Raw genomic sequence first — 144,179 nt, 5'->3', positions numbered from 1 at the left:
ATTTTACTTGTTCCAGTTGAAATCTTGGTTAATGCTTAATTTCGTGATTTGAAAAAGAAAAAAAAATCTAAAATCCACGAAAGTATTTCTTATGTTATAATCATACGTTCAAAACAGATTGCTTTTTAGGTTAGATTTAAAAGCAATAGCAAATATTGACAAAGTGTCAATTGACAAAGTGCATATATTGACAAAGAGTATTCGTTTTTGTCGCATGATAGCCAAAAGTGTTTTCAAAAAGAAATTACAAAACCACATAGACATTTACAAATGCAAAAAACTGTTTCTTTTTAACCTCCTTGCGAGGTAAAATTTCACTCTAAAGTAATTTTATATCGAAACAAAACAAACTGCTGTGTTCAAATTGGACATGAATGGTGATGTAATTGCTTGAAAATAGCGTTTTAGCTCTTAAACATACCCTATAGAACAAAAACAACAAACATATCAAGCAATGTCTCGCACCGTTTCTTGATAACAACGTAAACAATAATTTTTGCACCTCAAGTCACAGAAGTAGGCGAATGTGGAGCAAAGTGAAATAGTTACGATGACTGAGCTTTTTCAAAACGAACAAATGGGAATTTATTCAGTAAATTACCGCCCATTAGCAAGGGCTAAAGCAGAAATACATGAAGTACACCGCACCATACATGAAGTGGCTGAGCTGGCGGTGTATTTCATGCATTTCTGTTTTAGCCCTGGCTAATGGGCCAGTACTTTGCTGAATATACCATGCCTTGCCTTCAATCTTCGAGTTGAACTGAACCATTGTTTCGATCACTCGTCTGGTATGTGCTAATTCTATATTAGCTACCAGTTTGTTTGGCACTCTTGGCTTCCTTAAGAGGTTTTCCATCTCCAGCTCAGTCACTTTCCTATGCCGGGCTAATGAGTGCTAATAAGCACGAAACTGGAGTCCTCGGCTGGAAATGACTGAGCTGGCAGTGTATTTCATGTAAATTCGAATTTGTTTTGAAAATTACAATACATACAAAAAGAAAAATGTATTTTATAATAACACTTGCAGTGAAACATATTTTTTTCATTTTTGGACCTTAAATTTTTATTTTCAAAAAAGAGCGGAAATTTTTCATTTTTTTTTTGATGGGGCAAAGTGAAAAATGAAATATTATACCAACGAAATATTTTCTATTCAACTGTAAAAAATATTTTTGAACAAATAAACGAGTAAATAAAAGGATGAATGAGTAATGAAAAAATAATGAAACAATTAACTGACAAATAAATTAACTCATTAATGTAGGAGGAAAAATAAATGAGTGAAAAAAATAGTGAATGAATAAGAAAATCAGATAATGAAAGAATAAATCAGTGAATTTTCAATGAATTAAAGTGAATAAATTAGTTATTAATAGAATGCGCAAGTAATTTAGTAAATGGTTGAACGAGTGAACGAAATGAACAATTTCACTTTTCCCCATCCACTTCACCTCGCCTGCACTTGACTAATTGTGAAAAATATTTAAAATATAAATAAGCTTAATATTAACTAAATAAATACTGCACCAAATATTAGTAGGTCTCAATTTGTATTTAAAATGTTAATAACAAGAACTTTATCATTTGATAACAAAAAAAAATTATTTTTTACTTACAACAAAATACTACAATTTGATGAGTATCAATTTTCGAAAATTGCTTGTATTACCATATGCTTTGATCTTCATAAAGGTTTTTTTTTCCTGACTGGAATAGACTAAATGCTTTACTACATAGTTAAAATATTACCAGATAGGTGACGCCAGAAGCAGAGTAAATATTTCACCATTTCACTTCACCCTACTATTTCACTTTTCCCCCACATTCCTCTACTTCAGAATTCATTCATACAACGTCCTTTCATTTTCTGTTTCATAATTTGCTTATCAACGCTATTGTTTTGGGTTCAATTCTATCGTACGGTTCTACAAAACATGTCATGTAGGGGAATGTGGGGCAAGGTTAATATGACTGAGCTTTTTCAAAATGAACAAATCTGAAATTACTTTTGAAAATTACAGTACACAAAGAAAGAACATTATATTTTCTAATAAAACTCGCGTTGAAACAGTATTTTTTATTTTTGGCAGTAAATTTGAGTCTTCAAAAAAATGTGGAAATTTTTCACTTTTTTTTTATGGGGCAAAGTGAAAAATATAAGATTTTTCTAATGAAATATTTTCTATTCCATTATAAAACATATTTTTGATCAAATGAATCAGCAAATAAATTTTGAATGAATAAATGAAAAGATAATGAAGCAATGATCGAATAAGTAAATGAATAAATCAATTAATATATGGAGAAAAATAAATGAGGGAGTAAAAAAATGAATGAATAAGAAAATTAGTAATGAATGAATAAATAAGTGAATTACTAAATGAAGGAATGGTAAATGAATTAATTAATAAACGAAAACGTAAGTAATTTATTTTAAATGATTGGGTGAGTAAATGAAACAAACTATTTCACTTTGTCCCATATGTACTTGACTGATTGTACAATTTATTTAAATTACAAATAAGCTCAATATTAACTAAATTTTTACTGCATTGAATATTAGGAGGTCTCAATTTATATTTAAAATGTTAATAACAAGAACTTAATCACTTTAAAGTTACAAAAATAATTTTTGACTTACAACAAAATACTACAATGTGAGTATCATTTTTTTTTAAATTGCCTGTATTACCAAATGCTTTAATCTTCGGCGGTATTTTTTTCTGAATGAAGTAGACTACATATGGTATATAGTGAAAATAATAACAGATAGGTGAAGCTAAAAGCAGAGTAAATATTTCAATACTTCACTTTGTCCCATGTTCCTCTACTTAACAAAAGTAAAAACTTTGACATTTCGGTTAAGTATTAACTGGTAAATTCAATATCAACCAACTACATAATTGTCGCACAAGCTCCATTAAATTTTTTTAAAAGGAGACGAAAATGTTGTGAGATTCAGGAACTAAGGCAGAAAAATAATAAAAGTAATTGAATTTTCTAATTTATTTCAAAATACGCATTGAAGAAACTAAATCTTGTTTTGACTTTTAAGCAAATTAAAAAGTGTCCAAGCTACGAAGTTCTTAAATGCTTTTGAATAAAACTCTTCGATAAAGTTCAGCTACAAAGTATCTCTTCTTGAGTGCGTTAGCTGTCTACAAATTGCAGTTCCAAGTCGTTAAATTAAATGACCTAGGACAGAAGCCGCGTAATTAGTTGCTTTCAAAATGGAGATGCCTCCGAATCAAATCCTTTCCGAAAATGAGCTGGCAGTAGGCGCACGATGCCGAAATCATCAAATCCTTTGCCGAAGCAATTTCAAATCGAACGATTTCGGTCGAAATAAACAGGGAAAATTCCTCGCTTTTCGAATTAATTAACTTGCACTTCGAGAGGGGATCTTTCGGTTGAAATTAAATTTTAATTAGTGTTGATGTCGGTAATAAGACAGACCCACGTCGGGGAAACGCTTCATTTGCATTGATTTGCATTCTAAATTATGCGCCATTTTGTAGACGGCCGACAGTCGGAGTGAACATGTTTCTGGTGAAACTGAAAAACAACGGAGCTTCTCCATCATATTGCTATGCTTTTTTTAGCTCATTTGTCGTTCATTTAATCTTAATTAGATCCTAAAAACCACATTTTTTTTCAACTTTTTTTTCCTATTTGTATTTAATGCATTTGGAACGCATTCACTCACTTTATTTAATTGTTTGCAAGCAGCAATGTGTTGCCATTCGAAAATTAAGAAAAAACCATCTCGTGACGGAGGAAAAAAAAATGATTTAATTAAGTTGGAACAGGCACGCGGAGAAGAGGTTTTCTAATGAATTGCTTTCTACGGCAGAGCGTCGAATTCTGTTTTTGTGAATGAATTTTTTCTAGTTTTAGTCGCACTCAAGGGAAATTAAGCGGGGGAAAATATATTTGTTAACTTCACACTTCGTTAGTTGTTTTTTAAGCTTAAAGAAAATTGCTGTGGGTTTAACACTCCTCCTGCTCAACCCCATTTGTAAGAGTTATAATGCTTGTAAAAATTGTTTTAGCAATGGAAAGTTCGGAGTAAATAATTAAGCTTTAAATAACGAGAGAAAAAACGTGAGCCCCTCAGATATAATGTAGGATGTGCGTCTATTAAAAAAAGACATTTGGTGAAAAATAGTGCTTGCTATTTTGTACCCTTTTCATCCCCAATTAATGTTACGGTTTCTATCTAAAGGTATAATTTTGCGTGACACTGGACCCAAAGAAGTAACGTCATTCTTTCATTTCATTGTTTCTTGCAAGTTTGAACTTTTTTTTTCCTATTTTTTTCCTATATAAACAATAAGTTGCCGCCCTTAAGCCAGCGCTATGGGTTATAATACGAGAATAAACTAGCCAAATATTAACGAAGGTTTAGTTTTTTTAATCGTTTTGTGCTTGACCTAAAAGCCTCAACCGAAATGAATTTTACACTGACAGCTTTTATAAGCTCAAAAAAGTAACTCCAATCACAGCAATTCTAAATATTTTTTTTAATTTCTGAGCACAATTTTGTATCTGATTGAAATTTAGATAATTTTCATTACATTTATTAACATCAAATAGTGTTTTTCTTATTTTGACTGTCAATATTTTCCCTTTTTTAGCCTACTTTCCCAGTAAAAGTCAGAAAAAAAAGAAAAAAGCATGAAAGAAGGCTTAATGCATCTTAAAAATATCGCAAAAAACAAAAAAAAAGTCAAAAATAAATAAAATAATTGAATAAATATCGAAAAATTCAAAATTGGAAAGTAGGGTATTGAGATGGGGAAAAATGTCTGTCGGTCTGTCGGTCTGTCCCCCCCCCCTAATACCTTTTGAATGAATAGTCCGATTCGGAAAAACTTTTTTTTGTTCGAAAGATCTCGGCGAGGGCACCTCATTCCCATACTTTTTGATTTGAACTAATTTTTGTTCAATTTTGAACAGTTCAAAAAAACTTAACATTAGCGCCTACGGGGAAATTCTAGGCAATTCCGAACTGTGAGGCGAATTTGCTTCAAACAAACTTTGTAGGAAAAAGCGTTTGATGAAAAACTTGTATATAAAATATCTTTTTGATTGGAACAATTTTCCGTTCAATTTTGAACAGTTCAAATCCCTTAACATTAGCGCCTATGGGGAAACTGAAAATCAATGTAGATTCCGTACTTGAAGGCGGATTTACTTCAAACAAATTTTGTTGGAAATAGCTCTTGACGTTAAACTCCAGATTTCGACTCCGAGAATTTAGGGACACTTGACCCCGACTCCGACTCCTGTGCCCGACAATTAATCGGACTCCGACTCCCCGACTTCGACTCTGACTTCGTAGCTTTGGCAAAAATGTATACACGGAGGAAAAATGACAGACTCCGATTCTTAGATATTCGACTCCGACTCCTTTACCCCAAAATGAGATTGACTCCGACTCCGCAGCTATGGTTTTGACTGTGAAATAATTATTGTTGATTTGACTTGTTTTTATTTTTACGCTAAAGTTTTAATTTAGGTATACAGTTTTCGGCGAATAAACTCGAAGTCATTTATGTTTCTACATAAAGATATGCGCAGACGATTTTTTTTTTTTTTTTGATAATGAAAATTATTTCTTTAAGTTGACATTTTATTGTTTTAATTTATTTTGGTAAGTGCATTAATCCATTTAAAAAATTGTTTTTGGCAACAGGGGAAAAAGAAACGATTTTTTTTTTTTTTTGATATGATGAATTTATTTTAATGAGCTTATTAATTTTAATTATTATTTTTTCGTTTTGAAAGCTGTTAAAGATTTTTTTAATGGTAAAAAGTGTATTAGATGTTTTTTTTTAGATGAGTGAGGAATATTTTAGTCCTGGAAAACAGCTTAAAGTATTTTAAAAGTATGTTTAAAAAAAATTGCGATTTTAGCTGTTTTTGAGAATATTGATCAGGTACTAGAAAGTATGGTAGTATGGAAAGTATTGTAGTATGGGTATACGGGAAAGTAGGCTCGTCTAGTTCTAGACAGAACTTCTTGTCTAATCTTTGACATCATCCAATTTATGCAGATTGTAGACCAATAACATCAGCTAAATCAGCGATATTTTTGCAAATTTAAAAATAAGCGAGTTTGTTAAATCTTGTAACAATAAGTGCTTGATTAACCAAACAATAAAGTTTAGGTAATTAGAATTTTTATTTCATAACTCAACTAATAATTGATAGAAGTTTTTGCATCGCTAAAGTTATTTTCTAAATGGACTGAAGGAAACATGACGTCACCGCGGGTATTTACCGTAACTTTTGGTATGTTACAGACAAAATCCTGTTTTATCGTTCATTAACATGCGGTTTTGCGGCTTAAAAACTCTTCTTTCTATTAAAAAAAAAAAAAGCCTTGAAAGTTTCACACTTTGAAATGATGCAAATTAATGAGGAACGATTCATTTCGCACGAAATGCTTTCTTTTTAACCTCATTCACCTAAATTTCCGGTTGTGCTGCAGTGCTGTCAGTCTTGTGTCTGATGTCAAAAATACTAGTTGAGAGCTGGAAACCAAGCCACCAAGACTGATCTACTGGACTCTTGGAATTATGATCTGGGGAGCAATGTTTTGCATCAAAGGCAATAAAAAATTGCTTTAAGACATTGTCATCATTGTTCCATTAGTTTTAAAACCAAAATTTTACGTCAGACGAGTAATTCAATCAGCTGTTCTGCCATCATGATACGTTTCAGAGGTCATTCTCGCAGCAAGACAGACACTGCTCTACCACCCAATACTAAAGTATCTCCACTGTGATCTGCGCAGCAGTAAAGTAAGAAATAACAACGTCAAAAAGTAATCTGCAATTTGTGCTCTTTGACGTTGCACAGCAATGTTGAATCTCTAACGAAAGAAGTGCGGAGCACTGTAGTCATTATAGCTTATTTTACAAACTTGTTTGCTGGTAAATATTGAACATCATCCACTACCAGCATAGTTTCTTTCTGAATCTGACTTCTGGCTGACCAACTGCAACAGGCATATAACATCATCCACGAGATTATGATGACTATATTTTTATTTTGAGTAGAATCTACAAATTTATCTCAATTATGAGGGGTTATTCTGCAAATAAAAGGTATAGTTCAAATAAAATATAAAGAAGTAGAAAATTATATAAACTGTACAGTATATGTTAATTTATGAGAAGTTTTATAAAAGCATTCTAGAGTAAGGTAGTTTTGAGTGAATAAACTGCATTAAACAAAAACTTATCTTACACAAACCACTTGGCTATCCCAAATTTATTTGACGCTGCTTTGCTGCTTAGAATGTCTTTATGTTTTCCTTTTTTGTAAATAAATTTGTAAATAAATTTTGTGAGAGATTCCTCTTGAACACTCATGATACTTTTCATTTTAGATAATCTTTATTACTAATAATAAAGAGGAAAGTCTCTTTGTCTGGATGTCTGTGACGCTCATAGCGCCTAGACCGTTCGGCCGATTTTCATGAAATTTGGCACAAAGTTAGTTTGTAGCATGGAGTGTGCTCCTCAAAGCGCATTTTCGAAAATTCGATTTTATTCTTTTTTTATTTTAATTTTAAGAACATTTTCCGGAGCAAAATTATCATAAGATGGGCGAGTAAATTACGAAATTATCATGACATGGAATGGGAGAGCGAATGAACATTGGCAATTGGCGAGAAATTCTTTCGTCATTATTTGTCAGAACATTATTTGTAAATATGCAGGCGAACCGAATGACCTTTTAATTTTCAACTACGGGCAAAGCCGTGCGGGTACCACTAGTTTTACCAATAAGATACAAGTGAAATATACCAGACAGCCCGGTTATCAGCTCCTGAGACTGCAGTTTCGTTCTTATTAGAACTCCTCAGTCAGGAATAGTGAATAACCGAGATGGAGGTAGATGTCATCTCATTGAAGCTGAGGTGCCAACAAATTGGTAGATAAAGTGAATTTATCTCACCAGCGAGTCACCACTGCTTAATAAGATACAAATGTCTTAATAATTATGAAACTTATAATAACCAGTTACATAAAATGCTGATTATGTCCTAGTGATTTGATGTAATACCAGATTATGATCTAAGAATTTTAAACCACTCCACCTTATTCGTAAGATACGTCAATTTTGGACGCTCTTTTATCGAAACTATTTATTTTGCTCTCCAAGATAAGGCTTCATTTTTAAATGGCAAAATATCGAGTCGCTTTGAATAATGCATCATGGAAGTTCTGCTAAATGTTTCATACTTTATAGGAAAGATGACGTACACTTTCGTCTCAAGCGCGACGTTGCAGAGCACTATCCTTCTGGGAGCATTCCCGTACGACTACAGGGGAGATGTGTTTGTTCATTTAAGTCGCACCAAATGGTCCGCCATGTCGCTGCTAATGGCCATTGAGGCTATTTGGGGAGGGGGCAACCCTTTCTCCTGGAACGAAACAGTAACGTTCCGAAAATGGAATGCAAGGGCGGCTACAAACAGGGCATTTGCTCCCGGGCTATGTTTCTCGGAGAGCATTAGTTGGACGGTTATGGCAGGGGAATAGACATAAAGTGCCTTTCGAATTTCGTTCCAGCCCTTGAAATTTAAATCATTTTACTGGAGGAATACATTTCTTTACGAAATTTTTGCCAACTCAGGAATGTGGTTCTGTTAAACTTTTCACTTAAGGTTCTGAACTCACATTTATTATGTCATTAACGAAAAACATAATAATGACTATCTATTAAAAAAAAATACTTCACACAGTTCGTCTCTGATCGTTGCCGTCGCAACAGAAGGCCCTACCGCTGAAATATGACGTCACTCAATCGAGGCAACTGGACTGTGTTGGCGCTTAATATTGGCACGTTTTGATTAAACTTGTTATTGTTGAGGAAGAAGTTGATTTTATTGAACTGAGAGAAAGAGCAAGATTTATAATTGAAAATGAAGTATTATTATTATTATTATTATAGTTTCTAATGGCAAGATTTTAAGGCAACTACAGATACAAAAGAACAACTGGATTAAGGATATAAACAAGTGTACAAAGATACAAAACTATAAAGTAATAAAAAAGCAACTGTAAAAGTCTATGAATCGAAAAGGTCCTTGACCTCCCACTATCGGTCCGCAAGAGAGCGTTTGGAAAGAACAGGGCAAATGACGAGATGGTCAGCATCCATGATCCGTCCCAGATCAGAAAGACTGCAAGAAAATACTTAAAGTTTTCTATACATTTTAATATATGAATATTCATAATTATTTTTAGAGGAATGTTAGTCTATACAACAGATAAGTAGAAGTTAGGGGCAGATTTCCAGAGTTTTTTCAACTTAATTTTTTCTATGAAGGTTTTACAAAAGCGCAGTTTGTACTAGATTTTTGGATCTCAGTTTGTTTGGCTCGCCATTAAAATCTAATTCAGGTTGTCGACCCTAATGCATAACACTAAATCTAATGGTACAATGCACCTCTTTCGACCAACTAACAACCGTTCGGCGCAGCATAGCCTATTAAAGCTCTTACGCTAAAAAACCCAATTGAACCAACCATGACAAAAAATGACAAATTCCCGAAGACGTTAATTGTTAGCGTAGTTTAAAATTTTACCAAGTTTCTTGAAATGTGACCTTTCCCTTTTTTACAAATCAAACCTTCAAAAGCCATTCAGAGCCCCCCCCTCCCCCCCCAAAAAAAAAACTGTCAAGGCGCAGTTGAAATTTCGTCAAAAGCAAAATTGTCGTCGAAAGCCGAGAAAATATTCGGGAACATGAAATTGCGTCAAAAATCTCCATTTCAAAGTTTTTCAAAATGAGTATCGCAAGCTTGGTGGCTTTTAAATTATGCCAAAACACGCTCATTTATGCAAACTTAAAATTTATTTTACGGCTTCTTTTATTTAGTTGACCGATTGTTTTACATAAATAAATTTTTTAACATTGTTGGCTTCTAAAATCATGCCGAAAATCGTGGTTTAAGATACTAACGCAAGTTCAGCAAATTTGAAATCACGCAAAATATTTTGTTTGCAAAAATGCTTGGTTAAAATCAAAGTTTGTAACTTTTGAAACACACACACACACACACACAGACAGAGAGAGAAGGAAAGAAATGAAATCTATAAGCGGATTTCCCTAAAATGCTCGTTGTAAGTTTTTGGCGAGATTAAGTGTCGGCGAGACAAAACGTCAGATAAGTAGCAAACTTTCGAAAACTCTGCCATAATCATAAATTATATTTTTGGGTAGATAAAAGTTACAGTTTGTTAATGCATTGCTCTAAATGTTTCAAACATTTCATGTTCTTTCAACAGGCAATTCATGAACTTCATCTCATAGCAAAATTTTTGGATGCGGTGTTTGGAAAATGGAAGTTAGTTAGCTTCCTGACTTTCGAACCAATGGTTAAATTTAAAAATAAAGTGCATCTTTTACCAACAAGAAATAAATTTTCAATTAGACGAGCCTTGTCTGTGTGTAAATATTTTAATTCCGCTCTGAAAATCTGAAATGTATCGAGTAAATTTCAACCTGTAGTATTGTCAAAGCATTATACCGCTATGTTTCATAGTCAACTAATCCGGCAACTACCTGGATTCTCAGTTAGTGCTAAAGAAAAGCTACTTTCATGATTATAAAAGAATAGTATGCACCAAAAAAAGCACAACTTACCTTTTATGCCTTAAATGCAGTCCAAATCCTTCGGAAATAGCTTTCTTCGGCATATGCGAACGGACTTCATCATAAAATAAGCTGGAATATGCATCTTAGTGAAAAGAAAGTTGCCTCGATATCATGACGTACTCCTTAGCAAGCAATTCAGCTGTTAGGCTTTCTCTGTTGCAACGGTAACGCCCTGATAAGAGTAGTGCTGATGGCGGAACATGAAACGATGCCATTTGCTGAAATAGGGATGAGAAATGCTGATTCGCTTTTCCAATAAGGTTCTTGGCGATCCACCAATATAAAAGTTATCCTCTCAAGTGTAGATGAACTTGTGCAAGGTCAAGCGTCTTTGAAGGAGAGCCATACTATAGCGAGCATCTGAAGCTAGAACGGTCAACTTTTTTTCTGTTTATCACCTTAGCTGCTCTTAACAACTACTGCTGTCTCCATGTCCCAAAAGCTCTATCCAGATTTTCTCTTATAGTCATACCAAGACATTTTATGTGTATCAAAAGCGTATGTTCTGGTCTAGCTAAGCGAGGTGTGAAATCCAACTGAAATTCGGTTGCATAAAAGTAGTATTAGCGCGTTTTTTCCTTATTTTTTTCATTTCAGTCATTTCAAAAATGATAATAATTATTTTCGATAACGGAAGGAATTTCCGATTTCTTTGGATTCTGATTTGGAAAAACGATAATAATGTTTCTTGGTTTCTAAAACATTAACGTCGTTACTAATAAAAGAACATGAAAGATTTTTTTTTTTTCCATTTTATGTATATAATATAACATAAAATGAAAAAAATATCTACGCCCGCGAGATTCTTCTTAATTTGAGATGCGGCCCTTGTGTAAGAAAAAGGTTGGGCACCACTGATTTGGACCGTTACTTATCGTCCTAACCAATCAATGCCGGAATTAATTTGGTTAGCAACCGAATCCGATATCAAAACGTCTTTGAAGTCACAGTGACTTTTTGTCTTTTCCGTGGACATCAGCACAGATGGCGGTCTTCCCCTGACATGCACCGCGCACCGGAGCTTATCTCCATCTTCTGCGGCGCGCTTGGGTAGAACCATGCTCATTAGACCATCCCCGATAATGAAAGAAGCCTTCTTAGGATTACGAAAAAAAAACCCTAATAATTAGGAAGGGCGACTCCCAAATCTGTTGTAAAGGAAGTCCGCCACAGTAGTTTCTTCATTTTTTGACTTTACTCAGCTAAGGTTTGATGATAAGTAGCTTGTAGACGCTGCGGCCACTGTAAAATATGGGGACTTAACAAATAATGTTCCCCCGTGACTCACCTCTGATTCAATTACGGCATCAATAATTGTTTTGGACAAGAATTAATATTGATTAATTATAATTGAACTTGATTGGAGTGTGGTTTCTTTGATACACTGAGTAAGGGAAGGAGCAGGCTTGGATTTACGTCCAAGCTAAGCAAGCTATAGCTTAATGCCCCCGCTTTGTTAGGGGCCCCCAACTCCCGGAAATTAGCATGATTTGTTCCAAAAAAAAAAAACCTTGAAAAAATAAATTTAATTTTCTAGTTTTTGAAAACCTTGAAAATTTGGAAAAGTGTGGCTACAAACCACAAATGGGAGGGGGTAGGGAGAAGGAATGCTGATTGGAAAGTACAAATAAAATGCGTTAAATAATTTTAATTGTTCTCGAGTCCTTGAAAATACTAAGCAAAGTGGGTTCCCATTTTATTTCATATTAAGTGCATAGATTATGAATTGTTCAAATGGGCGGTATATTACTCTCTTGTTACATATTTTCTAAAACTGTACACCATTTATTTTAAGGCATTTTTTACTATTGATCATTTTATATTTAATTCGTTGTTGTATTTGCCTGAGGATTGGAGGGGTGATTAAAAATTAATTGTACCGAAAACCAATGTGAGCAAATAACAACAAAGCATTGTCTTTTCTCCCCCCGCCCCCGGAGCTCTTTCTCTCTGTCAATTGCTGTCATTGATTTGTCTAATAAAAAACAACTTTTACTGTGTGTTATCTCAATTTTCGAAAGAGTATAAACTTTAAAAAAGTTTTGTTTGCCTATTTTTGTCCTGATATTTTTGTACTTCCAACTACATTTTAACGGCTTCAAAATGCAGAATTTTATACCTATGCTTTAAAGTTTCTTCCGGGGAGAAACCCCCGGGCATCGGGGGAAAACATATTAAAACGCGATCAACAAAGGTAAAAAGTAATAGCTGCATGTATCAGAGGAAAAAGACAAACATAGTAAAGGGGGGGAAAATGAAAAATGTCTCTTACATCACCGAGAGAAACGTTGTTCAAAATACAAAAGGGGAGCCCTAACCTGAAATAGCTTAGGGCCCTGTTAAGTCTAAATCCGGCCCTGGGAAGGAGTGGGAGTTATTTAAAGAAAATAAAATGAGCATCCAACATTCATTTGAATTTTGACGTCTTGAATTCAGATTACGTTTTCCGTAATCACCAAAATGCGATAGGACCCTACTTGCTGAATTTCTTGTTTCTACAAACGGAATTGAATGTTAATGGCCAAGAAATTTGCACCCGTCATAATATGACTGCTGATTTTCTATCATATCCATAAAAAAAAAGAAATAGTGATTGGGATGCGATATTAAAGATAATGAACGATTTTTATGGCCAATATCCACCTGTACGTTTAAACATAAAGATGATTTACAGCGTATAACATTGTTTATTTTTATTTCTTATCAATCTTAAATGATGGAAATTTGGAAATTTTGTATTTAGATAAAGTTTTACTTTTTAAGTTCAACTAAGCTATTGTTTTTACTAAAAACGTATATTACACCTTCGCCCCCTCCCATTTTTTTGAAGTAAAATCAGTAAAATCTGCTTAAGCGAAGCCTTGAATGAACGCAAACGATTTGTAACCATGACAACGAAATTTTGTCCTCTTAATAAACATTAAAACAACGAGTTAGTAAGTTATTCTCGTCGTCATGGCAATCTGAAAAATCAGAGCAGCATCAACTTTGGTCAAGTGAGGAGAGTAAGCAGTTCGTCATTGCTCAAAAACCCCATGTAATATATTTCCAGAGCTGCGGAGTCGGAGTGGGACTGCGTTTGGGGCAAAGGAATCGGAAGCGGGAGTCGAATTCTTAAAAATTCCAAGAATCGGATTCGGTCCTTATCGCCCCCCCCCCCTCCCCGAGTCCGTAACTCTGCCAGTGCGGCGGAGTCTGAATCGAAGTCGTGCAGATGGAGTCAGACTGATTTTGGGAGGAAAAGAGTAGGAGTCGGCTATTTTCCCTCCGACTTCGAAGTCTTACTTTTTTCAAATAAAAACTTGTATGCCTGTAAATTGAAGATTTTGCAAAATTTGCTAGCAGTTTTGTTCTTTTATTCCTGGAAACACTTTCATCAGAAAATTATGTACAAAAAACTGAAATGTATGCACTCGAGGGGAAAGAAAAACTTATCGTTAAACATTCAGACTGAAGACTTAAAATACTCTCCAGTTCCTCTTGCTCTTTTTGTTAGCAAAAAGCCACGACGTTTATGTGTGCCTTATCTTCGGGCAAAAAAGGCAGAAACGCTGCCCAAATCGGCCCGTTGACTTCCACTACGGTTCTTGGTTCCGTTAATGCAATTTGCATGATGAAGTTCAGCTGAGAGAGGGCTCCTCTGGCATAAAAGAACACTGTTAAAAAAAACCTGAAAGTTCAGGTAGTTTTCTGACTGATTTTAACAGAATATTTCCGTAATGCTTCAAAACTTATTTTTTCCTTCCAAAAACAGAAATATCACGAAAGGAAGTAACGAAAACAGAATTTTTCCATTTCTAGGGTTGCCGCTGTGCTGTACTTTGTTAGTATCCTGATTAGCCTTCAAGTTATGATAAACATCGCTTTTTGATAGTGCTTATTAAATCGCACTGTTACATTTTTTAATTAAAAGCTTATTTAGAATAACAACTCAGGTGTCGAAGACAAAATTGATAGCTTGCTATTTCATGCCTGGAAAGTAATATACTCGTATGTCGAAATTGTTTTTACGCCTTTGGACTTTGTAAGTTTGGAAAAATGTTTGCGCCATTTTCAGACAGGCAGCTGTGTTTTGATCGCCCTGGTGATTTGATGTGAGTTTTACTGAGTCAGTATTAGAATATTATTGCGGTGTATTATTTTGCTCAATACTTCGAACAATTCTGTTCGTTAGTCATATTGTGTGTTCTAGCGGTGAGAATAGTTTTAGAATCTCGTGTTATCCATTTAAAATAAAGGCTATTGGATTACTTGTGTACAGACGCAATGGAGACACTTAAACTTAGCACCGCTGGTCACATGTAAGTATTGTAGAATATCTATGAACATGTTAATATACAAATGTATTTTTCTTGTTAATATGCATTTGATAGAATTCCGATGGTAGCTGATTTAGAATTTATAGAACTATTATAAAGTTACTGTTTTTGCTCTAACGCGGAAATCACCCGGGGGGGGGGGTATACATCATCTGAGCAAAAAATTCTTCACGTGTATGTCAATGATTCTGTTTTTAAACACAGTAAATTGGTATGCGGTACCCTCCATCAGGTATATTACTCCAAGATAAAGTCAACCGGTTTTTAATGGTATTTTATTTGACTCATTCTGCAAAAAAATATTCTATTTTTCATGTATGCTTTTCCATGCCATGCCAGAATATGTACGAGGAGATGTGGAAGAAAATATCGAGCAGTATCAGCATCAAAAATTGGTGTTATATTCAAATCCACTAATTTCCTTGCTGGTACTTTTCGATTATTTTTATTCATCTGAAGGTGCAAATTAGATGCTTGAAAGGTAAGTTATCAAGCAAAAATTTCACTTAAAATATATTTAAGTAATAAATAGAAATTAAAAAAATAATAGTTTTTGAATGGTTAACTATTTTTATAATATATATTATTTCAAACATAGGATAGAAAAACGAGAGTGAAATTTCAGTAAAATATGTAAAAATGAGAAACGAAAAAATAGCGCAACGAAAAATCAAGAACCGAAAGTTCTGTAAAGATACAGAAAATTTAAAAACGGAAAAATAGATGAACGAAAAATTTAAAAACGGAAAAATAGATCAACGGAAAGAAGAGAAATGGAATTTTCGTTAAATCACGGAAAATTTATAAATGGAAGAACAGAACTAAACGGAGAAATGAGAAATGGAACTTCTGTTAATTCACGGAAAATAATTTAACGGAAACGTAATATTTACGGCAACTTTGCTGCCGGTACTTTATCCGTTATTTTCAGGAAATTTTTTTAACAGTGAAGCGTTCGCTTTTGTTAGGTAAATAGGGAAAGGGACCGTAAAAACAAGTTGCTCCGCTTTTAAGCACTCCATCTGCATTGAACTGCGATTTGCATTCATCACATAACATAAGTAGCTTTCTCTTCTGGAACTCATAGTGGAAGACGAAAATCACTTTGTACGTGGAGCCGTATACTGAGCAACAAAAACGTATGAAAAAAACAGCTCAAGAAATGTTCTGTTTTTGAAAAAGCTTTGGCTTTAAGATTTAGTTTTTCGGTACTTTCATTGTTAAGCTCCCGTGACTCACTTGGTTTTGACGCACGGATAATGAATAACTTTAATTTTTGCTAAAACAAAATAGCACGCATAGAGAACAGCCCTAGGAACAACTTTCAATTAGTTTTGGTAAAAGTTTGGATTCTGGGTTTTTTTTAAATATTTTTTTATGGAGTTCCTTTACGGTTCTCCCAACACTTTGCTTTGGTCGGAGAGCTCTTTAAGAATCTATTTTGATCGCTGTTCATGCGAGAAAAGCGTAGTTGGGTGGTTGAGTACACTACATTAGTTGAATGAAATTAATATCAACAGTAAAACATTGAACAGATGGACAAAAGAAGGGCTTAGAAGGCTGCAAACAGTAGAACTCAGAATAAGTACATATAAAATAATTTCATATTTCTAAGTAAACAATCAGAAAAAGGGAGTACGTTTTGTCTCAATTCTGAGTCTGAGTCCTTTTTCTTGAGATTGTGAGAGTCTAATCATGCTCTTTTTAAAGAATGCCTTTTCTTGTGAGTTAATTCTCAAACAGAAACTTTTTGTCGTCCATTCAGAAATATTTCAAAAGAGTTAACGGTATTGAGATTTTATTTATATGTATAAGTTCCACTCACTCACGGATTGAGATAAAAACAGCAATACGAGAAACACTATATGTAAAGGGGTCGAGGACACAAAAATCGTCAAATTTTGTAATTTTTATTATTATTGTTATTATTATTTTAAAAACTACTCCGTTTTCTTCTGATTAAAAGAACGTTTGAATCTTTTTTCTATCTTAATTACAACGAGATATATAATTATTTTTGTTGCATGCATTTAATTAATATCGCATTTGAATTTAAAACTTTAAACGCGTTTTTCTCTATGATGCTATTTTCCTCGATTTCTTGCATTCAAACTCTTATGAGTAATGAACCGATAAAGATAAAGTTATGAAATTTGGATCATATCTTTTTCAAACAGTTTACTTTAATTTTTATTCGGTGAATTTGAAAAAAACGTTTACTGCAAAATATATATATATATATATATATATATATATATATATATATATATGTTTTTTAAAAAATAAAGTATCTTCGAATTTTTCGAAATTGTTCTTCAAATATTTTTTATTTTTTATTGAATTTATATTTTTAAAATCGCTGAATAAAAATAAAAGCTTAGATATTCGCGCATAATTGTTTGTAAAAAATTTGAAAGTTGACCAAGAATATTTTGAGCTATAGCAATTTAAAGCAATCCCATTCTATTTTTTTTTTTTTTTGAAAAAACAAATTAAATTCAAATAAATTTTTTTTTTTAATATTAATGTTATGATTTTGCTTATTAAATAGACGGTGAATCGGTGCAAAAAATTTCAAACTCAAAAGTATTCAATAAAAAAATTTTCAAAATGTGTCCCGGACCCCCTTAAAAAAAAAAAAAAACTGATGTTTTGAAGCGTTTATGTGTAAGCATTAAAGTGTAAGGAGTACCATATCTAACATACTGTCAATTAGGAACTAAATTACTAAATTCATACATTGTTTAGTAAGATTTAATCAGGACTGCTTCAGACAATCAGAGGTGGGTCACAGGAGATCACTGTGACCTTCCAAAAATTACCTTGTTCGGCTCATTTTGTCTGACGATTGGTCAAAAGTATCATCTTTAGGCAATATTTGGGGATCCATTCGGCAAATTGAGAGTTTCCGCTCTCCCTAAAATTTAACTTCGGGGCGCCCCTGCAGACAATCCTTAACCTTACCTGGTCTTAATAGTATCCAGTTTCATTCTTGGTAAAATTACTAAATATCCAGCAGGATGTCCTCGCATTCATTTCTTACATTCCTTGCCAGATTGTGTAACGGGTTTCCATTTACTTTAGCCTAGCATAGAAACAAGTAAAAGAAGGTTAGTTTCACCGTTAATTATTTCAGCCCAGGCCTCATTGCCGTGGTTCCCTGAGCTCCCTCCACCTGGGGCAGTGATCCAACCAGTTCGCAAGTTTCGCAATGCCAAACAACTCACTTACGGCATCTAGAGACTGCAGTTCCGCCGTGGTTTTGGGCTCATCAGTATAGAATAGCCGTAACCGAACTGCAGGCAAATAACCTTGAATAGAAGCTAAGTATAGCTTTACACTAATAGCTAAAAATATTTTACCACATGGTATGGCTCAGCCTCGATAAAGCGAAGTTAAAAGTAAGCTGTAAAACTACTCAACTTCTATATGAGGTTATTTGATTGCAGCTCGGCTATGGCTATTTCAGACTGATGAGTTCTAAAAAGTGGCGAAACTGGAAGCTCTAGATGCTGTGAGCAAGCCGTTAGGTATTTGCTTGAAATTCTGTCTTAGCTCTGGTTATGGGGCGATTAGTTTTGTAGCTTAGCCAGATGCTTTTTGACTTTTCATACGCTCTTCGCAAGAAAAATCATCCGCAAAATTTTTCTGAGCAAACTACATATGCATAAAACATACCTCAATAAAAATCATTCTTCGTAATGAGCCCCAAAATAGCACCTTTATTTTAAAAACTAGTCAAGTGCACAACTCAAAATTTTGAAAAAGCATTTTTAGCATTCTACTAATACTTATTCATAAAGATTGATGAAAACGACGTACATTAACGAATAGTTCTTTCAGTAAAACATGTTGTACGTAATCCCTATTAAACAATATAAGAAATAATATGATCCTTTTTCATTATTATTTTTTAGAAAATGTGACGTTTCCCTGGTTTCTGAAATAAATGATTCAAATAGTAGAGGAATGCGGGGCAAAGTAAAATAATTAAAATAAATAAGCTTTTTCAAAATGAACAAATTTGAATTTCGGTTTGAAAATTACAGAACTTGCATTGAAACATTGTTTTTTTATTTTTCTCAATAAATTTGCGCTTTCAAAAAAAAAAATCCCTTTTTTTATGGAGCAAAGTGAAAAATTAAATATTTTTCTAATGAAATATGCTCTATTCGATTTGAAAAACATTTTTGATGAAATGAATCACTAACTAAAAGGTTGAATGAATAAATGAAATGACAATGAAACGATAAATGAATAATTAAATTAATGAATAATTTAATACATGAAGAAAAATTAATGAGTGAGTAAACGAGTGAATGAGTAAGAAAAAAAGTGAATGAATGAATAAATATATGTGAATTACCAAATAAAAGAATGTGAATGATTTAATTACTAAATGAATGCGTCAGTGATTTCGTTAATGATTGAGTGAGTAAACGAAATAAACTATTTCACTTTGCCCCGTATGTAGGCGACTAATTATATAAAATAATATACAAATAAGATTAATGTTAACTAAATAAATACTACATCGATATTAGAAGGTTTCAATTCATGTATAAAATGTTAATAACAGAACTTTATCATTTTATAACAACAAAAGTAATTTTTGACTTACAACAAAACATTACAATATGAGTATCATTTTTTTGAAAATTGCCTACATCGTCATACGCTTTAATTTGCGGCGGTGTTTCTTTTTTTTTCCCCTGACTGGAATAGACTACATGTGCTACCACTATTACTTTGATAAAATATTATCAAATAGATGGAGCTAAAAGCAGAGAATATTTTACCACTTCACTTCTTAGTGAGTGAATGTTCACTCACGCTTTTTCACTTTATCCCACATTCCCCCACTTAGCTTTAACTTAAACTTTTGAAACGAATGGAAGCTGAAAATCGAAGTTCAAATTTCTTTGAGATTTGTAGACGTGAAGAAAAAAAGAAAATTATAATGCCTTGAGTATTTTTTTCGGACACACTTTTCACTTTTAAAAATTAAATTACATCAAGTTATACTATTATTCTAAGAAATATGAGTACATCCTTTTAAAAACTCTTATGAATTGATTTATATATATATATATATATATATATATATATATATATATATATATATATATATATATATATATATATATATATATATATATATATATATATATATATATATATATATATATATATATATATATATATATATATATATATATATATTGATGATATTTGCCTTGTGAACTTGCCCAGAAAATAATAATTAAATGACGAGGATAGACTCTGGGTTTAGTTACTTCTTTTGCTCATAGATGGCGATACATATAATTATGCTGCATAACAATATTTCAAAGCTTCTGCTTTCATTTTGCTTAAGCTTAACAGTAAATCAAAATCGAGCACTAGTTTTTTACTTCCTTTTACAAAAAAGGAAGTATTGTATTCGCGAAAAAAAATTTCACTCAAAAATCGGCCTTAATTTTCATTTTGCTCACCCCCGAATGAATGTTGAATTTTTTTTTTCGACTCGACCATACGTGGATAAGAGCCTAAGAACGTATAGACACGCGAAATATCCATTTTGATGGTTAACGAGTTAGTTACAACTCGTGACGTCTGTATGTACGCATGTATGTATGTGCGTATATGCGGATGTGCGTATGTATGTCGCATAACTCAAGAACGGTATGTCCTAGAAAGTAGAAATTTGGTACGTAGACTCCTAGTGGGGTCTAGTTGTGCACCTCCCCTTTTCGTTGTTTCTAAGGGGGTCTTTTGCCCCTTTTTGAAAGGAAATCAGTGTTAATTTCGATGTAAATTCAAGTAGTGTTACAATTTGGCGGACACTTGGCAATATATCGCCAGTCTTTTGAACGCCAAGTTTTGTCGCAAACTTGGCGATAAATTTGGCGATTTTTTTTTTTTTTAATTTGGTTTCAATTTGACCACTGTTGGTAATATTTAGAGAGTAAACTATTGAATCACATTAAAATTACCAATAATGGGAAAATGACATTAAATTGGAGTAAAAGGAAGTCATGTGAGGCACACATCAGCTTGTTTTTTTTTTTTTTTTTTTTTTAAATTCAGAAAGCAATAAATTAATCATAAAGCTCAATCACATTAATTTCCTAAATCAAAAACTGATTTTAAATATTGGTTTCCTGAGTGAAATGAAAACACTACATCCAGTATAAATATCCTATTGTAATTCAAATAACGTTTTGAATTTATATAATGTTTATTTTAAGCTAGTCTAAAAATGAGAGTGGATGATTAAAATATGATACTTAATTTGTTTTAAAAAAGTACTTTTCAATTCGTGTATATTTTCAATCTTTTCCCAATTCCATTCCTTAATTCGTAAAATTTTAGAATTTAGGTCGTCAGTTAAAAACGAAAGTGTAGTATAAAATTCCGAAAACAAAAGTGGAAAAAAATCCACTTCCTTTACTTTTAGCTAAATGCACAGCAACACAGCCTAATGTATAGGTATAGGTCAGTTTTTGACACTTCAATAAAAAGCTCTCTATTTTTTTAAAACAAAATTTAAAACACAATAGTAAACGAAGATGGATTATTAATTTTGATGACAGTAGTTTGAAAAACATTTTATCGTTAATTTTCTGCGTTGTAAAATTAGCTTTATTTTTTTCCTTCGAGCAATCACGATTGCTTATTGTTCTTATTTGACCGTTTTTGATGTCCGTGCCTTTTTTTCAGCTTGAACCAGGGGCCTCTGCAGCACCACCGCCTACCGTCCTCTGCAGGTGCGGCTCCGAGCACTGCCTCCTGGAATCCGTTTCTCCTGGTCGGTGGCGTCTATGTCTTACACAAACGCACGCACACACACACACACACACACGCTCGCTCATACACAAGCCTTTACACACATACACACACGTCTACGTGCATACACACAGGTCTACGCACACACACAAGCCTACACATGCATGCACTCGCTCCTACACACACACAACTATCTATACACACGTAACCGCCCAGAAGGAGGCGTAGACTTGGGGGGACAAGAGGCGTTTCTAGAAACAATAGCCCCCAATGAGCAAGGCCCTGTCGCAACTCGTGATTGCGAAAAACATAATTTGAATTCAAAATTTCAGAATTCGAATTAATTTTTATTTATTTATTTTGTCGCTGGTTTGCATGTCTCTTGTTTTCGCTCTAGTTAATGTTAATTTCTGTTTCTCTTTATCCCACTGACAGTTTCCGGCAAGCTAAATAATTACAGGCGTAGTTACGATCTGCGCTCCAACCTACATAAAACTCACTGCAAATCGCATGTTGAGGCAAGTTTAAATCAGCTGAAAAAGAAAAAAACACCAAACAGCACGCAAGAGTACAAATAAAGGGCGAATTTTTATCCTTTCCTGCTTTGATATGTGTTGATTGACTGATTGAATTGTTAGTCCTACTGAAAAATTTATTCATCACGGGAAATATGTCATACATTTATTTTTTTATAACACATTTCACATAGTTTTTAATACAAAAAGTTACAGTTGAAATTAGACAAAAACATAAATTGATTTTATACTAACGCTAAAGAAGAATGCAAAAAATTATGAATTGTGGAATCTATACCCTCCAACGCAACGCCCTGGGTCTCCGGGTGTTACTTCAATCTCTCTTTTGGGATTTTAACATTTCCTGTGTATTTGTTCGGAGGCAGTGCGTTTCGCTCGCAGTCCTCTGATGTATGTGAAGCTGTTCCGTTTTTTGTATTTGAATAGAGTTAATAATAATATGAAATGAAAATCTTGAATTCTTGTTTTCAAAAATTGCAAAAAAATCTCGTTTTTCAGTAAACCAAAGATGTGGATTTCAAAAAATGTACAACATTTTTCGAAAGATAGTAAAAAGTAACCTATACTATAACTGAATCAAAATGAGCAGCAGTTATTAGAAACAAGGTCATGTGATTTCTTTTTTTCTCTCTCCTGTTTAAGCAATCAAAATTGCTTATTGATTTTACTTTGCGATGGTTTGGCGTTACTTTTGTCCGCTTTGAGATTGTCGCCATTGCGACGTGACCAATGAAATTCCTGACAGTTAAATTATTAATGAAAAAAAAAACCTTTTTGTGCAAATATTATCGCTTGCTTTTTTCGTATGTTTTTTTTTACATACAGTTTTTATTTTCGTCATTTATCATTTATTTTATTATACTTTATTATTATGGTTTTTATCGGATAGGATATTTTTATACAGATTATTTTTCCTATATTAGGAAAATTATTTCTTTTAAACGCGTCTAAATTAATAATTTCATGTCCCAAAGATATTTAAATGAATATGAATGCATTTAGACTATGATTCTTCAGAAATAAATAAATACCTCTGTGAGGAAAAGTAAATGGTAATGAACAACGTTTTAGAGCGCACTAAATTAGCAGATTACTGCAATTTTGCAGTACAAAAGTAGCATTTTACTGATATTTACTATTACTGCAGTAATCTGCTAATTTTGTACATCAAAATTTTGTCGATTGCCATTTATGCTTCTCCATTTCATATTGTGCTTTAAAATAAATAAGTTTTTTTTCTTTCTTAAAAAATTAAAAATTAAAAAAATTAAAAATTTTTCAACTGCATCTCTTACTTAATATTACAGTTTGCAGATATTTCCTACTACATAGTTTATTTTTCAGTGATTTCTTCATGTAATATGATAAATCATTTAAAATATTCTTTTTAAATAGTGCTCTTTTGTATGATGTTTAAGAATGAATAAAAATTTGAAAAGATCGACCTGAAATTTGTGCAAAATGATAAAAACAGAGAAATTCTACAAAGAAAAGAAAGGCACTTTTAAAAAGAAAAACTGTGCTGCAACCCTTAACTGATAAAATTTCAGTTTGTCAGAAAGAGAAAGATGACATATTTATTTATTTTTTCATTCTTCAAGAACCAGAGCTTTTTTATGTCGGCCGGTGAAATTTTCATGACAATAAAACTATGCATGAAAAACTAAAAAGAATTTCAGTCTTAAAGACTGAAATTCTTTTTCACATTAATGAGACATTGAGTGGTAAAATGAGTAGGTCACATTAATGAGTGGTATAATTCAGTTTAAAGTTTTTAATTTTATCCAAGATCAAACTTGAAATTTCGTGATTTTAATGGTCGTATAAAATGAAAGAGGGATGAAATTTCGGGTTTCGCATTAAAAAAAATAAATAAATAAAATGACGAATCAGCTGGTTCGACGAAAACTGCAAGTGTTATATATTTAATTAGTTTTACTTTTATCAATGGCTTTTTCTTCCCCTGTTCTTCGTTTTAGTTCTGTTTGCATTTTGCCAATCTCTGCCATTTGATATAAATAAATAATTATATTTAAAACAAAGGCATGTTCTCTATTTAAGCAAAACAGACTTTAATATTTTGACTGTCTGATTTGCAGGCTGTACGTAATTAGAGTACGTAATGAGAGAAATCTACATTTCAACTCTAAGAATAAATTCTTTACCCTTATTAAAACGAATTTCAGCAAAATACGATAAATTTCGAAATTTTCCATTGTGAACGTAAAGAAGAGCTGAAAAAACGTAGTTGCATGTTTTTTATTTTCAAAAACAGTGGGCTGCGTCTTAAAATATTTTATCAGAGTGCTGGTATCAGCAATAAATTACACTTTCACCGACATCAAAAGTGCCGTCTATGTTTCTTTCAAGATACAGTTTATCTTTATGTGTCTGCGAGATAATGAAATTTGTGAAGAAATTTTTGCACAGTGTGAAATTCTGATGTTTATTCTTTATTGTATGTTTTCTATATATGTATACTTTTTTTAAATCTAATTCTAGGTATTTTTTTTCTCCAAGGTTCATCGTGGGGGAATTTTTAATTTCAACGGAAAGTAACTTTTTGAAAAGAGGCAAATTCTTCTATACTAATAATAAAGCTCAAAGTCTCTCTGTCAGGATGTCTGGATTTCTGTGACGCGCATAGCGCCCAGACTATTCGACCGATTTTCATGAAATATGGCAAAAAGTTAGTTTGTAGCATAGGGGTGTGCACCTCGAAGCGATTTTTCGAAAATTCGATTTTGTTCTTTTTCTATTTCAATTTTAAGAACATTTCCCGGAGCAAAATTATCATAAGATGGACGAGTAAATTACGAAATTAACATGACGTGGAATGGGAGAGCGAATGAACAAAGCCAATTGGCGAGAAATTCATCATCCATTATTTGTAAATATACAGGTGAACCAAATGACCTTTTAATTTTCTACTACGGGCAAAGCCGTGCGGGTACCACTAGTTACATAAAAAAAAGAGAGAGAAAGAAAGAAAGAAACGTGTTAAGGAAAAACATGTCACGGGAGTTCAAATTTTAATGAAAATTTTCTTGCCTGTATTTCGAAGTCTGTAAGAAACAATTGTTTATGACACATGACAAGGAAACTAACAAATAAATATTTGAAAAGAAAGTTAACACAAAAATAGAAAATGACAGAAATAAGAAAAGTTGTTCATGGTGCTACATTAAAGATCGCTCTTTGAGGATTGATTGTTAGGTTTGAAAGTTAGATCAAAGAACAAAAGTACTTGTTGGTTGATACACTTAAAAAAAAAAAAAAAATTATAAACCTATAACGATAGCAGTTGAATCTCAAAAATATTTCAGCTCTGAAAAATAAAATTCTTCATTTTCTTTTTAAAATGGAATACGCACTAAAAGTAAAATAATAAATAAAGAAAAAGTTTCACTTTATTTCACCCCCGAGTCTTTGAAATTAAGATGTTATTTCAGGATTAGCTATACCGGGAAGCGACAATTTTATCCAGATAACTTTCCCAATATCACACCAACCGTTTGGGAAGTCTACCCCCCTTTATAATCCCTTCTACAAGCCCGTAAATTTTAAAAGCAATTTTTTTCTCTCACTTGAAATAGAAAAACTAGGGCATTTCCTCCTACTGTATTTTTAAATCTGACGGAGCTTTTTTGTCCATTCAGCCATAGGGGGTGGGAGTTTATTTACGTAGCACCCGCTGTTTCGCTATTTTTTGTTGAAATAGGCAACATTGCAAACAGCGATAAAAGTAAGCCTGGTTAATTCGTCAGAGACGGGGGATCCGTTTTCTGGCAAAGAAAATTGTCTTTTTTGTCGTTGACCCGAGATTAAAATTCTCCGAATAACAGTTATTTTTCATTTGTGGAGAAATATCACCGCTTCTTGCAATCACGGCAACTAGTATGCACACATAAATTTTCTTCATTTGTTAAGCAGTTTTTTATATTCAATCTATCGATAGGCAGGCTATTAGAGGGGTATGTTTAGGATACTTTCGAAAGAAAATACATTAGCAAAATTTATCACGAGATATTTGTAATCTCCTTCGTAAAAAAATAATGCAGTGGCATCATTGATAACTGTTTTAGTTTATAGATTGGTTTAGTTGGCCTTTGGGGCCTCGAGTAACTAAAGTTTGAACCACAAAGCTTTAGATTAAAAAAAAAAAAAAAAAACCACGAAACTGTTGTTTTGCTTATTCGGCCGGCCACTCTGAATAAGTAGTATAAAACCCAGCAGTTAAATTGCATAAACGCCAGTAATTCAGTTTTTTAAACTAGATCGCGCTCTTAAACTGTTAAAATCGAGTTAAAAAATGCTGATATTGTAGTACTCTTTATTATAAATGAAAAAAATATGTAATTTATTAATTTGAAAAGAAAAATAATCTCACTAATATTTATAAAATGTTATTTTGAAAAAGGAACAATGTAAACAAATACTGCCAAGAACCTTGTAAAATAAACTTTTTGAATATTCAAAATGGTCCGTATTTTCTAATACACTCATTTTACTGAGAAAAATTTCCTCATGTTTTTTAAAAGAGTGTAGGTCTTTTTAAATTTTATACGCAATATTACAACCAACCAAATAGTGCAAGATGTAGATATACGTAAAAATGCAATTTCTTTTCATAGTACGCATCGATAGAAACTGATACATAAATTAATATTTCATTTTTAATTGCACAATATTAAGCGGGAAATGCGTCGTATTTTGGACACCTTATCTCATATAATTTGAAACATTTTTTCAATTTGAACGAAAACACACGGAAACTTTTTTCTGGGAACAATTGCCTTTGTTCTGGAACAGACTAATCTTATCGAAAATGGTCTGAATTCATCTGACGATTTTCTTTAAAATCGTGCAACGTGGTTGCATTACATTGTGTATTATATTCCCAGAAAAAAATGATCCGGATAATAAGGGCAAGTAAAATTGTATCAAGTGGAGTAACATTTAATGAATGTAGCGAAAAATGGCAGACATAATTTAAAACAAATACTCCATTTGTTCAAATTAGTCGCTACATTTGGGTTGAAAATGTTGTCCGAAATTAGTTACTACATGTGAATACTTTTGCACAAAATATTTAAACTAATGATTTCAGGATTTTGTAAAGGATTATTTGAGGTAAAAGGAAGCATGGAGGTAAATGGAAAAATACTCTATTTTTTGAAAGTAAACTTTTGGTGAATGAAGGCTAGGTATAGAAGATAGTTCGGAGAGTTACTAAACAGCTGTGTAGGCGTCATCATTGTTGGAAGATGACACTCTGAAAAAAAATTGCTTTAAGTTTAGTAATCACAGATTTTCCTCTCCAGAAAGTCTAAAAATGCGAACTATTTATTTTCGACTAGTTTTTACTTATCTTGCGGAAGGTTAAAAAAAACATTTAACTGGGAATTTTATCTTCCCAGTTATTTTTGATGTGTAATAATTTAGATTTACCCCAGAAATACTGTACTTTGGGTTAAATGAAAACAACGAAGTTTTTCATTTTTTCATGCTTTATTAGAAGATTAAACTTTGATATTAATTACAATTTTAAATGCTGTGAGTGTTTTACATAAATCCAGCGCGTAATTTAGTTTTTTGTATGATTTCACGTTTTGAAGAATTCAGATTATATTTAGGGAATCGAGCAAATCGCATTCTACTTACGGACCTCGGACTCAGTATTGTTGGAGCTGAACCTCTTAAGCCTTCTAAACTGATTTTATGCTGTGCAATTATCTACCTACATCAACCTCATGGGGGGAATGGTCTGTTTTCATTTATCCCCTAGTCTCTACAGTAAAAGGAAACATGAGTTTATTCACCAACACAGCCACAAAGTCAAATTTTTCATACCCAGTTACTCTCAGAGAGCATATTCTTGGACCCAATGTACAAAATTGTATGTCTGAATCCATCCGAAAGAAGGAGAAAGGTCTAAAGTTGAAATTTTGTTTCCCTTTACCCTTAAATCTGACCCTAAACATTTTTCATAAGTTTCAGGGTGCTATGCTATTCACCAACAACATTTACTTTCCAAGCATTCCCTCATTCCCTTCTTAAGTCTGTATACCAAATTATAGTTTCAAAAATCAAGGGTTCGCACACTCTTATGACATGCCCCATTTTGTAAGGACTCTTCCACTAGTAATCACATAAAACTATCTCCCAGAATTTTAGCTAATTAATTGTTCATTCATTAGGAAACAAGCTGATTTTACTGCCACACCGGTAGTAAAGTTCTTACAAAATGGGGCGGGGCATGAGAACGGGCAAATTCTGGTTGTTTGGTACTGATTTAAGGAGGGGATGCTTGATAAGTATAATTGCTTTTCATTGGTAGCTTAGTTCTCTGAAATCTCAAAAAAAAAAAATCATAAATCATCACTATCAATAAATCAGTCCTAAATTATTTCTTATTCAGAACTTAATTTGAGACGTTAGGAAGTATAATGTAACTCAACGTGTGAAATGTTGCCTTGAACTGGATTTCTTCAGAAGTCTTTTCTTAGCAAAAGTCCATGAAATGTAGAAACACTTCCTTGAGATAAAACATTTTTAGAGCTTAGTAATAATCAAAACTATCAGAACAATACGAAAAGATGCAGTAATCACAACAATTAATATTTTTCTTGTAGATTGCTGCGAAATGTCTTGAATACATTCATCCCCATAAAATCCGCAATTAAATGATGTTTTTTATAGAACTTTTTCGAGTTAGGAAAGCTGTCACAGACAAATTCTTCCTTTAACTAAAATCAGAAGCTTAAATGTCAATTAGTTTGTGGATGAAAGAGCATTTAATCGTGAATTTCTCACGAAGATTTTAATTTCACGCTGTATTGAGGTTCTTAAATCGGCAGAACAGACGGTATAATGGACAGTTTTCAGCGTTTTGATGCATCTAGCATTGACATTATCTGGTACTTATGACATTACTCAAGGTGATACTCTGTTGCAATATTTCCTGAAGTTAGTGAAACATAATTTGAGTGAACTGAAGCTTGGGGAAATACATTTTAACAACTTTTTACGAAAACTGATATTTAGTAAGCATTATTCTTTTTAAGTTTGAAGTAATTTACATCCTGACATTCAATGAAGTTTGACGTACACCAGTTATGGTTGAGATGACAAAACTTTACATGTAAAAAAAAAAAAACCCTTAAGCCGACGTTGCTAATACATTCACTAAAAATCTGAACTTAAGAAACGCACAGCAATATTTTATTAACAAAACTGGAATTATAAATGATCACTTGGTCCCTATCTGAAATATACTTAATTGTAGGTACTTTTGTTTTGCTCACACAAGAATTATAAATGCTGTTTTTTCCTAAGAAGCATCTAGAAGAAAACGGAGAGGAATGACAAAATTAAAAATTTTGAGATAACCAGTGCAAATGGTAAAAGAATCTCGCATCTGTTTAGTGGCAAGAGATGGTATTAGTAGCAGTGGTGAGTGTTGCTTATAGAGAAAACTTTTCTAAAAGCCTATCTACGGTTTGAACTTTGCAAGAGTTTATAATAAAACTTTAAAAAGTCCACTTACATCCCTTTACTTCTCACTGGCTCATATTTATTATTGTATATTTATGAATCCACGTCTCTTAAACAATGCCTGATGTAGCAATATGGCCCCTTCACCATTTGTGACCCGATAACATTTGTCAAACATAATGTTCTAAGAAGTGCCCAAAGACCTTTGACATGTTTTGTTCTAGAGATTTTTCTGGTTTGTCACTTTTTGCCACCAATGTTGTTGTTTTTTACGAAAATATTTCAGCTCTATCTGTTACGTACAAAGTTTAACGTGACGTAATGCATGATGTAGTAACAAAAATAATAGCCAAGTGATTTGAACTTGCCTTGTTTTAAGTTTCAAATCCAATTCAATACTTTATTTTAAACTAGTGGTGCCCACACGGCTTTGCCCGTAGTTGAAAATTAAAAGGTCATTCGGTTCGCCTGTATGTTTACAAATAATGGATGACGAATTTCCCGCCAATTGGCTATGTTCATTCGCTCTCACATTCCACGTCATGATAATTTCGTAATTTACTTGTGCATCTTATGATAATTTTTCTCCGGAAAATGTTCTTAAAATTGAAATAGAAAAAAAACAAAATCGAATTTTTGAAAAATTGCTTCGAGGTGCACACCCCCATGCTACAAACTAAATTTGTGCCAAATTTCATGAAAATAGGCCAAACGGTCTAGGCGCTATGCGCGTCACAGAGATCCTGACAGAGAGAGATCCGGACAGACAGAACCACATCGAATTTTCGAAAAATCGCTTCGAGGTGCACACCCCCCATGGTACAAATTAACTTTGTGCCAAATTTCATGAAAATCGGCTAAACGGTCTAGGCGCTATGCGCGTCACAGAGATCCTGACATACAGACATCCGGACAGAGGACATTCAGCTTTATTATTAGTAAAGAAGATGACGATGAATTCCTTTCTTTTTCTGATTGTTTATGTTTAAGTGGTTCTCGTGTAACCTCAAATGTTTTTGATTTTTTGGAAAAACGATTAAGCTCATTAACACTCTCTTAATCTTTACCGAAAATCACTGTTATTTGCTTTAAATTAATGGCTAATTTTTGCATTTTGCATTGAATTCGGGCTTTTTCCTCTTTATATGCACTTCATTTCAAGTAGAAAATCACTTCCGAGCGCAAAAAAAGTGCATCATGATAAAAGAAAAGTTTCCCATGCAGATTTCGTTCCGAATTCCGTTCCGAATTCAAGGTGCAGCTCAATTTACAACCATGTGACCATGCGTTTACAACCATGAGTGTGCAACAGGAATGCTTTTCATTAATTGCGTGTTATACTTTATTGTACTTTACTCCGTATTTTTAAAAAATCTAAACAATGCATGGGAAGGTATGGAAAAGGAAAAAACTTACAAGTTATAAGAATTGTTGTTGTCATTAATTAAGATTTATTTTATCAATGCGAAGTTTCGATCTGTTTTCCATGAAACAATTTCTGAATATGCGGCTCCGAATTTGGGACATTAACTAATCGCGCTTTCGATTTGTGATTTGAACAACGCACGAACCACACAGATCAGTGCTGTGGGCTTCGTGTGACCCACTGGCTGTGGGTTAGACACGACTATTCTAAACATTAATAACAAAAATACCAAAACGTGAAAAGAAATGCAGTTTGCAGCAAAAGAAATTAAGAAATCTTACAGTTTCTTCTGGTGACCTGCCTGGGGTAAAGGAAGGGATTGAACAAAAAACACTTGAACTGGATGAGGGGGAAATCCAAACACAGTTTTGACATTCTTCTTTTACAACGGAGCACACGTACAGCTGCAGTAAAGGTACTGAAAAAAAAAAAAAAAACTCTCTGAGTGAAACTTTTTAGAGAAAATAGCATTTCATTTCTCCAGTTAATATTTTTGTTGTTAATTTTCGGAACAATAACGATATTTTTCAAACACGCTATGAATCACCGTGATTTAGTGTCAATGAAAAAAATAACCAGATTTAAACAACTTCTTCATTGTCCTGTACTCGATGGACTAAGAACTACAATCCGAACCTTACTGCAATCCGAAACCAAGCAGTCTTAAGAGTACAAGCAGTCCACATCCACCCTCCGACAGAAATGCTAATCCAATCTAGCTAAAGATACTCGTACATTTTACCATATCTTCTCCTCAAAGCAACAGTTTGATTGCTGGATATACTACTATTATTCATGAGATTAGGTGTCTTTCTGATGCTCTGAGGTGGCTATATCTAATGTCCCTTTCATGACCGATAGCGCTCAAGCAAGTTTAATAGTTCAGTATTCTAGAGTTCCATCACGTTATGGTATTTTAAGAATTTCTCTGCGACTTCGGTGAACACATAATTTTCAGTGTACATAGTACAAAAGAGACTTTCATTTGCACCGTTTCTCTTCTTGTTAGTCGCAAATTTCTGAAAACTATAGACTAATTTCTAACTACTGTACCGCGGTTCATATATCTATAGTATTAAAATATGTGCGTGTTTGTCCATCGGTGTTGCTAGAAGGGGAAGGGAGGGACTACTGTCCTTCTCTGGAGGCGAACCTCTGATCCCCACGCACATCCCAGGTATCACCCAAGATAATTTAAAATTCATTTTTGACTTTCTCGAAACAGCTGTGGTGGAGCCACTTAATTGTCCCTAGTTTCTTCACTTGAGCAAAAAGATTAAATTGGAGTCTTTGGGGCTTTCATTATAATTAATTTCTGGGATAGCACTCCCCCTCCCCCTCGTCCCTTCCTTCTCCCTTGCTTAACATCATCAATGCAGCTTTATAGCTTTTTTATGTAAGAGAAACTCTGAATCCCCGATCTCTTCTGCTTAAATCACTAAACACAGCTTGAAATTATTAAGTCTCACTCTCGACAAATCTGCGGGGGGAACACTCAAGCCTTCATCCTTCAACTCTAGTCACCGAACAGTATTTGAAACTGCCTCTGTAGACCTTGAAGGGTTTCAAAAACGTTTTGAGGGAAAGTCTCCATCCCCTCCCCGAACGTCTCAATACATAGCTTAAAGTTGAGCCTTTAAAACTTCATTATCAACAAATCCAGGAAACAGTGTGACCTTCGTGGCTCTAAGGTAGAAACTTCGCTTTGAATGTTGGAGGTCCTGAGTTCGACTCCCACCGGAGCTCTTGGTGTTATTTCCTCTCTTTGTACTGTAAATTTTTATTATGTTGTCTTACATAAAGAAGTCCAACCTCCCGAGGCAAAGCACTCCGTACACTGTTAAAAAAATTTCCTGAAAATAACGGATAAAGTACCGGCAGCAAAGTTGCCGTAAATATTACGTTTCCGTTAAACTATTTTCCGTGACTTAATAGAAGTTCCATTTCTCATTTCTCCGTTTAGTTCTGTTCTTCCATTTATAAATTTTCCGTGATTTAACGAAAATTCCATTTCTCTTCTTTCCGTTGATCTATTTTTCCGTTTTTAAACTTTCCGTTCATCTATTTTTCCGTTTTTAAACTTTCTGTGTCTTTACAGAACTTTCGGTTCTTGATTTTTCGTTGCGCTATTTTTTCGTTTCTCATTTTCACATATTTTACTGAAATTTCATTTTCGTTTTTCTATCCTATATTTAAAATGATATATAATAGAAAATAGTTTAACTATTCAAAGACTATTATTTTTTTTAAATTTGTATTTATTACTAAAATATATTGTAACGGATTCGGTGCGACTTCCACTTTCTTGAAATGAAGACACAGTTCTTGATAAAAACACAGGAAATTTATTTACACTATGTACAGGAAAGATCTTCAACAACTGCTAAATTATTCATCAGCAATTAAGCAATTATCACACAACACCGTAAACTCAACGTTTACACACGTATTTACTTCCAAATACGAAAACAACACAGCGAAATGCCTCTCAATAAACAGAGCAAAAATGCTCTCAGTTCGAAATATCAATCGAAACTCCCCTGTTTATCCATCGCTAACGGCTTATATAGACACCGAAAAGAAATTTCTCAAATATTCCACACGCTTCTGTAAAGTAGTAGACCGTTATCAAATTTTATCAATGAACAAAAAGGAAATAGGGGTCGTATACTTTAGCCATATGAAAAGGGGTTGTATATTCATTATGGGAAACTATTTACAGGTTACGTTCCTACGATAATTACTATTTACAGGATTTGTAACATTGCCCCGTTCCTAAGGACTGCACGTCCCGGGCAGTACAATCCCCAGAAAGGGTGCCAAACTTCTATCACAAGTTTACAGATATACACATTAATTAATAACTAACAGATACAGAAAACACAATAATAACAAGAAATATTACTAAACATTAAAAGCAAAAATTATCTACAACTTTTATGTTATCAACCATGGTTGTTTACGTAATACTCATGAACTATGGCCATAGTATGGGGCTAACCGATCATAATGTACAACCCTAGGTTTTGCATTAATTGATTTTTGGATCCTCACTACGACGTCATTTAGTCGGTTAAGGACTTTGTAGGGTCCATCTCAATGCGACTGCAATTTGGGTGACAGACCTTTCCGTCGGATGGGATCCCATAACCAAACCTTGTCGCCTTCGTTGAATTCATGTCCAGTAGACCTTGTGTCGTATCGGGTCTTCATCTTCTCCGCCGCGATGTTGATTCGCTCTCGTGCGAAGTTATGAACGTCTTCCAACCGGGCCTGGAGATCCTGGATGTACTCCTCAGGCGATGCAGGCGCATCCGGAAGACGACCGAAGACGAGATCACAAGGTAGCCGAAGCTCTAGTCCGAAGAGCATCTGAGATGGGGCATATCCGGTAGTCTCGTGGACAGCACTGCGGTAAGCCAGCAGGAACAAAGGTAGCTTCTTGTCCCAATCCTGTTGATTTCTGGATACCATAAGTGAAAGATTGTTCAGGATTGTGCGGTTAAATCTCTCCACCATGCCGTCCGATTGTGGGTGTAGTGGTGTTGTCCTAGTTTTCTCAATTCCGAGAATTTGACAAAGGCCCTTAAACACAGCAGAGATGAAATTCCTCCCTTGATCGGAATAAATCTGCAAAGGTGTTCCATATCTCGAGATCCAATGTTGGACTAGAGTCTCCGCTACGGTGGTAGCTTCTTGATCTGGAATGGGATATGCTTCCGGCCATTTGGTGAAGTAGTCGATGGAAACAAGAATGTATTTGTTCCCATCAGCAGTTCTTGGTAGAGGACCCAGGATGTCGATCCCAATTCGTTCGAAAAGAGCTCCAACGTTGTACAGATGTAGCTTCCCTCTGCTTCTCTTCTTCGGTCCTTTACGAGCAGCACAGGCGTCACAAGAATGGCACCACTTCTCCACGTCATCCTTCGCCTTGCTCCAGAAGAAGCGCTCCCGAACTTTATTGAGTATTTTCAAGACACCAAAATGTCCTCCAGTCGCACTGCTATGTATTTCTTTCAGAACATCTGAAATCCTTGATCGGGGAAGTAGTAACTACCACCTAGATGTTTTGCCGTCGTCAGATTCCCATTTCCGGTGTAGCACGCCGTTCCGTAAATGGAGTGAGTTCCATAAAGCCCAGCAGGGGCGCCGACTTGCAAAAATCATTGGGGGGGCTGGCCCAGTCATCACCGGGGGTTTAGGGGGTTATGTAATCCCATGGAAGTTTCCCCCCCCCCAAATAAAGGTCGATTGTTGTGCCTTGAAAATGCTAATTTACATATTTTCTGGTGTGTATAATTTAAAAACAAACAGTATGTGGCATGGCGTTTTCAAAGTAAAACAATCCAAAAATTGGTATACAAATTTTTCTGGTTCAACTAGATCATGTCACTTGTCTTAGTAAGAGACATTTTTTTGTTCTATTTTATGGGGAGTCATGCAGTGCCGTAACTAGGCATGGAAAAGGTAAGGCGCTTGACTTGCATTGAAGGGCACTGCCAGAGACGCCGACTTAAAAAATATCGGGGGAAAGGGGGCATGCCGCAGGAAATTTTCTAAATTTGAGATGAAAAATAGTGAGTTTTAAAGTTTTTTTAAAATCATATAATCAACATTAGAACCTCGAAAACTCGACAAGCCCGACACATATTTTTTGGCTTCGAAAAACGGAAGAAATAAATACAAACACACACAGTATTTTTGTAAAAAGGAAATTTAATTTACGCATGCTTTTTAAGACCAGTTGTTTTTACATTAGCGATATCGGCTAACATATTCAAGTGTAAACGCAGTCTCTCAATGTCTAGGACATTTTTGAAAAACTTAGTTGATTTTTCAAAATGTTCTCTTCTCTTTCACCTCTGTTTTATAAAAGCAAGCACTCTTGTTCAACTGCAATGACCTGTGTGCGTCCAGTTGATGTAAATCGCCCAATAATGCAAAATTGCACCATTTTACAAACCTCAATGTATATTGCCTTGTAGTACTGTCAACTCCCGTCTTACGCGAGGGATGCATTCCAAGACCTCTCGCGTAGGTCGAATTTTCGCGTTGTGGAAAAGGGTATGTGTAAATTTTTTTATAAACGTACCCAATTATTTTAGACACTTGTAAACACCCCCTCAAACTGTTAAAAACCATCTCTTAACTAACTGTACATTACTGTCTCTTACATAAAGAACTGAATGTTTACTTGTATTTAAAAAAAAACGTTTTATTCAACATAAAATACTGCTACTATGTACAAAATCAATGATTAATGGGAAAGAAAAAAAAAATAAACCGGTATACGGTAGACACAGTATATAGTAAGAAAAGCAAATGCATCTTTAGTTGTACTGCACAGTCGATCAATTAATGATATTCGTACACAATACATGAGCAGTTTCCATTTTCATAAATTTTTGCAAGACACTAGTCGGTGAATTTTTACGGATTTCCTTTTCTTGACTTGTAATTGTATGTACGGAAGAATCACTCATACCTAATTCTCGTGCTACCTTCAACGCATTTTTTAGTTGACCATCAGCTTTTCAAGAAGCTCTAGCTTTTCTTTAATTGTCATGAAACTTTCTCTTTTTATCTTCACAAACTTTAGATGAAACAACGCTCTTAGGTGTCATTATATTTCATTAACTTTCGCATTTAAAATGAAAAGGGAACTTCTACTCTCAGCGATGCTAAAAGGATAAAGATCCATTCATGAAAAAAAAATTTTTAGTAGCCAATAACAAAGCTGATACGAACACACACGATTCCCTTCCGAGAATTTTCGTGTTGCGGTGAGGAATTCGCGTTAGGTCTGAATACTGGAGAAAAAACCGTGTTATAGCTATTTCGCATAAGTAGCGCGAGTCAAATGTTTTCCTTTGGGATTTTGAAAGTGTGCGGTAAGCTGCCTTCATTGTTTTCATACTTCTTTGGTACACGTCGATTCCGAGGAAGGGAAGGATCATCATTTTGTGAAGGTTTTCTTTTAAACACGATTCCCAAAAGTATTCAAAACTATCACGCCTCCCATTTTATATACAAATCAAACTCTCATATATATATATTTTTCCAGATCAGCAACACTTAGGTGAGCGCGCCGCAGCGCTGCCCACCGGCAACAGACTTGACCCGTAAGTTCGCGCACTGGGACAAATTTTTACAGTACTCGCAGCACTGTAACACTATCATCATCCGCACCACTCATTTTCAGTTAACCTGCTTACACAACCATAATAATTATTTGTTTTAACTCATTACTGAATATATTTTACAAGGTAAACTATCTTCAAACAAGGAAAATAAAAGATAAATTTATGAGTTTAGAAAGCATAATGTAACTTATAATTTTCTTGATTTATTGGGGGGGCTCTGCCCCCTCAAAAATATTTTTGAGGGGGCTCGGGCCCCCTCAAGCCCCATGGAGTCGGCGCCACTGAAGCCCAGTATCTTTTTGTTGCAGGACTGAAGATGGAAACGTCCTGCCAGCTAGGGCGTCGACTGTCACTTTCCATGAACTCTAAAATTGGTTTTATTTCGGGATCTTCAAGTTGATCTTTTCGAACTTGGTCATCACTCCATGGATCAGGTTCTGATGATGTTGGAGTCACTGTCACCTGATAGGCGGTAGGGCTAGTCGTTCCATACTGTTTCTCGATTCGGGAACAATAGTGGCAGTTCTCAGGACAGGGTCTCCTTGATAAAGCGTCAGCATTACCGTGAGATAACCCTTTTCGATGCTTGATCTCCATGTCATATTCCTGGAGCCGCTGTATCCATCTGGCTATCTGGCCTTCCGGATTTTTGAAGTTCAAAAGCCAAGTTAATGAGGCATGATCTGTCCGAAGCAGAAATTTTCGGCCGTAGAGGTAATGATGGAAGTGTTCTACAGCTTTCACTATGGCCAGTAACTCCTTTCTGGTGACGCAGTAATTTCGCTCCGACTTTGATAAGCATTTGCTCCAGTAAGCGATGACATGTTCATTTCCGTCTATTTCTTGGGATAAAACAGCTCCGATGCCCTCGTTGCTCGCATCAGTGTCCAGGATGAAGGATTTTTCAGGCTGAGGATAGGCGAGGATAGGCGTTGATGTTAAAGCCTCCTTCAGTCGTAGAAATGCATCTTCGCATTCTTTGGACCATTCGAACTTTTGCTCGCTCTCCGTCAGCTTATGCAAAGGTCGTGCAATGTTGGAAAAACCCTTTACAAACTTCCTGTAGTAGGTGCAGAGCCCCAGGAAACTTCGCAGCTGATGGATGTTTTCGGGACGACTCCAACTCTTGACAGCAGATACCTTCTCTGGATCGGTTTGTACACCCTCAGAAGAGATGATGTGACCAAGGTAGTTCACTTCCCGGCGGAACAAATTGCATTTGGACGGGCTTAACTTCAGATTGGCTTCCTTAAGCTTTTGCAGCACCTTCCTAAGATTTGCCAGATGTTCTTCGAAGCTGCGTCCCACGATGATGATATCGTCTAAGTAGACCAGACAGGATTCGTAAGAAAGTCCTCTTAACACTCTCTCCATAAGACGCTCGAACGTAGCTGGTGCATTGCAGAGGCCGAAGGGCATCACTTTAAACTGCCATAAGCCTTGTCCAGTTGTAAACGCTGTCTTCTCTCGGTCATCAGGGTGTATCTCAACCTGCCAGTAGCCGCTCTTCAAGTCCAGGGTCGAAAACCACTTGTGTCCGGACAGAGTGTCCAAGGTGTCGTCTATCCGTGGAAGAGGGTAACTGTCTTTCTTGGTGATTTCATTCAGCCGCCGGTAATCGACACAAAATCTGGGGAGCCATCTTTCTTTCGGACCAAGACGATGGGAGAGGCCCAAGGACTGGATGAGGGTTCGATTACATCATTCTCCTTCATCTCTTTCAGGAGGGTCTCAACCTCTTCCTTCTTGGCGAACGGTAGTCGTCTTGGATGCTGTATAATAAGGGGGTGTTCTCCAGTGTAGATCCTATGCTGCGTTAAATTCGTCCGGCCCACATCCTCCGATGTAGATGAAAACAGATGCTTGAAGTCGTCCACCAATTGTTCCGCAGCAGTTCTTTGATCTTTCGATAAGGGTGCACTCCCAATTAACTTCGATGTCAAGGACTCAGAAGACACAGTCTCGTGGGAATTGATTCTTCTAATGATGCAGTTTACTGGAGTACAAGTTGCCAGCACTTCACCTTTCCGGATATTCCTTGGCCTTTCACTCACGTTGACGACTCGCACAGGAATTACATCCTTGGAAAGGTCCACAAGCGTAGATGCTACCAGCACTCCTTTTAGGTTATTGCTTAGGTTAGGGTATTCAATGAGTCCAAATCGAAAACTATTGCTTTCTTCAAGGGAACCAGGTATTAATGATTCTGACCTTGAGGGAATCGATAAATCTGTTTGGGCTATTATTTGATGAGCGGATTTTACATCACTTTCTGCAGGGAAAACGGCTATGTCTTCTCTCATCGAGTGCAGCTCATTAGTCTTGAAGTCGAGAGTGAAGTCATATTTCTTCAAAAAGTCCAATCCGAGAATGAAGGGGTCCGTGATATTAGCGACAAATGCCGTATGATGGTAGGTGGCATTCCCAAACACTATTTCCAAGTCCACTTTACCGTCAATCTCGATCTTGTCACCTGTCACAGTCTGGAGACTTACGCGTGGCGATGTCCACAGCAGTTTTAATCCAAATTCACGAGCCACAGCTGTCCTAATGATTGTCACATTGGCTCCAGTGTCGACAATCAGTCTGCAGGGGTTCCCATTTACATGTGCGTAAATGAAAAGTCCATCACTGCCACTACTAGAAGAGGAAATCTGCAGCGCTCTGGTGGTGGTTATTTCCTTCTCTCGCGTAGCTTGGCGAGCCGGACAACTCCTTCGCAGGTGTCCTTCACTACCACATTTCCAGCACTTCTGCTTTTGTTTCTTTTGGGCTGTTATGCTGCTCAGATGTCTTGTCAAGTCACCGAGTTGTCTCTCAAGTTCAGCGAGGTGGGACGACCTGGCAGCAGACTCATCAGCTTCCTGAGTCCGGATTTGATTGCGATCCACACGGGTTGCTTCTTGGGCGGCCTCGTATCTCATCGCATACACAACAGCAGAATTCAGGTCTTTGACATCCGCCATCCGTAGAGCTTTCTGGATTTCCGGATCTCGAATCCCGTCGATGTACTAGTTGAGTGCCAGGTTGTCTCGAACATCCGCAGGACAGTCGCAAAAAGCAAGATGAGACAGTCTCTCGATGTCCGCCGCAAGCTCTTGCAGGGTTTCCCCGGTTTTCTGGAAACGGTACTTCAACTGGAGTCGGCTGAAATCTTTCTGGCACTTCTCACCGAAGCGAAGCTCCAACGCAGATGTGAGGGCGGCGAAATCCAGGCGCTGGCCGTCCGGAAGGGTCTGAAGAATGTCCGCCGCGTCACCTCTCAGGGTTGCTGCAAGATGACAAGCCTTGGTAGCAGAGTCCCATCCGTTCGCTTCCGCCACTATCATGAATTGAGTTTTGTAAACCTGCCACGAAGTTTTCCCATCAAATGTGGCAAGTTTAATGGACGGTCGAGCAACCGATGTGGGAGCGCCAAACTGTACAGAGCTGCTTTCCGCGGTCGCCAATCTCCTTTCCACGTCCTTAAAGATCTCTTCTTTAAATAGATGAAATCTTCTATCTTCTTCTTCAAATTTATTTTCTACAGCATTGAATCGGCTTTCAACGGTATCAAATTTTTCTTCAATAGCATCAACTCGATGCTCTATGTCATTAAATTTATTTTCCATCACAATCTTTACCGAAATAAGGTCGTTTTTAATTTCTTCTTGGTTAGACGTTAAGTTCTTTTTCAGCACCGTTAAATCGCTTTTTAACTGGTCTTGATTTGCCAACATACTTGCAGTCAGATCACTTTTTAATTGTTCTTGATTAGCCGCCATATCATTTTTTAATTGTTCTTGATTAGCCGCGAAACTTTCGGTCAAGTCAATTTTCACAGCATTAATTGCTGCCAGAAGTTGTTTTAATTGGTCATCCATTGCGCGAGTAATCACCATAAAAACAAAGTCTATAAATTCAAACAGTCTTTATGAAAAAAATGTCCAAAGTCACACTTACTCCAAGAAAGTCCAGAAGAAGCCCCACGTTGGGCGCCAAATTGTAACGGATTCGGTGCGATTTCCACTTTCTTGAAATGAAGACACAGTTCTTGATAAAAACACAGGAAATTTATTTACACTATGTACAGGAAAGATCTTCAACAACTGCTAAATTATTCATCAGCAATTAAGCAATTATCACACAACACCGTAAACTCAACGTTTACACACGTATTTACTTCCAAATACGAAAACAACACAGCGAAATGCCTCGCAATAAACAGAGCAAAAATGCTCTCAGTTCGAAATATCAATCGAAACTCCCCTGTTTATCCATCGCTAACGGCTTATATATAGACACCGAAAAGAAATTTCTCAAATATTCCACACGCTTCTGTAAAGTAGTAGACCGTTATCAAATTTTATCAATGAACAAAAAGGAAATAGGGTTCGTATACTTTAGCCATATGAAAAGGGGTTGTATATTCATTACGGGAAACTATTTACAGGTTACGTTCCTACGATAATTACTATTTACAGGATTTGTAACAGTATTTTAAGTGAAATTTTTGCTTGATAACTTACCTTTCAAGCATCTATCTCGAAATTCGCACCTTCAGATGAATAAAAATAATCGAAAAGTACCAACAAGGAAATTAGTGGATTTGAATATAACACCAATTTTTGATGCTGATACTGCTCGATATTTCCTTCGACTTCTCCTCGTACATATTCTGGCGTGACATGGAAAAGCATACATGAAAAATAGAATATTTTTATTTGCAGAATGAGTCAAATAAAATACCATTAAAAACCGGTTGACTTTATCATGGAATAATATACCTGATGGAGAGTACCGCATACGAATTTACTGTGTTTAAAAACAGAATCATTGACATACACGTGAAGAATTTTTTGCTCAGATGATGCATACCCCCCCCCCCCCCCCCCGATGATTTCCGCATTTTTCACTCATTGGAATAGTAACATAGATTTTTAGTGCATAAGCATTATACTTAGGCTAAACATATCAATCAGTTCGTTTTACCCGAAATGTTTTTACAAGAAACTTGCAATAATCTCAAATAAGTTGTTGGATGAGATCATAAGGAAATAAATTAAATAATTTATATTTTTTATTATAAATGAAATCCCGAAAGGAGTAATGAATGTTTCCAGATTTCTAAGTAGTCAAGAAAACTTATTCTTGTCAAAATTGTATTTTCAAAGATTAACAATCTGCTATGCCTTTTCGCAAAAAATATAACAGCAAGAAATACTTTTATTTAGAGATTCAAAATGTTTACTTTCAATCTGTCAAAAAAAAAAAAACTGAGTGATTTTTTTTCTGTCTTGCTCGCACACTACGATAATCTCCGGTTGATACGAAATGTTGGCATTTAACGTTTTAATGAGTTTCAAGAATACAACGAGTTAGAGCAAAAACAGTAACTTTATAATAGTTCTATAAATTCTAAATCAGCTACCATCGAAGTTCTATCAAATGCATATTAACAAGAAAAATACATTTGTATTTTAACATGTACAAAGATATTCAACAATACTTACATGTGACCAGCGGTGCTAAATTTAAGTGTCTCCATTGCATCTGGATACAAGTAATCCAATAGCCTTTATTTTAAATGGATAACAAGGGATCCTAAAACTATTCTCACCGCTAGAACACACAATATGACTAACGAATAGAATTGTTCGAATTATTGAGCAAAATAATACACCGCAATAATATTCTAATACTGACTCAGTAAAACCCACATCAAATCATCAGGGCGATCAAAACACATCTGCCAGTCTAAAAAAATGGCGCGAACATTTTTCCAAACCTACAAAGCTCAAAGGCGTATAAACAATTTCGACAAAATGAGTATATTACTCTCCAGACATGAAATAGCAAGCTATCTATATTTTGTCTACAGCACCCGAGTTGTTATTCTAAATATGCTTTTAATTAGCAAAATGTAACAGTGCGATTAATAAGCACTATCAATAAGGGATGTTTATCATGACTTGAAGACTAATCAGAGCAAAGTACAGCACAGCGGCAACCCTAGAAATGGAAAAATTCCGTTTTCGTCGGGATGTTTACGTTGTTGTAAGGAAAAAATACGTTTTGAAGCATTACGGAAATATTCTGTTAAAATCAGTCAGAAAACTACCTGAACTTTCAGGGTTTTTTTAACAGCTTCATAGAGATTATTAACTATGAGACAACAAAAAATCGGAAACAGCTCCTGAACTCAAACCATTTTTTTTAACCATCAAAAATGTTTAAAATAATGTTTTTAGGACTTCAATTCCGAATAAAATTTTTCAGAGAGCTCTTGAACCTTTCCTTTTCCTTTAAAGTCGGCAATCATCAGAGATGGTCTGAAATTGTGTTTGTAAAACTTCAACGGAGGAACATACGTAATACAATATACACTGGTGTCCGAAAGTTAAGCATAATTCATAAAATGCGAGAAAAATCTTTTACATTTTCATAAAATTATGTAAAATTACTTATGGGGATTCACTGTTTGAAGAAGAAACACTATGTTTATGAAAAATATTATAGTCGATATTGTCATGCGCGAAACAGGTGTGCATGTCGGATAAAACGGCTCACACGCTTTAGAGAGTTCAGGCGCGTTTCTTGAAATTGCTGTACCATGGAACATTGGTTTTGGTGAAACCGGATTAATAATGGCACAAAAGCATCAATTGGACATGTTTGCGAAAGGAAGAATTGTTGTAATGCTAGAGTCTGGACGATCACAAACCGAAGTATCTGGTACTCTTAATGTGCCTCAGTGTGTGATTTCCAGACTGTGGCAAAGGTTTCAAAATACGGGAGATGTTGCCCGACGGCCAGTACCAGGTCGACCAAGAGTCACAACCGCTCGCCAAGACCAATTTCTGGCTATTACTGCGCGACGTCATAGGGACAGCTGTGCCAGAGAACTGGGTTCGGCGCTCAGTGCCGACACAGGAAGAACAATTTTGAGGAAAACTGTTTACAGGAGACTCAATCATGTTGGTCTGTATGCCAGAAAAATAAGCATTTTGCATTCCTCTCACGTCAGCGCATAAACGCGCTCGTTTAAACTGGAGCTTGCAACATCGACATTGGAGTGTCGAACTGTGGGCCAATGTGATGTTCACTGATGAGTCCCGCTTTACTCTACAGAGTGATACTCAGCAGGTAATAATATGGAAAGTAAAGGGATTCATTTCAAACCGCGAAATATAAGAGAGAGAGACATCATTTTGCGTCAGCGGGAGTAATAGTATGGGCGGGCATTATGTTGAACGTCCGCACCGACGTCCATATTTTTGAGACAAGCTCAATCACTGTTAAAAGATACAGAGACGAAGTTTTTGAGCCTTATGTTCGCTTGTTTCAAAGTGCTGTCGGTCCTGACTTCATATTCAAGGATGATAACGCGCCATGTCACCGTACAGCTGTGGTCGATGACTTCCTTGAATCAGAAAATATCCAGCGAATGACATGGCCTGTGAACTCCCCTGATTTGAACCTTTTCGAGCATGTATGGGATATGTTCGGGAGTCAACTTGCAGCCCGTTCGTCCCCGCCAAGCTCCGTTCCGTAGCTAAAAAGAGCTCTCCAGCATGTTTGGAACTGTTTGAGCCCTCAATTCATACACCATCTCATAGAATGTATGAATAATCGTTGTGCAGCGTGCCTGGTTGTCAGAGGTTGGTCATACACATTATTAAACTTCACAGCATCATCTTCTTTCTTTCTTTTTTCTTTTGTCTATAGACTAAACTTTTCATGTGCCTAATTTTCTTTCAAACTATTCTTTTGGATAATAAAAGTAACTATTATCGTTTTTTGAGTAGTTTCCTTGTTTTGTAATCGTGATGCACTCTCATATCACGTTTCCTCTATTCCGATGCACATTTCTTCAATACTCACATAAATAGCAATTATGCTTAACTTTTGGACACCAGTGTACATACATCGACTGCTAAAATCAAAACCCTTCCTGTTTGCTTCGCCGTATTCGAGTAAAAATGATTGGTAGTTGACAGATAGCTGACTTTTTTCAACACTCCTGTGATTTTGTGCCGAAGATCTCATCGCACCAAAATTTTTTATCTACTATAATGTCGTTAAAGCTTTGGAATGGAAAGTGATAGCAAATGTTTTGGCTCAAATTGCTTATTTATTTATTTTTCAGTTGCGCTCTTACATCGGTAGTTTATTCAAGTGTTTTTTTTTTTTTTACTCGTTTTAGTAATACCCACCGTGTGACATAAAAAATTGAAATATACTTATATGATGGTCCTATTGGATCAGCATATTATTAATAAAGCATATAATAAAGTTTTTTTTTTTTTTTACGAACGTGAGAAATGCGTTAGTTGAAAGACGAAGTTAATAATTAAATATAAGCCCACATGCATTGGCAAAGCAACTAAGTTTGAGTCTTTGACAAATAAAAGAAAAGAGTTACTAAATGTAACATTGTGTACAATTTTTTCTATTTATACATAAAACTGCATTTTTTCCCGAAGATTTGGAACAGGGCCAAAGGAAAGGCCCGACATGTTTTAAGTTTCCACGAAGTCCTTCTTTTGTCGGTTTTTCGTTTTATTTTCCCTTTTTTTCCCCTTACTCCGCATCTTCGCTACTGTCAAATTAAAGTTCGCATGACAAATAAGCAGCTTGTGTAGGATTCAAAAGACTTGCCCTAGACGGTTTAGATTCTTTTTTTCTTTTCATTTTTTTTCCCCATTCTTCTAAATGATGTCATGTTCCATTAAAGAGTTATTTCCTTCGCAGCAGAGTTGTTGTCGTGTGAAAACCGTGGGATTTTGAATAAAGATTGAAAAACAGCAAAGAGAAAAAACACTCTTGTTCCTTACTTCTTCACACTGTGCATGAAGTTAAAACAGTGGTACTGAAATGCAACGATTTGGAGATTAGTCTTGTCGTGCTCAGTATTCGTGACAAACTCTGGAAGATGTAAAGTTGATTAAAAGAATGATTTTTCTTCTGTACCTTTTCATGCATAGTAATGAACCAGCCATCAATGAATTTTATTTTGACAGTGATGTTAAGTGTGATCAGGAATAACTTTTTACTTTGCCTCACTTTTGCTTTAAGAAACTTGATATGAACTGTCAGCAAAATATAATCATATTGAATAATAAGATAGTATTTGAAGGGATTGAAATGAATAACATATTACGTATTTGATTTTTATTTTGTTTTGATTATTTTTTAAAGAAATGTTTATAACTTATTCTGAATAAATCTTACATTGTCTGTGGGTGAAAATTTGTTATTTGTGCAGTACGTGAAAATTAAAATTTATAAATCTTTATTTCACATGTGCTTTAATGGATTTTCAGTTTTCATGAATTTGTATCGTACATATTTTCCTAAGTCTATGAAGAATGGTTTCAAGGTTAATGAAATTTAATTTGATGTAACAATCGGCACAGAATGTCATCGTGAACCCAACTGATCAATCAGATTCAGTTTGACAAGAGAAAAAAAATACACTCTGCTATCTGCAAGAGACCACGTGGCAGCTTCGTAAAATTCTAATCCAATAATAGATGATAATAAAGTCAAAATTAAAGTTACAAAGTCAGTTAGAAGTATTAATTTTGAAAGAGTAAAATAGCATTACTAAATTATAGGTGGCACAGAAAAACAACCATCAATTTGTTTGAAATGCCACAAAAAAAAAACTTCTCGTAACTTATGAAAAAATATACTTTCAATGTTTTTGCAATTTGTGCCTAAGTTATTTCTTTATTACTTTTTTATAGGTAAACTTTTGCGTCTGATGACTTCTCTCAAAGTTGTTTGGTCAACTCCTTATTTATAGACACTAAATTCAGGCCTGTCCACTAGATCTCGAACAGTTTCCTCTGTCAACTGACAGAAGAATATTTGTTACTTTATTAAAAACATCACAGATATATTTGGAGAGAACAAAACAGGATGTAAATTTTTTTCTCTACAGCTGCACTCCTTTTGTTGTAAATCGCCATTTACAGGCATTATCCTGTGTAACTTGAATAGGCGAAAATTACTTAAGTGGACCTGTTTAATTTTGTCCTTCTTGTGGACGCTCCATTTGAATACTACATGCTTTCCAATATTTTTTTCACATTAAAGTAAGCCTAATTTTTCATTAATAGGGTACATATGAAGTAGAATCATAATCCCCGGGTTAAATTTGTTTTTAAAAAAAAGTGCGATTCCCCCTGCAGACTTCAGAACTTGTTTTCATGCGTTAATAGCTTGAATTCCATAGTGTGTGGAGAACTCAAATAAAATGAAAAGAAGTACATGAGCTGAGCTCCTTTGGGTTTTCATGAAAACTAAGCCTCTTATATTCTTAGAAAATTACTTATAAAAATAAGAAAAGATGTTGCTAAAGATTAATTTTTATTCATATGTTTATTTATTTAAAATAAGACTGGGAAAAGGGAGGTGTGAAGCTTTTTTTTATCTAAAAAATAAATTTCGAATCAAACTCAACAGATATAAAAGTTTGCATCAAATACCTTTTTTTTTTTTTTTTTTGATAAAAGGCATTAAACAAATGATTTTTGAAAATTACCTTTTTCTATTCATTTATAATACCTAACAAGCTATGACTCTGCAAACTTTCTGGTGGGTACGCTAGAACATCTACCATAGATTCATTTTCTGATTTAACATAAACATAATCACGTGTAAATAAGCTTCCGCATGCCGATCTTACTCAATTTTTATCAATGGAACAAAAAAGATTTTTATGGGAGATTGCATTTTACACATCCTCTTCCGGGAAACATTTCGTTTGTGATCAGGATTTTGAATTACTATATGTGCGTAGAGATTACGCAATCCTAGTTTCATCTGGCAAGCAATGCAACAATGAATTGCGAAATCTGAGACTGATTCTTTAAGTTCGATTTATTTCATTTATCTACATCCGTCAAATCAGGCTAGCCCACGAGTAAGGACGCCAATGAAGTGTTTTGGGGTGAGTTAGGGGGCCCTGATCTCTTTTTTTTCTGAGGAGGGGGGAATCTCGCTTTTTGGGGTGCTCCGTAGGTTTTAAGGAGTGTGCGGCATCGCTCCTGGGGGGAGAGGGGTGTTCCTATGATCCAAGTTAATGAAAGCTGTACCGCTTAGGCCGTGCAAGTCGCTTCGTGGTGGAGGGAGTGAGTGCAAAATAAATTCGGTTGAAACTTGTTCAATCAATTATTTATATTGCATAACGACGCTTTATTGGATTTCTACTGTCTTGGAACTAAACTCAAGGGATAAACGTTGAGGTTATCTCAACGGAAAATAGTTATTAATTGCCTTCCATTTAAAATATCAAAAGTTTCTATTACCTGTTTGGCATTAATAAAGGGAGAACTAGGAAGTAAAGGGATGTGAGTGAGAAAATTCAAAAATTTAGAGAAGATGACTAGCATACAAACGGTAGGAGTAACTCCCACCTGTTTTCTGACAAAAGATGGTGTTAGTAAATGGCAGATGATGCTATACGTTATGATTTAGAAAAACTTTTCAATGAATCTCTACCATGGTTTTAACTTCGTTCTCTTTTTGTTTCAAACTTTAAAAAGTCTACTTCCATCCCTTTGCTTCTCATTGCTTCAGTTCTTTGAAGATTTCACGGCTAAACTTTAATATTTACAATAACAATGAAAATGAAATACACTAATCTATGCAAAGGCATATTCGTAACAGATTTTGACATGTCTACAAAGCTTTTTTATGCTTTTGATTTTTTTCTAAACAACTTTTAAACACAGTTTAAACCCTAATACGCCCCCCCCCCATTAATTTTCTAACTTTTTAAGATGGAGATACGTATCGCGAAAAAGTAAATAAAACGTACAAGAGGAATTCTTCAAAAATCTCAACTATCTGAGCAAATAAGGGAAAGGATCAAGACAGAATCGAATGTGTTGACATGTGTTCGTGTACTCGCACGCGAAGAAATAACCTTGCGAATGACATTCCCATCATGCAACCCGTTTGTCGTGCTGTGAAAATAGACAGGAAGTAGGACTTTTAATTGCAACATAAATTTTTGAAATGCTTCGCGCAGTTGGCGGTATGAAATTTTCAATCTGAAGTAAAATCATAAACAAATACTCATGAGTGCTAAAGTTGGAACAAAAATAAAAGGTGGAACTCTCCTCTCTATAGTCACGGTAGACGGATTTTTGATAGGCCAAAGAAATGGCAGTTTAGATAACTTTTATAACTTCAACTTTAAAAAGCAGGCACTTATTTATTTCTTGCAGTACCTTCACGGCGATTCCCGTGCTAAGAATTTAAAAGAAAACCGTTGAATGAAAAAAAATCCGCCCCCCCCCCGTTTCTGATGTGAAATTATCATTTTTCTTCAACCAAAATACGTACACACCTTTTCAAAAAACCTATTAAAGTTTGTTTGGAATTCAAAAATGTTCGCCAAAACACATAAAAAGATTAACAGTTGCTTTAAAACTCAAAATAGTCCTTCAGCTGTATAGTTCATCGCTTAACGGGCCACGCAACCACCCTACCGTAACCCTGCTCCTAAGCGAGTGAAGCGGTTTTTTTTTTTTTTTTTTCTGCAATTTAAAATGTTTCGCCAACTAAACAATACTATAAAAAACGTTATAAAGAACAATCACAATTGAATAATATGACAAATCAAATTTTTACTTGGATAAGTAACTGTCTTTAACTATAAGAACAAACACAAATGTTGAAGAAATAGGGAAATCAAAACCCAATAGAGAAAAATCATACAAAATCAAATCATGTACCTGAATATCGAAAAATAAACGCATTCAAAAATCAGTTCGATGATCACGACAGTGCCACAATAGTGTTGGCAACCATGCGTCTGAGCCGCGCGGCATGGTTTCTTGCAGCTACCGACACTGTCCACCAGAGCCCTCTCGATGAGTTAACTTACCCCGCCATCTATTAGGAATTCATAGAACTAAACAATTCATAAAACATTTAATTTGCAATTACAAATATTTCGGTCAATTTGATTTCAAAAAAAAAAAGTCTATAGCCTTCCTCAATAAATGGACTACTCAACACAAAAAGAATTTTTCAATTAGAACTAGTAGTTCCTGAGTCTAACGCGTTCAGACAAACAAACACGCTTCAACTTTATATTATTTGCATAGATTTGTTTATTTTGAGTCGTTTGAAATCAATTTAGGTTAAATTTGCATTTTTTTTTTCTTTCAATAACAAACTAAATATTTCGGTAAATGATGTTCTCTTTCCTCCTTCAAATACAGCACTGTTCATGAGAGTAAAAAACTATTTTCCATTCCCGCCCTCCCCCCCCCCCGATCCATCTTTTCTTTTTTTTTTCCATATATATATATATATATATATATATATATATATATATATATATATATATATATATATATATATATATATATACACAATTAAGAGGAACCGGCTATTTTCAACCAGCTAAGTTTGGGCATATGTTCTGCTCTATTCCTTATTCACGACAAGGAAAAATTTGTTCCCCTCTGTCTCCCAACCCTTAACTTTACAGTATCCTCGTCCTTCTCGTTCAATTGTGGTTGATGATGTCCCTGGTCACTTTGCTTTTGCTCGCTTTCAATACTTGCTATCGTAGAGGCTATTGTTAAATCTGTGCCTCAAAACCAGACTAACGTAAGTCACATTATTGCTACTATGCAGGAGAGCGAAAAAACTTTCGTCTGGAGAAAAAATAAAGGATAGGGCTTGCGCTCTTCTACGCTTGTAAAGGATTTTTTCTTTTTTCTTTTCTTTTAATAGAATTACGTTGTTGTGACTCGATGAGGAATAAGATTTTGCATATAAAGCAGTAATAACCTGAATGTTGCCATTTTTGGACGTACGTCAGTCTAGCTCTGCGGTAGAAAAATAATATTGTACTGATTAACCACGCGACCATTTACAAATGCAAACAATTGCAGAACATTTTCTTCCATAGAAACAACCATCTTACGTGCGCTATAATGCTACTGTATGGAGAGGGAGAAAAACAAATAATAATGTACGTGTTGTTAAATCTATTATGAATCTCCAACAAAAACGTATCTTTTAGTTAAAATATTTACTGATTATACTGCTGCTCAGTAGGGGAGCGCAGATTGCGCCATTGAAAATTTTAAGGGGGTGTTTCAGGGGCTTTTTCTTTTTTTTTTGGGGGGGGGGGGCTGTCATTCTTTGGAGTCTTCGTGATATTTCGGTAGTGAGCCATACTCTTGGGCGGGGCTTGACAATAAAAAAAGTATTTCTAATTCCACGTTGGAATTATTTTTTAAAAAAATTGAATCAATATTAGCATTGGCATTAGTAATTGGAAGCCAAAGTTTACTGAACTATTGTTGCATTTTAAAAATTATCATTGTTGTTTATAATAATATATTTCGTAAGGTTTTTTTTTATTATTATTACTCTTGGGCAGGGATGAGCATCCTAGCGAACTAAAAGAATAATTATCGTATCCTCAGGAGTAAAAGGTAATTATGAATTATTCCTTTATGCTGAAAAACAACTGTTTTTATTATACATTTAAAATGCCACATGTACATTATACGTAAAAAGATACTACCAAACATTCTACTATGTGAAGAACTAAAAAAACTATTTGACGAGTGTGAAAAACGTTCAATGTTCAATAGCCCCAAGGTGCATAAAAGATAATTATTTTCAACGGATCAATGAATATAAAACTGCATAATTTTATTTACGTTAGCATTTTCATTAGCTTTATAATTTTAATGAAAATTATGTCAGTCAGCAGTATTACGCGTAAAATGTGCAGTGTTCATTTATGCTTAAAAAAGGATTTTGGTTTGTTCATATTGTTTAAAGTATATTTTACACGCATATTGCTCAATTACTTTTTGTGTTCAATTTTGGAAAATGAAACTAATGGGGGGGGGGGAGGAACCAGTTGAGCAAAAACAAGCTGAGGATGTCTTCCTCAAAATTAAAACTGTGTCAGAGAAATTCAGTTTCTAAATGTAATTGTGACTTTACATTTTTAAAGATTCTGTTCGCAATCATTTTACAAACAGTCATTAAGCTTTGCACGCCCATGCAAGTTATCTTCTTATATTGATTGTTCATTGCTCCTAAATTACACTTTTCTCCAGCAACGCAGCTTTTTCAACGCTGGTCATTTTCACCCCATACTTCCATAAAAGAACGAATCTTTTCACGTTGCATTTCGTCAGCGAGCTATTGCTGCATTGCTAGCAAACGCTCCACTCCGAAATTCTTTCAAAGAAATCTACATGGCATCCAGACTTGAAAGTTCTTGCACTTATTGATTGATGCGATGGCGAACACGTGCTTTGGTTGCTTGTCGGCGAGTCATTTAAAATCGCTGATTTCCCCTATCTATTTTCTCAGAAAAATTCCGAAATCTCTGAACTTTCATCAATGATATGAGTATTTTTAGCTTTCGATAATGGAAATAGCTCGTATCAATGTCCTTTGTGCGTATGTGTGTGTGTGAGAGAGAGAGCTTATTATTATTTTTTAGATAGAAAACTCGAACACAAAGAGCGAGGCGTTGAAAAATTAATGTTTTTGCACGAAAGTAGGCTCTGTATTTTTAAAGACTATTTCTCAACTTACTTTCTCCGTCAGAATCCCCGCGTTTCGCTTCCGGTTTCAAATTACGGTCAAAAATAGTGAAAAATAATAGTAATTATAAAGTTAATTTTGTGAGTTAAACTAATTTCATGGCACAACCTAAGTAATGTAGATTTTGGACATTCCACTTGCTCGCGATAAATAGATGGCTGTTTGTTACTACTTAGAAGATTGAGATAAGCCTTCTACGAGTATATTATTAAGAAAACAAGCTAAATATAATCCTTATATATATATATATATATATATATATATATATACAGTGGCTCCCAAAAGTGTTCGTACTTTGAAATTTTTTAGTAAAATCGAAATAACGCAAAACTGAATTCGAATATGAAGTCCGATATTTTTTCACGTCATTCCTACGTCATTCTAAATAAAACCCTGTAGTTTTTCAAAATATTGACGGATCTTCTTTTTGAAATGGGCCAAAAAACGAAGAGACAGGGAAATAATACGCCACAAAAGTCTTCGTACACTCAAATATTTTCGAATAAATTCATGATTAAAATTTATCATATGTCGTGTTTTTACGATTTTTGCATTGTGTTGACCCTTAAAAGTCATTTGGCTATAATTTTTTGTTTATTTATTCCTTAATATTGTGCTTATTACTTCAAAATGGCTGGTATTCGTAAAAAAACCACGAACACCATTCGAAATTTGAATTTTTTTTTCCTCACAGTATCAGTAAATTGGTTTGAAATGTCTCTAGATTAGTTAATTTATTTTATTCTATAGTAAAGTGCTTGATAAAATGCTTTAAAGAAAAGAATCGGACCAAAAACAAGGTAAGAAAAGGTCAACCAGCGAAGTTGACAAAGCGTGATCTAAGATTTACAGTTAAAAAATTTATGAAAAATACACATTTGATTGCTGTAAAAGTTTCTGCAGAATTAAATGAAAATGTTTACACTTCATTTTCACCTAAAATTGTTCGCTAAGTTCGCTGATTAGCTGGATTAAATGGGACCTCTTCCCGCAGAAATTTTCTTATTCGTGCGAAAAACAGAAAGCTTTCGCTTTTCGTCGCAAAAACAATGATAAATAAGCTCAAAACGTTTTGGAATTATGTCTTACTTACAAATAGAAATGAATTCAACATTTTTGGTTAAATTGTTGTATAACTGTAAATTGAAGAAACAATTAGGAACTTAATCTTAAGAACTTAGTTGGAGCAGTTAATCAGGACGGTGACGGTGTTTTTGTGTGAGGGTGCATATCAGCACCAAGACTTGGTAGTTTGGAATTTTTTAATGAAATAATGAATCGTGCTGTTCATTTAAATATTTTAAAAACAAATTTTAAACTCTTAGCCGAAAATTTGGTTATCGGAAACAGCTTTGTCTTTTTATCAAGATAACGATAAGAAGTACAGGTTTTCAACGTTTGCGTCTAGCGCCTCAAAAATCGTCCTAAAGTTTAGAAAATACCCCTTCAATCTCCAGATTTGAACTTAATGTAACATATTTAGAGATGTCTGGAGGCTTAAGTACAAAAATGCGACTTTGAAACGAAAATATAGCTAGGAACAGTAAGACTCGAAGTGTGGTTGAACACTTACTCTGAAACTACGCAAAAAAGGAATGAAAAAAGAATGAAATTTATTCCAGTACGTTTAAAAGGTGTTGTTGATACTGCATGATTTTCTACTAAATAATAACTTGATAAAAAGTCAGATTATTCAATAATATATATACATTTTTTTAAAGTGTACGAAGACTTTTGTGAGATAAAATTTCTGGCACTTTCTGGTTTTTGATTTTTAAAAAATTAAGTTTTAATATTTTTTTTAAAAAATTTATGTAGTTTTGTTGAAAATTGATCAATTAAATATCTATTCCGAAATATTCATTCTAACCAATGGATAGAGGCATATTTCATTGAAAGTCGTAGGTGTACGAACACTTTTGAGAGCCACTGTATATATATTAACTTATCTGAAATATTAAAATCTCCTGTCACGATGTTCATGTTTGAACTCCTCCGAAACGGCTCAACCAATTTTTATGAAATTTTTTTGTGTGTATTTGGTAGGTGGATCATTATACAAAAAACGTAGGTTTTTGAAGTTGGAATTTGTAAAAAAAAATCTTCAATTTTGTTTTACGTTAATTTTTATTGTTCCTTTTAGACACCTTTTTACTCTCACATACTAGTTAGTCGCATTCTTTATTGATTATTTGGTCACTTTCGTTTGACCTGAACGGAGGTAACCGGATGGTAAATATATATTTTAAAGTGGATTTTAAAACTTTTTATTTAAATAAACTTGCATGTTGTATGAGGAGCACGATTTGAACTGATCGGGGGGCACGGCAGTGCCCCCGCCAAGTCGAGAGCGAAGCAAACACTGCCGTACCATCCTTTACTGGAACCATTTCGCCGCATTTTCAGGCCCCTATTTGAGAACCTTCTGATGAGACCAGAACGCAGAACTTTTCGTCATCTAGTAAGCTATAATCACATACTTAAAATCCGAAATTTCAAGTCTGTAGGTCATTTAGTTCCGAAGTTAAGCGAAAGCAAAGTTTCGCATTTATAACACTCCTCACTCACTCACTCACTCACTCATGATCATCAAAATAGAACTAGTACTTCCCATAAACTCAGAGAGGTGAAATTTGGTACAGAGTTAGGGTTTAATGGCCACATAAAGGGAAAACTATAAAAACTAGGCTAATCGAAGATCTGGAGTGACCCTAATTAGAAAACACAAGAGCCGAACCAAACTATTAGAGATCGACATACCGCTTTTACAAAAAATATTCAACTTGGTGGGCCGCTTCATTTGATGTCAAAAATCGAAAGTCTGAAGTATCTAATGAAGAACCCTCAGCTGGTCTCAGCTGTTTTAGAGATATGGTAATGCCCCCTTCTACTACTAGTACATAAAAAAATCGACTGTCATTACAAAAGTCCAGCGTAGTGGGACGCATCTTCTAAATTAATTTAGCCTAACTTTAGTCTACTCGAATATTACACAAATTAAATGTTTCTACAAAAAGAAGTGAAATCCCACCAAAAACATTCTGCAAAAAATTAGCCAAGTCTCGATGGAGCTGTTTGTTTAATGAAATCTAGACAAAGTCATGACAAGTCGAAGGTTCCTTACTGCGATTTCTTTATTGTCATAGTTAATGTTGTGTGACTTGGCCGTTAAAGGGTACACAAGGGTACAAAACCAGGTGCTCCATGACACGATTGCACCAATCTGTCGCCAGAACCGCTACCCATTGAAGATTGAAAATTGCCACTTGGAAAACGTGTAAACAAAATTGACTTGTACCCACTAACGTATAAAGAATGTTTAACGGCCAAGTCACACAACATTAACTATAACAATAAAGAAATCGCAGTAAGGAACCTTCGACTTGTCATGACTTTGTCTAGATTTCATTACTTTTTAGAGATAAACAAACAGCTCCATCGAGACTTGGCTAATTTTTTACAGAATGTTTTTGGTGGGATTAAGATTTACACATTTTTCTTTAAATGGATATTTAAAAAAGTTGTATGCTCCATTTCTGATTGTATATCCTCCATTACATCTATGCTGTAACGGAGGATTCATGTACAGAGGATACGAATAGTTATGTTTTGCTTTGCACATTATGTTGATTTAGGGATAATGCAACATGTTATTTAGAATTTACTAAAAAAGTGATTCAATTTTAACTTAAAAAAAAAAGTTAGCACACAAACAATTCTTACCTTTTAAATTCAAGAACGGAGGATACACAAAGTTAAGGACCTATTTGACTTTAAAGAGCACAATGCTGAAATTCTTTCATACTAAGTTGTTTAGCTTCACTATGAAGACCCAGAGTTGAAAATGGCTACTTGTGATTCTAAATCTCTGTAATGAGCTGCCAGTACTGTCGTTTATATGAAAATCTAGATCCTGAACGGAAGATACAAGAAAGACTATGACTGTAATTCAAAAGATTATGAATGCTATTTTTAAAAATTTTATAGCATAATTCTTTAGAACTATTAAAAAAGCATCAATTGATTCAAATTGCTCTATTAAATCTGTTTTTTTTTTTTTTTTTTTTTTTGTATTGAGTAAATAAATTAAAAAGTACATGGGAAGAAATGAGTTGGGACATGTAACGGAGGCATACAAGTTTCCCTCCGTTCAGTGAAAAAGCAATTTAAAAAATTAAAACATTATTAATTTGCATTGATCATTTTTCATAGTTTGTTTTATTTTTCTAAGTCTTATAAAAAATTGTTTAAAAAAAATATTTTTAAAACTAACAACCCTGGACTTAAAAAAGCGCTTTTTTTTTGTAGAATAACCCAGGTATGAGAATAGGTCGTAAAGTATATTTCATACCGATAAGTAATCAGGGTGTCCCTATCCAGAACTTTTTTTTTTTTGAAAATCATTGTAAAAACCATTGTTGAAATTCGTTGTAAAGTCATTGTTGACATTCGTTGTAAAGCCATTGTTAAAAATCACAATAAAAACCATTGTTGAAAATCATTAAAAACCATTGTTGAAAATCATTGTAAAAGACTTGCTTAAATTCATTACAAACATTTTATTTGTAGACAAAGAGAAGATGGTAACAATTTTTTTATTCCGATGTTTTGCCGGAGCGTGGCGTCATTTTGACATTTTATAAACCTCCGACACACAAAGGAAGGGAGTTATAAGTTTGACGTGTCTGTGTATCTGTGTGTCTGTCTGTGGCACTCTAGCGCCTAAACGGATAGACCGATTTTGAAAAAAAAAAAAAGAAGAGTTGATCGAAAGTGTTCTTAGCTAGGTTGCGTCTTTGGATGACACTACTTAACGAAGGCATTAATTAAAAACCTCTAAAAGTTTTTTTCGCGATTTTTGCAGTGAAAACGTATTTAAAAATTTTAAAATTTAGTACAAAAATAAAGAGTTTTTTTTTTTCTGTGTCTGATAAAATGTGTTTAGAACTTCCACGTTACATAGAATTCGAATTATACCGCTTTTTTAAAGCAGATTTTTAACACGGCTAATCCTTTATTCAAGCGATTGGTAACCGAATCCATTGTTGGCCAACAAGGAAATTAAAAGCAATAATTTAAAATTTTTATCCGTTCCCAGTTTCTATTTGTTAACAGATAAAATACTTGTAATTTATTTTTAATAGTATAAGGCTTTTAAAAGGATTTTCAATTTTCCCTCTTGATTCTACATTTGCGGCTCAGTCGGTTTTTTTTTTTTTTTAAATTTTTAAGTTACTTGTTCTGCATTTGTTTTGTAGCACAAAGTAGTGTGTGCCAAATTTTGAACGACACAAAGATTTTGTTTAATTGTGTGTGTGTGTGTGTGTGTGTGCGTGTGTATAACTTTATTGAAAAAATGAATGGTTGGTGCTTTTTTGTTTTTATCGGTGATTAACGTCTACAGCGCTCCATTCATCTTTCTGTCAATGATCTCATCCAAACCAACTTACAATACATTCGTTATTTTTTAATTAACGACCAAAATATTAACTAGAAAATATTTATATGGCAGAACAACGTTTGCTGAGTTAGCTAGTATTTTATAGATACCGTAAAACCGTACAACTTTAGACCATTTTATGTGCATTTTTCTTCATATTTTCTTTGTTTTTTGCAAAAAACGGTTGAGAATTTAACCATACACTACCATACATCTCAGCTGTAGAGTGACGCTTTGAAAAAAAAATCTAAATTGCACACAAAGGGATGGGGAATTTTTTGTATACTGGTATAAAGTTTCACATGATGGTGACAATTTTAAACCACCTCATATTTTCTTTGATATGCATTGCTAAACCGCTCCGGTCTGAAGTTATAACAATGTATACATCGTTCTGTTCCAATATCCTACTCTGCAACAGTTTAAAAAAAAATTATGTACTTACTTTTTCTGATTGATAAATTTTTTATACTTTTTGAGTCAATTTCTCTTAAATAATGTCAATTGTGAAAAATAAAATATTTTGTTTAGATATATAAATATGAACGTTAGATAGTATGAAAAGCACTTAGTAGGTACCTAACTCCTGGATTTTATTTGTTTATTTATTTTTACAAGATCTTTTTTTTTTTTTTTTTTTTTTTTTTTTGCAGGGGCTTGATGCAAATTTTGTCCCAATTATGTAGGTTTCTTCATTGTCGCAATATTGTTTTTTTTTTTTTTTTTTTGTACCAAATGACATCTGGGGGATTAGGCCAATACTAAAATTTATCCTTTTTTGCCTTCCTTGGTGAAATTTTGTTGCTCCTAAATTCTTGGATCGCCTTTTCCATCAGTTCAGGCGAATAGTTGAGGGAAGGACGGCTGCCTATCTTCTTTCTTTTCCCTGGATTCAAATCTAAAACCAAAGAAAACCTGAAAACTAAAAAACTACTCAAGACAATACAAAATTGTTCGCGAAATATTGATAAATTACACTAAAAATGGATGGTCTAAAGTTACCACTCGAATTCTCATATTTTGTTTACTTCGAAACGACAAGTAAACAAAGCAACATCAGGATTCGCCGATATGGCTAGATCATCTTACATACCTTGGTAATAATGTAATAAACTTATCTTCGGAGAATTCATTCGGCAAATATAGGTTTCGAAGGAGACTTAGAGAGCTGAAGCAAAAATTTCAAAAAACCTCCTAACATAAATGAATTTTGACACGAGAATGATAACATTGGAGCTTGAAGTAAACAACATGAACTTCGCTGGACAACACTTGCGAACCTACTGAATTTTTTTAAAGACTTGAGCTTTGCTCCAACGACCACTACATGGCACATACTACCAGATTCCTTCAATGGTCTAAAGTTGCAACACTGGTCTAAAGTTGTACGGTTTTACGGTATTTTCCTTACGGAAATGCAAAGCAACCAAGAGTCAAGCCCTTCGTCAGTTTGGCTACTAAGTCCCTTATCACATGAAACCTATACTACTCGAACTCTAGGTCTGGTCCCCTAGGTCCGGGCCCCTTGTTTCCGACTAGGCCTACATGGCCTCTCGTCGGCCCTGATGTTTTATGAGCTCGTTTGCCCACGTGACTGTATTTTGAGGGGAAAAAAAAGATAGCAAAATTCAAATATTTTAGAACGTATTCGCTGCTTTATTCGAATGGGAAATAGACTTCAAAGGTGAACTTCTGAAGAAAGCCAGAAGCGAAAGAAAAATAAAAAAGAGGAGAGATAAAATATAAAAAATCATTTTTAAATCTAAAGACAATTTCTTCATTTTATCTTATTCATTTAAAAAATTAGAAGCATAACTTCTAACACGTAAAAATTAATCTATGCCCGTCCCATGAGACTTACATTGTGCTTCATTGAAATTCAGATTTGTTTGTTTAGAAGATTACAGATTCCATAGATCACACAGCCATAATTTATTTTCTGAGGGTAGGTCATTGTAGTCATGTAAAAAACTATTATTTTTATATTGCATTAGGTGTGCCCCCCCCCCCCTCCACCCTCCCACACACACACCACGCCACTAACTATGCTCATCTTGATGAGCAGTATTATTATGTTCAAAAGTGCTCAAGAAACTCAGTAAAATTTTCTGAAACAAAAAAATTTAAAATGTTGAACAGGAATTAAAATTCAGTCTTTTAAAGGAATCGACTTTCTGTCGATGCATTTGTTTTTATTTCAATCTTATATAGTTAAAAACCAAGCGTATGTACCTATGTATCTATGTCAAAGTTTCTTCTCCCGAACGACTGTGAACGGACCATCGAACCAGGTATCAATAGATTCGTAATCTTCCCGTCTTTATGTTTGGCTATTTAACATAATACTCTGATAATAATTAGCAGATATCAATTAAAAACTATTAATTATGACACTTAAATTTCGACATAAAATTCCTATTTTTCGAAGGCTTTCCTCCATTTAAATTATTATTCAGTGCTTCATTTCATCAACTTTCCGCAACAATGCTTTTATTAAAATTTGTAGCGTGAAGAAATCATTGAAAAGAAAGATTTGTTGCCATTTTTTATCTCGAATATAAACAAATAAAATTATGAGCTTTGTTTTGAGGCTTTTCCTGTAATCGGGGGATTTAAAATGTTTCCTTTTTGGCTATTTTTCCGCAATCTGCCACGAAATTTTACTGATTTTTTTTTTTTTTTTTGGTTAAAGCCTGATTGTTGAACGCGCGTCGAGGTGGACCCTGCAAAGCCGGGCGACGTAGCTAGTCATCTAACACAAAACTGAGCGTATATACCTATGTATCTATGTTTGAGTTACTTCTCCCGAACGCCAGAGAACTGACCATCGAAACAGGCATCGATAGATTCGTAATTTTCCTGTCTTTATGTTTTGGATATTAAACATAATCCTCCGATAACTATTAGCGGAGATGTCAATTAAAAACTAGTAATAATCCTTGGATTTCGACATAAAATCCCTAATTTTCGAAGGCTTTCTACGATTCAAATTATTATTCAGTGCTTCAACTCAATTTTCCATAACAATGCTTTTATTAAAATTTGAAGAAAATCATCGGGACGAAAGATCTGTTGCCATTTTTTCTCTTTTGTTCAAGCCTGATTGTTGAACACGCGTCACTTGACATAACTTTTATTTTCGAGGTAGACCGTGCAAAGCCGGGCGACGCAGCTAGTAACAAATTGACTGCTGAATTTATCGATGCGATTTCATTTTAAAATATTTCAATGTCTCTGGTGAAAGTGTTTTCTAAATGATTCCAATAAAAATATAATTCCTCCTTCCTCCTATGAATCTAAAGGAAAAATATCAAAAAATAAAATAAATATGAAAAACCTGTTGCATTAACATATATTCGAAAGTGGATTTGAATCCTTGAGCAAGTATTTTTTGCAGAATACCATCCATCACTTTGGCATGGAGGAATAAAAAAAAAGTTCAAATCATCAGATCATTTCAGTGGTAATTTGAGAATTTTCATTTAAAACAGCAAATGAATGATGGTTTGGTAAAGGGAGGGGGAGAATCATCTCCATATTTTTTACCCATTTCACCCTTGTTTGATGATAAGGCGTTAGATCCATTTTCATACACGTTTCCCGATAAATTTCGAATACATAATGTACTTCCAAGGCCAAAACAGGCTGCAAAAACATTGTTTTAGGAGACAGCAGTACATAATTCGAATATCATTAATATGAAGCGGAGAAAACACAGAAGCATCATCATAATTAGGAGAACCTAATGTAATTAAGACAATGGATGTGAAAGTCATTCTATCTCATCTTCAAGCCAAGCAAATTGGAAATGTTTGCTTTTTCAAGGTTCATTATACATTATGATTAAGAAGGGGTTTGCTTCAGGATTAAATCACATTGCTTGTCCTCAGCCTGTAGTCATGTTATTTCTCAAGTTTTTGTAAAAGTTTTGCTAGATTTACCATCTTGGACAAAGGTTGGAGCGAAAAACGATTTACCGTAAAATATTAATGCATCGAAAACTTAAAATTCTATCTGAAAATGAAATTACCCAGAATCAAACTGAGACTACGTCTGCAGCCGTTCTTTTGTGTGAATAAACCTTTAAAACAATTTAAAACACAGCATACTAGCTTTGAATCAACAAAATAGCCTTCTATACTTACGGATCATTAATGCTCTGCAGGATTAAAATTCCCTTTCTTCATCTTCCTTCTGCTACATAAAATCCTTCTTTTTACGACGAAAAACACAATGCGAATTGTTTACAATGATAACATCACAAAACAGGGATAAACTTTTTACACCTATAACATCACAGAATTCTACGTTCTGTTTCATTTTCCTTTCTGTTGCCACTCAAAAACGGCACGTGAGATAAACTTAATTTAATAATTAAACGATTCGCAACTTCAGAGCTCAAATACGCTACCTTGCGGTGATTAAAACTACTACCGACAGAGGTAAAACATTCCATTCCACGTGTTTTCTTAGGGGTAAATTAGAATCTTCAGACAGTTATGATGTGATGTAATTTCAGAAGAATAGAAAAAAAAATGCTTCCCACAAACACGATGAAAAGTTACTGTCATTCACTAAGCGTCAAAGCAAGTTATAAGTTACAGCATTTATTTGTTTTACATTTTTCATTCGCCATTAGACAGTGGCTGAAGTGCCTCCTATAGTTTATTGGAGTTTTCGAAACCGTTTATAATTTTTTCTCAATTGCTGAACCATGAAAACTGAAACATCGAATGAGAATACCAATAAATTCTCAGAAAAATATACTATACTTTTATTGCGTTCCTAAATGGTAAATCCACCCTGCATCATATGAGACACAAGTCTCTTCTTGCAGATATAAGAGGAAGGTGATTCAAACTTCAGGAGATGCTTGTAAAAATATTCATTTTATGAGAGGTAAAAGTTGGAAAATGTTTGCATGTAAAATCTTGATGGGATCATAAATCTTGCGGGATTTGTTTTCGCGGGATTAATCCCGCTAAATATCATGCGGGATTGGGATCGGGGTTTCGGGATTGGACATCCCAAACAAGATCTAGTAATGACTCCCTTCTCCATCCGCTAGCTCTCCATCTATCCCAATCATAAATGCGCTGGAAAAAAGCAAGGAATCACTGAGCTCTCGCCCTCCCCACCCCCAACACACACACACACACTCACACACACACCAGTTTTGCCCTTGCGGCGGCTCTGCCTGAAATAGGACCTCGAGTAAAGTTTTATTTTTTGTACTTCCTTTAATTCTCCAATCATAATAGAATCTTTTTAAATATGTAAACTTGAATTTTACATTTTCTCTTTATATTAAAAAAAAAGTAAGGTCAAATTTGGAGAGGAAGTCTGTGACGGACCTGCGTCCAGGAGACCCCATAGCCCCTACAGCCTTAAAATTTTGTTCAAAATTACTTCGAGCCCCGGAGGTGCGCACCTGGGTTTTTTTTTTTTTATTCGAATTAGTTTTACCCCTTACTCTTAGGGGGTGGGCACCCCTGAGGGGGCCACCAAATATTGTGGGTCTTGGGACTCACTTTCAGTTAGTTGGGCACTGCATCGAATTAAATTAAAAGAAAACAGTTTTCACATTGCCGCTGTAAGACCTTCGACTAAAAGACTGAACTCTGGAGCGAAAAAGTATATTGACATTTATAGTTTTTATTCTACACTGTCCCACTTTCTAAATCCATTAAATAAACAATCACTATGCAAGTTACACAATGATACAACTAAGCTGCAAAACTTGGGGTTCTGATCAGGAAAATTATTATCATTCGGCGAAATTTGAAGTTCCATTCGGCAAATTGAGAATTTCCGCCCTCCCAAAAACTGGCGTCCCTGGCAGTCAGCCAACTTTAAAGTAAATTCCATCAAAGTTCCAGCTTCCAACACATTGTATCAGCTTCTACCAAGTTCACTAAATAAATAACCATTACGGCAGTAAAGTCAAGTTTTCAAACACAGTTATACAATGACGCAACTCAGTTGCAACCAACTTATTGTTCCCTCCCAATGATCTTATACTAAATGGCTGTGTATTCTCATTCAGGCATAGTTAATCAACACCGAGTCAAGGTCAACCTTCCTGGGAAAGGATAATGAACTAATGGCCTAAATAACGACGCGGATAAGCTCCTCTCATAGTGGAATAAATTGCTAATTGAGCCCTGCCTCATGCCGGTGGTAAATGCGAAAACAGATACTACGGAACATTTTAAAAATTACGTCTTTGGTGGCAATTTGGCCTTCACTCCAGCGAACATAACACTTTGGAACGCCGTCTCGGGTATTGACGACCTTGGTCACGTCAACAGGTGGCAATAAACAATAAAACGAACTGGCAAAAAAAGGTAACCCTTTTCTTTTCTTTTGAATTTGGAACGTGTTTTGTGTTTCGCAATCATTGGCTGAGCTCCAAAAAGAATCACATTACAAAGATCTTATTTTTTAAAATAAAAAATTGCGTCTTCAAAGTAAAGCCATGATCACGAGATTCCAGGGGCGGCATTTCAGCATTTCATTTGGGGGGTCGAGTTTCTTAAATGTGTATTACCACAGTGTGGTACCAAACACACACATAAGCTAACAGGAAGTGGTCATAAAATCGGTTTAATATAAATAAAAATTAGTGTTTAGAAACAATTAAAATTTTGATTCATTTTGTAATAAGTTATCATACAAAACATCTCGATACTAAAGTTTTTATAGCTTTTGGAAAAGTTTTAATACATGATTTTTGGAATTCGGAAAAGCAGGGAACATGTTACTAATCTATCTGTGCCCAGTGTCGTGCTGTTTTACCATTACAGCTAAATAGAAAAGTTTTTTTTTTTTTTTGCCCATTGTCCTTCAAAATTAACCTCCTGAGAAATAAAAAATCTTTCTCTACTAGCTGAGCTGATTGGAATAGTTAAAAAATAATTGAAGTAACTAAATTATGTATGAAAACACTTTTTATATATTGCTCTTCAAAACCACCTAAGGCAACTTCAAAAATTGTGAGGGGCTTAATTTTTCATCATAGAATAATCTAGTCTCGTCGGCGGTTGCAGCTTCAATGAGATGTCATCTGCCTCCAGGTCTGTTCTTCACTATTCCAGACTGACGAAACTGCAGTCTCTGGATGTGATAACCGGTCAGTCGGTATATTGCTTGCAATTTTTCTTGCCTCATGCTAAAAATTTTACTCATAATTGAAACATTTTATTTTACGTTTTCAAAATCCAATTCAGATAATATAGAGCCAACCATACAGAAAAATAATTATCATCAAATCTTGTGTTAATTTCATTCAAACTGAATCTATTACTTTATACAAAATATTAAAAATCAATCTTTGACTTCACATCATCATGTGGATTTTTGTCACCTTTTTTCCCCCTCGCCTTTTTAAAATTAGCACGAAGGAAGAATGTTTTTTTTTTAAGTTTCACGCTTGATTGAAATATACATCTACGTAAAATCTATTTTCAGTTTCAATTGTTTATTGAACTATGTTGGTATGGTGTACAGATCAATGGTAGATTGAACTGTGGCTTGAATAGTTCGAAAATTAAGGGTAGCGGATTGAAGATGTTTTGATAGAGTAAAGAATTTTTCAAAAACTTTCCTCAATACAAACAAATTGAATAAAAATTCAAACGAAGTCATACATGCCAAAAAGGCATGATGTTTTTCACCATCCAAAGAATCATTTTGCAATAATTCTTCCAGTTGTCAAATCACTGCTTTGAAGCTATAGAGAAATGTTTTTATGGTTTTACTTTTGAAGACCATCTTGCGTCACTCGAAGAGTGCATAATTATAGAGCCCCATAAAAGGTATTTGTTGAAATGTTTTTTTTTTAATTTTTAAATTCAATAATTAAATGAATTTTTAAGAAGTTTCTATAAAAACATTGAGCAACTGAAACTTGTTTCTTCTAGCAGAAGAAAGCGATGAACACTCATTAAATAAATATACACTCAAAAGTGAGCGTTAAAGTGAATGTAAAATATCAAGGAATTTTCTTGTGAAAACCATGGAGCTATATCACTTTGCATGAGCTCCTCATATTGGACATACCATCGTTACACTGGGCACACAAGTATGAAATATTTAGCCTATATGAGGAAATGTCTTCTTCAGTTAAAATTAACCATGTTCCTCTATCAGTTTTCTATGTTCTGAAAAGGCCGGAAAATACTTGATGAATTTTTAAATCATCACCCATTTTCTATCATTCAGCTGAAAAAATTTGGGGGTGCAACCGCCCCCTCTTGACCCCTCTATTTGCCGCCCCTGCGAGATTCCAATGAAAAATGATCAAAATGATCCTTTTAGATTGATTTGTTTCCTGGTATAATCTACATAAAAAATTATAAGGGAATATTCAAATGGGGAAATGTCTAAACTCGTACCTCATGCTTCTAATCCATTTTTTTTTAACTTAAAAACCTTTATGAAATGTGCATTTTCTTTCATGTTACATTATTTGCAACTCTATAATTAAAAATTATCTTTTGTTTATCTTTCGGAAAAATATTACGCTTTGTGCTTTCACAAATCCACAACGGCCTCTTCAGAAACTACGAAGCTTAAAAGAGAAGAAGATACGCAGTGAAACCCCGATTTTACGTCCCCCAAATATACGTTTTTTCCGCATTTAAAGTTTTTTCTTTGTGTCCCATCATCAATTTTGCTGCAAGATAAATAGTTCCCGTGTTTTACGCTTTCGCGAATTTTACGTTTTTTAACCCAGTCCCTTGAGAAACGAAAAATCCGAATTTCACTGAATGTAAAAAATGGCAATAGAGGATACACAAGTTATGATAAACATTTCAAATTTTCTGCTTGAAAAAAAAAACATTAAATTTCAAAATTTTCACCAAAAAGTAAGAGGAGTAAAAAGTTCAGAAAGTCATGGGTACTTTAGAGTACATAGAACATAATTGCGAGTGTGGTGGTAAAAATATTCCATTCAAATTTGACGAGATTCAACTGCAAAAAAAAAAAACATGTAAGAGAGTTTATGCGTACCTGTTAAGAGTTTTTTTTTTTTGGCAATGCACATAATTTAATAGAATCCAAAAATTTTATTCACCAAAGGTGAGCGAGCGCAATGTGCAATTAATGCTGAGCTTTTGCTCAAACATTTCCATAGTCGTCATATTTCCTTGCAATGTTGAAGGTGAAAATGTCCCCCCCCCCCTCTCCTTTAAATGTTAGTCGAAAAAAACTCTTTTAAACAAAAACACAAAAGAGCCAACTTAGTATAAAAATTTGATAGATAATAAGAGGTATTTTAAAATGTTTGAATTAATTATTTCAATGAGTCTATGTTGTAGCATTCATATGTGCTTTGAATTTTGAAGAAATAGAGTTATTTTTCAAAACATAACGGATGAAGAAATTTATGTAATAAGAAAATTGTGTATATGTTTTATTGAAAGTCACTGTTCCAAAGCTTTAATACGCTTACTGTGCAGATCATTGCCTGCATTGTTGTTTAATTTTAAACTAGAAAGTCGCCCATCAAGGTATGACGGGTGGAAATTGCTTCTACATTTGAACGAAGCCCTTGCCTGTTTGATGATATTTTGATAGTTGAAATTTTAAACCTAACTCCAGTGGATTAACCCTAAACTCCAGTAGATAGCGCCAGTGAATTTGCTATTATATATAAAGGGTGTCCCAAAATTAACGCAAGATTTGAATTTGCCACCATTTTTTCCATAAATTTTTGGCAGCCATGAAAAAAGAACAATTTGACAGTTGAGAGTTTAGGGTTAGTAAAAATGGGGTGTTATTGTACCATACAGCTAGAGAGAGTGAAACATTTCAATTACTGCATAAGGCATTTCCTAGTCGCGTACTCTCTCATTTCGGTGATCAGAATTGGCACCCTAGATCGTGTGATTTAACATTTTTAAATTTCTTCTTATGGGGTTATTTGAATTCAAAGGTCTATGTCAAAAAGCCCACAACCACCCGTGCAGTACCGTGTTGCGATACCGAGCGCCCATAACAGTAACTACTTGACCAGCCTCAACTTTCATTATTTTTGAAACAATTGTTCAATAATGAAAGCGCGTTATTGTATCGTATAACGCTCCATTTTTGATTACCCTAAACTATAGTGCCTAAACTCTCAGCTATCAAATTGTTCTTTTTTCAGGGTTGCCAACCATTTATTGGAAAAATGGCGGCAAATTCAAATCTTGCGTTAATTTTTGGACACCCTTTATATATGAGGATTTAAGGCTTCAGTTTTCAGACATACGCTTGTAGAACAAACCTTTTATTTCATTACATATCTTTAAAAATTTTGAAGTTGACTTTCACCTTTGTATTTTTTAAGAAGTTTTTTTTATTTTGAAAAACTTTTTTTTTAAGAGAGCGATTCATTATTTCATTGTTTTTTTATTTTTCCAGGAAAATTATGCAAAAAATGTCTACTTCGTTCACTCGTACCAATTCATCATTTTATGGTTCGAAGACTTTTGTGTATTATTTGAAAAATGAGAGTTCATTTTTGAAAAGCTTTCAAAAAATTGTTATGCTCTTCATCGGTCTCTGTAGGATATTCTAACACTAACTTCTTGAACTTATGTTCTGAGCAATTTCATAAACTGTATGATTTGAGTATAAAATGATATTTTATAATCGCTACAACTTTAGCTACCTACTTAATGCATAGAAGAACCTCATGTTTCCGAATCTTATACAAACACTATTAATTTGTAATGCGGAACGGAAGAGACAGACTAGATGTAAATAAAGAAATACGCCATTTAGTGGCAATAACAAATCAGCGCTAAGCTAACAGTGGATATTGGTTTGGTGGTTTATTTTTTTTTTTAAATAGCAGTGGAAATCCTCAATACTGGCAAGCTATTTCTTTACTTTTGGTCCAGCTTTTCGTTGAACAGAATAAAGTAAATAAGGAAAAAGGTTGGCTTGGACGTTCGACTATGAAAGGAGTTAGGGAGATTATTAATTCATACATAATTAGATTTTGTACAAGATAACTAGGTTTTGCACTGAATGTTTCAGGGTAAATAATATTTTTTGATGCAAATTGAGCCAAATGAATAGAGTTTATTTGCATTTTAATCGATCGTGTGTTTTTTCATTAATTAAATAACCAGGCTCTTCATTCTGAATTTCGTCAAGGAAAGAAATGAAGAATTCAGTGCGGATCAGATATCCCCTCCCCCTCCAAATGTATATGCATTTGCACGTGCATAAATGCTTCATATTTCTTAAAATCAGAGGGGAGACCTCTCCTGACCCCCGCTCCCCTTGAAATGATGGGCCTGTGGTAAACTAGCATTACTTAGAAATATTTTACGAAAAAAGGTTTCTATTGCTGAAAACTTGCTTTATGGAAACAATGTGATAAAAAGAGAATCAACTTTGTATAATAGGAGTGCTTGTTCTTTCATCGGGTGTTTACCTCAAAACAGGCTTTAATTGATGCCTTCTTCCAAACTGCAAACACGGTTTGTTTATCATTCGCACTGCAGTCTGTGCTTTCTGTTTCCGGTCACGTGATTTAGCACACAACAGCAGACTGTGCATCTGCCAAGTGACGTCAGTGAAGTGGAGAAGGGGAAAAAAAAAAAAGGGGGGGGGACTCAAAACAACAGTTGCCATTTTGTTCTAGCCCTCAAACTTATTTACAGTGTATTATTAAACGGTATTTGTATTAGCAAATGAGGTTATTGTTTGGAGAGTTAAATGCCCTTTCCCGATTCTAAGGATTTTTAAAAGTATACCGAGTTTTCTTTTACGCATCATCACTTTGAGCAGTCTGATGAATAAGGCAAAGTAAAATAGAACAATTTTTATTGAAAAGTATTTTTCGATTGGTTGCGAGATTATAAAGGAAACTGCAAGTCTATAATTTCTTTCATATTCTTTTGGTTTTGTTGTCAAACAAAAAGTGGGGAAAAAACAGAAAAGTTTGAGGAATAACACAAAAGATTTTGATCGGGCCAAACAGCAGGACATTCAAAGCTAAAAATAGAGCTCGAAAATTTTATTTTTAAGCACAACTTGTTTGTTGTTTTTATTTTCACTGCATTTTATTTTTCTGTATTGTTTACAATTTTCTATCCAAGATGTCCACCTAGAAAAATAAACGCATTTCATATTTTCTGTGAGAGAGGTGTGATTTTTTTTTTTTTTTTTTTTGGAGTTATTGATTTGTGAAGAAGCCAGTGCCGGTTATTATCGGAGTTACCGGTTATTGCATATGAAAACATTCTACAGGCGTACTCAACGCACTAACCACTGACGTCATGAAATCAACCGCCCAGATTAACAGGTAAACTTTGGTGTCATTTCATTGTCGTTAAATTGATATGAATATCTGTACTAATAATATGAAAATGGCGGCAACGTTTATTAGTTTACTTAAGCATTGAATAAATTCAAATTAATAAGTTTTAAAAACACGTGTTCTCTAAGCTTTTAAAGCATAAGTCTTAATTTTGGACTTGATTATTTGTGTGCCAAATTTCTTGAGATGCCAAAAATGCATTACTGAGCAAATTATCTTGTTTATATTTTTAGTCTGCAATGTACCTTCAATGCAAAACCTAAAACTGTAAAATCATAAGTTAACATTTTAATGATACTAATAATCTGCCAAATCAAATTAGTTGACAATTTCCTCATGCCATATGTGGCAAGTTTCATAATAAGGTCCTAATAGTAAAGGTCTATCTTCTGTCCTTTCTTATAGCGAAGTTACGGACCCAATGACATGTTTCATTTTAGAATACTTGATTTTCTCCACTGCGTCACACACTAAGTGTCTCGTCATTCTTGCTCTTCTTTTTTATTTTATTTTTAGGTATTAACTCATTTAATTTTTAATCTCATGATCTCTATTCACGAAAGACGTCTAAACTAGATGCACTATTGTCGAACTGACAGTAATATTATCATTGCATCGTTTGAAACACGCAAGGGTCGAAGACAAAATGCTTTCGAGTCTTACCTGTCTAAATTAGACATTCAAAATGAACCGTCGCATGCAACACGGTAACATTTCGTTCGAGGCCATAGAAAAGCATTTTAGGAGTTCATGATTTCACATTCAGAAGCCGTTAGAAGGATAAAGGGGGTCCCACCCCTCATCATTGCCCTGCGTCTTCTTTTCGAAGTCAAGTCCAGACACATGCTGCATACGGACTCATCCGTATCTCTCATTCAAAAATATCTCAGGCAAATATTTACAAAGCGTGTCCTACATTCGCAACAGACACACAAAATAAGCAAAAGAAAGAGAGACGAACGAACAGTTCGAAGAACGGGCTCTCCATCCCTCCTCGAAACCGAAAATAGAGACGACCTCCAAAACAGGGCCTCCAAAATAGCGCAGCGGCTCTTTTTGAAAGACTGAAAGACAGAAGCCTCGCCTTCCTTTTTCGTTATTTACCCCCACTTCGGACTTCTCTTTCTCAATCATAAAAGATACTTTTCGCGGGGCAGCAGCTGCCGATTGGCGCGTGCGGACGGACATCTGCCAGAGGTTATCGTCTGCGACACGTGACTATTGTCTGAGACGCGTGCCCGGAGTGATGCCGACACCGCCACAAAGGGAGAGGAAGTATTGATAAGCATAGCTTCATATCAATGGGGGTGAAAACCTTGAATGCATCCATGCCTGCTTTCTCTTTGGGATAAGGTCAGCTCCCCGTCGAAAGCTGCATCAAAATTTGAACAATGCGTTTTGAAATGGACGCGTCCTTGCGTGTTGATACACAAAAACGTGTGGGACGCCAGTGTTGATCAATATTCTCAATACACTCCCTGAAATTTTATCTATGTTTGACATTTTTTTTTCAGTTGAAGTTTGTCAAATTCTGCATCGGGATACGCTGGTACCCAAGGAGGAATAGGATTCTCGGATATCTCCATGGATGTCAATACGAAAGTTAAAAATAGAATATTTTCAATCAAAAGGTCAAATATTTCCTTTTATATGAATGAGGTTCTAGATATTGGGGGCACAGACTCCATTTCGAGATTCCAAACTACAATCGTGGTGAAGATTTTGAATTATTAATTGTTTAATACTTCTTCCTGTCACATACTAGTACTCAGTGATGTTCGCATTTATTTTTTTGACGATATACTCTCAGTAATTATGAAAAATTTTGAAGCTTGAGGAAATACGTTATATGTCTAAAAAATGTTTGAGAATATACGCGTATATGGCGAACCAGTGGCGCACACAGGAATTTTACATGGGGAGGGTCCAAGGTCGAAAGTCCCATTCCTATTGACTTGATTTTATCGATCCACGAGAACGAAGAACAGTAAAAAATACTCTAATGAATAGACAATTCGCATTATTTAATGAAATATACTTAAATAAATAAACAGAAAGCAAAATAATTTACGCTTTTACTTGTATCATAATTTAAAAAATGAATTCAAGTTCATAGAATCTCATTTTAGTCTGTAATTTCAAAACTAAAAGCATGGTTATTACAGTGCATTCATTTACTCGTATAACCACCATTCTGCTTCTTACAGGCAATTCGTTATAGGAAAAGTGCACAATACAATTTTTAAAAATCTTTTAACATGTGGGTTTTATTTTTTCACTCATTAGAACTGAAGTTATTGAAAGCTTTGTTTGAAATTATTCTAGGTACAAAATACATAGAATCGTAATCAATCGGGGGAGGAGGAGCAAGACCTATGGGAGGGGTCCGGACCCCCTGGACCCCTCCCTTGTGTGCGCCACTGTGGCGAACGTTAGTAGGTATGGTACAATGTTAGTAAGCAGCCGTACCTACGAGGCATGGGGTGTGTGACGGAGAGGGTCATGGCGCAGATTGCGCCACTAAATTTTTTTAGGGCGGGGGTACTTTTAGAGTTTTAGATCTCATTGTGGGTCTGGGATGCTCCGGAGCATTTGAAGTGGGTTGCAGGGTGCGCCATCGTGCTGGGGTAGGTAGGCATCCTTGTCATAAGCATAAGGAGAATAGTCAAAAAGATCTGCCTAAAATGAATTTATACCAGAGATTGTCAACCGCTTCTCTGACGGGCCAGTCCTTGGAATTTTTACCTGTTAAAAAAATAATAATAACTCATTCAAAAATTTAATATAATATCATTGTATGCTACATTTTTTGCCGCTTTTGGGATTACTTTTCACGATTTTTCTGTAATTGTACTCATTTATGTACCATAAATACAATATTTTCATGTTTATGTTTAAAATATGATTGCAAGTAAATCACGATAAAAATTTAAAATCTTACATTTAACTTACGTAACTGTTAACCTAGTCAAGCTTTTTGAGAAAAAAAAATAAATAAAAAAAGCCCTACCAGTGAGCAAAGCTTTTTTGACAATTTTTTTTTTTTCCGGTCCGTGGATCAAAAGAGGGCGAAAAACGCCGAGGTATACCGTACCTGTAAATGGCGTTTTAGTGTAAAAAGAGTATCATTGCAGTGAAACCAACTACATGCTTCTATTTTGCCTCCTCAAATCTTCACTACTCTTAAATAGTTCACGCATAAGACACATGATGGGGTCTCTAGTGAAACTGAATCCACCAGCTACGATCATGGTGGGCTGCAAAATAACGCGTTCAGCATTTGGTGATAAAATACGCATTTTGGTCGTTGGATATAACCCAAACAAATGTAGCTACATAACTGCGTATTAATTAAACTAGAAAATTTACTTACATATTTACAATGTATTTATTTTGTTATACTTGATTCTTTTCCATTGTTTTATATACCTATGTGCAACGGAGTTGTATACTTTTCAGGTTTTTATTGTGCATGTTTTAATATTCATTTAGATGTGTTAGGAGAAAAAAAGGTAGACGCTTCATTCAAAACTTAAGATATATTGGTTTTTGATGTTTTTATAAATGTGTAATGAAGAATTAAGTATTACAACTGTGTATTTTATGTCAATGCAGATTTTGCGGTTTCTCGATAATTTTCCAGGATTATTTATTTTAATAAATTTTGAAATATTTTAAATATTTTCTCAAATATTTTGCTTTTTTAACGTAGTTGTTTTATTTTTCAACGAGAAATGTCTTTATATTTCTTCGCAATTTACAGTCGTGTCCCAACTTAACGCGAGGGATGCGTTCCAAGACCCCTCAGTCGAAATTTCGCGTTGTGGAAAAGGGTATGAGTAAAAACATTTATAAACGTACACAATTATTTTAGACACTTGTAAACACCCCCTCAACTGTTAAAAACCATTTCTTAACTATACATTACTGTTTCTTACATAAAGAACTGAATGTTTACTTATAGATATATATTTTTTAAACCAGTTTATTGAACATAAAATACTGCTACGATATACAAAATCAATGATTAATGGGAAAGAAAGACATAAAATAGACCAGTATACGGTTCGTGCAGTATATAGTAATAAGAGCAAATGCAGTACAGTTGTACTGTGCAGTAGATCCAGTAACAATATTTGTAACTTAAAAAAGTGAAGATGATAATTATGTTGCGTAATCAAACCATGATTCTAACATATTTTTAAATACAGCTGCTTCACTAGTTCTTTTATAACGTTTCCATCTATGGCTTTGGCAATACCCTTCCTCCTGGTTTCTTTAATTCACAAGAGCAGCTTCTATTTCATAAATTTTTGCATTTTACTAAGATATTATTAGGTGAACTTTTACGGATTTCCTCTTTTAGGTTTTTAATTGTATGTATGGGAGATTCACTCATACCAAATTGTCGTGCTATTTTTGACGCATCTTTTTGTTGAGATTTAGCGTTTTAGGACGCTTTAGTATCGAGAATCTTTAGCTTTTCATTAATTGTCAAAAACTTCCTCTTTTTTCTTTCCATCTTCACAAACTTTAGATGAAACAGCGCTCTTAGGTGTCATTATATTTCATTAACTTTCTCATTTAGAATGAAAAAATAAATAAATGGAAAATAAGAAATAGTTATTTGTATATGCGATGTTCAGATAAGTGCGGTGTGGTCGCTCTCAGTGATGCATAGGGAGGAAGGTCTATTCACGAAAAAAAAAAAATATATATATATATAGTAGCCAATAACAAAGCCAATATTTACACACCACGATCCCCATCCGAAAATTTGCGCGTTGCGGGTGAGGAATTCGCGTTATGCCTAAAATTCTTTACGGGTGAAAAAAATGCGCTATAGCCATTTCGCGTAAGTCGGATCACGTTGTAGCGGGAGTCGACTGTATTAGCAGTTACGTTGTCGTGTCACAACAATAAATTTTGATTTATATTTTTCCGATTCTTTTTTTTTTTTAGTTTTTACTCACAGTTAACGAAGATTTTGTTCCTTTTGACGTTTCAGATCTTTTAAAATTGTGTTTAAGTTAGTATCTTTGTTTCACAGTTTTAACATTTCAGATTACTGTTTCCATACATATAATGTGTGTGTGTGTGCGCGCGCGCCTTCCTTATCCACTGTTTCCATTTTAGTTTTGTGAAATTTCGTGCTTTCATTTATTGTTTTATTATTTTTAGTCTACTTTCCCAGTAAAAGTCAGAGAAAGAAAAAAAGCATGAAAGAAGGCTTAATTCATCTTAAATTTTTCGCGAAAAACAAAACAAAAGTGCCAAAAATAGATAATTAAATATCGAAAAATTAAAAAGTAGGGTATTGAGATGGGAGAAATGTCTGTCTGCCCCCCCCCCCTAAATTTCTTTTGAGTGAAGAAAAGTCCGATTCGAACTTTTTTTTTTTTCTTTTGTTCGAAAGATCTCGGTGCGGACACCTCATTCCCATATTTCATTTTTGGATTTGAACAATTTTTCGTTCAATTTTAAATAGATTTAGCATTTTAAAAGGAGGGGGGGGGGGGGCGGTAAATTGAAAAAAAAAAGGATGTCTTATGTTGTTAAATGCAAACTGTCAAACATTTTAAAATAAAAATATTAAAAAAACGAAAATAGTACACAGTTCTTCTGTCCTTGCCACCTTCTATTCCAACCTCAGTTACTCTCTCATGAACTTTATCATTGTTATGGTCTTCCTTGTGTTCGTACATTTCAGCCCTTCGAAAGGAATTTCACTAATCTAAAAAATGTCAGTTATTATTTTCACGCCTTAACTGGAAAGTGGTACAAGAGCCGAGCTCAGGGCCGAAGAGAAGTCATGTCAGCCTATTATAGTTGGAAAATAGGGGTCTGGCTCTTCACACAGACCGGTTTGGAATCGCAGTAGTATAAATTATATAAGTTTTGTGGTGGGAGGGGGGCTTTACTCAACTCCGTGAAAATCAAAGCGACATTGAACATTTCACAATTGTAATTGAAATTAAATTCACTTGAATCGTATTTAAGTGCATTAATTTTCACGATGGAGGACGATATAAGGTTGACGAATGTTGTGACGGTGCACGTGCAACTCGCGGATTTTTAGAGAGTTCTCGCTTTGTAGCTTGTAAATCTTAAGACTACTATCATAAATGGATCAGATTTTTCATCGCTGAAAACTTAAGCGTTACTTGAGCGAAGTTTCGGGTCTTTGCCAAATTAGTGTACTATTATTATTATTAAATGTAGGAGAAAACATATCCATCATATTGGATCAAATTTTTTTTCTTGTCCAACGAGGTTTTTAAGAGTATTTAACTTAAATTATGATAGGTTGTTCAACTCTGTTAGAGCACTACAAAACAGAACATGAATTTCTTTAATTAAAATGTTGTACAAGAAAAATTAAGGAAAAAAAAACGCGTGTTCCGTTATAATTGCAAGCTGTGAAACATTACAAAGAGGTGATATCATGCCAGAAAAGAGAGCCACACAAACATGTGAGCTCTGATCGAAAATGGCGGATTAGTCGGCCTAACTGTGTAAGTGCACGGGTTCTCAACCTGTCGTGACCTCAAAGGAGGTCGTAAAGTATTTATGGGGTTACAACATTTTTTTTTTATAATAGTGTAAATTTTACAGTTTTAAACCAATTACATAATAAAAAAAAATTCATCATAATTGCATCATTTTTATTTTATTTTGTAGCGGTATTGCATGCGGTTAATTTTATTAATGAAAGAATAATTTTCACGTTTTTGTTTAAAAATTTGTCATTTAGTTCGAATTTTATTATCAGTCAATTGAAATTGTATTGTGCTGTGTTTCGTAACATGTATTTTGAATCGAAAATTCAATACTTAAGCGCAAAGAATTTTAAAAGTGTCGAAATATGTGTTTAAATCTATTGTAGCTAAGTTTTTTTTTTAAATTTCTACAATAATTGTTTTATGCATTATTAAGCATACATGAAATGCCTCAAGAACTTTGACTTATCACGTTCAACATGCACAGTGGGGAGTGGGCATATTAATGTATATATTTTGGGAGTACACATATAGGGTCGCGGGTTGTTTATTTGGGGAAAAAAGGGGGGAGGGGTCGCGACGAGCTAAAGGTAGGGAACCACTGTATAGTGGCTCTGGTAAACCTATGGTCTTACATCTGCAAATCATTACTGTGCTGAGCTTGCTAAGCTGTAAATCAATGCATCTCAGAATGAAATTCCCGACGTTGTTTAAAATTACATCAAGTTGTAAAAGAAATGAGACATGAAAAAATACAGCAACAATAGGATTACTTGAAATTCGATTTATTATACATCAGATTTCTAACATAAAACATTTGATAATTAATGCAAAAGTGAAAATCATCACTTCACTCATCCTTTTATATAAAATTTACCCTTTTTTCTCTTACGTAGGAGATGAAAAATCAAAACACACATTTCTTCACAACAAAATGATTTTCCTTTCCTTGATAATCCTGATTATTGTTACACTCTCAAATGAAAATATACAAAATAAAATGCCGTATAAATTTGTAACAAATATGTACATTTTAATACAATACGTAGTAGGAAATCGCGAACGGTTTTTAAGTTGATCGATTATTTTACAAATTTAAAAAGAAATTGAACACTTCGATCACCTGAACCAATTTCCGATCGATCTAATTCAAACACGCGCGAAAATGAAAAAAGCTGCCACATAAACTTCATTTTTTAAAAATTTCAAGGGGGAAAAAAAGTTTTTTACAAAGATGGAGTGTTTGGAGTAGGCAACTTGCGAATCAAGCACGATTTCATTGCTATTTCGTTTTCGACACAGATTGGGTACAGTTGCCTTAAAATTTCGTATATCGCAGACCCATTGGTGACAAATAATTTTTATTTCATCGCTCTGAGTCATGGTCAAAATCGTTTAATACCCTCATTTAAACCAGCAGAGTATGGACGTAAATAAAAATAGTTAATTTTGTTATGAATATGGAGTGTCCGTTCTTCGTTAAACCAAATGTTAATGGATATAGGTCAGCCTTGGTAAAAGACAGCATTTGCTTGTTTTATTTTCTTTTTTTTCTGGCTCACGTAGAAATCACTCAATGTTCTCATAGCTAGGAAAACAATCGTGTTTTCCCCATTTTTTTTAAATTTATAGTTTCAAAGAATGGAACAAATGTATTCCGTTTAGAATTTTAGAAACGTATAAATGCAAACACTCCATATAAAAACATGAATTAGAATTCGTATTAGTTTCTTCATACATTAGGAGCATTAAAAAATATGTTTGGGCAAGTTTAAGAAAAATGAATCGCTCAATTAAAGGCTGTGATTTTTCAGTAATTAAAAAACGGACAATTATAATACACATCATAACTAGATTGCACACTTCCTGACAATTCAAAAGCATTTAAAACAAAATCGCGGATTTTACTTCGCAGTAAAATAATTTTTGATTTATATACAACTATCCACAAACCAAACACGGAATTTGTACTAACACATACAAAACTGAATAATACTGATCTTTAGCATGAACATATCTTTCTCATATATCACTTGCATCGGAAACAAAAATGGAGGTAAGCACTGTCTCACGCAATCAGCTTGCTAGCAATAATTTATAACAATCGTCTCTAATTAGATTCCATACATTTTTCTTTTAAGTTCTGCGATATTTTTTCTTACATGTGTGACACTCGAAAGAGAACAAAACCCAGGGTTCGAAAATATCAGGATATTTTCGAAAATATCAAAAATATCCGATATTTTGATATATATCCGATATTTTCAACCAACAAAAACTAAAGTCTTCAAAATAGTAAATGCATCTTCAAATCACTCTTTACTTTCTTATATTATTATAACAATATGTGGACTTAAAATTAAGTTTTCTTTCCTTATGTCAAATACTTCATTTTACATTTAAATCAATATTAATGGAGTTGACTTGCTTTTCTGTTAGCTACTTTTACAGTTGTATATGATTCAGAAATAAATAATATGCATTAGTCGGTGCACAGTCATTAGACATTCTTTTTTTCTGAGCAATGTTTACTATTTAATTAGGCACTTTTACTATGAACTAATATTGATACATTACTAATAATTTTATGAATATAAAATACAAGTAAAAAAGGAATATTATATTACTTTGCTATATTAATGATGTATTAATACATCATAAAATATAGTGCATAACTTTTTCGTTATTTTTAAGGAAAATGAACAATATTAATGTGATTAACTTTTTTATTGAAAATGTCGTAGTTGAAAAAATAAATATCGAAAATATCAAGCTTTCAAAATAAATATCGGATAAATATCGTGATATACATCATGATATATATCGGCGAACCCTGAAAAAACCGTCCTTTTTTTTTTAACTGCTGTATAGAATAGTTATTTGGAGACAGAATGACAGAAAAGTTATTTGTAGACTTAAACAAAAATCTTAAATGTTTTTAAACAAATATGAGCTTAAAAATGATTCAATTCATTAAAGATCAATTGCCAAGGCAGCTATTAAATCGTGTCAGGCAGTGCTTAAAATTAATTTCATTCAAAATTATTGTTAATCTTAACACATGCAAATGAGTTTCGCCTAACTATTTCTGTTGTGAAATTCGGTTTGAAAAATTCTAAAATTGATAGCTGAAAAAATACTTAAAACTCAATTTTACGTATAGGTTTCATAAATCACATTCAAGCATATATTCTACACAGACAGTACAAATTTTCTTCAATTTCAAAATTTAATAGCTATAGTTATCCATCGAACGATATCGACGGTGAGGTAATTTTTTGTACACCACACATCACAAGCCGAGACTGCTTGCCTACAACCATTTGGTACAAGACACAAAAGTAGACATGCTTAGTCTGGGATTTATATCGGACATATTAACAAACTAAAATATTGTATTAGTTTACCAAGTCGAACATTGGTTTTATCATCACTTAGATAAATTTATCACTAGAAGTACAAATGAAATAAAAACCCTGAAACCAGTGCTTCTCACGTTTCGTGTGAAACGTTACAAATTTGACTTATCCGAGTGTAGGAACAATTTCTGATTAAAATAGAATAAAAAAATATTTTAAAAAAAGGACTTGATTTTCTGACGAGAATAGAGAGAAAGCACTTTTCCAAATTGCTTTAGTGCTGGTCTTGTTTAAAATCATGCAAAAAGTTTCAAAGTTGAGATGCAAAATAAAAAAGCACCGTTGAAAATCTAGCGTCCAAATCAAGTCCGATCATTACACTGCCAGAATTGCACGAACAGCAGCAGCACCAGGACGCTGACACCAAGAACTTTACCAAGAAGATAATTTCTTGACGACGCACACAAAACTGATTATCAACTTAAAATGAAGAGAAATATGTAACTTGTCTTCCATAAATTTGTTTCCAAAATTATGGGCTTTCTGTACTATTTCAACAGTTTATTTGGCGTAAGGATAATCAACGGAATAGCTGATGAGAATTCCTTCAAATGCCAGCGAAGTGACTATTTCAACCATGCTGAAAGAAGATTTCTGCAGACAATTCCGATGTTTCAAGAAGGTTTTTAAAGGAACTAGATACTCATCCATTTGCCATCAAACACTCGACAAAAATTGAACTTGAAAAATAATCTTTTGCTCGAAATGACAGAAAGGAATGGAATCGAGTTTGTGAAACGTGTCTTTCGTTTGAAAAATTAAAGTTGAAGCTTATTAACATTTCTTGCGGAAGCTAGATTTAGTCGAGATTTCCCGCGGTGCTTGGCCAAGCGGTAGAACTATCTAGGACTTGGTAAGGACAGCTCCAATTGTGAGGGCCCCGATGGCGCTAATTCCGAGGCAGAGGAGGTTCTTGACTGAGGGCCACCTGTTGGTCTTGGCCTGATCGGAATCTGTTCCTTCGTTGAAAACGATTAGTCCTTCCTGAAAAAAATAGGCAGATATCAGAAAATGAAACATTAAACACAAAAGAAAATAATCAAATCAACACATAAAAGAAAAAACAAAACAAAAATGAGAACATTCTAATTTCTTAGTCTTTAAGGATGCAACGAGTCAAAAGTTTCGCAACTTCTGGTTTTAGAAATGTTTCGTGATTTTAACCACAAACACCAACATTTTACTTACAGCATAACGAACACATAACTCAGTGAAATTGCACTTTTTGCTAAGTGAATGTAACTCCTATATATATATATATATATATATATATATATATATATATATATATATATATATATATATATATATATATATATATATATATATATATATATATATATATATATATATATATATATATATATATATATATATATAGTTCTATAAATTATGACATCTAAATTTACAACAAGAGAGCCACTATAAAATGTTAAAATACACAGTAAAAAATATTTTAGTCTCCGTGAGCGACTATGAAGTGACTGGGCTGGGGCTATGTTCTTCATTTATGTATTACTCGGAATTGAACATCGGATCTGATGTTTAGGGGGGGGGGGGACCTCACGTTATTTAACGAAACGCCGAAATTGTGCTGAAAGAAGAGCATTAAACAAATTTTGGCAATTTACCGTTCTCTGATATCCTACCACACAAAAAACAGTCATGAACTTAATCACAATGGAGCATGATCGAAAGTAACAGGAAGCAAGCAGTGTTTTTTTCTCACAACGTGCCATTCCGGGGCAAAAGGACATGGCCACAAGTTCTGTGAATCTTGCAGAAACCGACGATAGATGGCGCTACGAGAATCCAAAGATCCGTACAAAGTCGCTAGTACAAAGTAAAAGATATAAATATCTTGAAAATGAGTTTTGCAATCGTAAATTTCTAGTTCGAATAGGAAATATTTTTATAGTAAAAATTGTTTACTGTAGGGATTTTCACCTGCTAGTTCGGCGGGCCGGCGAGCGAAGAAATCTAACTGGCAAATAATTTTACAGCTCAGCGTTAACTAATTTTCCTGATTCCAAAAATAAAAGTAATACTTAATACTTGACGTGTATTTTAAGCTTTAATTTTCTGTGATTTTTTCATAAAAGTAATCATGCATATTAATATTCATATATATATATTTTTACATTTAAAGGCAATTGAAAATAAATAAAAATTAAAAAACTGAAGAGTCATGTATAGCAGCTATTGAATCAGTTTTTTTTTTTAATACTCGCCAGTCAGCGAAATTTTGTCACATTTTTACTGGTCCGCTGGGCACAAAATGTTGAGAAACGCCGATTTACAGAATTGTTTTGAAAAATTAATTTGAGTGGAGAACAGAACTATTACAGTACATAAAAATTTGTCAAAATGCGTAGGAAACACCGATTTACGAACACAACAACTGCATGAATAATAATAAAAAAAAAAGCCTAAAATACATACAAATAAAAAGAGAGTTGCACTCGAGTGCAAATTAAGCTCTGCTTACAACACGAATTTCTAACTTTCATCCTGGCCAAATTATGAAATAATACACGTGTACTCGATGTAGCTTACCCCCCCCCCCCCTGTTATTGAAAAAAAAAAGTTTCATAGTTGACCATGTTCTCTTTCAGAACGCCGCAATGAAACAAATGAGAAAAAGAGGACATACTGAAACGAGGTCAAAAAAAGATAACCGATACTTGTCGGACGACGGTGGCCTCAATCCCTTGATGAAGATGTTTATCTTCACCTGCTTATGGGAAATGAATAATCAATATCGAGTTTTGCTTGTTCGTTCTGATTCAACATGCACACTTTTGGAAATATTCAGATTCAATACCATCAGCAAGATTTTTTACTGCTTAGACGATCACATTGATTTCTTAAATTTTATAAGCTTTTCATTAACATAATATATTTATATTTAAAAAAAATAAGAGCTTTTGGATGTAGTGATCAGGGAAAAGTCCATGGACGTAGCCAGGATTTTAAACAAAATTTGCCATTAATGAAATAGCAAGTAAACACTGTAGAAAAGAAGCTACGCATCAATATTTATTATGACAAAACTCAGTCCAGCGAACAGTCTGTTTTGAGTTTTTAATGATTAATTCAGTAAAAAATGCACGAAGTCCAGCAATCACAGCCTTTCTTTCTCCTGCTGTTGAGCCTCATTTAAAAAAACTTTCATTCGATATTTTTCTATTTATTGCTTTACGTACATAGTTCACTTTTCCGCCTCCTCACACTAACTATTGCAATCACGAGCCCTCCATGGACGGTCACCGTGACCTTCTAAAAAATTCTTAATTGGCGAATTTTGTCTGACCATTCGGCAAAATTATCCTCATTCGACGAAAGTTGGAGTTCTAATTGGAAAAATTTGGCAGAATTTGGAGTTCCATTCGGCAAACTGAGAATTAGCGCCCTCCCAAAAATTTGAGTTCGAGGCGCCCCTAATTGCAATTCTGTTACAATGGGGTTGTTTCCTTCAGTCTAAAGTATTACTTTTAGTCACTGAAACTGATAGAATAAGCAAAAAAAAAAACATGGAGCGAGAAAATACTTTTATTTTCCCAACAGTTATTTTTTAATTAATTTTTTTAAATGTCTGGTTTTTCAAACAAGGCGTGGTCTTTATGTCACAAATGATGCACGTTGCCGCATCTTTCTCCCGCGTTTCCACGTTGTGATAATCGAGAAACGAATGAAATATTGCGCTCTACGCCTGCTATCAACCATATCGTTGCCAATACACGTGAGTAAAGATGCGAATTAAATATTTTGCTCTGCGAATGGCATTTTATCATTTGCGATGTCATCGGCAGAAGCGTAAACAATGAAAGCACACCGATTAAAGAAATTTTTTTTAAATATTAAACTTGAAAAAAATTATTCTAAAAATTGTCAGATGCTATGTTTTTAAGCATGCTCTTTCAGAAGAAAATACTTTTAAATTTTCGGAAACGACCCCATTACAACTCTTTTCAGTTTTCGAATTTTTATCAATAAAACAAACAACTTGTGAAGCGTCTACTATTTGCATTCAAGCTGCGTCCTTTTTTCTGACATCCGGCTTCCTCTGAAGAAGTTCTGACCGCCTTGGGAGTGGCGGATAGAAGGATCTTACCTCGATGAGGTACCGAACCACAGTAATAAGAAGGAACGAGAAACAGGAAATGGCAGCAGCTGATCATATAGTTAAATAAATCTCCGGAGGGGGCGTAGTACCATGGGCGTGAGACAGAGCAACAGAAAGAATATGTATACGCATTAAAAACGCCAGCTAAAGAGGAAAGGGGAGAGATACGGAGGAAAAAAAACGTCGAACGTCATGCTCGGGGAAAAGCAAAGAATCCGTTCTATATATACATAGAGATGGCACGGAGAGCGGAAGTACAAGCTATCAGGCGAATTTTCTAAGAACGATACGAGTACTTGGAAGACGCGATGGCGGAGGAAATGGAACGACTTTTCAACAATGTTCAATTTTCGTTTGAAACATGCTTCCAAATGGAAGGTTTTGGCAACCTTCGCGACTTCCAGTTATGGATGAACTGATAGAAATTCTAGTTTCGGTTTGTCTCTCCAGTTCCACTCATGTTCCTGATGGGAGGTCACCGTGACCTCTCAAAAACTTCTTTATTCGACCAAAATTTTGTCTGACTTTTCGGCAAAATTTGCAGTTTAGTTTGGCAAATTAAGAATTTCTGCCCTCCTAAAAATTTAAGTTCGGTGCGGCCTTGATTCCACTTTCATCAGATGCGTGTTAATCTTAAAGATTGCTTAATCATGGTGTCTGGTTGGAGAACAGTAAAAACATATCTTGGGGGGGGGGGATACTACATTCTGCAAACTGAAAGAAACAAAAGCAAAGAATGCCCCAGTCAGGAAAAAATTCAATGAACAAATAGATTTAAAAAATAAACTGCGATTTTTCGGCGGAAAAAGCCGACGATAATATTATCAGCGACGAATCCCCCCCCTCTTACTAATATAGTTACCATGAATTCAATTCATCATGCAGTGGCAATAAACCATCTGATTCGCTAGCTACCAATCACTTTTTTTTGGGGGGGGGGGGGCTCTTGCTATTGGAGGGTGGGGCGGGGGAGTTCTTTGCTACGTTTAGGGAGGTGCGCCTGTCCTTAGGGGGGGGGGGGAGAACCCCTGGGTCCAATCATAGGATTGTTGCAATTTGAAGTTTCAGTAACTGAGTAATTCTGAATATTTCCTGCAGAAATCTGCTAATGTGAAGGCATCGATCTTTTCATGCATTTTTTCCCCCATCCAACTTTATGACGTCTGGTCAAATCACAAACCGTGAGTTTTTTCGCCGGACAAAAATCGGCTGCTGACTGCAGAACTATTCCGAATTTCCTCCAAAGCAGTCCAAAAAGTGGCGCGCACCCTTTACGACTCATGCCGCTGATAAAAACATTCCAGCCACCCACGCTAATATCAAGACTACAGCCACCCAAAGAGTCGGAGTCAGCAAAGGTGGAAGGAGTGGGGGAAAAAGTTATCAAAGAAAGAAAAGTTTCCCACGTTTCCGCGACCCCACCCGAATGTTTCTTTCTTCCCCTCCCCGGTTTCAACCTTATCAAGCTGAATGAATGGAGAAGACCGAGCGACGCATGCGCAGACGATGACGAGTTCCACGAATTCTGCCGGGACGATCCCATCCTCCGTCCATCCCCATCCCTGTACGTACTCCTCACCAGCGTTACGACGCATGACAAAAGCTAGCGACAAAAATGAATGAATCTGGCCTCCGAGTTATGTAGAACATTCCGGAAAGTTACTGGAACATTCGCGACCAATAAAATTCGCAAACAATTGCATTCGAGAACCTAAAAAACGGAAGAATCAGTGAGTAGTACCTTCTGTACTCCAATTAATGTTCCTAGTATTTTTAGTTCTATAATTATTAGTTAATAAATTGATAAAATAGCGAAACCCCGATTTCACGTCCCCCGATCTACGTTTCTCCCGCAACTCACGTTTTTTCATCGGGTTTCATCATTAGTTTTGTTAATGTGTTTCCCGTATTTTACGTTTTTTTAACACATACCTTTGAGGAACGTAAAATCGGGGTTCACTGTATTAGAAAATTCAAAGCAGCGTAATCACAATTAAGAGTAAGAAAACGTATTTCCATCCCCAACGGTTTTGGTTGAGCTTGATTGACTACGAGCAAGGAAAAACTAGCTTTTTTAATAGCTTTCTTGGAAAATATAAAGGGTTAACTATTTAAAAATACACAAAACATTTACTAGTAAAAAAGAAAAAAAAAGTCTCTTTCATGACTGCGAGTAGTTTTTCTCGTCCGAAACACCACAAGTAAAACTTAATCATCATTCAACAATAAATCTTGGATGTGATGCGATTTTTTAAAAATAGTTAACCAATTCTGTTGACAGAAACTTGCAGTTTATTTTAAAAATATTATGTTTTTTTTAATGAAAATTGTAAACAGAAAGTTTTTTTTTTGGGGGGGGGGGGAGGTCATATGTGTGTTTTTATACGCACGAACCTCTCTTGATCACACGACCATTTAATCGATATTATTAAACTTAAACATTCCCAATAATTGTTATAATTCTGGCCTGAATTTAAATTCATTTAAATTCAATAATTTTAAGTGAGAAAAGTAGCAACAATTTGCAATGTACAAAAAAATTTAAATTCTCAGCTTCCTGCATTATCAAAGTTCGTGTTTTGAAAGTGGAAAAATGAACATAAAAATAAATAAATAAAAATAAGCAGCAGAATGTAGGTATTATACATTTCTAAGCAAAATTTTATACTTAAAACTTACAAATTTTTCTAAAATCTAGAATTTTCAATTTTTCCGAATAGAAATAAATCCCTTCTCGAAAATTTCCGACTTTTTCCCGACTGTTCTCAGAACACTCCCTCCTGCGACATCTTTTTACTCAAGATTCGCTTGGACGCAGGCGATGATGTTGGTCTTACTATCTAACGACAGGTCGTTTACCCAGGGGTACCCGCGAACATTGTCTATGAATCTTTTGGTTTTGAATGTTTAAAATGTGGCCAAAAAATCCAGCGGACAAGAAACACAGATTTGGCTCCAAAGGGTTCAGCAGTCTAGGTATTTGCCAGCAAGATTTGCCAGGAGTAAATGAAGACGAAAAGCAGGTGATTTCAGAAAGTGTCATTACGTTTATCCAGAAGTCGCAACAAGATTTGAGTTTTATTAAGATTTTTTGTGCTATACTAAATTATATTCAGTATTGGTTTCCTGAGTGATAGATGTTTATTTTCTTTTTAACACTATTAATATTTAAAAATTGTTTTCTGCTGACATTACTTAAGCCTCGGAGGCAAATGAAAATGAGTGACGAGCGAAAAAGGCTAAATAGTTTTAAATAACGGAAACAAGCTAAATTAAAAACCGAAGAACAAAAAAGAGTCTTCAAATTTTTTTTCAACGTGGTATATTTTTTTCAAATGGGCAGTTTTCAAAAGCGGAAACTTTGGACTCGGCAAAGTACTCCAGTTACAATTTACTAATAAAATATCATCGAATTGTGAGTAGTAAGAACACAAGTAAGTGAACGTAATAACAGAGGAAATTTTTCAAATCGTTCATTCTTAAATGAAAATAAATAAATAAATAAATAAATAAAAGTAACAGGATAAAGATGCTGTTATCAATTAAGATGACAATTGACAAAATGATTAACACACAAGACATCAAAGTTCAGTGCTCATCAATGATTCAGGGGTCATTCCATTTTAAATCAACAAATTTTCAAAAAAGTTGTTGCATCACCATTTTTGATTTTGATGAAAATTTGCATGTGCATTCCTTTCATTTCCTAGACCTCAAAAAAATAAATTTTTTATTTTTAAAAAAATTACCCTTTGATATATAGGCCATTTTTGTTGTTGGCAACAGCAAAAATAGGGCATTTTGGTGCTTTGTCTTATGGACAATAACTTTTTTTCTATTAAAGCTTTTGAGCTCAAACATAGCTCATTGGAAAGCTAAGAAAACGATCTTTTCATACATGATATCAATAAATTTCAGATTTAAAAAAAATATCAATTTTTCAAGGTCAAAGTTCGCGATGAAAAACTATTTTTTTTACCACTTTTGAAAATTAAAAACCCTATGAAGGGTTTAGAATAACAAGCCCTAGTTTTCATCATATATTTATATGCATGGTTACTTATTGTATTAAAAAAAATTGGCTTGTTACTCCGCCCCCTTTATGAGATATGCTCCCCCAAACCCTCCTCTTGTATCCGCCACTGGTGACTGTCCTGGTAGTGTACATTTTCAACGAGCTTTTCTAAAGTACATCTATGATCCAAGAATTGAAAAATAGTAAGTGCAGGAATGATTTTTTTAAACAACATACAAAAACTTAAGTTCACATTTTCCTATGTGATAACCAGGATCGCGTAGTCTGAGGGAAAATGAGTTTCCGTATTTTGGAATTTTAAAGTCCGACTGAAACTCCTTTACCCTACAAACAGCCCAATTCCACAGCCCTGGTGATGACAAGAGCATTTACATTACTGAACAAAAATAATGTGTCTATTCAAATTGAAATGGCCTTAAAACAATTTTGCTTTAATTTTGTGTACATTTCTACTTGGAATTTTTGTTGATCTTGCTCTTACTTTAATCGCAAATAAGTTTCCCAAGAAAAATAAAATTTTCGTTTAGTTAGTTCAAAACTTTTCCTCACTTCAACGCACAACTTCTGAGAAATAAGAACACAATAGATAACCATCCCAATTCCTCTCAAACGAACGCAAAAAAAACGCCTTCCCGTCATCGACAGAGGCATTCCAGAAACAGAAAGCAAACATCAAGTGCCAACATCACTGGACATCAAAGGAGCCGGATGATGGAGAAAAAGAAATTTTCCAAAAACGAACCCCGCTCCTGCGATCCCCACCCACCCAAGAAGGCAGAGGGTCTTTTAAAGGACACGACCTCGTGAGAAACGAGCGCCTTCGGACGCTTGCCATTGGCCGAGACGGAGCGATGGAATGCGAGTCAGCTACGTTCCAAGAAGCCGGATTTCGAACGTACAAAAAGTGCTTCTCCCCGCACATACCCCCAAGAAAACTACCCATTCTTAAACGCGAGGTGTTCGGCCACCATCCACCTGTCTACCTCAGCAGAATTAGGTAGGATATAAAAAAAATTATCGCCCTGTTTTTTTTTTATGCATCGCAAGGCCTGTTGTCAGTTCTTCCTTTTTTCAAGGTTGTTGCCGCGAAAATTCCTTTTTCGGTCGCAGTATTTGTGAAGTTTGGGCTGGCAACGCGATTCGCATGGCTAATGACTAGTGGTTGAGTCACATTACGCGTTTTTTAACCGGCTCCGATCTCATTATGGAAGCGGTGCGTGAAGAAGGAGTTCGGGTTAGTTTCGGTTTCGTGAGCGGGAATAAAGAGAATAAAAACGCATGTTTCCCGTTTGTTTGTTTTATTTATTTATTAATGGCAGTTTCTGTTGGGAGCCGCGATTGGGGGATGTTAACTTTAAAGACACATTCGGATGTTAACTTTAAAGTATCGTTCATAAAAAGGTTGTGGTTCCCAAGTTTATTGATTTCCCAAACAGTAAAATGGGTCAAATAGTGAAGCTCGCCTTTTAAACTATTAGTCTCTCCCATCCCCCACACACAATCAACTTGCAAGCCCTTTAGGGTTGCGGAAGATTTTTGTTTTACGATACAGGCAATTCTCACTATCATTAGAATAAAACAGTGAAATTTTCCATTGTATTTCGGGAACAGTTTTAATTATTCTTTATCAGCAGAAGCCTTAGAATAATTTTTAAAGTGGAGGGAAGTTTCCATTCCTCGCTTAAAACGCAAAATAAGATTTTTTTTAGATAATGAAATACTATAGAAAGAACGTTGTTTTAGCAATATTTTAATAATTTAATACACATTTCATAAAAACTTAAAAAATAAAAGCAGACTACTTCTTTTAACAGTTAATATTTCAATTTAAATCCTTTGGAATGAAAGAAAAGGATTTGGATCGTAAAAATAAGCATGTTTTTAAAATGTTTGTTAAAAAAAAGTAATAAAACAATCAAAGGGACTAAAAGACCCAACCATGGTAACATAAACCAGTTAATTTCAGTTCCGAAAATAAATTTCATTTATCTTTAATTTTTGATTTTATTCTCTCCATTTCAAGAATCGTTTGACTTGCTTAAGGTAAACCTTGGAATAAGGGTTTCTCAAAACAATTCCTACAGCTCTCCTAATGCTCGTATAAACTTCAAACAAACTTCATCTTACGCAAAAAAAAAAAGACTAAGCCTTCGAATGACCTAAAACTTAAAAATGTGCACTGAATATTTCTTCCCCATATCATCAAATTTATGTAAAAAACGAGTTTAAAATTGGAATAGAAAAAGAACAAAATCAAATCTTCGAAAAAAACGCTTCGAGGTGCACACCCCTATGCAACAAACTAATGTTGTGGCAAATCTCATGAAAAACGGCAGAACGGTCTAGGCGCGTCACAGACATCCAGACAGAGAATTAAAAGCTATTTCTACTCAACATAATCGATAATTTATGGGTTAATCGAAATTGGATTTACGAAATATTGATAATCAACAAAATTCACAATTTGTTTGACTTTATTCTTTTCGGCGTTTTGAAATCACGCCTTTTTTTCGCACCGTGATATTATAATCAGAATTGTTGTAAATATAAATAAAACTAATATTTTTAAAAAAAGAAATTGAAGCATGAATTTATATTTTAGTTAGAAAAGGCTGTTTTAGTTTATACGGGAATCTGGATCAGAAGTGGCCGTTCAAAATTTTTGACTAAAAATGCAATAGATAAAAGAATAAAGTAGGAAAGACATACTTTCCAGAACGTTCACCGTTATCAAAAGGAGCATTCGACATCGAGAGCATCTCTCAAAAATATGATGGTATGGATTGTTCGATAAGGAATAGAACATTCAAATGAATGTTATAGAACTTGTTTTACTCATTATTATTTCCAGAACTTTTTTCTGTTTGTTTTGGGGCGTTGGGATATCATTCAAGGTTGCAACGGGCGATTTCAAACAAAACTCTCGAGAGCTGCACGAGCACAAAATGAAGCACCCTTAGTTCCAAAATTAAAAGAGAGCTGGTACACATTGTAGAGGAACTAGTCTGTTTTAAAGCAAGCTGTGCTGTAGTGGGTGGGAAGGGGGGGGGGTGTTCTAAGTCTTATTTGGTCTATTACTGTAAAGCAGGGTTGGCAGGGTTTCTGCCAAGGCGGTAAAAACCACTGGTAGAAACCGGTTAAAACCGGCATGGCAAAAACCCCTTTCTGCCACATTTATGGCAGAAACTGGCAGAAACTCAAAAAATGACATAAATGCAACTCCTGACATACAATAGAAAATGTATAAGAAAAATAATTAAATATTAACCCAAATACAATTTATTTACAACACTATCACCATTAAAAATCAAATTTTACATAGTTTTCCGGCAGCAGCCTGTAACAAAATAAAAGTTTTGACGCTGTTTCTAAACCTAACCAATTTCCCAATTTGTTGTGCACAAAGGAGAAATTTGTGAAGATTCTTTCAATCCCAGCAGAACTAGCTGGCATTATCCTCAAAGAACAAGCAAGATTCACATAACTTTCATCTATAGCACATTTTTTCAAACTGAACCACCGTGCGGTATTTGAAGTAGTTGTTACAACGTGATTGGAAAAATAGGTTTTGGGAAAAGGGGCTGATTTGTTTTGTAAAGCAATAGTATAAGGTACATAATCAGGGTTAATATTTGTGAGTAAAGTGCGGGGCACTTTCTTCTTGATTACATGATAAATTTACTCCCAAATACTTTGGATGGAGCATATAGGCGAGTAAATGATTATCAGTAACTGCTTGATTAAGCTCTTTGAGAATAGCTTTGTTCAGTTATATTAAGTGTAAAATGAGAAGTTCTTGAATTTTAGAGTTTAATGAAATAAAACAAATCTGTATTTATTTAAATATTTGATATATATATATATATATATTACACTTTATATTAAATGCAAACAAAATAATTATAAACAACAAACTGAAAAATGTTACTTACAACATTACAAGGCTAAAATTTCTAACACATAGCAATTTCAACTATGATAAATTTTAGTTTGCTTTGGAAATGTTAGTTTTGTTATTTAACATATTTTTACACTAATTATTAAATAACTATTATATTAAGTTTTTGCAATGACGAAATGGAGTTATATTTTTTATTTTACTTAATTGCCTGTCATTAAGTAATTACTAGAGCTATTCAAAACGTTTTCTAGTTTTTGCCAGTTTCTACCAGTTTCTGCCGGTTTTTACGTTTATAACTAGTTTCTGCCACTGGCAGGGCAAAAACCAGTTTCTGCCGGCAAAAAGCCAACCCTGCTGTAAAGATAATGCAAATTGGCTTCAAACTTTTTTTTCAATGGCTGCTATCTGAATGAGTGCATTAATAATCTAAACTAACCTTTTTTGGCGTTGCAAAATTGTCAACTGCACATCTATCCTCTAAACAGGGGTAAACATATCCAAGGATAAGGGACATAGGCGCTCATATGGGGGGGGGGCAAGGGGGGCTCGAACCCCCCTCTTAGAACTTTTTTGCTTTTAGTACTTTTTTCTTTTTAAAAATGTAAAAACATTCCTTCTCCAGTCATTAATGAATAAGTTATTAAAAATTTCACATTTTAATGACTCTAATCTGTCTTGAAAACGGTTTCCATTTGGAAAATACCCAGCTAAACCATGGGGAAAATATTTGAGTCCCCCCTTACAGTTCTGCATATGGGCGCCCCTTGATAAGGGAGTATTCAATTGCCAATAAAAGTGAGAGTTTTATAGTCCGCAGAGCCTATCTTAAAGCGTAAATAGTCTGAATTCCGTCTAATATGTAAAAAAACTCCCGTGATATTGAAAATGAGTGCATGGACACCCGTGAGCTCCCATGCAAACTAAGCCCTGTACTAGGGAACAAGAGATGTTAATACATAGTAGTTTTTGTAAGTAGTGTGATTTAAGAGGGAGAAAATCAATGAAAGAATAACCTACGGTGTAAACCTAGCACGTGTTTTACTCAGTACTTTAAAAAGTACTTATATTCTTCTGCTTCTCACTGCCTTGAATGTATAGTACTGTGAATTTGCTGCCCGTATTTATTTCTATTGATATAGTTGGTGATGAAGGTAATTTAAGAACTTACGCAAGTACAATGTCTCTGCAACCAACTAAAACACTTGATAGAATTTTCGGAATTCCGAGTTTCTGCCGGAGCAAATGACTGTTTCAAAAAAAAAAAAATAATAATAATAATAAATAATAATAATAATAATAAATAAAAATAAATTTGTCATTAAGACCTCCGCGCCTTTTTTTTACAACTGATAATATTTTTTCTTCAAATGCACACAGTAAATCAATAAGTTGCAGTTTAGTTTTTTTAAAAATAAGTACCAATATATTTCTTTGGGTAAGCCGCAGCTAATTTTTTAAGAAATCAAAAGAAAAAACGCGGCGATCTAAATCAACATAAGTCAGATTCAGATTCGGAATGCAGAAATGCTGTAGGGTAGTGGTGGTGGTCCAGGGCGCTCATATGCAAAATTTTAAGGGGGGGGGGCTCAAAAAGTTCCCCCATGGCTTAGCAGAATATTTTTCCCATGTTAACCGATTTCAGTTCAGATTATTTTTAATAAGTGATTCATTATTGGCTCGAAAAGAAATTTTTACAAATTTTTGCCAAGAAAAAAGCACTAAATGAAAGAAGGTTCTCCTTTCTGAAGAGGAGGGGGGGGGGGGGCTTGAGCCAGGACTTACCCCCTATATGGGCGTTCTTGGTGGTGGTGCTAATTCACCTGATCTACCTCCCACATCATAAAAGTCGTCAAATATTTAGTTTTGTAAGTCTTGTATTTCGAAGTGGGAGAGAGGAGAGATCCCGAACCGCAAGAGTTAAATTGAAATTTGCTTGTACCGTGTGATGAAAGCAACTAATCCCTATTAACAAGGACGAAACTGCTGTCTTTGGATATCGCAACCGGGCATCGGTGTATGCTTGTAGCATGTTGTAAGGTTTAACAACAGGTTGAGTTTTGAATATATACCCAAATTTTTTAATGTCCCAGCAATTAATTACAACAGTTTTAAGTTAATATCGAACCCAAACATATGGATAAGAATAGTTATACCGAGTCTATGTAAAACAGCGCCAGGCGGAAATACAAACCGATTGCTTGTGTTTACATTCTTGAGAAAAGTGAATACATAATTTGATCAGGTGAAAAGGAAAAATGTATCTAAACTAGAGACGTACCGAGTACTCGGTAACTACTCGGTACTCGGCCAAATTTTGATCAGATACTCGGCCAATACCGAGTAGTTGTAAAAAATGGAATAGTGTTAAGGCAGATTTTAGAATAAATTAAGGAGTGCAACCATCTAATATACTGCAATCATTTACAATTCAAATTTACAAGTCAAATTTAAATTTTGAGAAAAATGAAGTTTGTTATGCTTCAATGGAGTAATTCTTTCAATGTCCGCAAAGTTAATAAAACTTATTTATTAAAAATATAGCAGTATAAAAATATGAAATTTATAATTTTATGTTTGGCGGACTAGAACCAGTGGGTGTGAACAGGGGAGGGGGGGGGGGGGAAGGAACAACTGTTGGCCTAAGCCTGTAGGCGGCCCAATATTTTTTTAACTAGGCATGAAACATAGAGGTAAACAATATGGAGGAGGCCTCATTTGTGACGGGCCTCAAAATTTCTGTGCACACCCCCGACTAGAACTAAAATAGATTGATATAATTTGTTTTAATTCTAACTTGATTAATCATACTTATTATTTATTTGTTTATTTTTAATTTTGAAAATTACCTTTTTATAAAATTTTTGACACAAAGAAATTTTTTTACATAATGCGTAATTTAATTTCAGTTGGAATTTTGTTTTAAAAACTATTATATGGACATGGAGGTCTATACTACTATTCCAATAAGTTCGAAATTCATCTTGTGTGTGTCGGTGGTTCTTCTTAAAACATAATTGGAACTCGGTACTCTGTACTCGGCCGCTCTCTCTCTAATCTAAACATTCAATTTCAAGAAATTTCAATTGCGAAAGACTTTCTTCTTTTTCTTTTAAATTCTCGTCTGCAGTCACTGGATATTGGCCTTGAAAATTATCGTCAATATTTTATCAGCCGTACAGTGCAAACGTACTCATATTTCTTGAAAGACGGGGTCGAGATAAACGACTACGACGCAAAAATCTATGAATGAATTTAGTGAAAAACATTTTAAGAAGTGAGCTCTTATCTCCTCTACATTAACCACTTCTGGAAAGAAAATTTATGAATCAACCAAGAAATATGTTACGTCATTAAATAATCACCTCCGGTAAGAGCAATTCCAAATTCTTCGCGGTTGTATTAATACGACATTGGTCAATACGGAAACCATTTAAGTTTAAGATAAGAAATAAAAGATAGTTGAAAAAACAGACCTTGCGACTTTGTTCCGTTCTAGCAGATCTTATCGGAAACAAGGCATTATTTTTTTTTTTTTTTTCAATCCAACTAGGTTTTTACGATTTAGGATTTTTATTTTTTGCCCACATGGAGTAACATTAGAATTACCATGTATTTCCATATTACATTTAATATTTTATCATTAATAAACATAGAAAAAGACGTGAATGAGAAGTTTCCAAAATCAGTTATGTTGTTTAGTTTAGCTGACTTCTTAATATTTCAAATTCGTACAATAGACCTGATAAAGCTTTTTTTTTATTTTTAAAAAACTTCAAATAGATTTTTCGCACAGAACTAAGCAAATATATTGTGTTCCAAGTTCTGAGTAAAAGAACTAGTTTCATCAGTCCGATTAATTTTAAACACCCCCCCCCCCCCCGCTCTTTATCTCAAAATAAGAAAGTCAGAATTGTGTCCAAGATGGTTCAGAAAATTTTTCATCCGGATGTTTCAATTTTGAAATTTCCAAAATCCGCAGGTTTTTTCCAGCCGGCAACTTCTTTAAAAAATTTCTGTATTTTTATTTGAAACTTATGTCATAACACGTATAAATGTACACCCCCTCTCCCTCTTCTTACGGGTGTTACAAGTTTCGTTTTCAACCAGTCTTAAAATAAGTAAATAAAATTCAGCAAAACTCTAGTCGTATTATTGAGCATTAAATAATCACAAAAAGCAATTTTGTGTGAAAAACTATTACAGGAAAAAACCAGCACGGAAAAAAGTATATGAAAAGATTAGAACAGTTACCGGTTAGTTAGCTTTTTTACATTTCCCAGCTTACTGATGATTCTAGTGCCGACACAAATGGGAAAACGACAATGAGGAAAACCGCTTTTTCCTACATACCCCAGTGAGCGCAGTGTAAACAATACGCTTGTTTGAAAACAATTTTATCCTCATTTCATTTCCTCAATAATGCAATTATTAATCACATGCAATCAACAACTGCATGCATGTTTTTTAAAGTTTAGGGAAAAGTACATTCACTGTTGGCTACATATCGAGTTTACCGCTACCGCAGGTATACACTCAGGGCCTTTTCTAGCAGTTTTGCCGCCCCAGGAGGCGATGTTGACAAGTACCGTATCTAGTAATATATATATAGCTCATTTGGAAGAAGAGTGCCACAATAAGAAATGAAATTTTACAGGAGAAGCGTTTGAAGTTCAACTCTTCAGGACATTTGCTTGAAGAAGAGTAAACTTGACTGTGCTCTCCAGCGGTTAATATTGGAACAAAAAAATCTCATTTTCCAAAGATACCGTCATTTGAAGCCATTTAAGCGAAAACAAAAAAGAAAATTAAAAATTTTGTATTGTGGCACTCTTCTTCCGAACAAACGATATATATATATATATATATATATATATATAAATATAAATATTTATATATATATATATATATATATATATATATATATATATATATATAAATATAAATATTTATATATATATATATATATATATATATATATATATATATAACCTTAAATCATCGAGAATACTCTCACGCATTGCTAAAAAAAAAAAAAACCACAGGGAATAAATTTGAGTTTTTCAATTTCTTCCTTCCTCCTTTTGCCTCCTTACATTTTGCCATCATGAAATTTGTCGCCCCTAAAATCTGCCGTCCTCGGCGGTAACACAGGTCACCTACCCCAGGAGCCGGGCCAGCGTTCGTCCAGTGATGTGCGTCTCAGGAAAGCCAAAAATTGTTTACGGGTACGGGTGTAGTTCTGTCAAGGGCTGTGGAGTTGGAGGGGAAAATGATCAACTCCAGGAATTTCAACACCATCAATGCTGACTTTTTTTTACACCAAACTTAATCCGCCTCCGACTCCAAAACTCTCAAAGAGTTGCAAACTCGGATTCCCAAAAAAAAAAAAAAAAAAAAAAAAAAAAAAAAGACCGACTCCTTTACCACAAAATCTATTCGACCCCACGACTCCGCAGCCCTGGGTCTATCGCAGTTTTGCACCTCAGCATTCATTTTTTAAATTCTACTACAAACTTTTAATTAAACCTTAAATTATCGGAGCTTAATTTACCAATCATTGGGTTCAGACACTTTGACAAGCTTAGTCAAAAATTTCTTGGCAAAGTTCCTTAAAATAATATATTCTTTGTCAGGCCCGGCTCCTGGGGTAGGCGGCCGCCTATGGCGGCAAATTTCGAAATTGAAACATTTTTTTTATTATATTTTTTTTAAGTATGAATATCTGTTTCAGCGCTATGAGATTCTTAATTTCAATGCTAAAAAAATAATTTAGAGTGTGTACCAGTGCTTGGATATGCAAAACCCAGTTTGGAATGTAACTAGAAATTCACTTTAATTTTAACACTTAACTATTATTCTTATTTTTCTTAATATATTATTATTTTATATTATTATTTTAATCAATTTTATTCACTGGGGGAGACTTGTCAACATCGCCTAGGGCGGCAAAACTACTAGAGCCGGCCCCTGTTCTTTATTTCCAGGTACACCGAGCACGAAGGGAAGAAAAAGTGTGAACTACACTTCAGGAGGAACAATAAATGAGATTCTATGAAGGAAAACCGTATTCCATTCGAGATTTGGAACATCAAGATCGCAATTCTGATGAAGCGGACATAACCCTACCCATCGCAATTTATCCTTTTTTTTTTCTCCTAGAAACATGCTGGCCGATACGAAGGTATCATTAAGACTTGGGGGAGGGTGGAACTCAACCAAAATACGACATATGTATTAGGCGGCTGAAGATGAAAGAAGGCACATCAAAAAAAGATTGAGGCAATTCGATTCCCTGAAAGGGTCGACCGAACGAGGCCAGATGAAATTTGTCTATTCATGAGTAGAGAATTTCCAGAAAAGGAATTTAAACACACCTCATCAACATATTGGTAATTATTATTCTTACGACGAATAATAATTTCTGAAATTGCTACCCTTATCCATCAAGTTTCGTCTCGTCATTATCATAGTCGAAAATGTTTGCTCTCGATAAAAGCATGGTATCCAAATTAAATTATACAGCACATGAAAATTGAAGCCTAGGGGCTCGGAACAGAAGCAATTCAAGTCTGCCCCGCTGTGGTTTCCAAAATGTAATCAAGGAAAAATATATTTAAAAAAAAAATCAGAAACCTCTCTTTCGCTCCCTTGAAACTTCACATACATAAAGCTCAACAGCAAAAATTTATCATTGCGTAGGGGGAGGGAGGGGGATTGCATATTTTTTCAATGTCGCATCCAAGGGCGCCCATATAGGGGGCAAGGGGGGGAATCACTCCCCCCCTCTTTGAAGTGAGAACTTCTTGCTTTTATTGCTTTTTTCTTTGCAAAAATGTATACAAATTTCTCTTCCAGCCATTAATCAATAAGTTATTAAAAATGTCAAATTTTAATATAGCTAATATGTACTGAAATCGGTTCCCACGGGGAAAATATTCTGCTAAACCATGGGGAAAATTTGCCCCCCCCCCTTTAAAATTTTGCATATGGGCGCCCTTGGTCGCATCAGAAGGTAAGAGATTGTGAGCTACACTTCAACGTCGGAGAGGTAAAATCTTTGAGATAACTTCTATAATGTATATAGAAACATATATGACTTCAGTTTCGATGTACTTCTGCTTCTAACGCATCTGATCTTGAGTTAACAGTTTTAGCAGACATGCCACGTTATCGGTTTTACAACAGATCTTCATTTTCTCCACTTTAAGAGACACGACTCATTTTTGCAATGTTGAACGCTTCAATAAAATTTAAATTTTTTCGTTTTTTTGTCAGGGTCTATTTATATAAAATCTTAGCTTATTACCTGGCATCGCCGGAATATATAAATTAATGCCAAATTTCCCAAAGACAGTCACAAAATTGAGTTCTTTCAAAACTGGAGAGGGGGGAAAAATAGCATCACCCCATCTTCTGGATGCAAACATGCAACAGCCTTTTAAAAGGATTTAAAAATTACACATTGTGCATATGACATAATTCATCTTAAAATTAATTTCTCTTTTTATTGCTGATTTGCTCATTTGCAAATATGTAATCCACTTTGAGGGAAACAACCTTAAAAAAGGTTGGGAACCGTTGATACAGGGAGCAATATGCGGTCTGCCACCCAAAGTTGCGTCGCCAGCTAGGGGCGATGTCCTGCAGAACTCAGACGAAACAGAGAATCCGGCTTCATCCACTTCCTCCGTGAATGGATTTGGGAGGAAGAGAAGGCTGATGAGGAGACGCCCACACTGAAGAGCTTAGGTCACCAATTTTAAACGAATTACGAGAAATAAAAGAACAACCATTGCATTGATAAACTGCATTTATTAGAATTAACTTAGAACTTATTCTCATGGTAGCAATATGCAATTTTTCCACTGAAGGAAGTTTCCCGGGTAAGGTTCGAGAGTACTTTATATGAGTAACCACTTCAAAATACTGTAGTTCTACAGAATATCTATTACAAAAATATAAGACACAAAGAGAGAAAATGAAATAGTGGCTCGTCAAAACAGTTCTACAGGTTCAGTTTTTTGTGTTGAAAAGTAATTCATAGCAATGATTATTTTTCAAAAATTATTTTCAAAGGGAAACCATAAAAACTACCATAAAATTGGAAAACACCAGCGGTTGATTGAATTATTTTTTTTTTTTTTTCAGTACAGAACGAACTAGCTAAAAATCACAGAAAAACTGAAACTGTATCATATAACAAAGTATTCATCTTGAAGGATCTGTTTTTGTAGTAACTTTTATCAAGTTTCTTCCTTTCTGAAAATTAGATTCCTAAGCTATGAGAGTGTTTTAAAATGAATTTTTCATGAAAAGAATTTTCTCATTAATGGAATTTTTAAAAATGTATTACCTTCTAAACACAGAAACAGCAGAAGTGGATCGTGGAGGGGGGGGGGGGGCATAACAGCGCTAACTGTGCATACGTTAACCAACTAATATTATCAATACGGCTTAAAACCAAGGGTTCTGGAGAGAAGAGAAGTCTCTGATTAAATTAGATACTATTTTTAATTTATAAGGATGGAATGAGGTTCTTAAGAAAGTACTACATTTCTCTGGGTTCCACGAATACAAGATAAGTTTCACAACCACTGCCCCCGAAGCACCGGAAAAGATACAATAATTCCAAACATGATGCTTTGTCAGCAGAATCAAACCACAGCACTTCAGAGGCACTGTTTTTAGGTCAGCATCAGCTGAGGGGCATCTGTTTCGGGGTACGTCAAAAACCTTTGCGAACCGAACGTTCACTCTCGACTCCTCCTCGTTCTTGTCGTTATAAAAGGAGAGGAATTTTATGATGGTCAGTCAACAAAGGGGGAAGAGAAGAACAAGTCTCTCGAGCGAAGCAGGATGTGCTCTGTAAATGATGCAGAAAGTTCGGGGATCAAGAAACTGGATTGTACGTGTTGGAATGCCGCATGGATCATCAGCTGATTGCCCAAGAGGATTGCCAGACGAACACAGGGTTATTCATCATTCCCTCCGAGATTTCGAAGCGCAGCAGTGAAAAAAACTAGGATGAACGCAGCAAAAACTAACATTCGAAAGAGAACAGAAACAGTTCACGTTTTATTAATATGTCTTACGGGTGTTCTACGTGTTAACTCTTGATCACCCGACGTATATCAATGTGATAGCCCAACTCCTGTCACAGCCACACTACTCAACGTGGTACTATCGATGTTATTAACAACGCGCGTAATCTGTCCCTTGGTGGATTCTTTAATGATACTTTTTCGATACTGAAGTTCAAAATTATGCACTTTTAGCCGATCTTTTGATGGGCTTAGGCAGTGGTTGGAAAAACTACATTTTTTTTTGTAGCGAACTACAACTACTTTGTTATAAATGTAGTTAACTACAACTACTTTTTTCAAAATATAGCAACTACAAACTACTTTTGAAATGTAGTCGCTACTACGCTACTTTCCCAAAAAATAAGTAAATACAAAGCATACACAATAGGTTGTCCCGCAAAAAATAAAATTCAATTTTTCAAGTCACATACACTCTTGTATATTTTCTCTTGTATCAAAACAATCGTGAAAAAAAGTTTCATATAATTTGCACAACGACCGACTTGCACCTGAAAGTGTAAAACAGTACTTGCATGCTATAGGTCAGATCGAAAAAAAAAAAAACTTTTTTTTTTAGAAACTCGAAATTTCTGTTGATAAAACGTTGCCCCTGTACCCAATACCTCACATGTACCACAAGAACATTTATTCAAATTAAAAAACATTTAGATATGCCACACTTGACCTAAAATTTATAATTTTATTTAAAAATTGATTTTTTTTTTCAGTTATCTTTCAAAAAATTACATATAAATTTAAATAGAATATCAAGTTCTAAAACTATTGGCGAACACATTTACAGATCAACAATTACAAACGTATAATAAACAAACAATATATTTTAAATGAAAAATTTAACTCAACCTGGAAAAAATCCATATCTTTGAGTACTATGTGGAAGACTTAAATTGCAGGAAAACAAAAATTTCTATTTAACGCTAATTACCTACTTACTGTTTATATTTTTCAGCTTTATAATTTCGTAAAATCTTACATATTTGAAAATATGTATCAAGAACTTAATTTTTTGTTGTGTAATGTAATGTTAGGCCACGTGTGGAATATATAAATGGTTTTTAATTTGAATAAATATTTTTGTGGTGCATATGTGGGGTATAGGAGCAACGTTTTATCAACAGAAATTTTGAGTTTCTAAAAAACATTTTATTTTAATTTGGCCTAGCACTACACAAGTGCTGGTTCACTTTCAGACATAATCGGCACTTGTTGCCGTTGTTCAAATTATGTTTTTTTTTTTTTTTTTTTGACGTAAAAGGATAAAATATAAGAGAGTGTGCGACCTGAAAAATCAACTTTCGATTCTTTTTTTTTTTTGGAGGGGGGACACCCTAATACATAAACATACCGTAAGAGGATTGAACAAAAGATTGATAAATTAGCTCATCAGAAGACACTAAGAAAAATATCCGTTATCATACTCTCGTACACTATAATGCTCGCATTTATTGTTAGTCCTCCAGAACAGTTCAATTTTATCCTTTTCTATAACAGTTTCAGTAGCTTCTATTTATTTGGTGAATACTGTCGAAAATTTAAGCCTCGCTAAAATATTTTTGTTTTTCAATCTTCGGTCTGTTCATATAAAATTCACCAAATTTTCAACTCGCGAAATCACCGATATCTTCATTTTCGCGAAAATAAGTGCTTTTTTCTATATAAATATTGGAGAAATATGAAAATTACGACGACAAACAAACTAATGGCGTCGAACAGATAGAACGTATGGCGTCAAAATGAAATGCCTGAGGTCAGCTCGTATTTTTATGAATCTTATTTCTCATTGCATCCGCTGATGTACTTGTGTAAAATTTGCGCCAGTCAAATTCGTTTAAACCTTTTTTTTTTTCCAGTTTGTTTAAAAGTAGTTTCTAGAAATCGCTACAAACTACTTTTTTTTGTAGTTAACTACTCACTTCACTACTATTTTTAAAAAGTAGTGAGCTACACTACAAACTACTCAAAAATGTAGCTTCTACAGTAGTGTCGCTACTTGTAGCGCGCTACTTCCAACCACTGGGCTTAGGGGTTGGAGGTTTTGGGTCTCTTCCCCAGGAACGTTTTGGAATTGGATGTTCGAAGCATTTGTGATCAACATTTGCAAATCAGGATACCTAATAAAGGGTAAATAATACAAATCAAAACCACCCCTGCCTCGAACATTTCCTGGATCCGTCTTCAGTTAGTTGTCCTAGCATACTTGATCAAAAACAGGCATGGAAAAAAAAAACTAACTTTTAGCGTCCCTGTGGCTGCATGAAGCAGGACTTAACAGAACTGCGTGTATGGATAATACCTGCTGTAAATACCCTTGATATTAGTATCAAGTGAAGGTGGTAGGAACTGGACTATTGCCATGATGTACGTTGTGTGACCGCTCACACATAGAACACCTGTAAGATATGTAAATAGAACTATAATTGTTTTTTTTTTTTTGCTCGCAACTTTGTTACTGTATTCAGGTAAGTTGATTGAATTAAGATTAACTGCAGCAACGGATTATGTTATTCCTTTCTGCTACATACCACGTAGAAAGATTAACTTAATTTTTCGATGTGTAATACAAATTCCTACAAATTACTAAACCACCACTTCCAGCTATTATAAGAAGTTCGCATTAAGGGGACCGTGGACCTTGAAAGCTTTTTCTTTTGTTTATTAATTTTGGAATATGAAACTGGGCATAAAGTTAGTAAGTTTATTAGCATGCAAAATATCAAGCAAAAAAAATGCAACAATATAAAAATTTAATTAAAATTAAAAATTTTGAAATTTAAAATAAAAATTTTAAAATGCTCCATGCGACTCAATTTTTGCTCTTTTCTCAAACAATTTGCATTTTATCAAAGAATAGAACATTGCTAAGAACTTTGGGTATCCATTTAAGGATTGGTCTATTATCAACTGCACAGTATTTTTTTTTCGCGTAAAGCAATAGTTTTTGTTGCAAATATTACATAAAAATCAAAACTTTAATATTTTTAAGCAACATAACATTCTCTTAAACCTTAATGCATACCCAGTTTTATCAAACTACTACCAAAGTATCATATTCTGAAATTTGAAGCATATCGAACAAAAATTAGTCGCATGGAGCTTTTTTCAATCTGTGTCGCATCGAATTTTCCAGTCCGAGATAAATGACGTTAAAGTCTAATTTCACCTACATTTCATGTTCTTCGTATTTTAATACCTCCCGAAAGATATTTTCACGATGACTAAATATTTGACATTAATACCAATGTAAGAATTTATTGAAACTTAATTTACATGTTTGACACTTAGTTTTTCGACTTTGTTTATATGTTTTACAGCCATTTTGATGGAAAATACGCTCTGTTTACCTTTTTTTAAATGCATATAATATAACTTCGCGATAAAACATCAGATCAACAAGCGGTTTTTTTTCATACGATTCAGCACACTTCATGTATTGTTACTTCCACCGAATAAAAAAATATTTTTGACCGATTTGAGCTATTTGGAAGGTCCACGGTCCCCTTAAGTTACATTTCATGGGGATGAAAAGCTAAACATTCAGTTTTTTGGAAACGCTAATGCTGTAATTGACGATAAAACAACACAATGAAGAAATATGTTTCTGTTCTATCGCCTTTTTTCTGTTCAATTGTTCGAAATGTTGCAGTGAAAGCAAAAAGAAAATTCCGTAACATTTAATTTTCGAACAGATTACATTTGAAATACAACTGCACTCACGGTTTTCAATCACGTCAAGCTCATTAGAAATATTCCTTTTATTTAAGGAAAATATGTTGATCGACGATTTTTTTTTCCTTTTATTCCATTCATCATCAAAAACACATTTAACTGCCTTTTCCAAGAAAAACGAATTAAACTACGAGTGATCAGTAGCTTTAAAACATTACATTTACATATTTAAGATCTCGTATTAAAATATGCGATTTAGACGATTTTTTTTTTTTTTTAAATATTTAAGCGACAAAATTTTCCTACAACTTTTGTTTCATCATTTTAAAGCTTGAAATATATGCGCTATGTTTCACCATATCGCTCATCGGCAAGGAAAGAGACACAACTCAAACTTTGGAGAGAAAAAAAAAAGTACTAGCAATAGATTTAAAAACTAATTTTTACGTTTTTTTCTTGCCACAAAACTCGTAAGTTAGCTTACATAACTGATGTGTGGTAGCATAAAAACAATATATAATCAATTGTGACACATTATAATTTCATAATTTAGAAGAAAAAATTTCCATCTTTAAACAGGCAGTATTAATTTAGACAACAAAAACTAATCACTAAACATCCCTAAACACTTAAAATTTTCTTTTGCTCGTATTGTAGTATTTGAGACTAAATCAGAGTAAAAATTTACCAAGGAAAAACACATTATTTTACTTATCGTTTATTGCTTTAATACTCGTATTCTACAATTGAGGCAGTGAGAAGCAAAGGTGTGTAAGCGGTAAGTTTCAAGGAAAATGCATTTGAAGTTCAGATCCTAGATAGGCTTTCATTGAAATGTTTTTCTGAAAATCATGCTGTATATGACAGTACGTAATCAGGCAGGGTTCGTTGATTTAAATCAATTGATTTGAATCAAGTGAACTTCAACAAAATTTTTGATTAAAATCAGTTTATTTTTTTCATTTTTAGAATGTATTGCTCTAAATTTAACTACACTCCATTATCATTATAGTCTTAACTTCAACTAGCAAAACTACATACATCCCTCTTTCTGTGTGGGTAACAGATTTTCAGACTCTTGCAATATTGCTTTTACTCTAAAATTACATAATGGAAACCTTATTTTTAAGCAAAGTATAAAAAATCACATCTTATCTAAATATTATAAAGTATTTATAAATCTTTAAAATGTATTGAATAGTTTGAGAACTTATCTTAGTTTTAAAAATAAACTTAATGAATTCATCTATTTTACGAAATACATTATTTTTACAAATGTAAAGTAATTAATAACTACAAATTTTTAAACATTAAAAAAAAAAAAAAAAGATTTAAATTTTAAAAAATCCGACTTTTTTTAGTTAAAAAAAATAAATCACGAATCCTGGTACCAGGGCTACTAGAATTATTTTTTTGCCCCAAAGCAAAAGAAAGGCTCTATCAATTGTATTGGTTGTCTGCCCAAGTATTTAATTTTGTCACTTTCATTCCTTTACTTCACACTGTCTCAACTATTTTACTTACTTTAAGACTCAAAAATCCACACACGCACAGAATTCAGCATAAATGTTAATCAGAAATTATGCTTAATCATGTGTGTCTCATTTATTGCCTTTTAAACTGGATGAAACTGTCAATTCTTTTCCTTTCGCCTGTTTGAAAGACTAGGCAGTAGACATAATAATATAGTGATGAAATAATAAAACTGGTTACGGAAGCCACCGTCAACACTCTTTTAAACATATAATCAAAGTATGGGTGTTTTAAAAAACGCGAGGAACATCAAAACAGACCCAATTGTTTACTAAAATCCATCCAAGGTGGAGGGGGAAAAAGAAATTATCCTTTATTTTCTTTCTAATTTCAACACCATCAACAAAAAGTTGCTCGCCTCTCTCGAAAGCGGCAGCTTAATCTAAAATTGGAAAGAAAAAGAATATACATGAAAAAAGAAATAAAAGAGAGAGAAACCGGCCACTGAAATTGCGAACAAAAACAGCACGCAAACCAAATTCAAATCCCGTACTCTATGTGTGGTCTCTCGTAGAGACTTCTTCAACATACCAGAGTTCGCCGATGGGTGGTCTACGAAAAAAAACTGAAGAATATAGGCCAGAAGAAAGATTCTTCTCCATTCGGGGCGGTTGGTATAAATTTTATTTGGATGAAATAGATTTCTGTTTTGTTTTAAAAGAAATCAAGACGGTTTGCATTGAAAGTCGTCAAGTGCAGGCAAGATGCAGACAGAAGATGGATTTTCGATTGTTCATGAGTTTTAGAGGTTTGATTTAAGCATTCCATAATCTTTCAAACGAAGGAAATAACAGTAGACCATGTTTCAATGCATTGTCGTTCTATTATATGGCACCTTCTATTTTCATTGGGGATCAATATCATGGGCGCCCGCCCATATGCAATGGGGCTCAGATATTTTCCCCATGGTTTAGCAGGATATTTTCCCCATGGAAGCGGATTTCAGGACCGATTAGTCATTAAAATTTGACATTTTGAATTACTTATTCATTAATTTCTGGAGAAGAAATGTTTTTACATTTTTGCAAAGAAAAAAGTATTAAAAGCAAGGAAGTTCTAATTTATAAGGGGGGGCTGGAGCCCCCCCCCTGGCCCCCTATATGGGGGCCCTTGATCAATATCGCATAGAACAAAATAAGTTTCCAATGAAAGTTGCGTGGTTAGCGCTTCAAATTCACAAAGAACGAAAAAATAGAATGATGGAAGACTAGAGGAATGGCCAAAAAGAAAAACTGACAAATGAAAAAGTTGGGGAAAAAAAATCGTGAGAAAAAATTTTGAAAAAAAAAAAAAAAAATAGAACCGACTTCAAAATTGCTCTAAAAAGTTAAAAATAATTTTATTCTTTTAAAACACCATCGATAATACTTTTAAACATAATTTTCGAAGTTGGCGCAAAAACGATCGATAAAATCATTCACAGCCATAACTCAACTACAAGTATAAATTTAACGAGAGGTCCAGTTTCTTCACTACCACATGCATTACGCATTGATGACAGCATATCTGAGTAACGATATAAATGTTTCGTTCCTAACTTCGGATGATTTTTTGATAAAAATATGAACGAAGCATGGTTACAATGGATTTTACGTTTTGTTTTTGCGCCAACTTCAAAAATTATGTTTAAAAGCATTATTGATGGTGTTTAAAGAATAAAATTATTTTTCACTTTTTAGAGCAATTTTGAAGTCGGTTCTATTTTTTTTTTATTTTTTTTTTCAAAATTTTTTTATTTCATTCTTTTTAATGTAAATGTAGACATTTCAGTAAAAGTAAGAAGTTACCTAGTAAGAAGTTCGGCTCTTTATCACTGTATTGCTTTAGAAAAGCCTTTATTCAAAATTATCATTACAATTACTATTAATGTTACTGTTATATGGCATCAAACTTTTATAACAATGAGTTTCATATTGTCGCGTAGATGAAGATAGCGAAGACAATGCGCCAAATGTGAAAGGGAAATGAAGCGAATACTCGTTAGTCTCAACTCGAGATCTTTATTCAGAACCACGAATGAACGTTACATCTCTTTATATACAACTTGAGAAAGTGCTGGAATTTTCCAGACTTGGAAAGATACAGAAATTAATAGAACGTTCGAGAAAATACGGGAAACAGTAGAAACGAAATTTTAGTAAATTTCACTTTGTCCTGGATGGGATTTGAACCCGGGTCGCTCGTGTGGGAGGCGAGAACTCTACCACTGAGCCACCGTTATCCACGGATGAAAAGAGCGAACCTCGCTACAATATCATTTTAATCATTTAATAGGGAAATTGCATAAAATTTACTGTTTTTGCTTATTTTTTCTAAAGAACAAATATGGTCAAACAAAGTAATGGGACCTAAGTTGAGCCATCTCCTATCCATTAAAAAAAGAATCATCAAAATCGGTTCACTAGGTGAGACGCTACGAGTGGACAAAAAAAAAAACGTACATACGGTATGAACTGATAACCGCCTCCTTTTTGAAGTCGGTTAAAAAGTAATAGAGATTCTCCAACACGAGGAATATTCGCCAAAAATTAAAATCCAAAGGCGATCAGTATGAGACAATTATTAGGAATTAATTGCTTTCGTGCACACCGATTGGCGCACCAAAAGAGCACCGATTAGAGAAGGGCAAACTTTAAGGTCAAACCTTAGAAAAATAAATGCATTAAAAAAAATACTCAAAGGTTTAGTTCAGCCACTTATATTGTACCTGACCAAATTCAGAAAAAAAAAGGAAACATGAAAAATTGTTAAATGATAACTAAACTTTCCTACTAAACTAATAACTAAACTTTCCTATAATATTTTGTTTTTAACGAAAACTGAAAAAATAACAAATGAAAAGAAGAATGTTGGGAGTGGGCGTGTCTTATTTCCTCAACCCCAGAAAAAAATACCACTCATTTACATCACGCTAAACGTGCATTTTGTTTTTAGAGCTTAACCTCCCAATTAAAATATTCTAGTAATTGTAAAATAAGTTTAAAGCACCTTTTGAGGGAAAAAATGCTTTTTGATGAAATTCACGAAGATATAACTAGTGCACAAAGCACCAAAAAAAAAAATTTTTTTTTTTTTTTTTTTTTTTTTTTTTTTTTTTTTTTTTTTTTTAAGAATACTAAGTACTTTTCATATTGCACTTAAAAGGACAAAATAACTTTTCTGGGTCAGAAAGGACAATTTAAGTATTCCTGTAGTTTTCAAAAATTTCTTATTATGTAGCTTTCAATCATAACTTCGAGTGTTGAAACTTGAAACACGCATATTTCTTATGTTAGGGGGGTCATTCCATATAAAAAGCAAATTTTCAGAAATTTTCGGGCCGCACCATTTTTGATTTTGATGAAATTTGGTAGGTAATATGTACCAATATTCTGTACCCCCAAACTGTTATATTTTTCCTTGGAAAAATTTTATTCCTGTGATAGAGCTATTTTTTGCTATGCGGATGAGTAAAATTCGTCATTTTTGATCCTTTTTCAAAATGTTCTAGTAAAATTATTTAAATTAGAAAGAAGATCAAAAACGTCTTATTTTAAAGGCGAAAAAATGAACTTTTATTTGTGCGTATACAGTCGACTCCCGCTACAACGCGATCCGACTTACGCGAAAAGGCTTTAACGCAGGGTTGGCCGGATTGGACCCAATTGGGTCGGACCCAATGGGTTTTTTTGAAAAAACCCATTTAAAAAAACCCATTATTTAGCCCACTTTTGGGTTTTTTAAATTTTCTGAGAAGTTTTTAAAAAAATTAATTTAAATACTTTCACAATTTAAACTTCTTTTTCATTTCTTCTTCACCACAGACATTGGACATAAATTTTTTGAAATAGTATTTCTCAACTCTTAACAGCATTAAAAAAATGTTTCAAAGATTTTAAATAAATATATTTAACTTTTTTCTTTAACTGAGAAATAAATGGACTCAAATTATCTTGACTAAGTCCTGTCACGTCTGATTTTCCCAATACTTGCAGATTGTACAGAGGAAACTACTCTAGCTAAAAGGCTTTCATGTGAATTATTTCCTGCAAACAAACACGTCGCAAATCTCGAATAAACACAAGGTATATTTTTTAGAAATTAACAGGTTTTTCAAACGGTCGGGCAGAAAACAGAACAGGATGTACAGTATTTTCATTATCTTACGAAAAAGTTTAATATTTCTTAGTTTGTACACAGAAATAGAAAAACTGGCAACATAAAATTGAAAGAAATATCTTGATTAAGCTGGAATTCAGTAAAAAGGGAGTAAAAACTACTTGAGGTTCTACAGTAGTTTTGCATAACAAAATGAAATACAGGAAAGTAAAATGCAAAAAAAAAGTAGTAGCAATTAAAAACGAACAATAGATTTTCTCACTCGAGAAGTAACTTTGCCTTAACTGTTGGCAATCATGAAAACTAAAAAATCTGAAACTTCGCCATTCTTGGGTTTTGTCGTCTTTTATACTTTTCTTCAGAAAACGCTGAATTTTAACTAGTTTTCCAGCTTTTTTACCCCAAGACAATTTTTGCGCTTTGTCCATATACTTACGCTACAATATGCTACAAGTACCCCACATTTTCCCTAAAAAAAGACAAAAAAACCCACATTTCTTTCAAAAAACCCAGCTTTAGTTGGGTTTTTTTGGGTTTTATTTAAAAAAACCCAAAAAACCCTGGGTCCATGGGCTTTTTTAAAAAAACCCGGGTTTTTGCCAACCCTGCTTTAACGCGAGTTTTTCAGGAGCAAAGAATTTTTGAGCTGAAGCGAATTTCTCGCTCTCAACACGAAAATATTTGGATAGGAATCGCTTTGAATATTGTGGCCCCTAGGCACGCTGTTTCGCCCCAAGTTTTAAGATGTAAACAAAAAGCGAAATTTTGCGACAGTTTAAGAAAAAGTAAAGATTCTTTATACACTTGAACAACTAGAAAGTGGGTCGAAGGTAGCACAACAAGTAGGGAATCTTTCATACATATGATTAAAAGTCAATAATAATTGAAATAAACGTAGAATTAAAAGTCAAGAGAAGGCAATCCGTATAAATCTAGGCCTTAGTTTTAATATGAAGCTCGCAGAGTAATGTTTAAGCAAAATGCAAACTATATGAGATTGGAATCTGCTCTAGTATTGTAGATTGAGAGACCCTGAAAGAGGGATGTTACATAGATGTAAATGTATACTGCAAAGCTACTGTATTTTAAAATATATTAGAATGACGATCAGATTGGGCAGCATAAATAATCATCTTAAATTTTTAAGTTATAAATGTAACTTGTCGTATCTACTGTATAACAGTGCAGTGCTTTTTCATTACTACATACTGTACGTACCGTACTGTTTTATTTTTATGTCTCTCTCTCTCCCACTGATCATTGATTTTGTGCATCGTAACAGTATTTTATGTTGATTAATGCAGCCTTTTTAAAAATACGGTAAAAATCCAACTCTTTATGTAAGAAACAGTAATATATAATTAAAAAAAATGGTCTAAAACTAAAGGGTGATAAAAAGATGCTTAAAAATGTCTAAAATATGTTAATAAAAACATCATATACACAACACTTTTCCACAACCCGAAATTTCAACTTACTCGAGGAGTCTTGGAACGCATCCCTCGCGTAAGTCGGGATCCGACTGTATATATATAAAAAAAAGATTTAAGTTAAGTCTAATGAGAAATTTTCGGTTGTCAAATCATGGTTGAAAAAGTGCCGTTTTTGTCATTTTGAGCCTAAAAAAGTCGATGAGGACTTTCATTAGGAAGCTAATCTTTTTCCTGCTGTAGTTAGTTATGCATACTGGAAGCACATAAAAAAATAGGTTGATACTAGTAGTGCTTCATGACGATAAAATTACTTAAACTTAAGAAAAAATGAAAAATGGGATTTTTCACTCCCCAAAAACGGGATGTTGGTGTTCGGCGATAAAAATTTGAAAGTGTTCGAGTAAGAAGCAGTAACATTGACTTTAAAACGAAACAAAATCTCTTGTTTTTTTACGTGTAGAAGAGATATGAACCTTTAAATAAAACATTTGCTTTTGGCAAAAGTTATCTTTTGTAAATATAGTTGATAAAAATTGGAAGCTATTTGTTGTTTAGAGTTTGCAAATGTATTTCAAGGAAACATGATCATATGGTATTTTTTAAGGTATTTATCCAGTCCATTTGGCCTCTTAAATAATGTGCAAAAGTTATTGTATTACTTTAAAGGCATTATATCTCTTCTACGCCCTAGAAAAACAAGACAGTTTTTGTTACGATTTAAAAGGCAATGTAACGGCTTCTTACTCTAGCATTCTCAAATTTTTATCACCTACCCCACAGGTCGATTTTGGGAAATGAAAAAACCCATTTTTTCCGTTTTTCTTACGTTTAAGCATTTTTTTCATAATAAAGGACTGCCAGTATCGGTTTATTTTTTTCTGTGTTTCTAGTATGCATAATCAACTGCAACAGGAATAGTTTCCTACAGTAAGTCCATCATCAATTATTTTCAGTTCGAAATGACGAAAACGACATTTTTTCAACCACGATTTGAAAACGGAAAATATCTTATTAGGCCCATTTAAAAAAAAAAAAAAAAACACGCACCGCTATATACTAATTACAAAAAACCGCGTTTTTAGTATTCAAATCATTTTTAAAGCTCAAAGCACTTTCAAATCACTTTTCATTTGAGCATGAACCCTCGAAACGCAACTTTACAAAATAGAACCTGAATAATAATTTCAAATAATTCCATTAAATAATAATAATTTCAATAAATTCCTAACATTTTTTTAACAACAGAACCAGAATTTACTTCGTTCTATTTTTCAATTCTCTAGCTTTATTATTGTTTTTAAAATTCTGATATTTCTTTGACCATAACATTTTTCAAATCTGATTGAACTCTAGTTAACTGCTGGATTTTCGCAAGTTCTCTGCCCTGAAGCAGCTTTTGTAGAAATTTTGAATTTTTTCCTCGATTCTCAAAATGTTAATTTATCTTTTGGTAACGCCTTGCAAAGACTCAAAACCGTACTTCATCAATTAGCTAGCAGTAAATCCTGGTACAAGTAAACACGCCCACAGTTAATAAGAGCAATTAGGAAACAGTTCCTTCATCATCTTCCTATGGCGAAATGAAAGGGTGGGAAACCCATGACTCAGGATCATCTGACTTTTAGCATTAGAGAGAGAGGGTGGGAAAACACATCAAAAGCATCCCGCAAACAAAATATAACCAATCATAATACACATCCGTCAAAACGTTCATTACGAATTCAACAGCGTTTAAAACAAAACCTATGAATAAAGCCCGGCTTCAGGCGATAACCGTGATTATAGTTTTTAATGAAATCTAAAAATAATAATAATTGACGACAATACGAGGAAAAGGTTAATCAACATTTGAGACGAGATGATACCGAATTTTTTTCAGCCCCGATGTAAATACCGATAAAAAAATCGATTATTCTTGACACTTAAATTTAACAATTTGATAACATGAAAACACTAGTCCAGTGATCTGCTTTGCATTCTCAATAACCCCCCTTACGCAATATTAAAATTTTTAGTAGAAAACCACGATATGTTTGTGTATTTTAACAAAAATCTTTGTGATTTGAATCGAGTCATTTTACTCTATATACAAGGCTTGCGAATTACCTATACTATAAAAAATTTCATCATAATGTAGTACGGCAACTGTTACTATTTCATACTTCATCTGTTTCCTCAGTAAGCTCTCATTCCCCTTAAGAGATTTTGACACTTGAGGGCTTTTAAAAGTTCAAACCAGTATTGTACCCTAGTCACCTTTTGAGAAAACCACTTTTTGACGTCAAAACCTCAACCCTGCGTACTAAGTTTAAATACTACATGAAAAATAAGATTTATTACTCGTTAAGAGCATTATCCGAGAAATACTACGTCAGACTTTTTTGTTCTACAATTGAGGCGGTGAGAAGCAAAGGGATCTAAGTGCCAAAATTAAACATTTGGAGATAACCAGTACAAATGTTAGGTGAACCTCTCCTTTGTTTTGGGGCTGGAGATGGTACTAGTAGCCCTGGTAGGTGCTGCTATACAGCGTGATTTAGAAAACGTTTCAATGAAAGCCTACCAAGTACCGGAACTTTAAACACGTTTTACTCAAAACTTGAAAATGTCCACTTGCTTCCCTTTGCTTCTGCCTCAATTGATTTTATATTATAGATACAAACTCATAGTTCCCATAGGAATAAGTTAGAAATGGGAACTAGTCCAAAACCTTCATTGAAAACAGATACTTTATACCAGTCCCCCTACAAGCCAGTTCGAATAGACTGCAAATGTAATGCATTACATTGCACTATTCCCAGATGAACTAGCGAGGAACAGGACCCATTTGGATAACATGAGCGTTTCAGTTTAATCGCCCGGCGGCATTTTATAGCAGTGCCCACTTGCAGTTGGAAACTGCCTGACCATCCCCCCCCCCTCTCCGTACGCTAACGAGATAAATGGTTCGGCTGGCCGTTGGTCACACGCGCAGTGCAGTGTCTTCTCCCGCCCGGACAATACCGCCGAGCTCGAGAACAATGCAGCTCCTGCGATGAAGTCCAAATGGGAGGAAATAAGACGGATCCACTAAATCCCCAAATGACGCCCGGGATGCAAGGATTGAATAAATGACCGCCTGAATGGGTATTTGAGGACATCGGGGGTTAGAGCTGGAATTTGAGGAATGCATGCTGGAAAGGTCGCCTGCGTCATTTTTGTAAAAGCAAACGAGACCGATATGAAATGTTCAAGAAATCGTTTGTATGCCACATCTGTTTGAAAAAAGAAAGCAACACCAAGGTTCTTTTACGAGATTAAATCCAAAAGGGTAAATTTCACAAACAGTGCAAAGAACAAATCTGCACCTCTAAGTCAGACTAACGTTGTGACATCACTAGCTTGCAGGAGAGCGTAAAAACGTTTATGTGGTGTATATCAAGGTCGAGACTCGTGCTCTCATATTTAAGGATTATTATTAAGGAAGGTTATTAAGGATTTTTTAAAATAGAATTACACTGTTCACTGTTGTGGCTCAAAAAATGTACTTTTATTGTATATTAGCAATTTCATTTTTCTGTTGACTACATGTCTCCAACAGCATTTAGTGCTTTCCGCAATCATTGACAGGGTTAATGAACTTTAATTAAAATCTTAGAACCTAATAAAAAAAATAAAAGAATAGGAGAAAGCTCATGTGAAATTACAGCATATCATGTTACCTAAATTTTTTGATAAAAGCTGAAAATCTAGGCGCCATAGCGACCTGATGCCTAATTTTTGTGGAGCCCAGGTCTTTGATCACTAACAGAAAGGTCATATTTGCTTGAAAGCAAAACTCTCTAGTCTTTTTTTTTTTAGTTTCATGTGGAATTTTACACATTCCATAAAATTCGAAAAAATTTCATATAAAAATACGCCTTGGAAACTGTAGGGTTTCCCCGCACTTTCTTAAAAAAAATTAAGTGCTCCCAAAAACGTAATCGATTTCATTTCAGAGGCTTTTTTAATTTATTTATTTTGGAAACGACGTATAAATGCCCCTGAAAAAAGACCATTCCGGCAGAAATGGAAGGATTGGATGCATGAGGCATTTCCATCTCTTCCAAGAAGCACTTGGTCTGGTCTGCTCCAATCGAAACCGGAAAAATGTGCTCAAGTAGCAAATGGGTATGACGTCATTCGAAGTCACGAGCTTTAAAAACAGCTCGTGACTTCGACACGAAGAGGACAGACAAGAACGAAAATGCCACACAAGGTCGACATTCCGATCGATTCAGGTGCACAGTGAACAACGGCAGGGAATTTCACTCGAAAAATCACTGAACTCATATGACCACCCACTTTTATTAGTCATTTCCAGGGTGCGGGGTCGTGGAGTCGGACCTATTTTGGGGTAAAGAAGTAGAGAGTCGGATACTTTAAAATTCCAGGATTCGGAGTCGCTCATTTTTCCCCCGAGTCTACAGCTCTGCCATGACTGAAGGGCTGAGGAGTAAGATAGTGATGGGCACAATCGAGAACTTTTGATAATCGAGATCTCGGAAATCGTACACAGCTGATAATCGAGCGACTGATAATCGAGATCTTTCCAAATCAAGCTCTCGAGCGATTGATAATCGAGATCTTTTGAAATCAAGAACTCGAGTGATTGATGATCGAGATCTTTTGAAATCAAGAACTCGAGATGTGATAATCGAGAACTAGATACGATAATAGAGAACTAGAAATACGATAATCAAGAGCTCGAGTTCTCAAATGATCTTGAATAATAGAGTGAATCGATTATGAGAACTCTATAATGCCCAACACTAGAGTAAGAGTCGTGGAGTCTATAGTCTGTCGGTTTGACTTTGGGGCAAAGGAGTCTGAGTCGAAGGTTTTAAAATTCCAGGGAACAGTCGGATTCGTTTCTGAAGTCTTCGGGGTGCGGTGACTAATTTTTCACTTTTCCCAGACTGAATGAAAAAAACTCCTTTTGATATGTGCGTGTGTGTTGCAATAAATTCACTGTTCATTTATTTATTTATATATATATTTTTTTTCCTTTTCCAAAATATTGCTTTGAATGAAAAAAGCTAGTTTTGATAGTTACATACGTTGTTTGGGAGGATTAATTTTCCTTAACTCATTAGGATCATCAAAACTTTCTCACAGCCATTGGAATTCTCCTTTCAGTCAATTAGTATTGTAACGGATTCGGTGCGACTTCCACTTTCTTGAAATGAAGACACAGTTCTTGATAAAAACACAGGAAATTTATTTACACTATGTACAGGAGAAACCGTTAACAACTGCTAAATTATTCATCAGCAATTATCACACAACACCGTAAACTCAACGTTTACACACGTATTTACTTCCAAATACGAAAACAACACAGCGAAATGCCTCGCTATAAACAGAGCTAATACACACACTCAGTTCGAAATCTGAATCGAAACTCACTGTTTATCCATCGCTAACGGCTTAAATACACCGAAAAGAATTTTCCACAACATTCTTACCTCTTCGCGAAATGCGTAGACCGTTATCAACGAAAAGAAAGAAAATAGGGGTCGTATACTTTAGCCGAATGAAAAAGGGGTTGTATATTCATTACGGGAAACTATTTACAGGTTACGTTCCTACAATAATTACTATTTACAGGATTTGTAACATTGCCCCCTTCCTAAGGACTGCACGTCCCGGGCAGTACAATCCCCAGAAAGAGTGCCAAACTTCTATCACAAGTTTACAAATATACACATTAAATAATAACCAATAGTGCAAAGGAAACACAATAATAACAAAAAATATTACTAAACATTAAAAGCAAAAATTAATTATCTACAACTTTTATGTTATCAACCATGGTTGTTTACGTAATACTCATGAACTATGGCCATAGTATGGGGCTAACCGATCATAATGTACAACCCTAGGTTTTGCATTAGGTGATTTTTGGATCCTCACTACGACGTCATTCAGTCGGTTAAGGACTTTGTAGGGTCCATCCCAATGCGACTGCAATTTGGGTGAAAGACCTTTCCGTCGGATGGGATTCCATAACCAAACCTTGTCGCCTTCGTTGAATTCATGTCCAGTAGACCTTGTGTCGTATCGGGTCTTCATCTTCTCCGCCGCGATGTTGATTCGCTCTCGTGCGAAGTTATGAACGTCTTCCAACCGGGCCTGGAGATCCTGGATGTACTCCTCAGGCGACGAAGGCGCATCCGGAGGACGACCGAAGACGAGATCACAAGGTAGCCGAAGCTCTCGTCCGAAGAGCATCTGAGATGGGGCATATCCGGTAGTCTCGTGGACAGCACTGCGGTAGGCCAGCAGGAACAAAGGTAGCTTCTTGTCCCAATCCTGTTGATTTCTGGATACCATAAGCGAGAGATTATTTAGGATTGTGCGGTTAAATCTCTCCACCATGCCGTCCGATTGTGGGTGTAGTGGTGTTGTCCTAGTTTTCTCAATTCCGAAAATTTGACATAGGCCCTTAAACACAGCAGAGATGAAATTCCTCCCTTGATCGGAATGAATCTGCAAAGGTGTTCCATATCTCGAGATCCAATGTTGGACTAGAGTCTCTGCTACGGTGGTAGCCTCTTGATCTGGAATGGGATATGCTTTCGGCCATTTGGTGAAGTAGTCGATGGAAACAAGAATGTATTTGTTCCCATCAGCAGTTCTTGGTAGAGGACCCAGGATGTCGATCCCAATTCGTTCGAAAGGAGCTCCAACGTTGTACAGATGTAGCTTCCCTCTGCTTCTCTTCTTCGGTCCTTTACGAGCAGCACAGGCGTCACAAGAATGGCACCCCTTCTCCACGTCATCCTTCACCTTGCTCCAGAAGAAGCGCTCCCGAACTTTATTGAGGGTTTTCAAGACACCAAAGTGTCCTCCAGTCGCACTACTATGTATTTCTTTCAAAACATCTGAAATCCTTGATCGGGGAAGTAGTAACTGCCACCTAGATGTTTTACCGTCGTCAGATTCCCATTTCCGGTGTAACACGCCGTTCCGTAAATGGAGTGAGTTCCATAAAGCCCAGTATCTTTTTGTTGCAGGACTGAAGATGGAAACGTCCTGCCAGCTAGGGCGTCGACTGTCACTTTCCATGAACTCTAAAATTGGTTTTATGTCGGGGTCTTCAAGTTGATCTTTTCGAACTTGGTCATCACTCCATGGATCAGGTTCTGATGATGTTGGAGTCACTGTCACCTGATAGGCGGTAGGGCTAGTCGTTCCATACTGCTTCTCGATTCGGGAACAATAGTGGCAGTTCTCAGGACAGGGTCTCCTTGATAAAGCGTCAGCATTACCGTGAGATAACCCTTTTCGATGCTTGATCTCCATGTCATATTCCTGGAGCCGCTGTATCCATCTGGCTATCTGGCCTTCCGGATTTTTGAAGTTCAAAAGCCAAGTTAATGAGGCATGATCTGTCCGAAGCAGAAATTTTCGGCCGTAGAGGTAATGATGGAAGTGTTCTACAGCTTTCACTATGGCCAGTAACTCCTTTCTGGTGACGCAGTAATTTCGATCCGACTTTGATAAGCATTTGCTCCAGTAAGCGATGACATGTTCATTTCCGTCAATTTCTTGGGATAAAACAGCTCCGATGCCCTCGTTGCTCGCATCAATGTCTAGGATGAAGGATTTTTCAGGCTGAGGATAGGCGAGGATAGGCGTTGATGTTAAAGCCTCCTTCAGTCGTAGAAATGCATCTTCGCATTCTTTGGACCATTCAAACTTTTGCTTGCTCTCCGTCAGCTTATGCAAAGGTCGTGCAATGTTGGAAAAACCCTTCACAAACTTCCTGTAGTACGTGCAGAGCCCCAGGAAACTTCGCAGCTGATGGATGTTTTCGGGACGACTCCAACTCTTGACAGCAGACACCTTTTCTGGATCGGTTTGTACACCTTCAGAAGAGATGATGTGACCAAGGTAGTTCACTTCCCGGCGGAACAAATTACATTTGGACGGGCTTAACTTCAGATTGGCTTCCTTAAGCTTTTGCAGCACCTTCGTAAGATTTGCCAGATGTTCTTCGAAGCTGCGTCCCACGATGATGATATCGTCTAAGTAGACCAGACAGGATTCGTAAGAGAGTCCTCTTAACACTGTCTCCATAAGACGCTCGAACGTAGCTGGTGCATTGCAGAGGCCGAAGGGCATCACTTTGAACTGCCATAAGCCTTGTCCAGTTGTAAACGCTGTCTTCTCTCGGTCATCAGGGTGTATCTCAACCTGCCAGTAGCCGCTCTTCAAGTCCAGGGTCGAAAACCACTTGTGTCCGGAAAGAGTGTCCAAGGTGTCGTCTATCCGTGGAAGAGGGTAACTGTCTTTCTTGGTGATTTCATTCAGTCGTCGGTAATCGACACAAAATCTGGTGGAGCCATCTTTCTTTCGGACCAAGACGATGGGAGAGGCCCAAGGACTGGATGAGGGTTCGATTACATCATTCTCCTTCATCTCTTTCAGAAGGGTTTCAACCTCTTCCTTCTTAGCGAATGGTAGTCGTCTTGGATGCTGTTTAATAGGGGGGTGTTCTCCAGTGTAAATCCTATGCTGCGTTAAATTCGTACGGCCAACATCCTCCGATGTAGATGAAAACAGATGCTTGAAGTCGTCCACCAACTGTTCCGCAGCAGTTCTTTGATCCTTCGGTAAGGGTGCACTCCCAATTAACTTCGATGTCAAGGACTCAGAAGACACAGTCTCGGGGGAATTGATTCTTCTAATGATGCAGTTTACGGGAGTACAAGTTGCTAACACTTCGCCTTTCCGGATATTCCTTGGCCTTTCACTCACGTTGGCGACTCTCACAGGAATTACATCCTTAGAAAGGTCCACAAGCGTAGATGCTACCAGTACTCCTTTTAGGCTATTGCTTAGGTTAGGGTATTCAATGAGTCCAAATCGAAAACTATTGCTTTCTTCAAGGGAGCCAGGTATTAATGATTCTGACCTTGAGGGAATCGATAAATCTGTTTGAGCTATTATTTGATGAGCGGATTTTACATCACTCTCTGCAGGGAAAACGGCTATGTCTTCTCTCATCGAGTGCAGCTCATTAGTCTTGAAGTCAAGAGTGAAGTCATATTTCTTCAAAAAGTCCAATCCGAGAATGAAGGGGTCCGTGATATTAGCGACGAATGCCGTATGATGGTAGGTGGCATTCCCAAACACTATTTCCAAGTCCACTTTACCGTCAATCTCAATTTTGTCACCTGTCACAGTCCGGAGACTTACGCGTGGCGATGTCCACAGCAGTTTCAATCCAAATTCACGAGCTACATCTGTCCTAATGATTGTCACATTGGCTCCAGTGTCAACAATCAGTCTGCAGGGGTTCCCATTTACATGTGCGTAAATGAAAAGTCCATCACTGCCACTACTAGAAGAGGAAATCTGCAGAGCTTTAGTGGTGGTGGTTTCCTTCCCTCGCGTAGCTTGGCGAGCCGGACAACTCCTCCGCAGGTGTCCTTCACTACCGCATTTCCAGCACTTCTGCTCTTGTTTCTTTTGGGCTGTTATGCTGCTCAACTGTCTTGTCAAGTCACCGAGTTGTCTCTCAAGTTCAGCGAGGTGGGACGACCTGGAATCAGACTCATCAGATTCCAGAGTTCGGATTGGATGGCGATCCACACGGGTTGCTTCTTGGGCGACCTCGTATCTCATCGCATATACCAAAGCGGATTTCAGGTCGTTTACATTCGCCATCCGGAGGGCCTTCTGGATCTCAGGATTCCGAACTCCGTCGATGAAGTAGTTGAGTGCCAGGCTGTCTCGAACATCCGCAGGACAGTCGTAAAAAGCAAGATGTGACAGTCTCTCGATGTCCGCCGCTAGCTCTTGCAGGGTTTCCCCGGTTCTCTGGAAACGGGACTTCAACTGGAGCCGGCTGAAATCTTTCTGGCACTTCTCACCGAAGCGAAGCTCCAACGCAGATGTGAGGGCGGCGAAATCCAGGCGCTGGCCGTCCGGAAGGTTCTGAAGAATGTCCGCTGCGTCACCTCTCAGGGATGCTGCAAGATGGCAGGCCTTGGTAGCAGAGTCCCATCCGTTCGCTTCCGCCACTATCATGAACTGAGTTTTGTAAACCTGCCACGAAGTTTTCCCATCAAATGTGGCAAGTTTAATGGACGGTCGAGCAACCGATGTGGGGGCGCCAAACTGTACAGAGCTGCTTTCCGCCGCCAATCTCCTTTCCAGGTCTTTAAAGATGTCTTCTTTAAGTTGATGAAATTTTCTATCTTCTTCTTCCAGTTTATTTTCTACAGCATTGCATCGGCCTTCCACGGAACTTAATTTTTCTTCAAATTTCTCTTCGATAGCATCAACTCGATGCTCTATCTCATTAAATTTATTTTCCATCACAGTCTTTACCGAAGTAAGATCGTTTTTAATTTCCTCTTGGTTAGAAACTAGGTCATTTTTCAGCACCGTTAAATCACTTTTCAATTGGTTTTGATTAGCCGCCATATCATTTTTTAATTGTTCTTGATTAGCTGCCATATCATTTTTTAATTGTTCTTGATTAGCTGCCATATCATTTTTTAATTGTTCTTGATTAGCTGCCATATCATTTTTTAATTGTTCTTGATTAGCTGTAAAACTTGCAGTCAAGTCACTTTTTAATTGTTCTTGATTAGCCGCCATATCACTCTTCACAGAGGTGATTGCGTCAAGAAGTTGTTTTAATTGTTCATCCATTGCGCGAGTAATCACCATAAAAATAAAGTCCTAATTCAAAAAAAAGTCTTTATGAAAAAATGTCCAAAGTCACACTTACTCCAAGAAAGTCCAGAAGAAGCCCCACGTTGGGCGCCAATTGTAACGGATTCGGTGCGACTTCCACTTTCTTGAAATGAAGACACAGTTCTTGATAAAAACACAGGAAATTTATTTACACTATGTACAGGAGAAACCGTTAACAACTGCTAAATTATTCATCAGCAATTATCACACAACACCGTAAACTCAACGTTTACACACGTATTTACTTCCAAATACGAAAACAACACAGCGAAATGCCTCGCTATAAACAGAGCTAATACACACACTCAGTTCGAAATCTGAATCGAAACTCACTGTTTATCCATCGCTAACGGCTTAAATACACCGAAAAGAATTTTCCACAACATTCTTACCTCTTCGCGAAATGCGTAGACCGTTATCAACGAAAAGAAAGAAAATAGGGGTCGTATACTTTAGCCGAATGAAAAAGGGGTTGTATATTCATTACGGGAAACTATTTACAGGTTACGTTCCTACAATAATTACTATTTACAGGATTTGTAACAGTATTATTCCCTCAGTCATTCCTTAGCCATTAGGAAACATTGAGGGTTCAGTCATGAGAGTTAATCTAGAAAAAAGTGTTTTTAGAATTCAGTAAAAACTAGTAATAACAGCTGTTATTAATTGTAATATTATACAGCACGAGATAACGAATTGTTTTATTTATTGTTAGACGAAAAGTGGCAGTTCTGTCTGCGGTTCCTGTTATGTAATTTAGCTCAACTTTCCATTCTCAGCACTTTTTCCCCTTTCAGTCCTAAAACCTTACAAATTTCTCAATTAGTTTTTCCACTTTGGTCTTATGGTTTCATCGAATCTAGATCCTCTACGTTCGTGTTGTGCCACTAGAGCCTTACTTCCAAAGGCATGTGCAAATTTTTTAGAGTAAAACTGTTACCTCCTATGTAAGGTCACTGCGACCTCCCAAAGAATTTCCTTGTTCGGCTTTATTTTGCGGACGATTTAGCAAATTTGAGGCAGTATTGCAACATTGCATTTTGTTAAACCTTTCTTTCCCTCTTTTTATAATGTTTAAAAATTATATTTAATGATGCCTCTTTTTATTGGAGGTAATGTGGTAAGGACAGTGTATATGCTTGTATTTTATCATTTGTTTGATTCAGTACTATTTACTCGGTTTGTTATTAAGGAAACCCAACCCTCTGTCCCCCCCCCCAAATGCAAGTTTGAGGCGCTCCTGACTGTTACTATCTTTTTTCGGGTTCGAAATTAATTGGAATAAACGAAAACATTTTTAAATTTGTTTTTAACCCATTTTGCATTGTTTATCAACTGAAATAATCTTTCTAAAATTAAAAACTTCATTTAAAAAAAAAATGCTACAGCAAACTAAGCAAAATCAGCATAAAAATATATATATATATACTATTCTCTCTCACCCCCCCCCTCCCAATCTCAACCAACGAAAAAAAAGAATATTCCAGATTCTACTTTGTGGTGCGAAAATACACATAAAGAAAATATCTGAATTTTCCACATTTGGTTTGCATCAAAAGTAAAACAAATACGAAATGCAAAAATATTACAGGAAATACATTTATTAAAGTTAATTGCGCAACAGCAACGTAGAAATAACAATGCCTCTGTCCAACCGACGTACATAAAGCATCAACAGCAACCGCATGGAAATTAAACGAAATTCCGCGAATACCTGTCCCTCCTCAGGCATTGCTCACCGAATACAATTTTTAAGTATCGACGAAGAATAATAGATTAAATCTGTCAAAAAAAAGGAAGTAATTTTTGAAGAAAAGTTTCTTTAGGTTCTTAGCATGGAATTTCTGCCTCCGGGCGAAACGGAAAATTATTCAAGCAAGACCGCCGTTGCCAACGGCAAGGACGGAACAGGCTGTTCCGAAGAGCTAGTTCTCGAACTACGGTTCTGGAACATTGCACTAAAAGTTTTTAAATCAAAAATAATGCAAAACAGTAATTTGTCCATATCCGAAAAATCATATAATCATCATTTGAAGAATTTTTAGTTTTAGAAACTAAAGTAGACATTTTGATATGTAGCTCACAAAGTTGAGGGGACGATATTTGGCATTATTTATCGATTATCGTAAATTTTTCGGCACGAATGTCTGCGCAAGTCCTTCGCATATAGTGAACAATATGCAGAGAACAGTAAGTTACCGCCCCTAAGAAAGGGCTAAGGCAGAACCACATACAATATACGAGACAGTCCGGTTATCACACCCAGAGACTGCAGTTTCGTTCTCATTGGAACGCATCAGTCTGGAATAGTGAATAACTGATTTGGAGGCAGGTGTCATCTCATTGAAGCTGAGAGCGCCAACAAACGGGCAGATAAAGGAAATTCATCTCACCAGCGAGAGACCGCACGGCATGGTGCGGTTCGACTCGAAATTTATTTTTTAGTCGCCGCATTAGAAAGAAAAACGTTACCGAAACAAAATAACCATCACCAAAACTTTGGCGACCGCGCCAAGCTTCCAACTATCAAAATATCCCTCGGTTGAGTTTCAGCATTAAAATGTCAATTGCAGTTACAAGTGAATGTTTCAACATTTCTTCTTTACTGAACAGTCAATAAAGGAAGAATGTTGCAATCCTAGACAGCACTGCGATTTAAAAAAAAACTTATCAAGGATAATTTTTATAGATAGTTACTAATCCCTGGCAACCCACAACTCTTTTGTACTCGCAGTAAATTTCAAAAACCATGAACGGAAAAAAATAACAATGGAATTTGAAAACCGCCGTTCTAGAACATAACCAATTTCGAAACGGACAATCAGAAGCTATTGGTGACACGCAATTGTACGCTTGGCTAGAACTTCAAAATACGTTCAGGAAATGGTCGTTTTGATCTTGGTGGAGTAAGATAATAACAGAAGAAAAAAAAAGAACTCTAGCGGCAAAAAGAACATAGCAATCCACAAATCAGGCGGCATCAAGAACAATGCTGAGGCCTGATACTGAATGGGCCCATTGAGGAATTCCATTCATAACGTTGACACGGCGAGTGTGGTGCAGTTACTTCGAGCACAATGCAGTGGTTAACATTGAATATTCAACCGACGTCTCTGATTTAAATCAGAAGGGAATAGGAAAGGCTTTGTTTTCATTACACCAGCATGTTGCATTAAATAATGATGATGATGATGAGAACTGTAGCTGTATAACCGGCAAGGCTGCAATTAATTAGAACCAACTTGACTACTAGTTTGATCAGTAACATGCTTCCACCGCAATCATAGCATAGTCTTTTTTTCAAACTGACGGAATAATTCGGCGACTGGCTGGATTTGGGAGTATCAAGGATACATTAAAATACAAACAAAAAGTAAAACGAATAAAAATTACTTAGCAGCCTATCAATCGTCTATCCTTATTAATTTATATTTTTGATCTAATCTTCCGAAGAAATCTACACAAATCTACAACACAGACACGCCAATGCCGAGCAATGGAATATAGGTTTATTGTTGTGTAAAATCCCGATAATCACAGGCGGCTTACCTGAGGGAAAAAAACCCGGCGATTGTTAACTGAATGAAGATAAAAGTGCGACCCCCCCCCCTTTTCCTTATAATGTATTATAATGTAAAAACTTATTAGGTTACCGAAACCTGACTGGCTGAAAACCTGCTTTTTAGATCTGACAGTATTTACGTACGTAAACGAATGACTGGACCAGTCTAGAAAAAATTCCTCTCCCCTTTGCGTGCTTTGTAAAACTTCTATTGATCCGTTCCAGTTTTAATCTGCTTGCACGATTTGCTCGCGTATATGTGTGAATCCGCTTGCAAAAAAGAACGGTCCTTTTCTATATTTTACATGCGGAGATCGTTTTAGCTCTATTGTAAATGTAAACGAGTGTTGTTGATCTTTTTTAAGCATATTTGCATACACTAATATAGCGTCATTTTGACCTTATTTTCGAATTTTCCACGGTTACAGTGCCCAGGGGCGGATACAGAAAACCATGCTGAAGAATGACACCCCCCCCCCCTTGATGAACAAACCTATAGTTTTAGGTACGAAAAATTTCCGAAACTGCTTGCGGGTCAATAAAAAGCACCAAATCGCCCAGAAATAAAGTATTAACGTTACAAACTAATTTCACCAGCAATGAAACGAAGTAATTCAAATATATTTACTTTCAAAATAAATTAAAAAGATACGGAAATCATGAACATTTTATGCATACAGTGGTTGAACACAATGTGGACGAATACTGTTGTCGACGGTTTGGGAGGATGCCCCCCCTCCCCTATATCCGCCACTGACCGTGCCACCTCATTCCGTGGATTAATCGGGAGTTTAATGCATCATTAAGGGTGCTCGTTATAATGATGTTTCGATTTACGAACACTATGAATATTAAGTAATCACTAATCCAAAAACACTTGAAGCAATTTCCAAACCGTAATACACTCATCTGAATTTCAATTTTCAACTTTCATAATTCTCAATTTCACGTATGAACCAGGTCACAAGTTTGCAAATTACAACAGACGTTCGTAAATGTATGCAAGAATTTCCAACCTACGAACACACGACTTGCGAACTGCTTGAAAAATAGAATCTTATTTTTGTGCGGGTCTTAGGGCATCAGTATATACCAAATCACAACGTAAATTAATTGAACTGCAACGAATTGCAGTGTCAATTTATAAGCACTCTTATTAATGAAGCACGTGGCTGCAAAAGTTGGTATCTCCAATTCCAAATGCGTTTTTCTTTTTCTTTTCTTTTTTTTTTCATGGCAATACTTTGTCAGGTCGACAACCAAGTGTCAAAATGATCCCCTAAATGGTTCTAACAAAACAGGAATAGTTACAGTTTAGTGCATCCTTTTGTAGTGACAGATGTGTGAATTTTTCCTTAGCAGTTGATTTGGAGATACCGCCTTTTGCAGCATTACGTTTCAAAGTAGCTCATCACTTCTGTCCGTCCATTCCAAACTAATTATTCCGAAGCCACAATACAGCGGCACTATAAAGCACTGTGGAACACAAAGCGGTACAAAAGAACAAATCGATTCCAACTCCGGCACTTCCAATTATTCCATCTCGATACAAAACTCTCCTCCCGCAACTGAGCGTCACGCTTTACATAAAAACAGAAGAGGATGGGAAGACATCGGGGGAGAGCTGCTGCTGTAATCGTATACGCTGCATCCCGATCACGTGTGTACCCCAAAAAATCTGCGACGTCATTTCATTTACGTCGGTCCCATGTTCACTGGACCGTTAACTGGCCGGCGCATCCGTGGGAACGGGAGAACGACCTTCTGTTTCCACACCACCGAAAAGATGGCACACAATGAAGAGAAACTACGAAGAATAATTACCACGGGGGCCAATTAGAAATGAACACACATACACGCGAAGCCAAAAATAACAATGAATCCGAGAGCTGAAAGGGAAACACGCTTCGAATAAACAGAGAACTCCTTTCAGTAGATCCGACAATGGGGCGAAATATTCGGGATTGAAAGACGGTCCAAATAATAATGACGGATTTGTTAAGGAATATGAAATGCCATTATGAAACTGGAACAATCAAATTAGTTCCACAACCTATTCAGTCTTCTACAGAGAAACAGCATTCAGTTTTTCGAAAACTAGAACTTCCATCAAGATTAGATTAACATTCTAATTTAACATAAATATTGGCAGAGGAAACGACAACTATGTATTTTTCAACGATACAATCAATCCTATACCATCTCAAAAAAACGAATGTAACTCAGCAGCAAGTTTCCTGTGATTCCAATTGGAGGAGGATGGGAAGGGGGGGGGGCTGAAAATTATAGAATAGTTCTGATAAGTTGAGCTAAGACTTCGACTAATGATTTCCTCTGCTTGAGTTGAGTTACTTTCATAGTAGTTTTGAAAAAAATATTGCAAGTAAAAGTACTCTCCGGGCGTTGGGGATTTATACAAACTAATTACTTCAATCTCTCAAATAATTTTCCATGAGCTCTGTTAGTAACCAAAGTAAAAAACTCTAGAAAGGATATTTTCCTGAAGCAATTCAGACTCCTTAAAAATTGTTTACTTGGAGACAAAATCATCAATTACAATTAATTCACAAGTCACAACGTCAGCAAAGTCTACCCAGTGTTTACAAGGAATAATTAAGTCGCGAATGATCGTGTTTTATTCATAGTTTAGCCCAGGGGTTCCGAAACTTCTCCCGATTTGCGGCACCCTTTGAAGAATTAACATTTTCCCACGGCGCCCTAGTCTATCTCTGATGTACTTGAATACTGACACCATGGACATTTCGTGGCCCTCGTCACCTCTCTGCGAAACCCCTGGGTTTCGCGGCATCCACTTCGGGATGTTTTTTTTTTAAATTATTATTATTGTACGCAGTACACAACTGAGGAGATGACTTAAAACTCAAGGAAAATATAGAGGTCAATATTTCGACGCATAATCATGATTTGAAGTGATACATGCTTATGTCCGTCATTAAGAGGAGTCAGGAGGCAATTGCCCCATTGCTTTGAGAAATCAATACATTTATTTACATATGAGTGTGTACACGATGAGGGACCCCTCCTGCTCTACGCTTTTGGGGCTTCTCAGGAATGACCGTTAAGCTAGGGCCCCTCTCGTCCTTCAGAAACAGCTCAATCCACTTACGACTCTAGGTACAGACCTGACTCCGGTGGCACCCATTGGTTGTTCCTCGGTTTAGTCTGTACTGAGTAATTACAAACTTTGACATCCTCCGGCCCCTGGAAAAATTCGAAATGACGGACCTGATACTCATTTTCCCTTTGTGATCAAAAACTTCCCACACGGCAATCAGTTATCTTTTAGGAAGTTGTCGACTAGCCAAAAAGAGATAGTTAGCTAACAGAAGAAAGTGGGCGAATTTTGTGAACTTTAAAATGTTGGCGGAATTTCAATGTCATTCTCCTTATAAGGAAGAATAGCAAAATCATTCTTGGTTACTCAACGAATATTCCAAGCAGAGAACTCAAACCACAAAAATTTATTCTTTTTTTAAATTTAGAATAGGAAGTGTCTCATTGAAATGTTGCGGTCTAGTAACTTAATTACTGATTAAGTAACTAGAAAAGATTGAGCTCCGTGAGAAAATATCACCAAGGAGAGAGTGACTAGGCAGTACGTATACCCCTTGGAGCAATGTTCGACAAGTAATAAATATTGGGGGAGGTCCGGGTACTTTTGAAAGTTTTCATCGAGATTCACAGGGGAAAAAAAAATCTCCCCCTTTTTTTTCATTCTCACTTTAAAATATGAAACGCAATAGATAGGCAAATATGCTTTCAAAAATCAACTGGAAAAATTACATTTCCGCACTTAGTTATATTTTTTAACGTTAGGCTCATGGAGACATCACCACTTACGCAAAAAGATATGCAACTTGTGACTGATACGACTTTTTTTAGGGTGGAGATCAAAGAAAGGACCGTCATTTCGATACTTTTCGGGGAAGGGGGGGGGGGTTAAACAATACAAATTTTATCGGAAAACAACAAAAGCCAGGCGCACTTCTGTGTAAAATCATTTTTTAAAGCCAGGGGGCAGCAATTAACCTACCCCCTCCAACCTCTCCAAATTACGGGAATGCCCAAAGACATTGACAATTGCCACAATATATACATATTTTAAAATAATTATTCGTGCGATATGAACATCCAAAAAAATTTTTTGACGTTTCAGTTTTTGACCTTCCGTAGTTCGGAACTGGACCGCGGTCCGCCAGTTGTGATTGATGCCTTGGATTTTTACGTAACGGATTGGTTGGACTCGGGGGCGTGCACGGGGAGGGGGGAGAAGGGACACCTGTTGGCCTGGGCCCGAGCCTGAAGGGGATCGAATATTTTAAATATGAGGTGTGAAATATATGTAGGTACGTAGGGGTAAACACTACAGATAAGGAACCCATAAAAGTCATTTGTGACGGACTCCAAAATTTCTGTGCTACACGAAGTATGAGCAACAAAAGAATATAAAATCTCGTCATAGTAAAAAAAAAAAGCTCCGATTTCACGCGATGACGCGCCTCCGTTTATACTGATCTTTCTATTCGTTAAACTGACCAGTTACACTCCCTAACTCGAGAATAGGCAGGGAACCGTGGGCAGAATCCATTCCCATCACTGCAGGCCGCTATTTAGTTTTTTCTCACGTTAGAACTGGCAACACATATGTACGCAGTCGCTTAATTGGCCCAATCCTTACACGACACGAAAATCAACCAGCTGTGAAAACGGTAGATAAGGGGATAATGAAAATAAAAACAAAGCCAACGAAACTAGTGAATGGATGAAACGTAAGAGAGAAACCCCCTACTAGCATCCGAAAAGACTATGTCCTATTATCTAACAAACAAGACAGTGGATGATAATGCATGCACTCCCCCTTTCACAATGCAGTAGGCTGGACTCGCTCATTTAATGCTGCCAGGCACGGAAAGATTGGATGTCTGTTGTTCAATGGGACATTGTCTCTAAAAACAGACGTACTTGAACCGACACAAATGAATGTGACAACAATAGGTGTCGCCCGCCAAAGATTATCATTTTTCAATAAAAAATTAACCCGCAAAATTTTTTTAAAAGAAATATTAACCGGAAGTAAACAAATACGTTACCAGAAGGCAGGGGTCCACCTAGGGTCATGGCGCAGACTGCGCCATTAAAATTTTTAGGGGGTTGTTTTGAGGGGTATTTTTCTGATTTGCATATGAAGGGGGGGCGCTCGCCTTTTATGGGGTCTCTGCGATATTTAGAGGGGGTGCGCCCTTGCTTTTAGAAGACAGCACACCTGCAGACGGTTTGCTACTTTTGGAGACTTCCTCCGGATCGTTTAAAAAAAAAAAAAATATTCACTGCCTGCTTGGCACCTACAGCTGAGGCAAACCTAACCTGGCAGCGTCGTTATGCTGCGTCTAAGAACTGCGTAGCCTTTACAATACTGTCAGGCTAGGTTTGCCCCAACAACCTAGGTTTTTTCCGAGGGTCCGCGAAAATATAATATGAAAGTATCAGTGCGCTTTCAGATTTTCAAGTGGGCACATTTACCAAAAAGCACAAAAAGCTTAGGAGTTAATCAAATTTGTTAGAACACTCCATATTTCCTATGTGTCTGTGGAGGCGTTTAATCAGGGCTTGATTTTTATAAATACAAGGCAGTTCATCTCTAGCAATTCATAGCAATATGTGAATTTTTATAAGATGGAGATTCGGACGATTAACGCATGAAGTTTAAGTTCCGAGTTTAGGGCTCGCACAACGTGCACTGTTGTCAAAAAATGACTTCTGTATCAGTTTAAATTTAAAATATCCCACAATTTCTGAAATAATTAATGCACTTAGCCATACGTGATTTTTAGATTTTTCTTGTCTTAACTCGTCAGTTCTTGAGCTTTCACTTGCATTCGAAACATTGCCCAATCTTTAAAAGCCGACTTGATGACAAAGCATCAGATTCACACAGGTCATGTGAGGAATGCCAGTCATGAGTTATGAGCCGGCAAAATCAACAGAAAATACTTGTGAAACGAGGTCTGGGCATGGAATGTTGCAAGGACTTGGCTAAGTGCGTTGAATATTCATGAGAGCGCAGCAGCTGCTTTTCGTCATGCAAACGGTGTGGGCGTGATATTCTGGAGCCTGCACCCACCACGTCTGTGAAAAGTAAACAGTCTCTCTGCTTCGTCACGAAAACGGCAAAAATGCGTATCGGAAAACAATTGCACTTGTCACGATCTCGCTGCCTTTGAGATCAAATGTGAACCTCAACAATCCATTTGAGAAAAGCGCAAACACAACGTCGGAAATAAGGAGGTGGGGAAAGTGGAAATATTCAGGAAATGTTTGAAAATTGTTCTCAGGTTTTGAATTTGAACGCACTAGTACATCGAGGGCACACTAAAGAGGGGGGCGTCAACTGGGCTTCACACTTGACAATTCTAGACCAATTCACACCTTAACACAGGAGTTCTCAAATTGGGTGCCGCAAGAATTCACGAGGGGTGCCGTGAAGTGTCTGGGTTTTGTGGCAATTCCCCCAGGGTTTGGAAGACTTAAAGAAAATGTGGTCATTCATCTTCCCACAAGGTGGGGCCCGCCATTATCTGACAGACGTTCTTCATTTCCTCAATTCCGAGCTTCCTTGTCGTTGGAATTGACGAGGTTCTGATGACGACAATTAGCTTCTTCCGTGATCGCCATGCTCTCCGGACCTAACTCCAAGCGATTTATTTATCGTGTTACATCACAGATCGTGAGTTCGTGCCCCGTGGGTCACGTGATTTGCAAGATTTACACCAAAAGATCACAACCACACTTTCTAAGATTGATCGTAGCATTTTATAGAAATAGTGAAACAAGTAGACTTTAAACTTGCTATCTGCCACAATGTGAAATGTCCATGTATCGAATATTTCGGAAACAAAACTCTTACAATTTCTTCTCCAGTAAGGTCAGCGTTGTTGCTGTATTAGTAATATACTTATTTAAATAAGGCTTCCAAACCCCTAAGAATTTTGATTATCCTTATATATTATTTCTGTAGCCTGTTTTTGGTTTCTACGCGAGATTTTCCTCAATTCTCGATCGATTTCTTTGATTTACACCTTATTTTAAAGCTTATCGTGCAGGCTATTGACGAAAATAGACCCACGATCTAAAAATTGTTTTTTCGGGCAAAAAAACCTGTTTTAAAGAACCAGAATGGGGTTTTCGGTTAAATTTATAACTTCAACTTGCACTGTTACCGACAGAGCTGAATAGCTTGATCGGCAGAGCGTTCGACTGGTAACCAGGAGAATGCGTGTTCGGGCCCACGTCCGGACAATCTGCATCAAAAAATTAGAAAAATGTCGCGCATTACACGAACAATGAATGACAAACATGAGGGAATACATGAGGTAGAAACGCTCCTAGCTGTTATGAAAACTTGATGCAACACGGAGCTAAATTAGTACTCAATTGTAAGGTTCTTTTTTTTTTACGTTTTGGCTCCGGGAAGAAAATTAAAGCATAATGTAAGCGAAAATATAAGTTTCAGATTTCATACTACATTGGAATTGTTTTTTGTTCAGTAAAATATAATAAATCGTATGTTGAAATATAGATTTTTCTAATGAGTTTTTGACTCTTTGTACAAATAAAAAAAAAATACTACCTCAATTTAAAGGGTAGTATATATATTTTTCTTCTTTTCGCAAAAAAACAAACAGCGTATCACATTTTTACTACATTTGAAAAGCTACGCTTAAAAAAGAACTTAGTTCAAATTATTTTGTATTTTAACCGTGCTGTTCAATGATGGACACGTGCTGCCATCTAAGTCATAACGGTTCAAACAGCCTGCGATAACCAATTGTAAAAATTTTAAAAAATAAAAACACTTCTCGGCAAGAAAAAAATTTAAAATTACCTGTGGGTTTTTTTTTTCGGTAGAGCGTTCGGCTATAAACTGTCTGAACTTCGGGCCAGTTCGGGCTGTCCGACATAATAGCAAATTTACAGTAATATTACGCATTACATGTACTCATAACATACAACAGATAACACACGTAATAAAATAAATGCAGTGGGAATGCTATTTGGTGTTTCGACTCCTTAATGCAGGCTACAGTTATCATTCAGATAAGTTGACTGCTAATCGAAGGGTGTTCTTCCCTTTTTTTTTTTAAGCTTTGACTCCGTCCAGACCACTGAGCATAATGTAAGCATAAAAAAAGTATTAGATATACCTCAAGGGAATCCTTTTTGTGCAGAAAAACATTTTCATTGTATGCTGAAATGTAGATTTTTCTAATAGCAGTGTTCGAGCTTTTGTACAAATGAAAAAATACTACGCCAAACTAAAACTACGAGTTTCAAACAGTAAATTTTTATTATTTATTCGAATATTCAAAAATAAAAACACTTATTTTTTCAACCGAATTTATTATTTCTCTAGAATGTTTGTTTCAATCGCTACGTGAGATCTTCCTCATTCTTTAATCAAATTCCATGTTTTACGAATAATTTTAAATCGTATCATGCTGGCTAATGACAAAACATAGAAGCATGATCTTATATTTTTTCGGCGAAAAACCTTTTTACTGTGTTTTATTACGAATTCCTTCAATGAATAGCATTCGAAAAGGACGGCACAGTTGCTAGGTTTGTTGGAGCGTCGTACTGTTAATCAGAATGGCGCCAGTTCGAATCCGTACCACTAAATATCTCTTTAATGTTTCTTTTTTTTTTCGTCAGATGCTCACATGGGCAGGACTGTATGTGCCACAACCTGTTTTTCCACATGCAAAATTACTGATTTTTCACGTGTCACTCAGCCACACTTTTAATGATATTTATATTTGCATTGAAAATACGTACTACCAAAAGGGGAGCGATGATCAAATTATCACAACGTTGTATTTAACGAGGTTTTGTTACTGATGTCTTCAAATTACACGTCTTCTCTTGTGCGCTTACTTTTTTCGTTTTTTCTTCATAATATTCCTTCTTTGAAATTTTTAAAGAGCGAAATACCTTATGAAACGATTCGAAGTACAGTTCTGAGTTCCGCACGGGTCGACTAGTATGTATTTTAATAGAGATAGATTAGATTGCCGTGAAAAAATTCTAAATCTTTAAAGAGTGCCACGAGCTTTAAAAGTTAAAGAACCACTGCCTTAACACATATGATACGCAAGATGTCGATGTTAGCTTCAGAACATGAAATTTTATTTCAAGATTTAACTATCAAAGTAACAGCTTAAAAATATGAATATTACTGACTGATCACGTTTTCCGAGGAAAATCAGCAAGCGGCCAGTGAAGACTATTCCATTTTCATGAATGGAGCAAATGGAAATTTCCCGAATCGTCTCTTAGTTCACTACTTTTGCCAACAATATGGCTAAATTTAAAATAGTCTTTACTTATGATTAATTTTTATTAATTTATTTTTTTACACATGCTTTACTTTGAATGTTGCTGGTCAATTTTAAAATTTATGTTAGTTATCAAAAAAAAAAAAAAAATCTGTGTGTGGACAGGAATTTTAATTTTATATGAATTTAGATGTAGCAGGGGGCAAGAGCGTGCACGGGTGGGGAAGGGGACACCTGTTGGCCCGGTCTCGAGCCTGAAGGGCAGGGTTGGCAAAAACCCGGGTTTTTTTAAAAAAGCCCATGGACCCAGGGTTTTTTGGGTTTTTTTAAATAAAACCCAAAAAAACCCAACTAAAGCTGGGTTTTTTGAAAGAAATGTGGGTTTTTTTGTCTTTTTTTAGGGAAAATGTGGGGTACTTGTAGCATATTGTAGCGTAAGTATATGGACAAAGCGCAAAAATTGTCTTGGGGTAAAAAAGCTGGAAAACTAGTTAAAATTCAGCGTTTTCTGAAGAAAAGTATAAAAGACGACAAAACCCAAGAATGGCGAAGTTTCAGATTTTTTAGTTTTCATGATTGCCAACAGTTAAGGCAAAGTTACTTCTCGAGTGAGAAAATCTATTGTTCGTTTTTAATTGCTACTACTTTTTTTTTTGCATTTTACTTTCCTGTATTTCATTTTGTTATGCAAAACTACTGTAGAACCTCAAGTAGTTTTTACTCCCTTTTTACTGAATTCCAGCTTAATCAAGATATTTCTTTCAATTTTATGTTGCCAGTTTTTCTATTTCTGTGTACAAACTAAGAAATATTAAACTTTTTCGTAAGATAATGAAAATACTGTACATCCTGTTCTGTTTTCTGCCCGACCGTTTGAAAAACCTGTTAATTTCTAAAAAATATACCTTGTGTTTATTCGAGATTTGCGACGTGTTTGTTTGCAGGAAATAATTCACATGAAAGCCTTTTAGCTAGAGTAGTTTCCTCTGTACAATCTGCAAGTATTGGGAAAATCAGACGTGACAGGACTTAGTCAAGATAATTTGAGTCCATTTATTTCTCAGTTAAAGAAAAAAGTTAAATATATTTATTTAAAATCTTTGAAACATTTTTTTAATGCTGTTAAGAGTTGAGAAATACTATTTCAAAAAATTTATGTCCAATGTCTGTGGTGAAGAAGAAATGAAAAAGAAGTTTAAATTGTGAAAGTATTTAAATTAATTTTTTTAAAAACTTCTCAGAAAATTTAAAAAACCCAAAAGTGGGCTAAATAATGGGTTTTTTTTAAATGGGTTTTTTCAAAAAACCCATTGGGTCCGACCCAATTGGGTCCAATCCGGCCAACCCTGCTGAAGGGGGCCCAGTTTTTTTTTAAAACTAGGTGTGAAATATAGGGGTAAACAATATGGAGAGAGGGCCTGGAAGAGTCATTTGTGACGGGCTCTAAAATTTCCGTGCACGCTCCTTACAGGGGGATTAGCTGCAAATAAACTCAGCTGTAAGGAAGATAGCTCTTGACGTGGAATTATTTTGACGCAACGAGTTTAAAGGTATTTTTGGCCCAAAAAATTCAAGGGTTGTTTTAGGGAGATTTTTCTAGTTTTTTGGTAAGTTGTAATTCTTGGGAGGAGGAAGTGCCTCATAGAATATGAGGGAGAAGTGTTTTGTAGTACATGAAGAGGGAGTGCCATAGTTCTTGAAGGGGGGGGGGGGAGGAGGAAGCCAAATTTTCTAACAATATTTTTATAAATAGCACCCAAGGGGAAATTCAAACCATTTTCCTCGAAAAATCAACATACAAAATTATTTTTAAGAATCGAAAAATCGAGAAAATTCTGAAATATGTTCTGTTTCGAAGAAAAAAAAACAATCTCAAATTTTTCGAGTGTACGATGTCCAGACTTATAGACAATTGAATTTAGAATACTCTTGTTTTGGTAAGTGAGCCTTATGCTTTTTTTTGTGCTGAATCTGAAAATAGCCCTCTTTTTTTTTATTTCTCATCACCTAAATTTGCCTTTGCTGCGAAGAATTTGAATTTTCTGCTTCAATATAGACTTAAAATACTTTTTCCTATGTATTAATTTTCAAAAAAAAAAAAAAAAAACTAAGCATAAACATACATGCATCTTGTCCGACCGATCTGCACAAGTGATGGGTTGGACGAAAAGCATGGGGGCTCGTTTCTCCTTTTTAATTCTAGAGAGAAAAAAAAATCATTTTACGGCAATTATTTATCAACTGAATTGATTTTTAATAAGGTTGTTCATGCCTTTAAAAGCTACTACCGTTCTACATCCATCCTTGACAGGGGTGCCCACGGGACGGGGGGGGGGGGTAATTTTTTAGTTATTTATTTAAATTTATTTTTGATTTAATTAATTTCTTTTATTTTATTCTGCTGATATTTTATTTCAATTATTCATTTAGTTTGTGTGTGTTCGTGTTACTGGCGTAGCACAGAACTTTTCTAATATAATAATAATAAGGATAACAACAATAAACAAATAAATAAAAAATATTAAAAAATAAATTAAATGCATTAAAAAAAATAAAAAAAAGCTAGAAAATAAAATAAAAAAAGATTGAAAAGAGTTTTTTTTTTTTTTTTTGAGGGGGGGATTTGCGCCATGAAACTTGGGGGGGGGGGACTCTTGATCCTTGATAAAGTATGGAAAGTATTTTTTTATATCTTCCCATGTGTCAAAGATTCTTTAATTTACTCTCGTTCGTGATGCGTTTTCTTTTCATTATTTTTCAAATTTCCAAACAATTTGCGAAGGCATGAAAACACGCATTAAAAGAAATAATTTATTGAAAAGTAAATATAGGCTAGTAGCTATATAGTATCTTTGGCAACTGAGTGAAAAATGCGGATGGTGTTGGGTTAAGATTTTAAATTTAAAAACACAAACTCATATATTGTAACAGTCGTACTCGAAACTGAGCATGTTTCAAAAAAAAAAGTTAAAAAACAAACCAGACGACGGCAAAAAAACACTAAAAAGAAAGAAACAAGATAGGTGTGCTGTATGATATCATCGTCTTATTGAGTAAAACAAGTCATTTGATATGTTAAATATTTCTTTTTGCGGAAAAGACATCCGGCAAAAAGCCAATCCTTTTGTCGGATGTCTTTTCATCCATAAGCATGGGTTCCGACCTGGGGGGGGGGAGGGGGGTCAAGGCGCAGACTGCGCCATTTTAATGTTTAGGGTGGGGTGTTTTGAGGGGTATATTTCTCTTTTGGGGTTTTGTTGGGGGGGGTGGGCACCCTTGCCATAAGTTCATTTCTTTTGCATTGAAATAGGCGTTCCTTATAATGCCGAAACACGTGTCTGCAGTTTTCTGCAATTTGTGGTTTTTGATGTTATTTCTTATTTTACTTTTCAACTCAAAGGTATTTCTTTAATATACAGAGACTGCTAAAATCGTTACCCTTCTTTTTGACTTCGACGTAGTCAGGTAAAAAAATGGCAAAAGTACGCGTATTTCGAATTTTTTTTTTTTTTTTTTTTTTTGAAATAGCGTTCCTTCTGAAAGTTCAGGTAGCTTTTAAAAAAATGCATGCTAGTTAAGTGCTAATTATTTGACTTGGTGTGATGTCTGACTAATCCAAGTTCTATTTAAATCAAATATCAGTATAAAGTTTTTATTACTTAACATCTTTTTAGTAATTAAATTCTTTTCTTTTTTTAAATACAAAAGTTAATGTTGGAAACATGTTTAACTGAGGGGTTCCCATTTGGGTGGGTGGGTGGGGGGAAGGGGTATCATGGCACAGACTGCGCTGCGCCATTGAAATTTTTAGGAGGGTTGTTTATAGGGGTATTTTTTCTTTTTGGAAGCGGCGGGCTTCCGATTTAGGAGGTCTTCGTTGTATTAGAGAGTTGCGATCTGGGGGGGGGGGGGGTGCAACCCGTTTAGCTCACGTTGTCCACAGAAGAATTCGTGTTCTTTTTATTTTTCCTCTACAACAATGGTGTATCTTCACGAACACAGAATTTCGCATTTCTAAACGAAAATCATTAATTTAAGACGTTTATCCCCATCTTCGCCGACATTTCAAATTTCTTACCCCTTTTGATTTATCAAAAGTTATGATTGAAACTGAAAGACAGGGAGGGGGGGGGGGATTCGTGTCGGCGAAACTGGGGAGAGAATTTAAAAGACCGAGCCAAGAGCCAGTCATTCTACCATATGGTCTCACGGATATCATTTTCATTTTGTAGCTAAGGAAGATAAAGATATTATCCTTTAACTTCATTGGTTAACTTTCTTTTTTACAGCTGACATCGAGAAAAATACTTAGCTAATCTAGATCGGCACGTTTGATAATATAATTTAGAGGAGATATTTAACCGTTATCAATAAAACCGGTATGATAAGAGTGATGGGTGTATCTTTGAACATGTAAACAAAAAATCGATCCAACTGCCAGGGCCTGATTAACGCACGGTCCGGCGGGTCCGCGGACCTGGGCACCACAAATTTAGGGGCACTAAAATAGCCTAAATTAACTTACTTCCTTCCTTTTTTTTCTGTTAAAGCGAACGTTCCTTTTCAACGTTGAAAAGAATCAAAAATCGTTTTAGAAGCTGCGTTTCTCAGGATAATTTACAGGCGTTTCCGTATTGACCATTGAAAATTCTGACATCAAAATTAGATTTCGATGATCTGATCGACACATTTGCCTCTGTTAAAGCCAGAAAGAAGCCTTTTTAAAGCTTGATATCAGAATTAGTTATTTTTTTTCTTTTTTTGCAGTTTTAAATTGTTTTTTTTTTTAAAACTCATTTTCACCTTAAGGTAAGGCAATTTTAACTATGTGACTATCAAATGTTTGGTATTCAAATCCCACGTTTCTGTAGTAATGTGTAGGTTTCTAGTATATTAGGTATCTAGTATAAGACATTGACTAAAATTGTGCTGATTTTCTCATAGGGGGGGGGGGGAGGCAACATCTTCTCTCCAGGACCTGGGCACCAGTTTGTCTTGATCGGGCCCTGCCAACTGCTACCCTTTCAAAAAGGTTTGGCTGATACATCATGAAACTGTCATTTATTTTAATTCAATCAAAGCTAAAACTTCTACTTCATTTTAAACTCAGAAATGAACAGCTGCCAACATTGAAAGATGAAAATTAGGGAGATGCAGGGGTGGCCACCTGGGGGGAGGGGGTTATAGCGCAGTTTGCGCCATTGAAATGTTTAGGAGGGGGCGGGAGATTTTTGATTGGCATGTTCCTCTTTTTTTTGGGGGGGGGGGTGCACTTGCTTTTTGGGGTTACTTTTTCTGTGTGGCGGGGGGGGGGGGCTTCGCGAAATTTAGGGGGGTGCGCCCTTGCTCTTAGGGGAGCGCGCACCCCTGCTTACACTATACGGAACCCAAAATTCGGAAGGAATCGAAATTTGGAAATAGGTTATTTTTACTTTTTAGCAGTAAAAAGAAAAACCACACTATTACGTTTGAAAAAAGAGAGAGAGAGAGAGAGAGAAATGTTTTATAAGAGGTATACATTTTTTTCCCTCATAAGGAAAAGTTCAGAGGGGGGAAAAAAATCGGGAACGTTTTATGTTATTTCTTGGGAAGTAGAAGTGTTTCACTTCACACATGTTTCAAAAGACATACAAAATTCACTATCGTGTATGAAAAGGTTTCGTTTTTTCGATAGCGATCGTTTAATCGAAGGGATTTTTCTGAGATTCTAATCACTGGAAAACCCTATTTTGGGGAATTTCGTTGCGTTGATGAAAAATCGCGAGATATTTACTTCAGTACAGTAGGATTGCGGGGGAGGGGGAAGTTATTAAAATTCGGAACGAAGAGAGCTGGCAGCTATGGAAATAATGCTGTAATTTACTGCATAGTACACATTTTGAACAGACCCGTCATTTAAACAGTCTAGATGGGACGATGGGAGGGGGTTGCACTTTCGTCTCCTCCCTGGCTTTGAGAAATTTATGTAACATAATGCGAGTGTGTTTTTTGTAGTTTTCCCAATACAACATAGATATACGCTTTAAAACCCTGAAAAAATTGAAATGAAGAGCCTTATCCTGACTGGTAAGCTAACATAATTCACTTTCATTCGGTTCATGTTATTTGCATTTAGCAATCATTTTTTTATCTGCGTGATACAATCAGGCCCGTCATATCAAAGATTTCCGGGGGGGCGGGCAAAGGGTATGAACTCTAAAGCATTTTGAAGGAAAAACGCATCAAAATACAAGAGAAAATGCATAATGACATGATGTTTTGAAAATCGAGGGGGGGGGGATTGACCCTCCTTGATTGCCCAAATGACGGGCCTGGATACAATACACTAAAAGTTTAAATTCTAGCTATAAAAGAAATACATTTCATATTGCATTAGTAGTGATTACCTATTCTTCATTAGCACAGTCAGAATCAAACTTCTGGGGGGGGGGGAGGTACTGCTGCAGTGACGGGAAAAGGGATTTGGGGGCGTACTAAGACCTTGATTTTAAGATATATTGCAAATTCTAATACGGTAGTTTATGTGCATGTAACAACACTCGTGCCCGTTCCCACTCCCTTCAAAGGTAAAATACCGTTGCGCTAGTGGAGGGAGGATACGACATACTTAGAAGTCCTAATGTGCACATAACTACTACACTGGGAATCGGAATATGGCTTGAAACCAAGCATTCGGGGGGGAGGGGGTATCTCCCAACCCCTCCTCGGCTGTGCGCCTGTCATTCCTCAGAGAAAAATAGAATTATTTTAATTAATGCTGATAACCAGTGCTGCAGTTAGTATAAATTATTTGGGGGAACTCTCATTGAGTTGGAGGGGGGGGGGGGGTACCAAAACAAACGAAGGTTCGAAACCAAATTTTCATTACATTTGTATTATTTTTAGAATGAAACTTCACATATTTCAGATCCCCTTCCCTTCCAAACTGTAGCACAGCTTAAAACTATAAACTCTGCTTTTGTGGGTAGCATAAATATCGGTTAACTTAAATGGGTAAAAAGGGGACACTTTTTTATGAGTTCGCTTTACATGTCAAAGTAATTGAAAAAGAAAATGTTAAAATACTCACCCAGCCGCCATGGTCATTAATCCAAGGTAAAAGCTTTTCCGATATATATGAAGATAACGAGTGGGCAACTGTGTTAATTAATTCGGGCCAGTTATTCTTTTTACAGTGCATAGCCAGTTCACTACTGAACACAAAGAGGGCCACGATTCGAGCCCACTTTATACCTTCATTGAATAGTTCATTCGCTACACCTTCGATAGTCGGTTTGAGGGTATTCTCGCTGATTTCCAACTTGTCACATATGTCCACGAACTGTTCCTTGAATTGCGACGAAAATTCGTCGGCTAACGAGCGCAAAGCCATTCCGACTTTGCTGGCTATAGTCCGGCCAGTATCTGGCTCCTGGATGCTGGTGGGGGCTCGCCACTGAACGCCGTTCTGATTTAGTCTGTATTGTAGGAATTCATTCACGAACGCGGCTACCTCGGGTTCCACCGTGCCTTCCTCGTTCCTGCGTTGTACCATCGAGTTGCTGTCGGTTTTATTGGTATCAGCCATGGCACCGGCACCTGGAGAACAGAGCTATTGTAGCATTTTAACACCACACCCAGACTCGAAGCAGATATCCGGCGGTATCAGATCAGGCATTTAAAATACGAAACTCACAGACGCGGCATCACACCGACCGACGCAGCTGAAGCGGTTACGGTTCTGAATCCCCTCTAGGTTTGCGCATTCAGCGTTGGCGACCGTCTCGCCAACTACGGGCAGCCCTAAGTTTACGGTTCAGTTTTTCTGCCGACTGCGGAGGTAGCTTTGGCGCCGGATTTACTGCCCGTATGGTTTTCATTTATTGGGTAGTTCTTTCATTGCAATATTTTTCTTTATTACTGATACCCCGGGAATAGAATTTTCTTTTTCATTAGTCTACGACGCAGATCAAAATCCCCAACAATAGTCTG

General features: G+C 35.3%; 1 protein-coding gene across 1 annotated transcript; it reads right to left on the bottom strand.

Moving 5' to 3' along the window:
* Positions 1-78,012: 78,012 nt before the first annotated feature.
* LOC129234130 (bcl-2-like protein 2) lies at positions 78,013-143,930 on the bottom strand. Its single transcript, XM_054868024.1, has 2 exons — positions 143,278-143,930; positions 78,013-81,646 (listed from the first exon to the last, which is right to left on the bottom strand). The coding sequence occupies exons 1-2, from the start codon at positions 143,773-143,775 to the stop codon at positions 81,506-81,508; spliced, it is 639 nt and encodes a 212-aa protein (XP_054723999.1). The 5' UTR covers positions 143,776-143,930; the 3' UTR covers positions 78,013-81,505.
* Positions 143,931-144,179: the final 249 nt, after the last annotated feature.

This window comes from Uloborus diversus, chromosome 1 (assembly GCF_026930045.1).
Source record: "Uloborus diversus isolate 005 chromosome 1, Udiv.v.3.1, whole genome shotgun sequence".
Lineage (NCBI taxonomy): Eukaryota > Metazoa > Arthropoda > Arachnida > Araneae > Uloboridae > Uloborus > Uloborus diversus.
The sequence above is the reverse complement of the archived record's forward strand: the minus strand, read 5'-3'. Positions and strand labels throughout refer to the sequence as shown.

Excerpts from the sequence above, each read along its gene's own strand:
- LOC129234130 (XM_054868024.1), bottom strand. The coding sequence starts at position 143,775 with ATGGCTGATACCAATAAAACCGACAGCAACTCGATGGTACAACGCAGG. Across the intron at positions 81,647-143,277 it reads TTAATGACCATGGCGGCTGG|GAAGGACTAATCGTTTTCAA; the intron begins GTGAGTATTTTA and ends TATTTTTTTCAG.